This window comes from Microtus oregoni, unplaced genomic scaffold (genome assembly GCF_018167655.1).
Source record: "Microtus oregoni isolate MIOR12 unplaced genomic scaffold, Mior012 000031F_ref0000149, whole genome shotgun sequence".
Taxonomy (NCBI): domain Eukaryota; kingdom Metazoa; phylum Chordata; class Mammalia; order Rodentia; family Cricetidae; genus Microtus; species Microtus oregoni.
In genome coordinates, this window is record NW_024543090.1 from 20,698,204 (window position 1) to 20,842,382 (window position 144,179).

Here is a 144,179-nt window from a genome sequence, read left to right on the forward strand (position 1 = left end):
AATGGGCGCTCACGCTGCCTCCCTTCCAACCTGCCAAGCCTAAAGACATACTCCAGGACAGACATGGTGGATGAGCTTCCTCACATTCCACTGTTGGGGTTACTCAGCTGTGTCTTCACACTGGTGGCCATTGCTCAGGCTGTAAAGAAGCCCGCCCCACTCAGTCTGAGAGGACATGGCACGAAGGGTCATTGCCATCCTTTCTGTCTCAAGCCCTTCACTCTGGCTGGCCCTCATCTCTGCAGCCAGTCATGGACCTGCTTTCCTTTCTAAGGTTAACCTGCCCTATTCTAGATTGTTTTGCCTGCTGTCTTCATTTTGACAAGCAAGAAACCCCTGAGCACAGTGTGGTAGCACAGGCTTTTAATCCGTAGGTACTTGGGATGCTGAAGCAGGAGGACCATGAGTTTGGAAGTGGCCTGGGCTACTTAGAAAATCTTGTCTCAAAACAAAAACTAAATCCAAACAAATCATCACCATTAACAACACCCCAAATCTAGCAGTCAGATGCTCACCGTGGCAGTAGCCAGAAGCAGGAGTATACCCAGCTTGCCACTGGGAAGGGGAAACGGGATCAAGTGGGTGCTCTCAGCTTAGAAGAACAGAAACTAGCTAAGGCCAGGAAAAAAGAGTCACAGGAAGGGGCCAGGAGCTTGATGCTAAGCAAGTTACCCAGCATCCTCAAGGCTCCTCAACCCACAGGAAGTGGCCTCTACCATGTCCCCTTCTTCCTTCTCTTTCCTTTCACTTCTTCTGACACTCAGTTCTGGGGACTGCGGCTTGAGCTGTTGCCTACAAAGCCTGGTCCTGGGGCGGTTTGTCTGTCACACCCTTCTTGGCAATCAAGGGCTGAAACATACCAAGTTCCTGCTACTCCATCTTCGAAGGCTTTCCTTTGCTCCCATCATTTCTTCCTAGCAGGAAGCGGCACAGTCAGAGGCCCTACTTTCTCTACCCAGCCTCTTCTAAATAACGTGAACGTGCAACATGAAGATGGCTGGACTGGGAAGACGTGACTGCTACTTGCACGGCAGGGTTGCATCACCCTGGAGGGGTCCCAGAGGAGGATGGGCGAGAAGCCACATTTCTCCATGCCCACGAGGAAGAATCAGGTGTCAGTTAAGAAAGCTGACCCTGAAGGAGTCTGGTGGTCACAGTAACAGGCTTTACCACGCTAGGACTACAGGGATGACCCTGGAAATGACAGCAATCAGACAGGCTGCATTTGGGGAGAGGCCGCAGACACTCAATAATGCATGGCACAGGTAGAACCCAGAGAGGATTGTCATGGAAGAAACAGTTTAACAGCAAAGCCGGGGGGGGGGGGGCGACACACACCAACATTTGGGGTCTTGTTGGAAAGTTAGACTTAGGGCACTTTCCTGAAGCAGAATCTACATTTTAAGATCCCAAAGTAGGCTGGCATGGTGGTGCACTTAGAAGCTAGAGACAGGAAGACCAGGAGTTCAAAGGCCAGCCTCCTCTATATAATGAGTTTGAGGCAGACTTGAGTTAACTAAGGTCCTGTTTCAAAAAACCAAAACCAGGAAGAAGAAGAAAAAAGAAATTCCCAAATGATTCATAGTGTAATTAAGAATTATATCCTGAAGGGATGACTCAGGTTTCAGTTGCTTTTTCTACTCAATAGCTGACCTCTGGGGCAGAATCCTTCCCTGGCATTAGAAGCACAGTGGAAGGGTTCATGTGGCCTGAGTAGGCCGGGCTGATCCCAACAGCTGTAAAACTCCCCTGATCCTAAGACTCTAGTCTAAGTTCCCGACTGTACACTTAAGGGAACCAACGAGCTTGGCTTCTCAGGGCCAGATGGTGTGGTGTGGAGTGCACGTGAGGTTTATGGATGGACACACCCACGAAGACCAAAATACACAGTTCACTGCTCAGTCTGCAGGGCCCACATACTGTGTGTACCCAGCCCAACCTCCCAGGCACAAGCCAGCCCAGGAAGCTTCCAATAAAGCCCCAGGCATGGAGCCTGTCAAAACAGGTCTAGCACAGCCCTGGTTTCCAAGGCTGCACATTCAGACCTGTGATCTGAAAACCCACCTACATGGGCCTTCATGCCTGACTCCTGTGCTGAGGGGACATGGTCAACAGGGCTGCTCTGCCGATGCAGCTCATGCCTTTATCTTGGACTGGGCTCCTGGACTGGCTGACGAATTCACCTTTGGCCCATCTGGAACTCTTTCCAGCCATTTTTTTTTTTTGTTTGTATTTTAAGGATAAAACTGCCCCTAGAGAGCTAGGATGTTTTCTTTTACACATAAAATAGACATGTTTTCAAAGTGGATAGGTGGGGTATGAGACACTTGTGTTCAAAGCCTTTTATGGAGGACCCCAATCCTCTAACCTGGAAAGGAGATCATGGCATGTTAGGTCTGCCTGCAGTGACTGCGCCAGCGCACAAGGAATACTACAGCGTTTGTATGTGAGAGAAGCTGCTCAAGGAGCTCAGCCGTCGGGTCCCCAGAGACAGCCACTGTCGATCTTGGCAAGAGCAGGAGGCTTTGTGGAGATGCAAACTGGAGAGACCTCCATCTGATGGGTGAGCTGACTCGCTAGGTCACAGCAGCCCCAGCAGGGATGGAGCATAAGTTCACTGGGGAACTTATGCCAATGTACTCTGTATGAGGCCTTGGTCACGTTCACCAGCAAGAAAACAGGACCCGGGCCATCAGCCATGCTGCTGGAAAATGAAGTCTTCAGGACTGGAACAGCAGCTAGCCGGCAGCCAGTCTGTCTGTCTCCATCAAGTTCATGGGGTGAGCCAAGGCTAGGGAGGCCATGCTCAAGTCACCTGGAACGGCATGAGCCCCGCTCAAAGGTGATGCAAGAACATTTCAGTGTTGTAGGCTCGGCCAGAGAAACAGCGGCTGCCACAGGCAGGCGGCTAGTGCCCTTTTCTCAACTGACCAGTCAGCTGTCAAAAACACAGACTCTGGAGTCCCCAGGAACTCATTTTACTGTTTTCTTTCACAATTCTTACAAGTAACAAACTTTGGGATACTGTTAATATTCAGATTACTACTGTCTAACTCTGCCTGGTCCAGGTTGGGTCACACTGTCCAGTTAGGTCCTGAATCGTGAGGAACCCACATCTCCAGGGTCGACACTGCATGACAGGCACTTGGTCAAGCCTACTCTGATGGGTGGAGGCAAAGCCCCGAGTTCAACATTGCTCTTGAGCAAACACACACAGTGTCCCACTACCCTATCCCTTTGATTGGAGTAGATCTGCATTCTTCTGACCCTGTCAAATCTCCAAGGGTGGAGCTACTTTGGGTTCTAGAAAGGCAGCTGCAAAGACCACAGACACTTTAATTTACATAAAATTATCTCACTCCATTTTATTTAAGATTTTTTTAAATCCAGTTAGTAAAAGAAAGATGTGTCTCTCTTTATACATATGTACAAGTTCAGCTATAAAAATAGACAGCACATTCAAAGAGAAAAAGGCTTGGCATTTTTCTGATCCCCTCTAAAGAGCATCTGTACACAGGAGTCAGGGTTTGGGTAGGGGAATCTTTATGATTTAAATTAAATGATTTCCCCTACACCTACTCCAAAAAAAAAAAAAAGTTTAAAAAAATCATTCTATCTAAACTCAATTCCGCGATTTTCAGGTGTGCAAATTAGAGGCTAGCCCGCCCAGAAGCACCTGTTTCCACCAGGGACATCAGGTGGAAAGCCCTCCCAGTCGCCCCTTTCCCCTCTCAGAGGGCAGCAAGCTCAGGCAAGTGGGGCGGGGCTGGGAGGGTTGGTGCTGAGCTTGCTCCCTCCCCATCTCACTCCTGCTGTCCCTTCTTTCTCAGTGCAATACAGACAGTGCATACAGCCAAGCAGGGGGCTGGCGGGCAAAGCCAGGGAGACTGTGCATTCAGGACAGACAAAGGGGCATCTGCAGGAGGACGGTGAGGGTGTCCTGCTGATTGAGGTGGTTCCTGGTCTCTTGACTGGCTTCTGGGAAGCCCCTTGGGGGGGGCTGCTGCTACTGTTGCTGGTGGGACCTAATGCTTCCCTGGTGTGAATATGTTGGACAGTGGAAGAATCTAGGAAAACTGCCTGTGGGTCTGCTTCCTCCAGCCGCTATCATCTGTATAGCAACCATCTTCTCTGGCATTTGTTGCACGCTTCAGTGACGACACTGTGGCAAACAGAGTTTAGAGACCCAGGAGAGCTCAAGGCTGTGGGTACCAGGGAACCATTTCCTCCCTTTCTAGCCCTGTAAGAAATCATAACCTTTAGAGAGGTCTCCACTATGGAAGGCTCTTCACAGCACCGGTGGAGCCTTCATGAGGGGCATGGCCAGAGCTGGAGTGGGATGGGGCTGGAGACAGTGTGCCTGAGCATCTAAAAGGGGTCTATGCCAGGCCCCCCCCAGAAAGAGGTTAAGACTCGGCCGCAGAGTTCATCTGGGATGCTGTGGGGCCGAACCCAGGACACTCCTTTGGAACTAGGTGATCAAAGTGCTCACACCGACCACCTGCCTGTCCTCTTCTGCTGTAACTGGTCTTTTCCACTCTCCAAAGAAGATGCAAGATGCCACACTGGGTAACCATCCAAAGACCGCCTGTGGCCTGGGACTGTAGCCCCTGGTTTGGTTGAGGGAAGCTAGAGGGCAGAGATGGTTACCGTCCTCCAGCAGGGTTGGTGCCTTTGCCCTGTTTCCGGATCAACGAGTCTGAGGCTAGGCTGCTGGTCATGTGGAGGCTCTTAGGAGTCCCAGGAATATTATTTCCTTTGTTCAAAGGGGAACTTAAGGGAGAAGAGGCGCTTGAAGGTCCAAAGTCCGCAAGGCCAGTAGGTCGGACAATGGATGTCTGCAGAGGACTGCTTGCGGAGATTCCTGTGGGGACGGAGAAAAATCACAATGACCCTTAGTGGCAATTGTCTGTGATCTGCCCTGGCAGTCTGCAGGACTGGTCTAAGTGTGGGCTGGAGGGAAGGGGTGGGAACCCCTCTCTGCTGCTGGTTGCCGACATCTTTGAGGTTATTTGCTGGGTTTTTCCTGTTATTGCCTTTCTGTAAGATGGCTGGTTTCTTTGTTTTTTTAAGACAGGGTTTCTGTATAGCTTTGTAGCCTGTTCTGGAACTTGCTCTATAGACAAGGTGGCCTCAAATTCACAGGGATCCACCTGCATCTGTCTCCCGAGTGCTGGAATTAAAGGTGTGCGCCACCACTGCCTGGCATGATGGCTGGATTGTTAAGAGATGTTGGCACACTCAGCCCTACCTGCATTACCCTCACCCAGAGGAGAGGCCATGTGTCCAGTGTGGAAGGCCTGGTTGAAGGACGAGAGCTCTAACTCACGAAGCACTAATGTTTTCTTGTCTTCTTCTGGAAAGCACCTTAGTTTAGCCACCTTTGTTTTTCAAGAAAGGGTAACAATCCTGGCTGTCCTGGAACTCAGAGAACCACCTGTTTCTGCCTCCTGAGTACTGGGATTAGAGGTGTGTGTCTTATTTATTTCAGGGGCCTCTACTCTACTCTCCAACACGTCTGGCCAGGGGATATAAGGTGATCCAGCCTATCTTGTATCTATACCCAGTCAATTCCCTAGCACTAGCCAAGGCTACCTCTGCTTTCCAAGCTCTGTCATGTCAAGGACCTGGGTTAACCTCCCATTTTTGGTGACTGTCCTTGGACAGCAATAAACTTTTCCTGCCCAAATAGGAGACAAACACCTACTTCTCACACCTCAACATTGTCTACTATGTTTGTTCTGTTTATTTGCTTTTCTTTTTTTCAGTAGCCTGAGCTGGTCTTGTCAAACTTAGTATGTAGCAGAGAATAACTTCAAACTCTTGATTCCCCTGCCTGTACCTCCCAAGCAGGGAACTACAGGCGTGCACCACTATGCTTGGTTATGTTTCTTCTGTATTACCCGCTCACCCACAGTGGTATAGTTCACTTCTTTCTCATTTTTCACTCCCACTTAGCACCCCTGAAGACGTTTCTGGGCCAGTCTATCTCCTTAGTCTACCTCCGGTGTCCCTCCTGCTTCTGCTGTGTTTTACATTGCCCCAGCCATGGATTAGCCCTGCCATACCATCTTTGATTAATCAAAGCAGCATAAGCTACTGTACTTATTTTCTTAGTAAACCAATAAGTGAATGCTGAGGTTCCTGCAGTGGGAGAAAGGAGGTGAATCAACTTTTACTGAGCACTCACAACAGGCCAAGCACTTTCTATACAAGTGTGCCTTTCTCTGCTGTAACCATCCTGAGACATTAGAAGTGCAAGGTCACCACGGTCTGTATCATTGAGAACAAGGTCAGTTTTAGGTACACGTGACTCTACCTTAAAATCTAACAAGTTCCCCACAAAAAACTATGAGCTACACTAAGCCCACACGACATTTTTGTTTACAGCAGGGTGTCACTATGTAGCTCTGGCTCGTTTAGAACTCGCCTCTGGGTGCTGAGACAATGGATGTGTGCCACCATAGCTGAGGTCAGGCTTTGCACAGGGCGTGGAGGCAGCGCTGTGAATGGACAGCCTGCACATTCTGACTGCAGTCATCCTTTCTGTCTCCACCACAGCTGCCACCAGCCCTTCTCACACAGCTGCTAAACTCTTTCCCATCGGCTCTTGCCATGTCGGTCTTTCCAACCCCGACGTTCATTGCTCCTCCTCAGCACAACCTGGCTGGTAAGCTCAGTGAACCTCAACATGCCAGGGTGGCTGCCAACTCTTATGTTTGCCCAAATCCTTTCTTACTCCCATCCTCCTGCTATTCTGAATGACAGCCCACAATCTTTACAGTGGTCCATGGCTCCTCTCCCTCTGACCTGTAACCACAGGAAGCTGGCCTCTTTGTACTTATCTGTATATTGCCTGATACTATTTATAAGCCATCCACCAAATGCTCCTCTGCTGGCTTGTTAAGACTCAAGGGCAGGATCTATGTGATCCATTGCTTTATCCTATGTGCACCAGGTGTTTGCTGCATGCATGTTAACTATCCTTGTTTGGATTACTAAAAATAAATGTCTCAGAAAAACAAACAAACAAACCTAGAGTTAAAAAAAGAAAAGTCAGGAAAACGGAATGTTTTAAATGTGGCCCCCAATTCGGCTCACTCTGGCCATGGTTACTTCTCTTCCAAAGACAACAATTTATCAAGGCAAGAGGGCAAGGGGAGAGTCAGAACTGCTCAGTTTGAAGCTGGGCTCCGGGATTTTGGCCTGCAGTATCCTGCACACTCTACCTTGTAAGATGCTAAACAGATTCTTGGACAGTCTTTGATTGCTGTCTGCAGCCATCCTGGCCTCCTCACCTTTAGACACGTTGTACCCGTATGCGGCATAAGCAGCTGCAGAAGCCGCTGCAGCCCCTGCTTTGGCTCCTGCCATCGCAGCAGCACTGCCTGCTGTGGACTTGCGGCTTCGGCCTTTCCCTGCTCCTTTGCCTGTGCTTCCTGAACCCTTGGGGCGGCCTCGGCTTCGAGCTGAGTGACCACGTCCTGCAGCTGGCACTTCCTGAATGGAAATTCCTGTGGAAACAAATAGCCAAGAAGGAAAAAAATAAATCTCTTAAAACTTTAACAAATATTCCCTTGACAGGGAATGCTAATGCTGGCTCTCAAGGTATTCTGTTTTGTTTGAGGCAAGATTTCCTAATGTTGCTCAGGCTGCCCTCAACCTCCTGATCTCAAGTAATCTCCCAATCTTAGTCTCCTGAGTTCTGGGACTACAGGCACAGGATACGGTGCCTGGCTGGCTGATATCTGAGGACATCTAGGATTGTCTTTTAACACAGCTATGCTCTTCAAACTGTCTTTCCTTCTAAGGAGTGGCTTCCGCCATGGTTATTTTCTTATTATTGTACCCAACGACTTGCTGTGGGAAATTAAAGTGTTTCTGCCTTGGGCCTCTATTTCTTACATTTTTTTCCTGGGTATTGAATCTAGGCCTTGGGTATACTATACACACACTCTACCACGAAAACACATAGCCAGCCCTACTTCTAAGGTTGCTTTTGTTTTTTTAATTTAAATTTTCAGACAGGGTCTCACTACGTAGCTGAGACTGGCCTTCTCTTCAAGATCTTCCCACCTTATCCTCCTTCCACCACTATGTTCAGTCCTATTGTTTCAGGCTTTAAAATCCAGGTTTCTCAAGAAACAACAATAACACTGGGCCTTATCAACAGAAAAGAAATGCCCCCACAGCTAACTTAATTAAACAACTAGCAAAAATAGGGGTTTGGGAGATTTTTCCACTGCTAAAGGTCTGCCGTGCAGTCTTTGAGACCTGAGTTTGGATCTCTAGTACCTATAAAAGTGTGGCAGCATGTGTACTGGGGATGGGGAGGGTAGACACAGGTAAATCCAAACTATGTCTTCTACACACAATCAGGAAAGATACCCGCTGTCAGCCTTTGACTTCCACATGCATCTACACCTATGTATGCTCTCACATTCCACACTGGAACACGAACGCGCGCGCGCAAACACACACACACACACACACACACTTAAATAAAATCTTTTGTTCCACTTTACTCTTGGAAGAAGAAATAAAATTTCTGTATCTGGGTTCATAAGATGGCGACTGGATACTAAGCTTGATGGACCAGAGTGGTGGAAGAGAGAACCAACTCTCATAACCTGTCCTTTGGCCTCCACATGTGTGCATACACACAATAAATAAAAATGTGCCTACCAGATGGTGGTGGCACACGCCTTTAATCCCAGCACTCGGGAGGCAGAGGCAGGTGGATCTCTGTGAGTTCGAGGCCAGCCTAGTCTACAAGAGCTAGCTCAAGGACAGGCTCCAAAGCTAAAGAGAAACCCTGTCTCAAATAAAACCAAAATGTGTCGATGTGGTGAGGCATGCCTTTAATCCCAGGATTTGGGAGTCAGGGCATGCAGAGCTCTTATGAATTTAAGGCCAGCGTGGCTTACATAGTGAGTGCTAGAGCTATGTGAGAGACCCTGTCTAAAAAAACAAAACAAAAAAGTTATTAAAGAAGAAAAGTAGTGGAGCAGGCTGGGCTGATGAGATGGCAGAGTCACTTACCATTCACAGTGTCAGAGACAGAGCCTGTTATGGAAGCGGGAGAATTGGTGGCTCGAGACTGAGGAGCTGAGGAAGCTGGGTCATCCACAATAACCAACATGTCACTGCTGCTTTCATCAGGGGGAATGGAGCCAGTGTGCAGCTCACTGCTGATTGAGATCTAGAAGCAAAAAGGTTGAGATAATAGTCTCACTGGCTACAGCCCCCATGCTCAAGTGACAAGCTTAGGGGACATGCATGTATTTCTCTCTCCTGACTCCTGCCCTTGGGTTCTGAGAACCAGTCTGTCCTTATGCAATCCTCTCCCACAAGGCTGGAAGTGAACAGTACCTAGTGGCTTAGCATCATGTCCCTGCTGCAAGGTCAGGATGCAGCCCACTGCTGTGATTAAGACATTCAGAAGGAGCCTCACCTCACTGAACGGGCTGGGCATGGCCGAGTCTACACTTATGAAGGAGTCATCGCCATCAGCAGAGAGGTTGGAGTTATCAGCAGAAGGAACAAATGGGATCACGAGGTTCACACCCTCTTTTCTCCTTTTCCCATCCAATTCATCTTCCTTTTTCTTCTGGGAATACAAGTCAGAAAATACATAAAATACATGAACATTTAGCTCAAAGGGAAAAGTGAGATTAGGAAATAAAATGATTACAGGCAGAGTCTTGCTATTGGCCTGCTACTTGTTATGTCTCCTGGTCTGATCTCATCATCCTATCTCAGTCATCCAAGTGCTGGGACTACAGGCACACACCACTGCACTGGCTTGAGACAGGCTCTTGGTCTACAACTCAGACTGGCCTCAAACTTCCTCCATCTTCTTGAAAGCATCACCATTTTGTCTCAGTTTCTTTTCTGTGTGTATAGGTTATGTGTATTCTGAGGATTGAAGCAAGGTCTCTCACCTTTTAGGCAAGTACTCCAGCAAAGAGTCACATTTCAAGCCCTAAATCACCGTATCTTAAAGGAAGAACTCACCGAGGAGGAGGAAAGTATACCGTGTCTCTCCACACCCTCTACTGGGCTCGCTTATCTACTCATTCATTTATTACTTATTTATGTGTGGATGCGCATGTACTGCATTCATGTGGACGTCAGAGGACAACTTGTGGGAACTGGTTCTTCCCTTCCACCACATGGGCTGAGACCAAACTCAGGTTATTAGGTCCTTTTCTGGAGTCATGTTGTCTACATCTATTACAGGGTGAAGAGTGTGCAACACTGTGTAGTTCATGCTGTCATTGGGTACTTTCTATTCTACACTCAGAGCAAAACGACATCTGATCTAAATTGTTAATCTACAACAGGAAAGATGGCTCAGTAGGTGGAGGTGATTGATTGCCTTTGAAGCCTCTCAAACCCCAGAATCCACATAAAGGCAGAAGGAGAGAACCAACTCCACAAAGTGTCTCTGACAGTCCCACCCAGAGTGTGGCATGTGCACATGAATACACACACACAAAGAATTGCTGGTTTCTGTAATGCCCTACTGTGAAAGCCACCTTTTATTCTGTGACAGGTTGTCTGTCCTCCCTTCTTCATTCACACCCTTTTTAAAGGCACAGGGATGATACCCAAGTGCTCTAACACTAAGCCACGCCCCCTGAATGTTAAAGGTATTTTTATTTTAAGTAATGGCAATAATGGATTAGATATGAGAACAGTGAGGAAAAAGCCTGCCTGGGAAGGGGCAGAGATGGCAGTTCTGGCCAGGAGGACATTATCTTTCTTTTTTTTGATTTTCCAACTCTATAAAAGAAGCAAGTACAAAGTGTCCCCAGGCTGAAACTGACTCTTCATTAAAAGGGGCTATAATACAGCAGCTCTAGGCTGCTGACTACCAAAGGCCTATGACCAAAGGGATCGAGTCACAGCCTTTTATTTCGGAGTCAGTCTCTCTGTGTGGCTATGGCTGGCCTGGAACTCAGAGACACCCTGCCTACCTCTGTCTCCCAAGAGCTGGGATTAAAGGTGGGTGTTATCGTGCTGGGCCAGTCCTTTCAAAAGATTCTATGAAAGAAGTAACACAAGCCTTTAACCCCAGGAGGATTTTTGTGAGTTTTAGCCAACCTGGTCTCCACAGTGAGTCCCAGGCCAGTCAGGGCTATGTAGAAATACTCCACCTCAAAAAATAAAAACGAAGTTCCATAAAAGCTAGTAACATCACCTTAGCTATCACAGTTATCACTGACAGATGGGTCCCAGTCCAACTGTGACCAACACTAGGGTCTGTGAAAAGGAGCACACAGCCAGCACTGCATTTGCTGTCTTTTACCTCACCAAAGAAACATTCACACAGATGGGGTTAGTGAGCTGGCTCAGCAGACAGAAGCACTTGTTCGCCAATCTGGAGGATCTGATATTAATCCTCAGAACCCACATGATGAAGGAAGAAAACCAACTCTCACAAGTTCTCTGATTTCCATGTGCAGACCACGGTTTACCATGTATGTACAAATATGCATGTACACACGTGGCCTTTTTTGTACTTCTGAAACTTATTCCAGGCCCTGTCAGTCCCTATCCAACCCCAGTCTGGAGATACCTTCTCTGCATATTTCTCCCGCTTGCGTTTTCGTTCTTTCACTCGGTTGGTCTCTTCCTGCTGCCGTTTCTCCTCCTGTCGTAGTCTCACTACCAAGGAAACATAAAAAGACTGAAGAGCCTTTGTGAAACTTAGGAGCATATCCTCTAGTGGTTCCTAAGGTATAATTCTGTGTGGTTTAAGAAAAACACTGGTATTGCTGCACGTCTTTAATTCAGCACTTGGGAGGCAGAAATGAGATCCCTGGGGCAAGCAGATCTCTGAGTTTGAGACCAAACTGGTCTACAAAGAGAGCTCCAGGACAGTCAGGGATATAGAGAAAAACCCTGTCTAAACAAACAAACAAAAAGAGCTTATATTTTTAGATGTGGGGTTGTGGAAGTGCTCATAGGAACTTACAGGACAAATCTAAAATTGAATAGTCTCAAAATCTAGAAACTCTAGGTGAAAGGTCTTTATGGTTAGAGCAGCTTGCTGTTGAAATTCTCTATATAAAATGTTTCTCTGGGCCAGTGAGAAGGCTCACCAGATAAAGAAACCTGTTGTCAAACCTGAATTTGAACCTAGAATCCATAGAGTGGAAGGTGACCACAATATCCTAACACGCATGTGCAATGGCATGCGCATGCACGCGCACACACACACACACATGTATTTAAATTCATAAATATAAACCATACACATAATTTAAAATAAAAATAAATTTTGGCCTTGGCAAACACAGTGCTCATCTCTTCAGTGGGTCTGGGGAGGACAGAACACGAGCTGCCAGAGTACGTACGTTTCTTCTCCAGCTCCTCATCATCTAGAAGAAGGCTAACCACCTCTTTGGGTTTCAAGGTATCTGGTTTGAAGTTCCCGCCAGAAATCACCATTCGCTGAATCTACACAAAGTGGATTAAAATGTCATCTCCAGGTATTCACTCCCATACAGCAAACATCCAGAATCACCCCACTGAACCAACTCCCACGGGAGGTATTGGCTTTACTATTTCTTGTTCACTTGGCTGATTCCTCCACAACATTTGTCCCCAAAAAAGAGGCTGGAGAGAAGGCTCAGCTAAGAGCACTGGCTGCTCTTCCAGAGGACCTAGTTTCAATGCTCAGCACCCACATGGCAGCTCACAACCATCTGTAACTCCAGTTCCAGGGGATATGATACCTTCACACCAATGCACATAAAATAAATTTAAGTAAATTTTTTAAAAAAAGGACAATTGTTGATTTTATTTTTTGGCTTGGGATTATTAATAGTCAGCTAAAAATAACTCAAAACATATCACTATTCTGACACACAGGCAAGAGGAGGCAAACTGAGGCCAACTCTGTCATACACAGGCCCTCTGTGGTGTCGGTGCACACACAAGCAGCCTGTATAAATGTTCTGATGCTTACCGTTACTAATGAAAGACAAGACTCTTAAACAGTCTCAGTCCAGCTACTGTGGCTGGCTTCTACCCCTGCAGCGTGATCCCTCCCTTCCTGCTTACTTACCTCACTCTTTTCCTTGGCTCTCTGCAGAATGCGCTCCTCGATTGTGCCTTTACAGATCAGCCGGTACACAGTGACTTGCTTTGTTTGTCCCAAGCGGTGGGCCCTATCCATGGCCTGTTGGTCTACAGTGGGGTTCCAGTCACTATCGTAGAAAATCACCTGCATAGGCCAGAAGAGAATACAACAAAGACTGATGTACTCTAGTTTTCATGGGCGTGTACACACACACACACACGATTAAAAATAAAATATATTAAGGGGGGGGGTATAAGGCAGGAGGACTGCTGGTTTGTGCCTGTAGTCCCTGATACTTGGGAAGCTTACATGGAAGGATCACTTGAGCTTATGAGTTTAAGACTAGGTTGGAATGTGGACACTAAGAGAGACTTACATAATCTACATGGGAAGTAAAAAGTAGAAAAAGGATTGAAGTGGGGAGGGGAGAGGTAGGGACAGGAGCAGAGAAAAATGTAGAGCTCAATAAATATCAATTAAATAAAAAGACTACGCTGGACAAAACAGCAATAAACTCTCTTAAACACATAAAAACCCAATAATACAGTTAATATTGTTGGGTGGTAGTGGCATACGCCCTTAATCCCAGCACTTGGGCAGAGGCAGGCGGATCTCTGTGAGTTCCAGGCCAGCCTGTCAACAGATAAAGTTCCAGGATAGGCTCCAAAGCGACAGAGAAACCCTGTCTCGAAAAACAAACAAACAACCCCCCCACAACCCCAAACCAATGAAATGCCACTACAGGATTCCCTGCAAAGAGACTCATACAGTTCTAGCTTTCCTCAGTTCCCATCAACATCACTTCCTATTCCACGAATCCTAAAATGAAATATTTAAAGGGGTCCCCCAAAGCTACTTCTAGTCTGCAGTACAAAAAAACAACCAATAAAATCAGGTGACCCTAAAACTCAATCCTAAGTCATTTTTTTTTTTTTTTAAATTTTTACTTTTTGAGTCAAGGTCTATTATGTAGCTCTACCTGTCCTGGAACTCACTGTGTAGACAAAACTGGCCTCTACCATCCTGAGATCCACCCACCTCTGTCTCTTGGGTGCTGGAGTTAAAGGCATGTGTCACCACTACCTGGCTCTCTCCCTCCTAAGGACCACAGGCTTACTATCCAATCATTCAGCCTCAGCAGTGTATATGAAAGGGAGGGCATTGTTCATGTCTGGATCAGCACTTATCATGGACAAGATGCCAGGAATACCTCACTTTCAAATTTTCCCCCATGTATGGACTTGCTGCAATGCCATTATACAGTATGAAGTCACCACCCTGGCTCATGGAATCTGGATAATTCTGTGAAAGTGGGAATCCGTAGAACCAAATCTTCAATGGAGCTCATCAATAAAGTTTTCTGTTATCAACCTGTTACTTCATCTGCAAACAGCTGCTTATCCAGTATCAATCTCAAGTCAAATTTCTACAAGGAGTAAATAAATGATCAGCTCTAGTTCAAAGGAACTGTATTCTGAGGCTCACCATGGTCGGTGATGCCGAAGAACACAATGGGGCTGAGCATGGCCAAGAGCAGATGACAACCAGGCAGCAGCATCTGCAAGGCCTCCTGTAACACGATTTTAAGGACTCTTGTTCTGTGTTGCCTTTCCTGTTGCACAATTCTGTTTCTTTGGTTTGGGGATCTATGAGACCCCATCTCATGGAACTCATACTAGCCTAGAACTTGCTACGTAGCTAAGGTTGACCTTGAATACTGATCCTTTGGCCTCTACTTCCCAATTGTGAAATATTATTATAAGCAATTTATTTGTGTACTGAGTGCTGGATCTCCTGGAAACAAGGTTACAGATGGCTATGAGCTGTCATAAAGGGGCTGAGAATAGAATCAGGATCCTCTAGAAGAACAGTACATGCTCTTAATCACTGAGCCATCTCTCCAACTTCCTGCTTTTATTTTTTGGTATGTCACCACATAGACAAGGCTACCCTTGGCTTACAGTGATGCTAGGATTATAGGTGTACACTACTATGCCTGTCTATGGCATCAGCATTTTAATGCCTTTGGATGTATTACTTAAACACTTCACTGACTCTTTTGTATGATGTCCTTTTTGTTTTGATATTTCATTTTATTTTTTTCAGACAAGGTCTTTCTATGTAGTCTAGGACAGCCTTGAGGTTCACTGAATACTCATGTGATCCCCTCACTGTCTCTGTCTTCCATGAAATGGGATTAAAGATGCATGTCACCACACCTGTCTGGTTTTTTTGGTTTTGCTTTTATATGAAGTATTATTCCTCAATTTTGGCATAGGTTAATCCTTAGGGGAAGAAAATACAAAATGTTGGCTAATGCAATTAATGTCTATAGACATGATGTGGAAATACATAATGTCTGCCACATTGTAGTGGAATACAAACTTACCAGAAGACGTACTAGAATTTTAAACTGAACCTAAAGGTTTTTAGAAAATCTACCTATCTATACATCCACTAACCCCCTCCCCCTTTCCATCTATCTAACATAATACAGAGGATCAAACTTCCTTATATGCTAGCAGTCAGGCAAATTCTCTACCAGGTACCTACATCCTCAGTTCCTTTATTTCTTTATTTTGAGACACGGTCTTCCTATATAGCCTGGTAGGCCTAGAATTCACTATGTAGACAAGACTAGTTTTGAACTTTAAAAGATCCTTTGCCTCTGCCTCCAAAGCATACACTATGATATCTATCTTAGAAAAGCCATTTAAATTTAATCCCAGCACTTGGGAGGCAGAGGCAGGCGGATCTCTGTGAGTTTGAGACCAGCCTGGTCTACAGAGCTAGTTCCAGGACAGGCTCCAAAGCCACAGAGAAACCCTGTCTTGAAAAACCAAAAAAAAAAAAAAAAAAAAAAAAAAGAAAAGCCATTTAAAATTTCCAGGGAGAAGGGGCTGGAGAGATGGCTCAGGGGTTAAGAGCACTGGCTGTTCTTCCAGGTCTTGGGTTCAATTCCCAGAACCCACATGAGAGTTCACAACAGTCTATAACTCCTGTTCCAGGGGATCTGACACCCTTACACAGATATACATGCAGCAAAATTTGTACAAAATACAAATAAATTATTAAAAATATTTTCAGGAAAAGCAAACTAAGGAAATATAGATTTAATAAAAAGGAGACTTAGATGGGGCCAGATGGCTCAGCTGTAAAAGACGCTCTCCCAAAGGACATGGGTTCAATTCCCAGAGCCCACAGCAAATAACAGCTCACAACCTTCTATAATTCTAGTTCCAGGAAATTTGACACCCTCTTATGATACCAGCACAAGTGGTGCACAGACACACATACAATCAAAACACCCATATACAAAATAAAATATTTCAACATTCGGATTAGCTAACATGTAAAAATGACACACACACACGTGATAAAATCGCAAGTGAAAAGAGTATCTTGAAATGTTAAAGCCTGGCAGTAGTCCAGCATGACTTCACAGCAGACAAGCCTACACCATGAATCATAAGATTGCCTTAATTTAGCATTTGCATTTTCCCTAGACATCTCAGTGACAAGCAAACCCCGATTCAACTTGGGCTCTTCTGGGCTCATAAACAGAAAACTAAAGCTTAAGAAAATAAAAGATGCATTTGGAAAGAGAACAGAGTAAGACAGAATACTGTTTAGAAAAGAAAAAAAATCACAGGAAAAACAGTAAAGCATATATATAAATTAATAGGTTAAAGCAAGAATAAGAGAGAAAAGAATGAAACACAAGATAGATGAACACTGGGATCACCATGTGACCTAGTGGGTGTGCTGGGGGACGGGGCGGGGTGCAGAACTGAGTGCTCAAATGAGACACAGATGACACCTGTATTTCAGGTTTCTGGTGCTCAGCGAGACAGTCTAGAGACAAACAAGTAACAATTAAAGGACTAGAGATGACTTAGCTAGGATGATGAAAGACTGTGATGCAGAATGTGCGGCTCAGCAATGACTAAGGTGAAATCTATGAACAGGACCTTCATGAAGCTGTAAACCCCAAACAGGCATGGGGAGCATGGCGAGAGTTGGCATGGTGCTTTCAGATTGGATCATATAGGCCAAGGAATGAGGGAGTGAAATAGGGAACAGGGAAAACTCTACAGGAGTCAGAGAATTTAGGCTGACAACTGAAAGTGGGACTGGGGCTTTTTCTAAGAGAACACATTAGTCCAGTCGCCTGGGAGAACTAAAAGCTAAGTCCATTGGGCATAGGGCATACCATGTTACTACTAAGAGATAAAAAGCTCCCCCCCCCCCACACACACACATGTAAACACCTGAAACAAGTCAGAAAGAGAGAAAAATAAATCTGGGCAGTTTATTATAACAATGGCCCCCTAAGCAGAGTCAAACATAAAGATATCCTTAATCCATAGAGAGATATGCAAAGAACATGGTAAAGATCATCTGCTAAAACCATATTTTCACTAACCAAGTAGTCTAGATAGTTCCCAGTGTTTACATACACATGCTTGCAATCACTTCTCAATGAGGCACACCATGTATGATCAAATAAATTAGAAACGAAATACCTGATGAGTAGCCCAGGAACTCATTCAACTTCCTCATCAAACCAGAAGAGATGCATTGGTTTCTTAAATGGTGTCAAATGTTCCACTACTTTATGTTACTCTATTTACTTTTACTTTATTAAAAAAAAGGCTTATTGTGTTATTTACTTATTATAATGACTACAAACTTGGTGCCAAGTTAATAACTTAAAAGGGACACTTTGTGGTTAAAAGTCCTATGCGGACTTTTTGCAGTTTTGTGGTAGCAGATAAAATGAACACTACTAATAAGAAGTCAAAGGGTTGAGTAGCCCTGTCACAGACCAAACTGAAAATAGTCAAGCTAAGAAAGGAATATTTGCTTTCTTAAAACATTTTTTAGATTTATTTAAGTGTATTAATGTCTTGTATGTACGTATGTTCCTGTACCACGTGCATGCCTGGTGCCATTTCTCCAGCCCAGGAATACATTTTTAAAAAGTTAATTATGCTCAACTTCTGCAGGGATCTCATCTAGCATCATGGTCTTAAATATCACCCAGAACGTGATGATTCCAAAATATGTCTCCAGGTGTAGCCTTTCTTCTGCGCACTGTCACCTGAAGGCTGAGACTCTTGTTTGCCCCACTTCTATCTTTCCCACTATGGTGTTCTGTATGTTCCCTCCCACCCTACTCTCCAAGTCAGAAGGACATGCTTAAAACCCAAGCTGAGCCACTTACTTGACTGTAGTTCCAGCACTCTGGGAGGCTGAGGCAAAGGGGAACCATCTGAGCCCTAGTGTGACACTAGTCTCAACAATATAGTGAAATCGCGTCCAAAATAAAACACCCAAGCTAGTCCTCTGTTCAATGCTAACTGAACATGCTAACCCTCTGTTCAAATTCTTGTACTCTTCGACCAGAATCTCACCGTGACCCATCAAGCATGCATGATGTGCTCGTATGGCACACTCTGCCCCCCTCCTCCACAGTTCTGTTCTACTTACTCTCTACTCCTTGCTGCTGCTTGATCCTGACAACCAGGTTCTTAGTCCAGGGCCCCACACTTACCTCCTCTGCCTTAAGTCTTTTCTTTTTGCCAGACTAACTCTTGGCTTACTTTCCCACTCTCTTCAGATCTTGGCTTACATGTCACCCATGAGAGAGGCTTTAACATCCCATACAAAACAGCAACCTGGGTCCTTCTCCCACTTTCACTGTTGTATTTTTTAATCAACTTGTTTATAAACTTGTTGTTTATATTGTATCAACTACCACAACTAGCAATATAATTACTAGGAGAAAAATTAATTAAAATAGCATGTATAATAATTACATACAAGATAACATGATTGAGTAAAGGGAAAGGACTAGGAAGGAATGTGATATTGGAAGAGGAATTTGAAATATAATCAGAAGTTTACTAGGTGGAAAGGGTAGCTCAGAACATGACGATCTAGTCTCAGGTAACAATTTTTAACAGTAATGGGTACTCTAAAATTTATCCACTTCTTTTTTTTTTAATTTAAATTTATTTATTTATTAAGGATTTCTGCCTCGTCCCCGCAACCGCTTCCCATTTCCCTCCCCCTCCCCCGATCAAGTCCCCCTCCCTCATCTGCTCGAAGAGCAATCAGGGTTCCCTGACCTGTGGGAAGCCCAAGGACTGCCCACCTCTATCCAGGTCTCGTAAGGTGAGCATCCAAACTGCCTAGGCTCCCACAAAGCCAAGGACTTCTTGAATTTTGCATACAAATGGATGGAAATAGAAAACACTATCCTGAGTGAGGTAAGCCAGCCAAAAAGAGGAACATGGGATGTACTCACTCATATTTGGTTTCTAGCCATAAATAAAGGACATTGAGCTTATAATTCATATCCACTTCTCAGAGGCGAAGGGATCTGGCAATCAGGCGGGCAGGGCAGATACCGGCTCCAAGTGAAGATGCTTCTAAGTCATGGATAGGAGCTTTAAGTAGCTCATTAAGTAAAGAAGGTTGCAAACAAACTGTACTAGAGTGTCAGCAGAGCCAAGAATGGACTTGGAACAAGCGGTATATGGCTAGGGACTGTGATGTGCTCGAAAGATCAACTAGGAAAAAGTGAGGAATGTGTAACTGTTGGTACTATATGGCACCTTAACAAAAAAAGACCAAGGAAAACAAGGACAAGGGCAAATTTCCGTCACGTAACAGGACAGATGTGAACAACCACAGAGTAACCACATGGACAACACACATCACCACAGTCAGACTGGTTGGTGTACTCTACACAGCAATGCCAACAGTCCTCAGGCCCTCATGCCCCATCCCACTTGGGAGCAAGCAAGGCAAGTTTGAATCTTCTGGTTGATAATTAGCACTCCCACAGAATTTTATTTTCATTCTCTAAGGCACACCGTTTGAGGACACTAAGGTTATTAAAGAGAAAGAGTGGGCCTAACTTAGGAGTGGAGACTGAGACACAAACCTAATTTCAGCTTCCCCACACCACTTCACCATCCTGCCCCTCATTTCTCCATGATCTCATGAACCTGCACCTTCCAAATGCACATATTTCAGAGACTACATCAAGTGCCACTTTTAGAGTCATACTTTTATAAAACGTTTCCTACTTATGCAGTTTTCAATCTAAATGTTACTAGTATGGATACATTTCAATCTATAGAATAATGCTGAGATTCACAAGGAAGTTCTCTTCTTTCAGAGGCTGAAGCTGTCACACCAGGAGACTAGGCATTTGAAAGGATGGAAAATCTGCTAGAATATAATTTATTTTACCTTATTATTTTATGGGAGCAGGTTTCAAGATAGGGTTTCTCTGTGTAATCTTGGCTGTCCTGGAACTAACTCTATAGACCAGGCTGGCCTCGAATGCAGAGATCCATCTGCATTTCCCTTCCAAGCACTGGGTATTAAGGCCGTGCACTACCACTGTCTGGCTTAGTTTATTTTTTTTTAATTATAATGGTCGTTGCTATCTAAACAGCTCCTGAAGTTCACAGTACAAAAGCATTACCTTTCCCAGTAATAATACCACATGTTTTAGTCACAAAGCAATTGTTCTGATTTATTTAGTTACAGTTTCTCAAACAAATCTATCTGGATTGCTCGGTCACCCCCACACTCTGTTTATTTTCACTGCTATGTCCCAAAAAGTCAGCAAAGTACCTGACACACAGTAAGCAATTCATTAATCGTCTACTGAATTAATGTGTAAAGAAAGCATTCAAAGAGAATGGACAGGAAAAAACAAGAGAAAAGTTAAAATGCTTGTGAATGAAGTATGTATAGGAGAGCCCTGCATGCCTGATGCAGCATGCTCTCTTGCATCACTTACAGTATCTGCGGCCGTGAGATTGATACCCAGTCCTCCAGCTCGTGTGCTTAATAGAAACACAAAGATGTCATTCCTAAAGAAAAGGGGGGAAGAACATGTTAGAAGAAAAAGGAATAATAATGCAATGTGGAAATAGACAGGAATTTCTAAAAGCAGAATCTAGGGCTAGAAAGAGTGCTGGAGATTACAGCACCTGACAGATGCTTTCTGTGCAAAGGTGTTCTCCCTTTAAAATTCAAATCATGGATGCTATCTTCCAATTTGAACATAAGTTTTTGCTGCAACACTAATATCTGACTGATAACTAATAAAAGTACAAACATGAAGCAGATATAACAGAAATTTGTCACTATAGAAGAGACCCCTGGCTATACCACATTACACATACACTGGTTTGCCTTCTTTCTTGTGGTTTGTTTCTGTTTATGAATTTGTATATATACATGTGCCTACATTTGGAGGTCAGAGTTCACATTGGGTGTCTTCTATCTTTTTTTCCTCCATATTTTGTGAAATAGGCTTTCTCAGTAAACCGGAAGTTCATGGACTAGGCTATCTGGATAGCAAGCAGCTTGGATCCTATGATCCCTGGTTTCCCAGCACTGGGATTATCAACAAGCACTTTCATACCAGGGTCTGAACTCAGGTTCTCATGCTTGAATAGAAAACACTTTATTGACTGAACAATTTCCCAGCCTCCCACTGGCCCTATTTTTTAATTTTTTTGAGACAAGGTCTCTCTATGTAGCCCTAGCTGTCCTGAAACTATGTAGACCATGCTGTTCTCAAACTCACAGAGATTTCTCTTCCTCTGTCTCTTCAGTGCTGGAACTACTATTTAAAAATTACTTAATATTATCAATGGAGAGCGTGTGCATGTACGACATGTGCGTGTGGAGGTCAGAAGATAGCTTTCAGAAGTCAGTTCTCTCATTCCACCCTAGGTTCCAGGAAACAGAACAAACTCAGGTGACCAGGCCTGCTTGTCAGCAACTTTTTTAGCCATGAGCCATGCCATTAGTCCCCAATTTTAACTGGCTAGATCACGCAAAGGCAAATAAATCAGAACATAATCGTAATAGTTTGAAAGCTTATTCTCTCTCTGAGTATGAGAGAAAGGGGGAGAGATTGCACACACACGTGACCAAATGAGCGAGCACGCACACATAGGCTCATGTGTGCCACATCAAATAAGTGGAGGTCAGAGGACAGTTTACAGGATTGGGATACTGGCCGTTACGTTAGGCTTGGCGAATGAGTGCTGTTATCTACTGACGCTTACAACACCAACTTTAAGATGACGTAACTCAGAATAAGTACACCCCAGAAATTCAGGTCTGGTCATGACTTCTGTGAACTAAGTTGACTTAGGACTAACCTAGGGAAGACATTTAGGATGTATGCACTTTTAGAAAAGGCCAACTCAGTACTCACAAAGAAACAAGTACATACAATTTGATTTCCTTTTACATTCTAAGTCCTTTTGAAGAAAAAATTACAAAGCAGCAGATGCTACCTCACTTATTAGGCAACAAATTATTTGTCAAATAAAAAAGGTCCAAGCCAGATCATGAGGGCTTTCACGCTAAGATTTACTTTATAAACAAACAGGTGTTTAACTGCAGCCTAGTTTCTCCAGATATCCTAAGCGTAGCCCAAGATAATCTTTCATTTCCATGTTCTCATATCAGGTTAATTTCCAGAACGATTCTAACAATCTATTAAAAAGAATTATGCCGGGCGGTGGTGGCGCACGCCTTTAATCCCAGCACTCGGGAGGCAGAGGCAGGCGGATCTCTGTGAGTTCGAGGCCAGCCTGGTCTACAAGAGCTAGTTCCAGGACAGGAACCAAAAGCTACGGAGAAACCCTGTCTCGAAAAATCAAAAAAAAAAAAAAAAAAAAAAAAAGAATTATGCTAGTGAAAACATATGAGTCCTCTAAATCAAGCTGTTAATTTCTCTGCATGCAGTGAGAAGCACAACTGAAAATCCAGTTCACATGAGTCTCTCCAAACAGCAGTCAATACTCTCATCTTTTTCAAAAAGACTTATTTTTGTCATATATGCTTGCACACCAGAAGAGGGTTACTGATCCCATGGAACTAAAGTTATAAATGGTTGTGAGTTGTCAAGTGGATGCTGGGAACTGAACCCAGGACCTCTGGAAGAGTAGCAAGTCATCTCTCCAGGCCCAATACTCATCTTTGGAATGTCAGTTTGACACACCTGGACTGTACTAAACAGAGCAGCTAGAGAACATTCTAGTACACTGATATAAGGTAAGTATAACTATGAAGTTCTAGATACAAAGGCACTAAATCACAGAATAAATTGAGTTTTAATCCAAGGGTTTCAGTAAAACAATGTGGTGGCACATACTTGAAACAGAAGGATCTCTAAGAGTTCGAGGCCAGCCTGTTCTATACAGCAAGACAGTCTCCACCACCACCCCGGCACCCCAAGCCCCCTAAAAAAGAGGGGAAAAAACCCAGCTGCTGACATCAGAGATCCCGCCCATTTAGGCTATTCTTCTTGGTAAAGTCATCTGAAAGCTAAAACTGCTTCATGGACTACAACAACTAGGACACTCCAAACATAGTTAAAGTGACTGACTGAGGACACAGTCACAGACATGACTGTTGGTGAACTGTGGTTAACCACTGAACTAGACAGGCCTATTACTGTCATTCAGAAAACCTAACTTTTCTGGAGGCACACATGGACATCAAAGCATGCCCCTAATATGTCAAGACTCAAAACCTCTGTACTCCCAGAAAAGTTTTACCAGTTTATCCTTGAATTTTACTTCATTACCTTTCCCTTTTTTCTGCAACAGTGTCTCAATATATTTATTAAGAAGGAAGCCAGACTTGGGAGGCAGAGACAGGCAGATCTCTGTGAGCTCGAGGTCAGTCTGGTCTATAAGAGCTAGTTCCAGGACAGGCTCCAAAGCTACAGAGAAACCCTGTCTCGAAAAAAACCAACCAACCAACCAACCAACCAACCAACAAAAAAAGGGACTATACTTGCCAGGTGGTGGTGGCGCACGCCTTTAATCTCAGCACAAAGGAGGCAGAGGCAGGAAGTGGATCTCTGTGAGTAATAGGATACCAGGGCTGTTACACATAAAAACACTGTTTTAAAAAACGAAAAAGAAAAACAGAAGAAAGAATACACTCACAGGGTGGCAATGGCAGCAGTGGTGGCGGCACACACCTTTAACCCCAGGACTCAGGAAGCGGAGGCAGGTGAATTTCTGTGAGTTCCCAGCCAGCTTGGTCTACAGAGTGACTTTCTAGGATAGTCAGGGCTACACAGTAAAACCCTGTCTTGAAAAACCAAAAGAAAAAAGGAATATACTTGCAGTTGTGGTGGGGCATACTTTTAGTCCCAGCACTTGGGAGGCAGAGGCAGGCAGATCTCTACGTGTTTGAGGCCAGCCTGGTCTATAGAGTGAGCTCCAGGACAGCCAGGGCCACACAAAGAAACTGTGCTTCAAAGCCCTCCGCCCAAAAAAAGCTTGATGGTTCATTTACCTTATTTGATGTAGGTTCTTACTATGTAGCCCAGGCTGGCCTTCGACTTAGAAATACTCTTGCCTCAGAATACTGGATCATAGGTGTGGCCACCATACCAGGCATTTTGCTTTCCCTTTTAATCTTTGAATTCATCATCCATTATAATATTTCAGAAGTTTACTTAATTCATAACATCAATTTTAAGATTAAAATACAAAGCAAACAACAAAAACTGTAAGGCACCTGCCAATTTACAAGTGCATTTTCCCATGGATATAGGCTAATGTAAATAGAAATTTGTATGCTCACAGGTTCAAGAAAGAACAATTAACAAAATAAAAATTGACTAAGGATTTAGGGCCCAGCTAGTGTCTAAAGAATGTCCTATATTTCACTTGAGCACTGAGCCTGCTCTGGCTCCATATAACTTCCTCTCCTGTTCTAAAACCTTTGTGATATCTACCAAATGCCAAGGGCTTTCAGCGTGTAATTCCTGAAGAAGCCTAGCATATGAACACCAGGTGGACTTCAGGGAGAGTAACTAGGTATGTGCCAGGAAGGCAAAAGGCAGCTGGGAAGACTAAGAAAAGAAGATTACACACGCTCATAGGTTCTGGAGGGTTGCAAAAATCACACACAGATGCAGTAAACATAAAAAGGAAACACAACACACACAGAGAGAAATAATATAACTAAAATAAATTAACACAAAAACTTAGATCTACAGCTGCAGAAAAAAAATTCTTGACCATGTCGTGCTCTGGAGTCCTGGCTGGCTTTAGACCTGCTACGAACTGCCTCTGCTTCTGGAAGGCTGAAACTGTAAGTGTTCACTACAGTGCCAGAGTGAAAACACTTCTTTTCTAGCCGGGCGGTGGTGGCACACGCCTTTAATCCCAGCACTTGGGAGGCAGAGGCAGGCGGATCTTTGTGAGTTCGAGACCAGCCTGGTCTACAAGAGCTAGTTCCAGGACAGGCTCTAAAACCACAGAGAAACCCTGTCTCGAAAAACCAAGAAAAAAAAAAAAAAAAAAAAAAAAAGAAAACACTTCTTTTCTGTACTGAAAATACAACTTCTGGTGAGACATATTCAATAAAGCCAAAGTCTGGCTGTAATTAATGTAATTTAATCATAGAAAATAAGAATTACACAAATCTTGAGCTGTAATTATCAAAGGAGTTTCTATTATAGACTATATGTCAGATTATTATAAACAAAATATCTATAGCTACTGAGAAGTTCTGTTTTACTTAATATATTTAGGGATGTTAATACAAGCTAATGTTTTAAGAGTTCTGATTAGATAAGACAAACTCCTAGAAGGCAACAGTGCAGTCTGACTACCCTCTAGGGGCTGCAGAGAAGTCACATTCAGGGTTCGCCAACTGGCAAGCTCCTTGCCTGGTGGAGTAGGGTACAGTGTCTATAAGGAGCACAGGAAACCCCACACTGCACAGGCACACCTTGGCCTCAATCTCACTCTTTTTTAACATCCTACTAAGTCCCCCTTGCACCAAAATGCCTGAGCAGTACTGAGCATGAAAGGACGGGAGCGAAGCTTCTTCAATGACTGAAAAGGAGCCGAATGTAAGAGGACGCTGCAGCATCGCAACACTCTCACCCTGAAGAGAACAACCAACAGAGCCCATGCTAAAGTCACTTTCCCCATGCTTCCCAAAAGGTTACTATGACTGCTCAGATACCTCCGGGGGGGGGGGGGGATCCATCTGGTAAAGGTCCGGGGGTAGAAGGAAAGGAAGCAAAGGCCAACTCATCACAGAGGAAGAACCTTGTGAATGGCTCCTAGGATCACATACTGGTCACATGTTCCGAACGCTGCCAGGACATCCTGGCCAAACAGTCTTTAGTCTCAGCCAGACTTTTTCCTGGAAGGATCCCTCATAAATAAGCCTTGTATGAAGGGAATGTAAATGGCTTTTTATAGGAGTTCTTGTTTACTCTGGCTGACCTTTGAGCCACAGGGCTTTTGAGTTGAAACTACATTTTTTTTCTTTTGATGTCTTTTCACTAATAATGAAAATATTTGGCAAAGCATGCCTTTTGTTTTGAAAAACACTTGTTTTTTTTTCTCAATTTTAAGATGCCACTCAGACCTATTAGAACATCTTATGTGGGAAACTTGATAGTGTTCTATGTGTATGTCTGCTGCCCTTAGAGGCCAGAAGAGAGCACTGGGTGTCCTGGAACAGGATGGCGTTAAGGATAGCTAGCTGTAAGCCACCATGTTGAGTGCTGGAAATCACACCTAGATCCTCTGCAAAAACAGTAAGAGCTCTTAACAGGTTGAGCTATCTTCAGCCCCTACAGGAGAGTTCTAAAACTACTGGCACTCCTGGACCTGCTTAATGAACTATTCTTACCAAGTTAATTAGGAGATGAGCTGAATATGATCCTTCATGCCCATAATTTCAGCACTTAGAAGGCTAAGGCAGGAGGATTACTGTGAGTTCTGGGCCAGCCTGGGCTGCATATCAAGATCTTAAAAACAACAACAACAACAAAAAAAAAAACACAGAAACCAAACCAAAACAAAAACCTTAACACTGAAAGAAATGGCTGTAGAGACAGCTTAATGTATAAGTGCCTGCTGAGTTAGAATGAGGACAAGGAGGCAGTGACACACCTCTGTACTCCCAGGACAGAAACAGGTAGATCCCAGGGCTTAACGAGTACCAAGAGTGAGCTCCTGGCTCAACGAGAGACCCTATCGCATAAACAAACAAACAAAAATTTAAAAATTAAAGATGCCTGGCATTGACTTATGGCCTCCAAGTTTATGGCCTCTTTCTACCTCTTGCTACTCCTGGAATTTGATCAGCTATAATAGCTGTAAACTCAGTCACCAGATGTCAAATGTTACAAATCTCATTCTAATTTAGGCTACAGGTAGAGACCCTGCCTCAAATGAAACAAGAGAACCAGCCATTCAAAGACATGAGCTATATGAGACCTGTCTCAAGAAAGCAAACAAAGTAGAACAATAAATAAACAAAACTGAAATAAATGAATAAACATAAATAGCTAGGTGCCTAATTTTCTCCTCAGGAATTAAAAAGATAAATACTAACTGGACATGTAACTAAATACCAGAAAGTCAGAAGCATTCTTATTCATACTGTAAGGTCTTAATTATTTCTCTTAATTTTTTTTTTTCATTTTTTAAAAATGTGATTACCCTTAAGCTAGATGTGATGTGCCAGGCGGTGGTGGCGCACACCTTTAATCCAGCACTCAGGAGGCAGAGGCAGGCGGATCTCTGAGTTTGAGGCCAGCCTGGTCTACATAATGAGTTCCAGGATACCAGGGCTGTTATACAGAGAAACCCAGTCCCGAAAAACAGAAAAACAAATAAATAAACAAAAAAACATGTTTAGCCTGTATGTAAGTCTGTCTGTGTGTAGTGCCCAAGAGGCCAGAAGAGAATGTCAGATTCCTTGAAACTGGAATTATAGGCTGTAGTGAGCCACTGTGTGGGGGATGGGAACTGAACCCAATCCTTGGAAGAGTAGCCAGTCTCTTAACCACGGTGCCATCTCCAGCCCCTCCCTCTACCACATTTCTCAGTTCTCTGAATGTAAGGAAGAATGCTATCAATGGGTTTAACAGACCTATCTGCAGAAAAACACGGCTTTTTCTCTGAGGAGAGCCAGACCCTGCTTAGCACATTGAGAAGCAGCACATAGGACATGAACGGTTCTTGCAAATCCCCCAAATGTAACATGTTGTAGTTGAAAGTTCACAGGCTCATTAGCAGCTGAGAGCTACAAAGAGGACAGACTGAACTCCACTGCAATTTGTCACATTGGTCTGTATCTGTAACACCAGAAAGCTTATAGAAAATGGAACACAAACACAAATTCAAAATCAGCTCTAAGAAAACTCTGAGATACTGTTGGCTGATGTGGAATTCCCCTTTTGTATGCTGTGGATATGTTTTGTTACCATTGGTTAATAAAGTAGCTTCTTTGGCCTATAGCACGGCAGAATATAGCAAGGCAGGGAAATCCAAACAGAGACAGAGGAAGAAAGAAAGCAGAGTCAGTCATGTAGCTGTCCAAGGAGCCACAGCCTTGTGGTGATACACAGACTATAATAGAAATGGGTTAAGATATAAGAGCTAGTTAGGAATATGCCTGAGCTTGGCCAAACAGTGTTGTAATTAATAGTTTTTGTGTGATTATTTGGGTCTGGGTGGCCAGGAAACAAAAGTATAGTCTCCATTTACAGTTGGCACTTGTCTTGCACATGCTAAGTGAGCACTCTATCACCGAGCTATGCCTTTAGCCTAACATTTTTCTTCATAGACATTGATATCCTCTTCTTTGGGGGTCGTCATTCATATTCAGAATTTTTGTTTTGCTTTTTTGTTTTTCGAGACAGGGTTTCTTTTGTAGTTTTGGATCCTGTCCTGGAACTAGCTCTTGTAGACCAGGCTGGCCTCAAACTCACAGAGATCCACCTGCCTCTGCCTCCCGAGTGCTGGGATTAAAGGCGTGCGCCATCACCTCCCGGCTTCAGAAATCTTTATATTGCTGTAAGTAACAATGACTGTAGTTCCAGAACTCCAGAGATGGAGACGGGATATCAAGAGGTAAGGTCAGCATAAACTACTTGTAATCCTGCCTCTATTTTCAACCTTAAAAAAGAAAAGGAAGCCAGGCAGTGATGACATATGCCTTTAATCCTAGCACTTGGGAAGCAGAGAAAGGCAGATTTTTGAGTTTGAGGCCAGCCTCACCTACTCAGTGAGTTCTAGAACACACTACAAAGCAACAGAGAAATCCTGTCTCAAAAAACAAAACAAAAAAAGATAGACCTTTACTTTCTAAAATAGTAGGTACTGACGTGAGAAAAAAAATGGCTGTGTGTGGTAATCCATGCCTGTAATCCTAGTTAGTATTCAGGAAGAGACAAAGGCCAGCAACTCCAGGCCAGCCTGGTCTACAAAGCCAGTTCTAGCCTGTCAAGGTTACATAGCCATATCATGTTTCATATTAATATTCACATTCTTTCTTTGATCTGAATCACTCTAAGCAGACTTAGCAAACTCTGCGAATAGTAGGCACTAGGTGCTGTGGTGGTGCACACAGAGAGGTGGCGACAGGAGGATACCTAGATCCCGCTATCTAGCTACTGTGTACAGTCAGTAACCTCCAGGTTCAGGGAGTCGTTGGAGAGCAAACTGATGAGGAGGTCATGTAATGTTGATCTCTGACCTTCACAAACACATACAGGAACAATGTATAATACATACACAAAAGGTAGGCAAGCTATTGACTGCTTAATAATCTAAGATGCACTGGCTGGAAACAAACTGACTGGAAGCACCTGGCCTGGACAGCCTGCCAAGCGATGACCCCTCCCCTGGGGAGGGTCAGGACCACTCCCACAGGCTATTTAGGCTTGCCAGGGAGAAAGAAACACGTGGTTGTTGGGTTTGTCCACCCCCGCCCCCATGCTCTCCTGGCCACCTGGGAGTACAACATTTATTAAACACGGGCATTTTAATTTGGTTAAATCTGGTCTGATTCGAATTCTTAATGCGCCTGCGGAGAGGCTTTTCCAAACACAAACAAGACATCATTTAAAGCACTAGAGGGAAAAATCCAAAGAATTTCTATAATTCCCATTAAATGTTACCTGGTCTGAAAATCAGCAACCATGTCTCGTCTCTCTGAGATCTTGGATGAACCATCCAGCCTCATGTAGGTATGCTTCCTGTAAACCATATATTCCTGTCAACCAGGACAAAGGAACACAGTAAGTCTGATGCCAATCACTGCATTCTAATTCTCAAGCTTTTGCCCACTGTATCCAGATATAATATAATGTACTCAACTCATTATATACAGAATGGGTGGGAATGACTGTAAAAGGGCAGCAGGTGAGTTTATTGCTACTTTATGAAATTCAAAATCAATCTGCAACCTCAATTTAGAAACTAATCCACTGCAGATTTCTGTAGGCTTTATAAAAACAACCTCCCCCAAACAAAAACAGCTTTTCAGTCACTAAGCATGTATTTTTTTTCTTTTCTTTTTTTCCAACTCTGATTTGTAGTTACTTATCCTGAAATAATTTTTGAAAAGACACTGAAGTGTCCAAGGTTATTCAGAGTAGAGGTCCTCAAGTTCAGGACAGTATCTCTTCAAGTAATTTTTGGTGTCAGCAATTGGTACCTGTCAAATCATTCTCAGCAATGAAAACAGCTGAGTGTGGCAGTAGAGCAAGGGAAATCTCAATGAATTCAAGTCGGTTTGGTCTACACGGTGAATATGATAGTAAGACTTTTCTCAATAACACACACACCAACACATTCCCAAATATAGTTGAATAAAATTTTGCTTTGTTCTTTGAGAAGAACTCATAAGAAAGCTCCAGCTAACCTAACACTGTATAACTTAATAAATAATATATTTGAATATTTAAAACAAATTCCAGTAAACATTTCATTCTATACCATTAGCTCATTATTTCAGAGCATAACAGTTTTCTTTTTTTTTTATTGAACTCTACATTTTTTCTCTGCTCCCCTCCTGCCTCTCCCCTCCTCCTTCAACCCTCACCCCATGCTCACAATTTACTCAGGAGATCTTGTTTTTTTTCTACTTCCCACATGTATTTTTTCATAGCTGTGAACAGAACCAGTTTCCTTTCCATAATTAATATTTATACCAGTGTCCCTTGGCCCCACCCTTGACAAATCCCTGAGGATTTGTTCTTGAATTTATAGTCTCAGTATCAGAGCAAAACAGATGACATAGTAATTTTCCTAAGCTGAGTATGTTCTTCACATCACCTGTGAGAGGAATCACAATTTTAAGAATAGAGAGAAGATTTTAAGAGACCCAACTGGAAGAATGTTTTCCTTGTCCCAAAGTTGTGGTTCCTTAGAGAAGATCAAATTCATGCTTATTTTCCCTTTGGTTAACCAAGACCACACTACAAAAAGTTCACTGTAGAAAAGTTCATGTTCAAATCTCAACAGGGCAGCCTATTTATAAACAGACAGACATTGGCCAGATAAGGTGGTACAGGCTTGTATTCCCAGTCCTTGGGAGGCGGAGACAAAGGATCAGGAGTTTTAAGAATCAGTGCTGGGTATGGTGGTACACACCTTTAATCCCAACATTCAGGAGGCAGAGGCCCAGGGAGCTCTGTGAGTTCAAGGCTAAGCTGGTCTACAAGAGTGAGTTCCAGGGCTCCAAAAACTAGAGAAACCCTGTCTTGAAAAAAAAACAAAAACCAAACAAACAAAAAAGAACCACCTCAGCTACATAGCAAATTCAAGACCAGCCTGGGCAACATGAGACCTGAGGCAGGAAGGAAGGTACAGACATGTACACTCAGCAAAAAGTAACAGTAGTCCTTCAACTTGTGGTTTCACTTTCCTTCAATCTACCTACAGTAAAGCTGACGTTTGAAAATATGAAAAAGAAAACAAGAAACAACTCATTAATAAAGTGCGCCCCCCACCCCCCACCCCGGCAGGGTTTCTTTGTCTAACACTCCTGGCTGCCCTGGAACTCTGTATACCAGGCTAGAACACACTGTATCCACCTGGCTTTGCCACCCAAATGCTGGGATTAAAAGCATGCACCTGCCAGAATTTTTTTTTGAGATCATATATTACTATATATATATAACCCTGGAACTTTTTATAGACCAGACTGCCCCTTAGCGTAAAGAGATCTACCTGCCTCTGCCTCTGAGTGCTAGGATTAAAGGCTTCTGCATACCAGGCCGATTACTAATTTTTAATTAATTAACTCTGATATACTATATTACATTTTACTTTATTATTGGCTACTAATAAATTCTTACTTGATAAACTATCTAAGGCATGTAGAGAAAAAACTGTGTATGTCTCAGGTTCTGGGGAGTCTTAGAATAAATAATTAATAATCATAGCTAAGGTACAACTATACATAGGTTCCAACATAATTTTTCCCTACTAAAAAAGACTAGTCAGCCAGACCTTGTGGAACAGCTCTGTAATCCCAGTTACTTGGAAGGCTAGAGCAGGTTTAGTATAAGACCTCAGATGCTCAATGAGACTATGTTTTATAATAAAAAACTGAAAGAAAACTAGGGCTACAGTTAAGTGACTATTTCAATCCCTGATACAAAAAATAACAACAACAACAACCATCACTACCAACCAAAACCAAAAGGCCAGTAAATCCTACATACTACAAATATTTATACTGGTTTCCTGTGGCAGTAATGACTTTTCCCATAAAGTAACTTTCTCTAAAATAGATCATATATTTGGACACAAAGTAAGTATCACAAAACAAAGGAAAACTGAAATATTTTTTGTATAGTATGTGATTACAATGGAGTAAGACTACAAGTTGATAGCAAATTAAATCCTAGTGAATATACAAACTCAAGGAGATTAAACAAACCAATGAAGACTGAGAAAGTTCTTTGAAGAACGCAAGATAAAAATAATGGAGCCGGAGAGATGGCTCAGGTGAGAGTACTCACTGCTCATGCAGAAGACCTGAGTTTGGTTCACAATGAGGGCCTATAATTCCTGTCCTAAGGGATCTGACACTTTCCTCTGGCAACTGGGCAACTTCACTCAGTGCACATATCTCCTAGTGCTACATACACATAAAAATGAAAATATTTAAAATCCAATTTGAAAATGAGAAGTCAGTTATTTCCTTTTACAAAGGAAATAAAAAGTTCTTAGAATCAGATGGAAATGAAGGCCACATGAAAACACAGATTTAATACAAGTAGTCCTAGGAGAAAAGTTTATAGCTTTAAGTGCTTACATTAAGAAATCAGAGAGTTCTCAAAGAGATAAGTTAACGATGTACCTTAGGGCCCTGGAAAAAGAAGAGCAAATCCCAGATCAGTAGACAGAAAGAAATCATTAAGACTAGAAATTAATAAAATGGGAAAAAACTACAAAGAATCAACTGGTTCTTTGAAAAGATAGAACTGACAAACCCTCAGCTAAACTAACCAAAAGAAAGAAGCCCAGGGGTTAGGGCCCATGCCTTTAATCCCAGAATTTGGGAGGGAAAAGCAGGCAGATCTCTGTGCGATCGAAGCTAGTCTGGTCTACAGAGTTAGGTCCAGGACAGTCAGGGCTGGACCCCTGTCTCTAAAACCCCAAAACAACAACAACAACAATACCACCACAAAACAAAACCTTCTATAATAAGCAACGAGATTGAAGCAGTAAATAAGTATTTTGGTACAATGGATTTACTGGTGAATTATACCACAGCTCCAAAGAACTAAAACCAGCGCATCTCAAACTATTTCATAAATAGGAAAGGGACATTACAAAACTTCTTTTTGATAAAGCTAAGCTAATATTACCCTGATACAAGAAAAATAATAAAAAATTATAGACCAATTTCCTTGAACTTAGAATAAAAAAATTCAACAAAATACTAGCAAACTGAATTTAAAAACACATAAAAAAAAATATCATTCACCATGACCAAGTTGGGTTTCTTCCAGAGATACAGACATGGTTTGATACTTGAAAACCAATAAATGTGACAGATAAATGGACTCAAGGGACAGGAATTACACTCTTACCTTGAGAGGTACAGAAAAGGTTCTTAGGGTGCTGGCTCAGCAGCTAAAAACACTTATTGCTCTGGAGAGGCCCAGGTTTGACTCCCAGTACCCACATGGTAGCTCACAACCATCTTTAACTCCAGATTCAGGGGGATTCAAAGCCCTTCTCTGACTTCCCCGACACTAGGCATGCATATAGAGCATATACATAAATGTAGACAAAACATTCTTTTTTTTTTTTTTTGGTGTTTTGAGACAGAGTTCCTCTGTAGCTTTTTGAGCCTGTCCTGGAACTAGCTCTTGTAGACCTGGAACTATCTCTTGTCAAACTCACAGAGATTCGCCTGCCTCTGCCTCCCGAGTGCTGGGATTAAAGGCGTGCGCCACCACGGCCCGGCTGACAAAACATTCTTATACATAAAATAAAATATAAATGAATGTAAAAGGCTTTTGACAAAATCCAACATCACTTCATGTTAAAAGCCCTGAAGAAACTTGAAACAGAAGAAACAACTCAACATAATAAATGCTATATATAACAAAACTACAGCTAACCTTAAATGGGGGAAAAACCTCAAAGAATTCCATTAAAATCAGGAACAAGATAAGAGAGCCCACTTTCTTCACATGTATTCCATATAGTGCTGGAAGTGTTCGTCTGAGCAGTAAGAGAAGCAAACACAAAGCATACAAACAGGAAAAGAAGGTGGCAAAGTACCCCTGACTGAAGACGATAAGATTCTATACTATAAGATAACATAAAGACTGCATCAAAAAACACTCAACAGATAAGCGTTTTCAGCAAAGTGGCAGGATACCAAGTTAACACATAAATATCATTAGCCTTCCTATGTACAAATGACAACCTAAAAAGGAAACCAGGGAGGGGGGTAGAGAGATGGTGCAGCAGTTAAGAGCACTTAGCAGCTCCTCCAAAGGTCCTAGGTTTGATTTCCAGCACCCACAAGGCAGCTTACAGCTACCTACTGTAAGTCCAGTTCCAAGGAGACCTGATGCCCTCTTCTGGCCTGCTCAGGTACTACATCCACATACTGTACACACCCAATATATATAAAATAAAAAGGGGAAAAATAGAAAAACAATTCTTTTCACAATAACCTAAAACAAGCAAACAAACAAAAAACAGTCCCAAAATAAACTTAATCAATATGGAACACATTTACAAAGAAAAAATTAATTTATTTTATTTGTGCAGTGCCTACATTTGTGTGCATGTACGCATATGTGCACATACACACATGACTCTGAGGGAGTGCCCTCAGAGTCAGAAGGGCATCAGATCCCCTACAGCTGAAGACAGGTGACTTTGAGCTGCCTGATGTGAGTGTTGGGAACTGAACTTGGGTTCTCCATCTTTCCGACGTGTGTAATGAAAATTTTAAATACTCCTAGGAAGACATTAGAAGATGGAAAGACCTTCCATGCTCATGGATGGGAAGAAAGCAATAAATACTGTGAACAATGCTGTCTACCATAGGCAATCTACAAATTTAATACAATTTCCATCAAAATTCCAGTGGCATTCTTCATAAGAAACGCTAAATTTCATATGGAAGCTCAAGAGATTCTAGATATCCAAAGCATCTTGAGCAAAATAAATACTGTTGGAGCTATTATCAGACCTAATGTCAAGTCACAGTACAGAGCCATTGCATTGAAAGCAGCATAGTACTGGCAAAAAAACTGACTCACAGATCAAGGGAATAGAAGAGAAGATTGAGTGCCAAGGCTATACAACTATAGATGCCTGATTTTTGACAAAAATACAAAATAAATAAATAAATAAATAAACATTGGAGAAAACTGCTGAGAAAACTGGCTATCTACATGTAGACAAATGAATGAAAGCAAGTCCTTATCTTTTCATTCTGCACAAAACTCAACTCCAAATAGATCAAGGGCCTCAATATTACAGCTGAAACTCTGAAATTGCATAAGAAAACATAGGGACACACTTTGAGATAAAGGCACAGGCAAGTAATTTCTAAATAGGACACTAACCAATCAGACTGATAATTAAGAATCATGTGAAATCAAGAAGCTGTTGTATAGAAAAAAAATGTTCCCTGGGTTACGAGACAGCCTACAGAATAGGTGAAAAAAATTCTCTGCCAGTGTGTACCAGATAGGATTAGTGTGTAGAATATAGAAAGAACTCAAAAAAAAAAAAAAAACAAAACAACCCAGAAAACTCAACACTAATAAAAGGAATAATTCTATTAAAAAAGAGGGGCGGCATGGAACTAGAGTTCTCAAAGTAAGAATTGTAGTTAGTGGTGGCAGTGCAAGCCTTTAATCCCAGCATTAGAGAGGCAGACATAGGCAGATCTCTGTTGAGTTTGAGGCCAGCCTGGTCTACAGAATAAGTTCCAGACAGCCAAGGCTCTACAGAAACCCTGTCTTTTTTTTTTTTTTTAAATATTTGTTTGTTTGTTTATTTATTATGCATAAAATGTTAGTTTCCATGTCTGCCTACATGCCAGAAGAGGGCATCAGATCTCATTATAGCTAGCTGTTTATTCTTTCTATCTATCTATCTATCTATCTATCTATCTATCTATCTATCTATCTATCTATCCTGTATACAGTGTTAGTTTCTATGTCTGCCTACATGCCAGAAGAGGGCATCAGATCTCATAGCTAGCTGTAAGCCACTATGCGGTTGCTGGGAATTGAACTCAGGACCTCTGGAAGAACAGTCAGTGTTCTTAACCTCAGCCATCTTTCCAGCCCCAGAAACCCTGTCTTGACAAATCAAAAAAAGAACTATAAATGGCCAGCAAACAATTTAAAAATTGTTCAACATCATTAGCCACTAGGGAAATGTAAAGTAAAATTACTCTGAAACTCCATCTCACCAGAGGAATAATGGTTATTATCAAGAATATAAATGACACCTACTTGATGGCATAGATCTTTAATCCCAGCACTCAGGAAACAGAGGCAGGTAGATTTCTGTGAGTTTGAGGCCAGCCAGTATTACACAGAGAGTTGCACACAGTCAAGGATACACAGAGAGATCAAGAAATAAAACAGCAACACAAATGACGCCAAACGCTGGAATGTATCAAGAAAGGGGGAACACTATCTACTATCTACTGCACTGGTATCAGTGCAAAGTGGTATATCAATTACGGAAATTACTCCCACATCCATGTTCAATATTGCTCTATTCACAACAGCTAGTAAATGGAATTAGGTGAGATGTACACCAGCATGAACGGGTAATAAAAACATGGCACACAAACACAATGGAATTTTATTCTGCAGTAAAGAAAAATGAGTATTTTTGGAGTTTTTTTATGTTAACAGTTCGGGCTGCCCTGGAACTTTGTAGACCAGGCTGGCCTCAAACTCAGAGATCTGTTTGCCTCTGCCTCCCGAGTGCTGGGATTAAAGGCATGTACCACCACCCAGTTAGAAAAATGATTTTTTTTTAAAGATTTGCAGGAAAATGGATGAAACTAGAAACAGTGTCAAGTGATGTATGTTTAATTTTGAATGCTTGAAGAGGTCAACAAGCTAGAAAGGCCCATGAAAATGGTGGGGGGAATAGGAGGGCATATTTTAAAAAAAATTTTTTTTTTACTATTCATTGGTGTTTGGCATGCATGACTATCTGTGTAAGGGCGTCAGTTTTCCTGCAAATGGAGTCACAGACAGTCGTGAGCTGCCATGTGGGTGCTGGAAATTGATCCCAGATCCTCTGGAAGAGCAGCCAGTGTTCATAACTACTGAGCCATCTCTCTAGCAATAGAACACATATTCTATGAAAGTACAAGGAGAGGGTCAAATATTTAAGTGGAAATAGAGTAAGAGGAGAGGAAGAATGAAGTAGATTAATCCAAAGATGAAAAATCCTTATGATGGGCTAGAGAGGTGGCTCAGAGGTTAAGAGCACTGACTGCTCTTCCAGAGGTCCTGAGTTCAATTCCCAGCAACCACATGGTGGCTCACAGCCATCTAGAATGAGATCTGGTGCCCTCTTCTGGCGTGCAAGCATACATGGAAGGAATGTTGTATACGCAATCAATCAATCAATCAATCTAAAAAAAAAACCTCTAAACCCCCCCCCCCCAAAAAAAACCTTATGAAAATCTATTATTTTATAAGCTAATTATTCAATCTCAGTGCCATGCGAGGGCTACTGCCCTACAGATTTTACTGTTCAGGGAAGTTCCAAAAGTCACCCAAACAAGGAAGGCTATTTGCCATTGCACACAATAAATACATAGTAAGACTCTGCTACTGAAGACACAGCACACTTTGGATGCAGGACATGGAGAAATTAAGCTGGGACTGATCTGAAAACCTCTTCTTTGTTGGTTAGCTTTTCATAGTGCCAGGAAATGCTATACAGACCACTGGCAGAGAAAAGCCATCAATTATACTATCCAGACGTGAACCCTGAATGCCACAATACTGGCTGCTAAGAAAGATGCCTATTGGTACAAAAACAGTATGATGACAACCAAGGTTCTGATTGGTAACCAAGACTGATCCACAGGAGGTAATCCATGCCTGGTATTATAAACTTGGTTAAGAGTCCATTGTTCTGGAGGTTTTTGCCCTATCAAGGAACCTACAACTGTTATTTTGCTAAAGGACATGTTCTCAAATTGTCTTCTAAATACTTACATTTTAACTATAGATTAATACCACTCTCAACCTTGGCCAGACAAACTTCTTTTTGTAACAGTTAATGCAGCAATTCACAACTGATAAAGGCATGAGAATAAGTGACTATAGTATGCTTGGTTCTAAATGGGACATCTGTATCAACTCACCCCTACCCTGCCAAGGTTCAGACAACATCATAGAAAAGGAAGCAGAAAGAAGTAAGAGCTAGGAGATGGGGAGGAGGGCTGAAATGCTGCCTTCTGGGCATGATATGGCCAGTGTACTCAGAACGCACTGCCGGTACCTGCACAAGACCAAGCCAACAGTCCAGTAGCAGCACTAACTCCGAAGGTTATCACAGAAAGAGAGTGCATGGGGAGCAGGTCATGCTGGAGAGGGGAAGGAGTTGACGGTGAATTAGACCAAGATACATTATATACACATTCAGGATTGTCAAGTATATTAAAGAAATTTGACTGCTCCCTAACAAATACACACATATGATTTTGATGTATGTGTGCATATAGACGTTATATGTATTTGTTATAGAGAATATGTATGTACATATACATATATACACACAGAACCAAAGACAAAAGTAGAAGAAATATAAAAACACACTACCTTAAATATGATTTCTATTTATTAACTATACCTTAAGTAAAGTTTCAAAGATGAAACTAATGTATACCCCAAATCCACAGGTGAAAACAGATATAGAGATACATAGTAGCACAATATCAAGGTACCAGGAGACCCTTGCAGAAGCAGCGGTGTGCTGCTGATGGCTGGGATTTCCTGAGCCACCACTAAGCACAGTCAGTGTTTTATGTAATTTACCTGATTCAGCTCATCTAATCCTCAGGATGGCCTTTAGGATAGGTGCTATTATAGTTATTACAGTGGGTGTTCAATAAAGTTTACAAAGAGACCTATGGCTAGAATTCAGACTCACACAGATTGGTTCGATATTCCCTCTTCTATTGCTTCCCAGGTGAAAGGGATACTCACTACTAGGAGGATAAGGGAAATGGGACAGGGCCCCATCCATCCTAAGGTTTATTTCAAAATTGCCTTTGCTGTTCATTTTAACCTAATTTCACTTTGCTAAAGCAAAGCAAGAGAAAGGTTAAGTGTTGAATCAAAAACTCCTAGACATGGCATAATTTTTTTTTGGTTTTTTTTTTTTGGAATTACTTCATCTTTGGGGTATATCACCAGGAAAAAGTCAGACTCCTCTCAACGTCTGTTACAGTTTCTCTGTAGCCTAAGCATACTGCACCAAGAGAATGAAAGATGATGGCTCTATTTCCTATTTCCCTTATAAAATACAGATCACCTCAGAGCAGATTCTTTCATAAGATTCTCACGGGGTTCAACATAAGCCTTGTCTTTCTTTTCTCCTATACTGTATTTTCCAGTCACAGTGGACTACCTCCCCAAGCCTACACTTTCATATCATTGCCTTTTAAAGTCAGGTTTCTTTGGTTTTGAATTTCCTTTCTTCCTGATGTTTAAAGTCCGATTTAAGTTCAGTTCAGCTATTACACTCTATGTAACCTTCTGCACAAATAAGCGCATTTCCTCTAGCTATCCTTAGTTTTGCTAATGATTCATTTTGGCATTAGGATCAGGATTCACTTGGCAGTTATTTGTGTATACAAAGTCTACTCCACTAGGCACAGTGCTGCTTAGCATAATGCCTTGCTCACAAATGCCATGAAAATAAATGTATTTATTTATAGATTTTATATGTGTGCTTCCCATGAACATGCGTGTGTGGATCCACTCATGTGTGTGCAGTGGGCGATAGAGCATATCATGTGTCCTGCCCTATACTATTTAGTTTATTCCCTTGGTAGGGTCTCTTACTGAACCTGGAGCTAGGCTGGCAGCTAGCAAACCCCAGACATCCTTCTGTCTCAACTACCCCTCTCCCAACAGAGATCTGGTGGTAGAGGGGTGCACACGCAAGAGTGTACCCATGCCTATCTGTCCACACGGATTGTCACTTTTTATACGAGCGCTAGGGATTTAAACTCAGGTCCTCATGCTTGTACAGCATATACTTTTTACCCATAGAAGTCAGAGTCATATCCCCAGGCCCCACACAGATTTTAAACAGTGAGGCTACAAGCTAAAACACTGCCCCTACCACTCTGAGGACGTATAAAAATCCAGCTGATGGTGAATCAAATTTGCTTTCATTCTGTGGGGACAGTTAAGAACATGCCTGCTTCCTAGTACATTCAGAATCATAGTTCCCAAAGGTAATCTGGAGTTTTAAAGAAGCCAGTGCTCAGATGACAGTCTCTGTTTAAGATGAATCCTTCTCTAGTAAGGCACTGTACTTGGATGGCTTGCCTGGGCAAGTTACAGAACCCAGTGGTCTCAGATGTCACAATTAGCTATGGCTTATCTGGATTTTATTCTATATTCTACTGTTTTAAATATTAGCTTTGTCTTATTAATTATGCCATATAGTCAAGAGTTGACCAACTTGCTACAAGTACTTTTTTTTACATTGCACTGAAAATTGAGTGGTGTATTTCTTTTAAATTCAGACTCTGTTGCTTATGTAACAGGAATGAATCTCTAAAGAGAAAACCCAGACATAATGTAAGTTGTCTATGAAAATTAAAAGCTCTTTGTAACTATGAAAATATCAAAGAAATGGGCATCCTTCCCCCCCAAAAAAAGATGGCAGGAGAAGAGTTTTGTGTGGAGTGCAGAAAACGGCTCCGCTGTGAAACTCAAGTTGTAAGTCTGCTTTTTCTTAATTTATAATTCTCCACCTGCATTTTAAAGTTCTCAGCTGTTTTGTTGGTAAGTATAACCCACTAAATCTACTCCAAAACTCAGGGCCATAAAAGATTAATCAAGCATATTCTTCTTTGTCTGTCACAGCTAACTTTGAGGTTGCTCTCTCATGATCCTTGGAACTTCTCTGAATAGGAATCAACTTTTTAGATGCTATATAATTCTGATATAGCAATAGAAAAAGAAAAATTTTTGTCATCTTTACTAAGCCCATTGTATATTGTTCTTTCAGTAATTAAAAAAATTTATGTGTCTGGAGGTTTTGCCTGTATATATATGTGTGAATTTTATTTGTGGGGTGCTGGTGCAGGACAGAGAGAGTATTGGATCCTTTGGGCCTGGAGTCAGAGACAGTTGTGAGCTGCCATGTAGGTGCTTGGAATTGAACCTGCGTCCTCTAGAAGAGCTGACAGTGCTCTTCAGCTGAGTCATCTCTCCGGCCTTTCTCTTTGTAATTCTTAATCACTGCTTCACCTGTACTTTCCCCAAATCCTCAGGACAAGGCAAGTACACAAGAACCAAGAAGAGCCTCACTGTAGGACTGGTTTGTTTTGGCTGCCGGTATCACTTGGTCTGAGCAGAGTTCTTTTAGTTGAACTGCTGCTATTAGAACCTTATAGTATTTAAGATTTAACAGCCAATCATGGCTGAGGCTATCACTGACCTAGCATAAATAAAGCCCCAGTCCTACTTTCTGAGCTGCATGTGTGGAAATGGGAAACTGGGGCAAAGGCCAACCAATCAAAAGAGAACATTGACAACAGTGGCTTAATCACTTCTCTTATGCTCAAACTTGTTAGGACTTTCCCATCATTTATAACTAGGTGATGTCATGGAACAAATCAGAAAGTTCATCATGTTAAAACTACCACAAATCTAAGCACTGCATGAAATCTAAGATCTAGACAAAATTGACCCCAGATGTTGCTTATTACATCTCTTGCTAAAAACAAATCGCCAGATTATTAAAAGGAGTCTGCCCACAAAATGGATAATCACACCCTGCAAAATCTCTCAAGCCAACTTTGGCATCCAAAGAACCCAAAACGTTCAGCTCCTTTTTAAAATAATTTTATTATTTGTGTATGTATGAATATATATGCATGCATAGATGCACAGAGGTCAGAGGACAATGTGTAGGAACCGAATCTCTCAACCACATGGGTTGTGGGAACTGAACTTGTCATCAGGCTTGGTGGTAAGTGTCTTATGAACTGAGTCATCTCACTGGCCCAACCTTCCCTTTTCCTATCTTCATTCCTTTTGTACTGCCATGTTCCTGATCCCCTTATTCTTGAAAAGGGACAACTTCTATTCAATACTACTCCTTGAAGTAGTAGGCTAGAATATACAGCTTTTCATATATTAAACCCAAGGAAAAATGTGAGCCATTTACACAGTTCTGATCACCAGATACCTTACCCTTTCCTAACTTTCCTGTAAGACTTAACTCTGGTGGTTTGTGACTATTTGCTCTTGTTCTTTTCTTTCTATGTTTATGGCCTCCTTGTCCATAAATAAGTCATCATTCAGAAAAAATAAAATAGAACTTAACCCTGTAAGTAACAAGACACAGTTGTCTTTCACGGCTAACCCAGTGGTAAACCATGGCTGTACAGTAATATTACCTCAGGAAATTTTAAATATCCTAATTCTCAGACCCCATTCCAATGTCTGCAACATATAGTCAAGATGCATCAAATTTCATCTGTTCAATAGCTGTTTCCCGGGTTTTTAACATAAAAAAAAAAAAAACAAGTCGGGCGATGGTGGCACACGCCTTTAATCCCAGCACTCGGGAGGTAGAGGCAGGCGGATCTCTGTGAGTTCGAGGCCAGCCTGGTCTACAGAGCTAGTTCCAGGACAGGCTCCAAAGCCACAGAAAAACCCTGTCTCGAAAAACCAAAAAAAAAAAAAAAAAAAAAAAAAAAAACCAACCAACCAACCAAACAAACAAACAAAAAAAACAAAAACAAAAAAACTGAATCCCCAATCTTGACTTCTATACAGAAATCAGACTTCCCAGACTGGATTTGCTTTAAAATTGTAGAATTTCATCTCTTGTAAAAGAAGAGTACTGTATTTCATTGGCTAAGGGAAGAGAACAGAAGTCCTCCAATTACTGGGGGATGGGGCACTTTGCTCTTTCTACAGAATGTAAACCACAAAGAAGGGTTTGGGTGTTCCCAGTAATTATGGCTGATATGATAGGGACATCAGCTTCCTATCCAAATTAAATGTCAAGGACTCCTAGGTCCCCAAGATTCCTTCTCCTACCTCCAGCAGGTCTATCATCCTGGTCATCTGAGAGTAGATAAGGACTCTATGTCCTTGAGACTTGAGTCGAGTCAACAGGATATCAAGAGCATACAGCTTTCCACTGTCTGTGATGAGGCTCTCCTTGCCTGGGAAGAAAAAAAGGGTGGGGAGGAAACTATTTAATTGAAGCAACAAATCACCCACTGCAAAGCTGTATACGGTCAAAGTTTCTGCAATCAGGATGCTTGTTTTCATGAGAACTGGAAAGTGCTCGAGAGGTAGAATGGAAAACCCTGCTAAATCCTGACCAGGAAAGAGCTGAAGACAGCTTCTCAGGTGACAGTGCCGATTAGGTGTTTAGTCCACATTCCAAGGGGACACTAAGTACACAAGGCTATCTACCAGTGACAAGTATGTTGTGTGCTGTAAGTAACCTCAAAACCCTACTCCTTTGGTTTACTCTAGAAATTTGTTGCTTCTAATTCGGTGCTTATGCTGGTTTGAATGAAACTTAGATGAAGGCTTGGTTCTGTGTCAGTAGAACTGTTTGGGAGATTAGCAGGTGTGGCCTTGTTGGAGGAGGGGGTGGGGTCTGAAGTTTCCAAAGGCCACATCAAGCTGTCCCTTTATTCTCTGATTCCAACTTGCAGGTAAGACGTAGACTCTCAAGTACTGCTCCAGCAGTATGTCTGTCTTCCTGTTGCCATGTTCCCTCCCAGGTGGATCATGGACTCACCATCTAAAACTGTAAGCCCCCACTTAAATGCTTTCTTTTATAAGTTGCCTTTATCACAAAATAGTAGCTAAGACAGAGATTATGTCCTAAAAGCATGAGAATAGACAGAGACAAGGGCAGATGTCTGCCGATAATGTAAACACCAAAAAATGCAAATAAATATGTCTACCCTTGACACTCTCCAATAACTAGCTATCAATTCCAGGGTCATATGCTCTTTCAATGAGCCCTACTCCCAGGTTTTCAGAGATAGCAGACTTTAGGCTTCTGTGAAATGCTTTCACTCACTAACTTGGGTTTCTCTTTCCTCTTCCCATACTAAGCACACTGAACTCACAGGTTTTCATGGCACCCATTGAGTACCATCCACTCACATCATATTCCAGGAAGGAGCGTTTCCTGTTTGCAGACCATTCATAAACATGCCCTCAACAATTGTTGATTAAGAGAGGAAGAGAGGAGGCTTGAGGGGTTGCATAAGAGTGTATATGGAAGTGGCTGGGGAAACACACATCAAAAAGAGAAACAATATAGAGAACTTTACACTGGCAACTACCTCCCAAAAGTCAAAATGTCTATCCTTAGCTTCCAGGGTTGAACCATGCTCTTTCTTCAGAACTGCAAAGACCAAGTACTGACAGTAGTCCAAGAATTCTCAACTGTCATTCTTGCCACTATTTGCCAAGTACACAATTATTGTCTACACTGAACAAGAACGGATGTGCTGACAGCACCATAACAAATCACCAGCTGCTCTGTTTTTGCTACAAAGCTATGGGTCCTGGATGTTTACTCCTCTGCACTGCACCCTTTTCCCACCTTCGGAATGCTGCCAGGACACACTGCCCTCCCCTCCCCTCCCCGCTGCTGTGCTCCACACCTTTGTTCAGCCTCTTTGTTTGCTCCTGTTTAGATTACTGAAATGCTCTTCTCTTTGCTGTCTCCTTTCCAGCACAATCAAATGACTGCAGCAGGACAGGAATGAGTGCTGAGCTTTCTCCCTGGCACCAGACAAGGAGGCCAGTGGGAATTCCAAGTCTGATCAGACAGCAACGTTTTCTGAACGATCCAAGAAGTTCACTTCTCCTCATAATCCCTTTACTGGATTGTCAGTAGTCTCCTTATTTTGATAGCTTTTTTTTTTTAAGCCATACAATTTTCAGTAACTGAATGGGAGTGGGCTAGCTAAGCTTTCCTATTTTCACAGCCTGCTATGTCCTCTCTCTCCCTTCAGAACACATTACCAGCAAAGCACACACAAATCTGTCTGGTGTCTAGACTCTGAGAAGCACCAACTGACTCTGTAATAAAAGATTTGTTTACTTCTATGTATATGTGCTGGTTGGTTTTATGCCAATTTAACACAAGCAAGAGTTACAGGAAAGCAGAGAACTTCAGTTGAGAAAATGCCTCTATAAGATCTGGCTGTAAGGCATTTTTATAATTAGTGGTGGCCAGCCTATTGTGGATGGTGAAATTCCTGGGCTGGTGGTACTGGGTTCTATAAAAAAAAAGGAGGCTGAACAAGCCAGTAAGCAGCACCTTTCCATGGCCTCTGCATTAACTCCAGTCTCTAGATTCCTTCCCTGCTTTAGTTCCTATTCTGACTTCTTCAAATGATGAACAGTGTTGTGGAAGCATAAGCCAATAAACCCTGTCCTGCCAAGTTACTTTTGTCGTGGTGTTTCATCACAACAATAGTTAGCCTAAGACAGTAAGAATATTTGCCTGCATGTATATATGTATACCATGTATGTGTCCCGGTACCCACAAAGGTCAGAAGAGAACATCAGAAATTTAAAAAACTGATGATTTGGACTTAGTAAGCCACCATGTGGGTGCTGGGAACTAAACCTGGGTCCTCTGTAGGAGCAGTGAATTCTCTTAAGCTGGGAGCTATCTCTAGTCCCTTATTGACTTCAAAACCATGATTAAGTAGTCTTCACACTTTCCCACTTTCCAGAGTTTCTTTAGTTTGCTAACTAGAATGAACTGGTGTTAGGATTAGAAAAGTGCAGAGGTAAAGACACACACACACACACAAAGATGAACTCAAATGCACAGAAGCAGCAAGTGCTGTCAGTTTGCCACTGTGTAGTTGAGGGTGGTGGAGGAAGGTGTACTAGAACTGGGTTGTCTTTGTTTTTGTTGTGTTGGGGGTCAAACATAGGGTTCATACATGCAACGTAAGAGGTTTATCAGTGAGCTACATCCTTAGACCAATGGACCTGTTCGAATTATTTTGAAAGCAAAGTCCCCAAAGAAACAGACTTAAACCAAGAGGATAAAACACTTAAGCAAACAAAAATATTTCTGAGTTCTCAAGTGAGTGTGCTAGACAGATCAAATCAATGTCTAGCATTTGGCCTTAGTACACTGGTATCTTTCTTTTTGAGACAGGGTTACTCTGTAGCTTTGGAGCCTGTCCTGGAACTAGTGTTTGTAGACCAGGCTGGCCTCGAACTCACAGAGACCCACCTGCCTCTGCATCCCGAATGCTGGGATTAAAGGTGTGCGCCACCACTGCCCGGCATGCACTGGTATCTTTGGGGACTGACATACATCACTCAATTTTTAAGAGCAACTAAAGTATGCTGTACAAAAACACCATCTGTGGCTAAGTGGGAAACAGAGCCAGGAGGAGACTAATTTGCAAGGAATCAAGCAGATTCTGTCTAGTCAAACCCAGTCCCAAACCATTCTTAAAAATAGGACCTAAAATAATACTGGAACAACCAGACCTATCTATCCTCTCTCATAATCTTTCCAGCAATCCTATAGTATTTACATTTAAATACAAGTTCTACTCTCCACAGCTTAGGACAAGGACAGGACAGAAAGACTATAAATATCTCTCTTCTCCAAGGAAAGAAGACCTCTGAAAGGCTGAAGCCTGCAGAAGCAATCAAGGTATAAAACCCAGGAAATTTTGGTCAGTCTTTCAAAGAACGCAAACGACTCCACCTTTCCCAGGGAAACAAAAAAATGTTAAAGTATAGAAGAAAGAGATAAAACACAGAGAGGTTCAAATGATACCCTCCCCAGCCCTACCCCGCCCCAGCTACTCCACAGAGCACAATGGGGTCAGTGAGGAGCTTGTCGGTTCTCACAGTAAACAGCCAGTGAGGCTGGTGCTTTTTATCGATGCGAAAAGAACTCAGACACTTCCTGCTATTTAAACAAGGTCCATTTTTCTTTCAAAGAACAGGAAAAGCCACAAGAGATTCCCACAGCGCCAGCAATAAGCCTTCTACTCCTATACTGGGAACTAAAGCGCCAGAATGAAGGAGAAAGAAATATGGTATATCTTGCTTCTTCCCTACCTGTATGTCTGTGGTGTCCATTCTGTCCTGCTTTACTCCTGGATTTTCCCCTTAACTTTCCATATGCAATATGCAATACAGATTTTACACACAGTCAAAGCACTCTAAAGGGCTATCAATAGGATGACACAAAGCTGTCAGACAAGAAACAAAAAGCAGATCTCTACATAGGAATCCAGCTGTCACTTACAGCAGATGCTCCCCTTGAGAGCAGTCCTAGTATGCTTCCGTTAATTTCAACAAGAATACAATCAAGATGTCAAAGAATCTGTACAATCAAGCTAACATGGTAGCTCTGAGCTACACTCTGCAGCAGGTGGAAAGTGCATCAGTCTGTGGACTCTCTGTGTGCAACTTCCTCAAGTGCAGCCTCACTAAAGCAAAGATGAAAACCTAGTTTCCTTTCAACCCTGGACCTTGACACCAGGGGGTCTGGGAATCTGCTAGTGTTTTGGCACAAAACATACTGTTTTTCCTCTTGTTATCATTTAGATCTCTAGGCCTTGTGCAGGACACTGTTTGTGCTACTTAAACTAGGCTCTCTGGGAGTGACGACATTCTCATTCATTCCACTGGCAACGGCACAAGACAACTGCACTCACTTGATCTGAGGCCTTCCCTAAACTGTGTGTGTGTACATGCGCCATTGAGGAGGGGGGCTCTGAGGTTGGGTGGAGCCCGGCCTTGGTGCTAGATAAGCACTCTACCCATGAGCACCCTAGCCTCCACCCCTTAAAAAAAAGTGGTATTACTTCATTATCAAAGGAGAGTGCTCAAGAACAAATCTAGAAAACATTTCTCTTCCCAGCTTTCCACCCAAGACACAAGTTACTTGTATTTTACCTATAAATAACAGGTGGAAGGAGAGAGAGAGAGAGAGAGAGAGAGAGAGAGAGAGAGAGAGAGAGACCTCACGTACTCTGAATACCAAACACTGGAAATTATCACATGGGCCTTTCCCTCCATTCTTCTCTTGCCATAACTGGGAACATGCCCAAGGGAGCAGAAAACTTACCTGGAATTCTGATGAAAGACCAGCCATTCTGGGGTCTGATGCTCCACAGCCCTCCAGCTGGCTCTGGGAAGAACTGCGACCTGCGATTTAGCCAATCTGTAGCAAGCTCAGGAGCCCCATTCAACAAACACTGCTTGGCAGCAAGACTCCCTCCTTCCTTCAGAACTCGTCTCTCATACTCTGCACTTCTGTCATTACAATAAGAATCCAACGGCACTGCGGTGACCTGCAGGGCAAAATTCACAGATGATCAAATACTTCTGCATTTTTTCATACACATCAAGTCTTGAGGGAACTTTAACCTTCCTTCCTTCCTTTTTCTTTCCTTTTCTTTGCTTCTGAGACAGGATCTCATGTAGCCCAGGACAGCCTCCAAATTGTCAAGAAGTCAAGGACGACCTTGAACAACTGATCCTATTACCTTCACTACCTAGTGTGGGATAGGCAAATTTCAGGCTTGTGAATACAAGCACTCTACCAATACTAAGCTCTACTGAGCTTCATCTCTAGGCCCAGAACTCTGAAATCAGAGCAATGAGGATAATCTCAGGCTGCTAGCTTTAAATTTCCTCAACTAATAAAATAAGACAATGCCAAGAATTGACTCAGAGCATTTCTCTGGATAAAACAGTAATCTTAATAACACAAGCCTATAATCACAAGATACAAAAAGAAACAGGAGCGTGAAGCTAGACTAGGATGCTAATGTGACAGCACTCTAGTCTCAATATATATTCATCGCTCACACTCACTACTAGATGTTGTCCTTGACAAAGAACTATGAGTCACATCACAATGCTGATGCCAGGAAGGAAGTCGGAGCTGGACAGACATGATCAAAGAACTACAGTATTGGTTTGACATAACTGATGCTATCTTTGTTTTTTGAGACAGGGTCTCACTATGTAGCCCTGGCTGTCCTGAAACTCACAGAGATCCGCCTGCCTCTGCCTCCTGAGTGCTGGGATTAAAGGCATGCGCCACCACTACCTGGCTATACCTGAAGCTATCTGGTAACGTTTTCGTGGCAAAACTTTATCAATACTTCTCTTGGACAACTCCCTAATGGAAAAGAAGGGAAGCCTTCTTTCAAGCCACGCTGGAGAAGGACTATGGAACATAAAGAAAGGATAGAGAGAAGCAATCACCAGGAAGGAGCGGATGCATTTCCTGGCTAAGACAGAGACTGCACAAAACTCTTATGTCATTATATAGTACAACCTAATGAAACTAAAATAGGGCCTGCCCAATGGAGAAAGGGCACTGTGCCAACTTAGAAACACAGGTTCATCCTTTTTCATAGAAAGACTGCTGAACATAGCCTCTGTTAAAAAGGAAAGGCTGAGGTGACCACCAAGTCCAAGATGATGAAAATGGTAAAAGCCCATTCACTATAAGCAGTAAATTACACAGACAGAGCTTAAAGTAGACAGAGATGGGAAGAAAGTTGGTATAAAGAGTAAAGAGTGTCTGAAGAGCCAAGCTGTGGGAGAGATCAGAACACAGAGCATTTACTGTACCTAATTAGGCAGTTCTACTACTTCCTGGAAAACAAGTACTTAGGAAATCTGTTTTGCTACTGACTGCTTATTTTCATGTGAATCTCCCTTTGGAGCTGGATCCTCAAGTCTGGAAATGCTGAAGAATCTCGACAGGAGCAGATGAAAGATGCATATCTAGAGGAGGGGGAACCTATTTTGATCTTGGTTAAACAAACACCCCAACCTATGAAGCCAAGTCTAGACAATGCTGCTAGCTGAACATGGGGTTGCAGGTGCTCCTGCTAAGAGCCACTGAGTAACCAGGTCAGTATCATTTATCAATAGCCAGAAAATAAATAGCACTAGCTGAAGATGGAGAGGAACTGAATTTGTTAGGGAGCAGTGCCACCTACAGTTCAGTTGCAAAATAACCTAAGGCCACAGCAAAGGGCCCAGAGCTCTCAAACTTGCTCATGGTTAAACCAGTTTATACAGTCAAGTACTAGAAAGTCTTACTACTTTTGCTTCCTCCAGAATATTTTCTGTTCTTATTTTCCTTCTCACTCACTTTATTTTTCCATGAATACTTATAAAGATGGAAATACAAAGAAAGTTTACAAAAACTGTCTCTCTCTCTCTCTAAAATGGCTTATCTTCTCAGCAATCCAGCAGACTTTCGGCCAGAGCAGGCATCTCCCATGTACGATGTGAGTCACATTACCTCAAAATTTCTAACAGCTGAGCCGGGCGGTGGTGGCGCATGCCTTTAATCCCAGCACTCGGGAGGCAGAGGCAGGCGGATCTCAGTGAGTTCAAGGCCAGCCTGGGCTATAGAGCAGTTATAGGACAGTGGGGACTGTTACACACTAAGAAACCCTGTCTCGAAACACCCCCCCCCCCCAAAAAAAAAGTTATTAAAGCAGTGGCTTCAACCTTAAGGGAAGATTCTACATATGCTCAAATAGCATGCAGTCCTAAACGTGTAAAGCACTAAACACTCAATTTTCTCTCCAGATCACATCACCATCCTTGAATGGGGACTGAGCCTATAGAATTGCTCATGTAAGGGCTCTTTCACTGAGTTACATCCTGAGACTATTTTTTTTTTTTTTCTGGTGAGGTGGGTCTCTCATGTAGCCTAGCTATCCTGGAACTCATAATCCTCCTGCTTCCTGAGTTCTGGAATTACAGGCTTGAGCCACCATACCAGATAGAGGAGACTAATTTTGAATATTCTACACTTAGAGACAAATCCTCTAATTTCCCCTTATTTTCTAGTACAAAACAGAACTCAGACTGGAATCAAGACTTTGTGTCATAATCTCAAGACAGAAAGTCAGAAACTAGATGCTTAGAATGAAGGACAATGAAAGATCAGTGACACAGGCAGAATGTTCTCCTGCTAAGGACTCATACCTAGGCATTCCTTTAAAAACCAAAATGTTTCCAGTTATAAACTTTCAACATGTATGCATATGCACAATGTGTGTGCCTAATATCCATGGAGGTCTAGAGGGTGTCAGAATCCTTGGAACTACAGTGATCAGTTATGAGTCACCATGTGGTGCAGGAAACTGAACCCAAGACATGATTTTTTTTAAGTTTTTCAAGATATACATGGAATTAGAGAATACCATAGTCTGTGAGTAGTATACTTCTGAGGTCCAAAAGAGCAAAAGAGTTCACTTCTACTTAAAATAAATCCTGTTTATAAATTAGCTCCATTCTAGACAGCTTGTACTCACTCCACAAAACCTGATGGTGTAGAAATAGCAGCAATGAGGCATGACATACCATTCTTCCCTCCCCACAATGGAAATGCATCCTGCGTCTAGTCCAAGCATATTCAACCTGTGCTTGCAGCCAGGAGCATTCACGGACAACTAGAAATAAAACCCAACTCTTTTGTACATGATAGCATCATATCACAATGTCAAAAGGTGTATCCCTTGCAAGTCCCACATGCTAATCCCATGCTTTGCTTCATTAACACCCTAAATTACTGTAGTTTGAGGAGCTGCTTTGTCAAGCACTTAGGGCGTCCTTCCTGACATGTGTGTTCCTGCTCTGGCTATGGGAGCGTGACTGCTCCAAACATTTCTGGGTTTTGGTATGATGAATGCCCAGGATCTTCTTTACTCTACTAACCTTGTAGAACTATTTCTCAGCTACTGACAAACAGCTCCTTCCTTAGTGGCAGCTACCCCAACACAGCAGGGAAATGACTTCTAGAAGTGGTAGGCCAGTCAAGGCTCCAAGGAAATCAATTTCTCTTTCCTCACCAAATGTTTAAGATCAGTAAGTAGAATGGAAGGCATCTTATGAAATATCACTTTATCAGTCCCAAGACTGATATGAAAGGCGAAGCTAATTATATGTGTATAAATTATTCAGATACAGCTAGAAGCCTCATGTCCTCAAAATCATGGTCTAATTACTATTTTCAGGTTCAGTACATGCTATGAGAAAGCTCTGCAAATATGAGGGAAGAGACTACGGAGCAAAAGAGGGTGGTCAGTTTTCTACTATTCCCTGATAACCACCACAGATTTATAGCTATTACAATTTCCTTCAAGCAACATTTCAATATTCTTTAGAGGAAGAGCGCTATTAGATAAACATGGCAGTTCAGACTTCGGTTAGCCCAGTAAAAACACTATTTTCTTTGCTTTTTCTCTCCTCCTTTCCTTGTGAAACAAGGCTTGACTTGAACTCACAACTCTCTTGCCTTAACCAACAAAATGTTAGAATGATAGGGATAGAAGCCACTAAGCTACAGCTCAGGATTGTTTTTTATATTTTTGTTGGTTTAAATTTCTAATTTTGGGAAGACCTTTTAAGTAAAGTTAGTCATAAAGATTTTGGGAGTCTTGAGAGCTAACAAATATTTCTTAAGTGTATAAAAATAATTTTACATACATAATGATTTAGTGGCTTCTATTGGCTAGGAATAGTTTTGGCATTCCTCTCCCAGAAACCTAAGCTTCCTCTCTTAGGATCTTGGTACAGAGATCAGGTTAAAAGAGAATGAAACCAACCGTGCAACAGTGAAGCCTGCAGGCTGTTCCCACAGTACCCAGCTTTAGATACTTCTATACAAAATACATTTCCCTCAACAACTTAGGTTCTAAGACTGCTCTGGAGTAACAGGTACATGCAGATTCCAAGTACTTCTTCCATAAATATACAGCAAACAGAGTTGAGAATGGATGGGAATTAAGGTCACATAGCACAGGACCAGACAGAAATCTAGGTGGGCGGCAGCCCATGGGACTCAGGACTTTGTCAGATTCTCTTTTGGTACATTTAATAAAGTATGAAAACTGATAAAAAGAGTGGTAGACAAATGCTTCCAGCAAAGACATAAATTTCTTTTTTGGAAGAACTGTGAAGACAGAACATTTGGGATGAGTGGAGGAACAAGATAAAAGGGAAAGAGCTCCTTAGCTAACTCAGTTATCCCAGGAGCAAAAGAAAACAGCATGCTGGGCAAACAGAAAGGTGTTCTCTTCTCTAAACACTTAAGTCTGGTCACATCGTTATTCTGCCTTTCTCCCTTCACATACTTCTTCACGGAATAGGGAGAAATGTTGTTGTCCAGCCACGATCAATGGGGAAAAGAAAGGAAATGGAAGAGGGAGGAAGGAGTGCCCAATCTAGAGAACCAAAGGAAGCCTCTCAGAGCTGTTGGTCAGCAATCCTGAGAGTACTGTTTGAATAAACAGGGCATGGGAAGATAAAGAGATGTGCTCAAAACTGAAACAACAGAAATACCACACCCCTACCATGGCCCCTGGGAAAGAAAAGCTTAATTCCTGAACGGTGAGTGATAGATACACAGAGCCACTGTGCAGATGGAGCACACCTGGGAGCCACAGTCCCAGCAAGGCCGCTAAGGAAGTGAGAAAATGCCGGACTGGGAAACCGAGATAAGGTCAGCTAAATTCTTCTACTGAGCCACCATCCTATGACAACCTTAAAACAAACTCAAAGCAGGTGACAAACAGCTTCCTTTTCTCCTGGCCCTGCTGTTGGATGCTGATCTTTCTGACAGATGGGTTTGTTCTATTACAGTTTATAGCCTCTGACTTAATCAAAAGTAGCAACCACCACCCAACACACCTTAACTCTAAATTCTATACATTTCAAGGACAGAATCATGGATGCTCTCCTGTTTTTAAATTTTCTTTTGAAATAGGTCTACTATGTAATTCAGTTTTGCCTTGAACCCATAAGTGTGTCCCATGTCCCTGTGGCCTCCCCCCCCGCCCCGCAATGTCCTGGGATCACAAGTAGATAGCCATGCCAGCCAGCTCCTTTCTTTTAACAAACCAGGACTGGTAAGTTTTTCAAGAACCGAACAACTACCCCAAGTAATAGTTCTTTTTTTTTTTTTAAACAGCATTATCCATTTTATTTCTTCCCTCCTGTAGGACTTACTCGTGGACTGGCCACACATAAAAAAGATGGCAGCTCAGTGAGCAGGCAGCAACGAAGTGAGGAGGTAGCTGATCTCCGCTGATGGACGACCTGGTCGGAGTAGCCACTCACTGCTTTACAGTGGCTGCTGAAAACAAGAGACTTAAAACAAAACAAAACAAAAAAAAGTGTTAATGAAGCAAAGCAGAAAACATGTCACATGTTGAATATTCAAATTAATAAACTTTTTTCCGGGCCAATACTATTAATTCTAAATAAACATTAATCAGAACCAAATACGTAGTGTATGGTTGAGGCCCATGTTAATTTCAAACTGTGGTTTTCTTAGTATACAAAACCAAGTAACATTTCTAATTCCACTTCCACAAGACATTTGTGCTAGGTGGATAGTTGTTTTTTATGACTATGGATGCAAACTCAAACCACAATGATTAAGGCTAGTTTCTTCTAAATTTCCCCTTAAGACACTGTAGAAGCAGGTGCTAATGGTGTTGTGTAATTCAAGCAAAGCCGGTTCTTTTTGAGGCAGTGTCATACTATTCTTGGCTACATAATTCTAGGCTAACCTGAACTACATTTCAAAATAATGTAAATTCTTCACTTACAGTATCAGGGACTAAAGCGCAAAGTTTGAGTGCTTGCCTACCACAAATAAGGTCCTGGGTTCCATTCCAAAGAAAAATTTCTTTATTATATCAAAAAAACTGGTTGGGCAGTGGTGGTGCATGTCTTTAATTCTAGAACTCGGGAGGCAGAGGCAGGCAGATCTCTGTGTCCTCTGTGTGAGGACAGCCTGGTACACAAAGTGAATTGTAGGACAGCCAAAGCTGTAACACAGAGAAACTTTGTCTTGAAAAACCAAATAAGAAAAAGAAGAAAAAGTATTTTATGAGGTTGTCTTCATTCCTTGGCTTGTGGACTTTCCCTGCCTAATTGTCAAAGGTCTCTTTCACATGAACCTTTCTGCCATATTCTCCCAGTTAAGGGTTTTGGTTAAGATAAAACCTACTCAGGTTTTCCCCTGGATTAAGGGGGAAAGTATTTTAAATTCAGGTGTGAAAGCACATACAAAAATTAGAAGCTACAGTCATCAACTATTCTCAAACCTATACATTTTAAGGTAAGGAAGGAAGTGAAGGCATTGGAAGGTGATATTAAAAAACATATCCTAACAAGCTTTCCAGTCTTGCTAAGCTTTTAGTTCCCAGTCCTCCAATGGATATTGTAATATGGGATATTCTGAAATAGAAGGCCTCAGTGCCACTATAGCCTCCACACCAAAACACGGTTCATTCAGGAGTATAACAGCACACAAGTCAAGGCTATACAGAGAAACCTAGTTTCAAACAAAAACAAAACAAACTTTGAACATATACTATGGCTAAGTAGATTACTATGATATCTGTTCACAAGGACAAAATTAACAAAAGTTAATAATGATTCTTGCATTCTGAAAGTCATCATTTCTGACAAGGTCTTCAACTGGATATAGCTTTAAAAAAGGTTTTACCTCAAAACAATTATTTCCTATAGCTCTAAGTTTAATCTTTAATCAAACGATTTTTTTTTTAAGACCCCGATGTACAAGATTTATACTCTCAGTACACATCACTACCTAATAAACAGATTTGGGGAAGTACTCTCAGAACGCACAATTGATAGTTGAAGCCAACCTTTTTGTTTTTCCATTTTTCCAATAGGTATGACTAAATATGGACAGTGGGAAGTTTCTTCCTCTGCTTCTCCCCACCAAGTCTAACAGGAAAACTCATTTTTACCTACATTGAATATGTATCTGAATTCTGACTTACAGAGGCCAAGAAAGTACTATTCTATTATTTTTTATCTACCTATCTACCTACCTACCTACCTACCTATCTATCTGAATGTTTGGTGCATATATGTGTGTGTCTGTCTACTTACCTATCTATCTATTGGTACATATGTGTGAGTGTGTATATGCCAGAGCCTGACACTCCACAACTGGTCCTCCATCTTGTTTTTTGCAATTAAATGTTATTTTTCTGTGTGAGTATTGGACAACTAGCTGGACTTAGTTCTTCCTTTCCATCATGTGTATCCTGCGGATTACACTCAGGTTCTTTGGATTAAACTCAGGTTCCCAGTGGTTTGTGGCAAGTACCTTTTCTACTGGGCCAACAGCTGGCCCTGTGTTACAACATCTCCACTGAATCTGGATCTGCCTCACAAATATATCTGAAGAAAACGGAAAAAAAGGGAGCAAGTGGAGTGGGAGAAGACGACAAAAAGGAAATAAAGGCAAACTATATATAAAGGTATAATGAATTTGGACATGAAAATGTTGCTATATACGTATATATTTATCAGACACTTTTATAACTTTTTTTTCTTTGTTGAGAAAGGGTCTTAAGTTGCACAGGCTGGCCTCATTTACTATGTAGCAAAGGACAAACTTGAATTTCTGTCTCTATTTGCATGCAAAGTATTGGGATTATTGACATGCGCCATCATGAATAGCTATCACATTCTTGCCAGTCATGACCAAATTTTAAAACCCTCAGATAGAATGTGCTTCATACATTTTTATTAACCGTTATACCTGGAACACAAACAAGTAATTCCTACGCAAAAACAAAACTGGGCAAATGGTATGCTCTCAGGAGCGTTTATAACAAGCTATTGTAGGCCATGATGCAATTACAGCTACTTGCAATTGATAATTCAGATGTCAACCCACCAGAGAATTCTCAGATGGAGGAAACCTGACAGATAGGGTCTGTGGGTCACTGACTATGCAAACTTTTTCTTTCATCTGTAATTTCACTTGAGCAATAACAGCTATGATATCTCATCATTACCATGCCATTTCCATGTGATGTGTATATGTAATCTAACGATTTCACCTCAATCTTATGGGCATATATCTGTGGAATGTCAGGAAGATGACTTTCATTTGATACATAGAAAATATATTAGGACATATTTCATACTAGATGTATCTGTCCCACAATGACTGTAGACACTTAAAGTTCTGCTTTGTTCCTTTTCCGTCAGACTAACTGCACACAATTAGCTCACTTCCACCTCAGAGGAAGTCTCACGCTACACTAAAGGCTTTTTGTAAATAGACCATAAGTTTAAAACTATAGCTATACACAGTCAGAGTCACAGATACCCAGTTGCAACACAAAGCACCCAAAAAAGAAGGCATGCCAATTCTTCTTTCTTGTCGGTCTGCCAACAGACCTACGTCTCAAAGTCTGTCACTGGACAGTATGCGCCTCGCCTCCCCCACCCCCTAGTCTGGTCAGTCTTACTCCTGTAACCTTGGAACCTCGTGTTACCATGGCAATGGCTCAGCTCCCTATTGCTTTTTTTTTATCGCTATAAGGCTCCTGTAAGAAAAATGTTTTGAGGCCAGAAAGAAGAAGCCAGGAGAAATTAAAAATTAGGACAGGAGAATTAGAATAAAAGCAAAACAATAGAGAGACTGATTCGAAAAAGCATGGAATGGGAGAGCTCATTTGTTCCCCTCAAATACCCTAGGAAAAAACCCCTTTCACTTGCTGTAGTATCCAATCTGAACACTGAAGAGGGTCTTGCGACTGAACCCAAAAGTTCTCATTAGTACGCCACTAAAACAGGCCTGTTTTATTTACTTTTTATTTGGAGCTCTGAACTTATAATCCTTTTGTCTCAGCCTCCCACACTGCACAGATGTACATGTAGGCAAAATTCCCATATACATAAAATAAAGCATAAAGGAAAAATTAAAAGAGAGCAAAAGCCAAGCAGCTCTTCACCACAACAAAGTTATATATGAAACATTTACACATGAAAAATAAACACAAATAACTCAATACATTGTACAAACCCCTCAAAACACTGGGGTTCTTGTTTGTTTGCTCTTTGTTTTCAGAGACAAGGTTGTCCTGGAACTCCTCCTGTAGAGATCTGCCAGCCTTTGCCTCTACAGCCACCACTGCCTGGGTAAACATTAGGGTTCTTTTTTTTTTTTTTGGTTTTTCGAGACAGGGTTTCTCTGTGGTTTTGGGGCCTGTCCTGAAACTAGCTCTTGTAGACCAGGCTGGTCTCGAACTCACAGAGATCCGCCTGCCTCTGCCTCCCGAGTGCTGGGATTAAAGGCGTGCGCCACCACCGCCCGGCTAACATTAGGGTTCTTGAGGACACCATTTAACATTAATTTTACTAATGCAAAGAAAAGGAAGCTGAAGGTACTAAGTAGACAACTTATGCAGATAACGGCTTACCTTTAACAAAGGGCAGCTGCAAAGGTTAGGGAAGGAAAGTGGAAAATCGACTCCAAGAAGAAAATCCTTATTTCTCAGATATCTCTGATGGCTCTCCCTGTCTGGATCTCCCCAAGAACGCAGCTGATGGAGCCTGTAGGAGGCTTTCAGAGACAGGAAAAGAGCTAACCACCTGAAACAAACCACAGAGATGTGCTTACTCAATGTTCCTATGAAATTTGGTAGTTCACAATGAGGACCTATCTCATTATCACACACCGTTTGTAAATCTTGAGCATTTGGAAGCGATTCTTTCTTACCTTCAGATAAAGCCATTGCATACTTTTGTTCTATAGATTCCTTGACATGATTTGCTTTTTTAAAGTAAAATGCTCTATATAGCTATAATAAAAAGCAAATAAATACGAAAAATACTCAGAAACATTTATCTCTACTTAAAAAACTCTTACCATAAAAATATCATCTTATCAGGAAGATAGTCATTTCTAATTTCTCTATTACATTAAAAACAACATAAAAGGGGCTAGAGAGATGGCTCAGCAGTTAGAAGCACTGGCTGCTGTTCCAGGACCTGGGTTCAGTTCCTAGTAACCACATGGCAGTTCACACCTATCTGTAACTTCAGACCCACTCTCACACAGGCATACATGCAGGCAAAACACCAATGAACATAAAAAAAATTAAATACAATAAAAAAACATAATATAAATCAGTAAAAACCATTTTACAAAGAATAAAAACACAAAGCTAAATTTCCCAGAACGCTTAAAGTAATAGCATAACTATATGAACACACACACACACATATATATGAAAGAAAAAGAAAACAGAAAAAAGTGTAATATTTCTTTTTTGCTAGAAGATGGGAGAAGGTTTCATACAACACAGGCTGCTTCCAACACCTGATCCCCCTGCTTCAGCCAGCCACGTGCTGGGATTACAGGCATGTACTATCACCATTCCTAGCTCATAAAAAAATTATTGATAGGGGAAAAAAATAGAGGCTCAAGGTGTAATATTAAATATTTAATGTCATAGTATTGCACTTTTGTGCCTGCCTATTCCCAGTTGCTCTTCTATCAAAAGTAAGCAAACTTCTCACCTGGCCAAAAGTCCCTGAAGCATGAGGTTTGCCATTTCTGCTGGCGAGACATCAATAAATCGAAGGAAAGAAAAACAGCTTCCTTCATTAATACCTGGAAAATCAAAAAACAATGCTAAGCCCGATAGCAAACCAAAAGACAATATCCAACTTAGCCTGCTGACCTGTTTAATTCCTAAAACCACATTGTAAAGATTCTGATCTAGCCAGGGTGTCATTATTTGTATACTACAGGCACAGACAGAAGCCATACTGTGAGGCGCAGCATATGCGAGACAGAGTGAAGATAGCTCATCAGCCAACTTTGGGGGTTTTGGCCTTTGGTTAATTTCTATGATATGAACAAAAAGGAAAGGACAAAAGAGAAAGGTTCATCTTAATATTTTGGACAATGTTCAAGGTCAAGCAGCTTAGGATAAGAAGGAAGAATGGAATTCTCATTAATAAAAGCATTAATGTCAAATTTCAAGCGGAAGAAACTCTTTGTTTTAAGACAAGCTCTCATGTAGCCCAGAGTTGTTTCAAACTTGGTATATAATCAAGGATGACTTTGAACTTCTGATCTTTCTGACTCCTCCTGAAAGAAGAGCTTATAGGTATGTGCCACCAAGCCTTGTTTATTAGGTGCTAAGGATTGAACCAAGGGCCTGGTGTATGTTAGGCAAGAACTCTACCATGCCCGGCCCAACTCTTTCTTTCTTTCTTTGGAAGAAGTTCTCATAGTAGGCCAGACGAGCTTCAGATTCATGGATTTGGTCTCCTGAGTACTGAGATTATAGGGGTGAGCTGCTGAACCTGGCTTTAAGGATGAAGAATTCCTAAGAGATAGGTAGATATAAACTGTAGACAGAAAGTTGGGTGGTGGTAACGCATGCCTTTAATCCCAGCACTTAGGAGGCAGAGGCAGGTGGATCTCTATGAGTTCAAGGCCAGCCTGGCATACAAGAACTAGTTCCAAGACTCAGAGAAACCCTGTCTAGAAAAACAAACCAAGCAAACAAACAAAATGTAGACAGAAGTCACTATGAATATTCTGTATTGCTTCCTGCTCTGTCTACAAATGACAGAAACTAGGCCTGCATAATGACGCATGCCTCTGATCAACAACACACAGAAGGCAGAGGCAGGCTGATTACTGAGATAAAGGCTGCCTCTTCTACGTAGTGAGTTCCAGGACAGTCAGAGCTATGTAGAGAAGCTGTCTCGAAAAACCAATAAAATAAAATAAAAATTACAAAAATTATAGATGAAGACGACTAACTTGTAAAATTTTTTTTTCGCCTTTCATTTGTTTGTGAACTGTACGTAAATGTGTGTAGACAAGGTCATGTGGGTGTGGGCAAACGCTGGCATCTTTCTTGGTCCCTTTCTATTTACTGAGACAAGGTCTCTGGCTGAACACGGTACTCAATGATTCGACTAGTTGCTTTAGGGATCCTGTCTCTCCCATCTGTATGCTAGGATTACAGCAGGGCTACCACACCTATCTAGCATTTACCTGGCTTCTAGGGACACTAGTCCTCACACTAGTGTGGCAAATGCTAATATTCCATAGTATAAACTACCTTTCTGGCCACTAATTTACCAATTTATTAAGACATTAGAAAATAAAAGCCAAAACCACTACAGTCACAAGCAAAACAAAGAACATTCTGGTAAAACCCCAACTCTTCTTCCAATGATCAAAACTCCTACCTTTTCTGTGGAAGAGAGACTGCTGGATATAGTCTGGTGCAAATGGAGAAAGTAGAACCTTTAACCACCTGTGAAACAAGTAATTAAAATAAATCTGAAGGGAAGTACAAACACTGAGAAGTTAACTAAACTGGAAGCTCCAAATCAGGGAAAATCAAAATTTAAGACTATTTCTACATGAAAGAAGTTTCTTATCATATGACTACGCAACTCGAGACACAAATGTCAGAAAATACAAAACTGTTACACTAATGTAAATCTCTCCTCACTTCACGGACTATCAATTCTAGCCTAAACAAAAAGTACAACTCTGGTCCTTTTCTCTTGCTCAAATCTGTTAAAAAAAAAAAAAAAAAAAACCTTCAATTTTAGTTTAATTAGGTCACGGTGGTAAATATTTTATAACAAAGCTTTAACAATGTCCATAGTTCTCAACTGCTGGCACACAGATATCCATTTAAGAGCACAATAAACAGTCTGGAATTCAGAATTATCCTAACTTAGAGGTATAAAATGGACCACACACCAATTTTCTGAATGAACTGGTCTCTAGCATATTAGTTTAACGACTAATTCAACTTTACCAAATTTATTACTGTAGACTCTTATCAAGAGAATAAATTTAATTAAAAACCAATAAACTCAGTTCTACAGTAAGTGTGACTTCAAGTCATTTTAACATAACTTAAGTACATTTAAGTAAATTTACTGTTGATTTTTGGTGCAAATACACATTTGAACACAGGTATGCATTCCTGATTAGAAAGTTAATAGGAACAGCTAAGGCATTTAAGGCCATCTAATGGAAGCCTTTGTAGCACTCCAACTCCCACCCTAAGTGCCCTCAATATTGTTCACCATTTGTTAAATATCTCTTTACTGGAAACTCACATATTCAACACTAAATTTATCTACTCCACTAAGGATATAGCTCTAGAGTAGATCATCCACTTAATAAGCATGAGGCCTTGGAGTCAATCCCCAGCACTACTGAATAATAAATGTGGCCATTGAGCCAAATTATAAAAGCACTCAGCATCAATAGAAATCAATATTTGCGCCGGGCGGTGGTGGCGCACGCCTTTAATCCCAGCACTCAGGAGGCAGAGGCAGGCGGATCTCTGTGAGTTCGAGACCAGCCTGGTCTACAAGAGCTAGTTCCAGGACAGGCTCCAAAACCACAGAGAAACCCTGTCTCGAAAAACCAAAAAAAAAAAAAAAAAAAAAAAAAAGAAATCAATATTTGCTCACCTATCTCGTGAATGGTTGAAGACCCTGATCTGTCCATGACGATAGATAAATTTTGAAATTTCATATGGCTTTAGGGAAATATGAAATGGAGACCAAGTTTCTTGCCGTTCAAATAACTCTGGGTGATTACACACCTAAGATGAAGGGAAATGGTAGGACAACATTGTCATTTGCAGACATCACTGCTGATTGCTGAACTTCATGGATATTGCCTTCCCATTTTCAGCTCGAGGCCTATCTGGCATCAAGCCTAGGACCCTCTCCATTGAAGTATGTTAAGAAAAACAACAAAGCAAATGACCTAAGCCTTACCTTCCTGAACTGCATGACTAGATTCATGAGGCTGCTGGTGGTGTTCTGTGCTTGCTGAGTAGAGCCCATAGAAGACTGCAGTAAGTCTTCAATGGAAATTTTATTCTTTAGTGCCTGATATAAGAGCTTTTGTCGGCTAGTCAACTGGCAGTACATCAGAATTTCAATCTAAAGAAAAAAAAATCAACAAAAACATTCATATTTGTAACTATCAGGTAAAAAAAAACAAACAGTATAACCTTAAATGTTTCCATGCCCCACCTCTCCTGTCACACACACTAGATGCCCTCTCTGAATCCTTTTCCACTTCTAACAGCACCACTTACCACCCTTCACTGTAATCTACGAAAACGTACTTCCAAATACCTACATCCATATCCATATTTTCGAGTACCGATTGTCAAAAGACTACTCAGTCTACACCAAACACATATATGGTATATCAAGGGGAATGTGATCTCTTCTTCGAATCACTAAATTGGCTAACAGTTATTATTCATGCAGTTGCCTAAAGATAATAATACCCGACTTAGAAAGACCAACTCTACAAAGCTTGGTGGTGCACAATTTAAGCCTCAGTCTGGTGTACAGTGAGACCTTGTCTCAAAGGAAAATAAAATCACTGGGAGATATGCATGGATTTTTTTAAAAAGAGATCTATTTATTTAATGTGCACTGGTGTTTTCCCTGTCTATAATCTGTGAGACGTCAGATTCACTGTGGGAGTTAGACGGTTGTGAGCTGCCATGTGAGTGTCGGGAATTGGACCGAGGTCCTCTGCAAGAGTAGCCAGTGCTCTTAACCGCTGAGCCATCATAGCCTGCATGAAACTATTTTTAAATAAAATAATTGTGATACTTGTTTTAACATATACCAAAGGTTAGGAATGACCACGAGCTGATCACTACTGATGCTGTACCAAGGACACAAGTGGATCATGACATTATTCTATTTTTGTAATGTTTCAAACACTCCATTGATAAAAGTGTAACCAGACATGATGGTTAACACATATAATCTCTACAGGCAACCAAAAGGGTATGGCAGAAGTTCAGAGTTTGAAGTACTACATGAGTTCCAGACTAGCCTAGCTTACAGTGTAAGAACCTGTATAAAAACAAAACAAAACATAACAAACCCAATTTGGGGATGGGTGTTAACAAAAGGAAAAGAATGTTACTTGCCTTGCTTAGGTCTTCTATTCCATTCAAATTCAAAGATCTCAATCAAACTGATTATCTTTAACTAAATATATACCAAGGAAATTTCTTGCCAAGAACCCCAAATTGGTACCTGAGGTTCAAACTCATTAAAAATAAGATTTTATTTCTTACCTTGTCAGACAATTCATTTTCTACATCTTTTTTGATTCTTCTCAGCATAAATGGTTTCAAGATCATGTGTAAGCGAGAGAGTTGATCTGAAACAGGAAGTCCACAAATAAAGCACTGTACACTGATTTAAGACACTCAAAATAAACATTATGTTCCTCCCACCAAACCCTCCAAAATGCCATTGGGCTCAATGATTTTTTGAAAGAACCAAACTTCCAAAGTAGAAAAACAACCACGTTGTAGAGACTCTATTTCCATTAGAAACAACTTTCAATGTAATCTGTAAAACTGTGTCAATAACAATATCTTCATAAGACCTAATGAAAGTCAGAAGGGCTCCCAGTGTGTACTAGTTGTTTTTTGTCAACTTGACACAACAAAGAGAGGCTGTCAACTGAGAAATTCTTTCCCATCAAACATGACTGTGGGCAAGGAAAGGGGAGGAGGGGGAGGCATTTGTTTCTTTTTTTTCCTTTCTTTGTGAGTGTGTGTTTGAGCTTTTTATTCTTCCAAGACTGGGTCTCACTATGTAGCCCTGGCTGTCCTGGAACTGGTGCTACAGACCAGGCCGGCCCCAGGAGGACCCAGCCAACTGTGGGCATGCCATCCCTGGGCAGATGGTCCTGGGTAATACAGAAAAGCAGGCTGAACAATGCATGGAAGCAATCCAGAAAGCAGTTTTCTTCCACGGTCTCTGCTTCAGTTCCTGCTTCAAGCTTCCTGCTTCTGCTCCTGTTCTATGATGGTCTAAGACTGGGATGTGTAACCCAAATAAAACTTTCCTCCCCAAACTGCAACAGAAAGCAAACTAGGACCTAGTGTTTCCCCAAAATTATCTTTAAAGAAATGAAAAAAAAAATTAACAACTCTTTAAAAATCACTTAAAGAATTTATTTTATTGTATGCAAGTCTAATCACCATGTGGATACACAGTGCTTAATGTGGTTAGGAGAAGGTGTCATATCCCAAGTGGCTAGAATTGCATATAGCTGGAAGCTGCCATGTACGCAGGTTATGGAAATTAAACCTGAATCCTGGAAAAGCAGTCAGTGCTCTTCAACACTGAGCCATCTCTCTAGACCCTACTGAATTTTTCTTACAATTAGTAGATGTCAAGTTACATCTTCATAATAAGCAACTTGGCATTTTTTAATATTAGGAAAATAGTAAAAAACTATTGATAAACAAGGATAAAATGTTTGCAATAGAAGCAAATCCTGGGGCTCATAAAATGGCTCAGTGGGTGAAGATGATTGCCAAGCAAGCCCGATGACTTGAGTTTGAACCTCAGAACCCATACAAAGGAAACAAAGAAGAGAACCACTCTACAGTCACCTCTGACCTCCACGAACTCACTGTGGCATGCACCCTCCCACCTACTAATAAGTAAAATTAAAAGATAAAATTAATTCTAAGTACATAGTTGCCCATGCTAATAGACTGAAAACAAAGTTCAGAGCCAGGTGTGGTGGCTCATACCTGTAATCCCAGAATCAGGAAACTGAAACAGGAAATGTCTAAATTTGAGGCCAGACTACATAGCAAATTCCAGACCAGTCTAGGCTGTAGCGTGAAACCTGGGTTAGTCTTAAAACTCCTCACAAAAAAAGAGAAAAGGTACTTACTCTCATCAATAGCAGATTTGTTTTCAGCATGACTTTCAATGTCCTTGGAAAACCATTCATTAAATTCTTCATGTGAATCAAATAATGTTGGCATAATGAAATGTAGCAGAGCCCAGAGCTTGAAACAAAGAAAAATAATATTAAAAGATACTGTGTAATAAAATGACACTATGTGATGCTACATTAAGTTTGGAGAGCGAAGTAACAAAGGAATGCATGTGCGTGAGGCAGAGAAATAAATGACTCTAAATGCTTGCTCAATGATGCCATTCAATTACAATTAGGTGTTGCAACAAAACGTTATGATTTTTAAAAAAATATTTATTTATTTATTTATTATGTATACAATATTCTGTCTGTGTTTATGCCTGCAGGCCAGAAAAGGGCACCAGACCTCATTACAGATGATTGTGAGCCACCAAGTGGTTGTTGAGAATTGAACTCAGGACCTTTGGAAGAGCAGGCAATGCTCTTAACCTCTGAGCCATCTCTCCAGCCCCCACGTTATGATGTTTTTCAATTAATCGAAAACTAAAAGGTTCATAATACAAACATTGCTTAGTTTTTGTAGTGATATAGATGATAGGTTTTTTTGTTTGTTTGTTTATTTTGTTTTTCAAGATAGAGTTTCTCTGTAGCTTTGGAGCCTGTCCTGGAACTAGCTCTTGTAGATCAGGCTGGTCTCAAACCCACAGAGATCGGCCTGCCTCTGCCTCCCAAGTGCTGGGATTAAAGGCGCGCGCCACCACCGTCCGACCATAGATGAGTTTTAAAGATGATTCCACAATTGACAGTTTTGAATGCAGTGTGTTCACTGTAAATAACCCTAGAGAAGGAGCCAGACAATTACAGCCTGTGAGGTTAACTGGTTGACTATGTATTTTCATGAAAAAAAATTTAAGGGAACATAGCCACAGTCATTCATTTCTCCCCTATTTATGACTGCTTCCATTTTGCATAGGCAAAAAAAAGCAGTTGTTAAGAGTCAATGTATTGCCTACAAAATGTAAACTATGATGAATTCTAAAGGAAGAACCAAGCCCTTCAGTGTTAGAGATCATTAGCTTCTAATTCTAGAGTAAAAATTTACCTGTATAAGATGGGTAATATTTAGTAAGGAAACAAAAAGGGACACTGTAATCAATAAATAGTAAGATAAGAAGAATGGTGCCTACAGACAGTTAGGAAGCTACAATCAAGTCTTGTATGATGGTGAAGATAATTTGTAAAAAAAAAACGGTAGAAGTTCAACATGGGTACAGATGTATTAAGAAGACATAAACCGTGACGCTGACTAGTGCCTACCTCTGCCATGGTATTCTGAATGGGGGTTCCAGTTAACAAAAGCCGATTCCGACACTGGAACTGTAAGAGAATCTTCCAACGAACACTGTTCAAGAAAATGAGTTACAAATTCCAAGTTGGCAATAAGTCTTTCTGTAATTATCCTAAGATCCAATAGTTCTAAAAAATGATTTCCAAACAGTACTTAACAATAATATACTATATCATGCACACAACAAAAATATATCTTAACAAAGATGAAGATAAAAATCCTAGTAGAACTGAGACTCACAATACCAATGGTATTAATGCTTAGAAAGAAAAAAAAAATCCCAGCTGGGCGGTGGTGTCATAGGCCTTTAATCCCAGCACTTGGGAGGCAGAGACACGAAGATCTCTGAAAGTTTGAGACCAGTCTGGTCTACAGAGCGAGTTCCAGGACAGTCAGAACTGTTACACAGAGAAACCCAGTCTCAAAAAACAAATAAACAAACAAAAGGTAAAGTGGGTGACCTTTCTATCTTTATTGTTTCCTGTTGTTCTTGAGTATATATTAAAAAAAAAAACCTAAGCTATCTACTTAGAAACCACTTATCTGAAACATAGGATGTCAAAAGTAGTAGTCTGTGCCTTTCCAGCTCAGCTGGCAGAGCAATGGAAGAAGGGCTAGATATAACTCAAGTCTTTACTCCTCTTGGCCACAGGCAGGACCTCCTTCAGAGACTATATAAACAAATGCCCTCCACAGACTGGGACTTACCACTTGTCTGTTACTTGGACCTCTAAGAGAAAGTTCTATAGGTGCACCAAGAGAATCAGAAAATCCAATGCTAAATGGCACCAAGTAAAATTATATAGCTAAGCACTGTTCTATTTCAGTTTGGGAATCACTTTACCTATGTAACTTATAATAAAAAAGCTCTTTGAAGTCTAATGACCATGCAAGGATGGGGAAAGTGATTTAAAAAGGGAGAGAGAGAGAGACAGAGAGACAGAGAGAGAGAGAGAGAGAGAGAGAGGGAGAGGGAGAGGGAGAGAGGGAGGGAGAGGGAGAGGGAGGGAGGGAGGGAGGGAGAGGGAGAGGGAGAGGGAGGGAGGGAGGGAGAGAGAGAGAGAGAGAGAGAGAGAGAAAATCTCCCATCCCCCTGGAGTAATATTCTGCTTGCAGCTTGAAATTCTCATATAAAATAATCCCTCAGAGAAAAGACCAAGATCCCTTCTCCTACAGAATTTTCCTTAGCAACAAAAGTCACAGCTAACTGAGAAGATTAAGGTTGAAAAAATTTACATAATCTAAGCATAATATCTGAGTCTCGGGGAAAAATATATAAATAAGAATTTCTGCATTCTGTTCAGGCAAACTACTGAGGCATAGACCACACTATGCTATATCCTAAAATTTCTGGCCTTGCTGATTCTGTATGTAGACTCCCACCCATGAAGGCTAGTTTCTAATAGGCAGGTTACCTGGAACTACTCTTCAGCGCCTGAGCTTCATCCAGTACCATGTATTGCCACTTGACCCGTTGAAAATACTTGACATCCTGTACTACCAGCTGGTAGCTAGTGATGACCACATGGAAAGGGGCATCCTGAGTGTACAAGGTCTTCTACAAATGTAAGAGGGGAAATATGAGTGATATGTAAAAGTTTTCAAACAAATATTTTTAGTGTATGTGTGTGCATAAATATGAGTAAGCACATATATATGCGGAGCTCAAAGGACAATTTTCCAGAGTTGGCTCTTTCCTTCCACTGTTGGGTCAAGGGACTGAACACACATTATCAAGATTGTTCAGCACCTCCTGAGTCATCTCTCCAGTCCACATTACAATTTTCAATCAAGTAATGAAGGAAGCATGGTGTACATCTGCAACCTTTAATCCCGGCACTTGGAGGCAGAGACAGACACATCTCTGATTCTGAGGTCAGCATGGTCTACATAGCAAGTTCTGGGCCAGCTAGGGCCACATAGTGAGATATTGTCTTTAAAAAGGTAATAAAGTATTAACAGTGCATTAAAAAAAACAAGATGAAGAATTGATGTTCTTCCATCTCTGTGACTGAAGGATGTGCAGTGAGGTTTTAAAGCATTTTCTTTATTATAATCAAAGTAACAGCAAATATTAAGTTCATGAAAGAAAAGGGAGCATGGAACTGAAGGGATGCCTCAGTGCTGAAAACCCTTGCTCATCTTGCACAGTGACTTATAACTACCTAGAACTCCAGTTCCAGGACATATGACCTGATGGCTTCTCTTCTGGCCTCTTTGGGATCCTGCATGTATGTAGTACACATATAGTCACACATGTACACATAAAACTTTTAAAAAGTAAATATTGAAAAAACATCTCTTTTCATACTAGACTAGAAGAAAAAACGTTGGCCTGTATAGGAAAAACAATGTATATAAAGAAAATATATTTGCCACATATCCAGAAATGTATTATAGATCTTATATACATGAGGACTTACTCAAATTAAAGAGATTTGAGAGAAAAGAAAAAAAGGTGGGGGGGGGGGAGAAAGGGAGGGAAAGAGTCAGAGTATGTGTATTGTGTAAAACAGAAGTTACCTGACTCCAGAATCTCCGGATGACTTTTCTATCATGAGGATTTCCCCAATATGGTAGCACCTGGAAGAGGGATCAATATATATATAATTTTCTTGGAGAATAAACTGTAAACATTATCAATAAGGTTATTCTAAATGACTAAAAAAATTAATAAAAGGGGCATTTTTGATTCATTCTCCTGCTAACCAAATAGAAAAACATATACAATATATCTTTTTTTAAAGTATTAGGAGAAAATGAAGCAACGGAAAATTACAGAGCCAAGGAGCAGAAAGAGTGGTAAAGCCTAGCAGCACGTGGTGCTTTCATTTTGTAGAACTGATACTCTCCAAAAGTTCCAGCTCTGAGAATAAAAAGCTTAGCAGAGATTTTACAAAAGAAATGGAGAGGAGCTAGAGACAGTTCCACGGTTAAGAGCACTTGTTACTATTGTGGAGAACTTAGGTTCAATTTCCATCACCCACATCCTAGTAAGAGCTTCTCCATACTTTCGCTTTTTGAAGACAGGGTTTCTCTGTGTAGCCCTGGCTGTCCTGGAACTCACTCTGTAGACCAGGCTGGCCTTGAATTCACTGAGATCCACCTGTCTCTGCTTCCCAAGTAATGGGATTAAAGGTGTATGTCACCTTTGACCAAACATTTGCAGACACCTACACCAAATATACTGAGTTTGCAGATGTCAACATCACGGATCTATGGATTTCACATAATCTAGGCATAAACTTGAGTAGAACCTCTATCTAACAGAGAAGTAAACATGTTTTCAACAATCTAAGGGGAAATGGCAATAAAAACAATGACTGCCACTAGGGCCAGCAATTCTTGTATAATTCTAAGCTTTGAGCCCAAATGGTCTGTCAAAACAACTATGCTGTTTGAGAGTATAAACAAATTCATAAATTACACATAAGCAGTGTGGTTGGCTTCCAAAAGATACATATTTGAATTCCATGTCCTATATTATCAAGTATTTTTTAATCAATAATCTAACCCTGTTCAATCTAATCTTAGCTCACGTCACATAAAAATGGGTTTCTAAATAACTAGAACTATAGTATAACCCAGTAATTTGTTTCAGGCATATGCCTTAAATAATGAAAACAAGACACATGTTCAAACAAAAGTGTACATAAATGTTTACAGCACTGGGGCTGAGAACAGCTAAAAAGTGAAAACCACCCTAAAATCCATGACTAGATGAGCAAGAGCCAAAATGAAATATACAAAGGAATCTTCAGCTACAAAAAAAATGGATGAACCTTTGAAAGAAGCCAAAATGTAACGGCACATATTGTATGGCTGAGTTATATGAAGTATTTGGCAAATATTTTCTATAGAAAGCAGATTTGGGGGCTGGAGACATGGCTCAGTGGTTAAAAGCACTGACTGATCTTCCAGAGGACCCTGATTCAATTCCCAGGACCCCAATAGCTCTAATCTGTCTGTAACCCCAATCCCTGGGCTTCTGACACCCCCACACAGACATACATACAGGGAAAACACCAATGAAGACTAAATAAATAAATAAATAAATAAATAAATAAATGGAGGTTGTGTTTTCCAGCGGCTGGTGATAAAGGGGAACAGAGAATTACTACTTCATGTACATAACGGTTTTGGGGTGGTTCACCCTGCCTTTTTTGTTTTTTGTTTTTTTTTTTTTTTAAAAGATTTTATTTATTATGTATACAATATTCTGTCTCCATGTATGACCACATGCCAGAAGAGGGCGCCAGATCTCATTACAGATGGTTGTGAGCCACCATGTGGTTGCTGGGAATTGAACTCAGGACCTTTGGAAGAGCAGCCAGTGCTCTTAAACACTGAGCCATCTCTCCAGCCCCTTTTTTGGCTTTTGAAGACAGGGTTTCTCTGTGTAACCCTAGCTATCCTAAAACTCACTCTGTAGACCAGTCTGGCCTCAAACTCAAGAGATCCACCTGTCTTTGCCTCCTGAGTGCTGGGATTAAAGGTGTCCAACACTACTTCTCACCATGAACATATAGTTTAAGGGTAGGGTGAAGATAGTAGGGATGAGAAAAGGGATAGCCACACAACACTGACTGTACTTTTAAATATTATACTTATTTAACGTGTATGTGAACGTGCATATGTGCATGTGTACATACTCATGTATCACAGAACACAGGCAGAAGTCAAAGAACAACATGCAGAATTTGGTGCTCTCCCCTGCCATCTGGTACTGGTGACTGTATTCAGGTCTCCATGTTTGGTAGCAGTGCCTCCACTGCTTGAGCCATCCTACCTACCCTGAACAAGGCACTTTTTGTATGATTGACTTTTTCAGACTGAGTCTTGCTATGTAGTCCTGGCTGGCCAAGAATGTGAAACCATGATCAGGGTGGCTTTGAATTTATGGCAATCCTTCTGCCTCAACCTCCTGAGTACTGAGAGGATAAATACATACCACTCTCTTGGTAAAATGGTAAATTTTTATGGTATGTATTTTTCTTTTATCGATTTTTATTGAGCTCTACATTTTTCTCTGTTCCCCTCTCTGCCTCTCTCTTCCCCTTTGGTCCTCATGCTCCCAATTTACTCAGAAGATCTTGTCTTCTACTTGTCATGTAGATTAGATCTATGCAAGTCTCTCTTAGTGTCTTCATTGTTGTCTAAGTTCTCTGGCATTGTGATTTGTAGGCTGGTTTGTAGCAAAGTTTCTTTGCTTTTGGTTTAAAACCCACCTATGAGTGAGTACATGTGATAATTGTCTTTGGTATGTATTTTATAATACAAAAAAAAGGAATCGAAAACCCAACAGAGGACACTTAATACATGGCCCACAGATTCCATTTTACCACCCCTACACTAGTGCTAAAATTAAATTCAAGCTGGACAGTGGTGATGCAAGCCTTGGAAGCAGTGGTCTGAGTTCAAGGTCAGCCTGGTCTATAGAGCAAGTTTCAGGGCTACAGAGAACCCTGTAGCAATCTTCCCCCCAAATTTCAATAAACAAACAAGATGGAAACTGAATATGCACATGAAAGCTTAGTTCTAGATATTAAAGCAAAGGAAAGATATGAAGATTTAAAGTAATCCCACATTGCCATCTCTTGGCCAGAGGAGGAGCTGCACAAAACCCCAGTGTCTGGGTAGAAATTAAAGACTTTTTGACATTGTATTCAATATGTATCTAGCCATAAATTTAAAAGAAGACAAGTCAAAAACTCATTTCCATTTTTCATATGCCCAACAATTCATGAAAAAATTTCAATCAAGTCAATCTCATGTTCATAGGGGGCTAAAAATAAGTATGAAAATTAAGAGTTATTTTTCTGATATCTTCTATTTTGGATTTTGTATGTGGGTATTTATTGCATATGTATCCATGGACCACATGTAGGCAGTGCCTGCAGAGTCCTCAAGAGGGTGTTAGATCTCATGAGAATGGATTTAAGACAATTGTGAACTTCCATGTAAACAATTCTGGGTTCTCTGGTAGAGCACCCAGTGCTTTTAGCCACTGAATCATCTTCTCCAGGCCTGATAGCCTTTTAAAACACTTTCTACATGCCAGATGGTGGAATTGCACACCTTTGATCCCAGTACTTGGGAGGGAGATAACTCTGTGAGTTCGTGGTCATCTCGGTCTACCTACAAAGCTAATTCCAGGACAGCCAAGGTTACACACACACACAAAAAAAAAAAACCCTGTCTTGAAAATAAAAAACAAAACAACAAAAAAAAAAACCACTTTCTACATCAATTCAGTAGCAAGGACCATAGCCATAAACTGCTCGTGGTAAGAAATCCCAGTTATGTTCATCTATCTTACAAAGCCTAAAGACAGAAAATATTTGTCACTTATCTCCGTCCTTCTCCCTGAAGTAATGTACAGAGCCCATCAAAATAATGAAGAACTCAAATCAGAGATATTATTTGTTTATTCATAATCCATAAAAGTCCTTATTACTATGCAACTTCATGTTCATGCATCCCTTTAGACACAGAACACAGCTATTTCATTACCCGCCCATTCAAACTACAAATAATACAACTAATCCTGCTCATTTTTTCTATATTCCTACCATATTACACACACCACACAGTTTTGTTTTTTACTTTGGGGAGAGGGGTTTTGATAAAGGGTCTCATGTGGCCCAGGTTAGTCATACGTTCTCTATGCAGCCAAGGCCAGCCTTGAATTCTTGATCTTCCTACTATGCCTCACATGTATTATTCACATGAAATTAGAGGTCTGAGCCACCATGTCCAGGACAAAACCTATTTACACTGCGTCTATGTCACACTAACCTGTTGTAACAACCTCTTGATTTTCTTAAACAGTTTCATGCTGGCTTAAACCTGGCTCTATATCTGAGGATGATCTGCTTTAATCCTTCTGCTCCTACCTCCCATATACTGAGATCACTGGTTTGGCTACCACTACCACCAGTTTGGTTTTTCGAGACAGGGTTTCTCTGTAGCTTTGGAGCCTGTCCTGGAACTAGCTCTTGTAGACCAGACTGACCTCGAACTCACAGAGATCCACCTGCCTCTGCCTCCTGAGTGCTGGGATTAAGGGCGTGCGCCACCACCGCCCAGGGACACCAGCACCAGTTTCATGCAACGCTGTGGATCCAATCTGTGGCTTCATTAGAGGAACCAAGCATTATACCAACTGAACAATATCCCTGGCTCAGTCAATCTCAATTTTTCCTCTCTGAGTTAGTTAAATCAATATTCATATTATCTACTTTAGATATTATAAGCTGTATCAAGACTAACTTTAGAGTTATTAAGAAATATGAATTATTATAGACTACAATACAATATAAAATTTGTCAAAATCTACTTTGAAACAAGATAGATATTTTCTATCATCTTAAGAGACCATCAATTAATATAAAAAAGTGGCACAAATAACTTATATTAGACTGAATTTCTCGCCTATTTAGTATAAAGGTTTATAAGCTTGTTACTTTCCTAAATCACATTTCTAAGAAATGAACATAAGGAAGCTGGGGATAAAGACTCACACTCGTAGGACCTGGGAGGTTAAGGCAAGAAGATCAGGAGTTCAAAGTCATCCACAGCGACACAGCAAGATCAAAGTCAGTCCAGTTACACCAGACCATATCTTAGCAAAACCAAAAGAATAAGCCAGGTGTGAAGGTACGCCTATAATCCCAGCAGCTAGGAACTGGGGCATGCTAACTGCCTACCACAAATTCAAAGCCAGCCTGGACTACATAGCGGGACTTAAAAAGACAGCCTGAAGTACTGAGGGTAGAGTATGACTCTATCTCTAAAAGACAAAAGAAAACCATTAATAAAACATATAAAACCAACAAATACAGATACAAAGGACTGGGGCGGTATTTCAATTCGGAAGGACTGTCTAGCATGTTACTGATTCCAACACTTCATAAACCTGGTACGGTGGCATACACTTATAAAATAATGGATATATAACAAGTTCGAGGACAGTGTGTGACACATAAGACTGTATCAAAACAAACACAAAAGCGCTAAAAAGATGGCTCCTAAGTTTGATTCTCAGCACATAATAAGGCAGTTCATAAGCACCTGTAATTCTAGCTCTAGAAGATCCAACACATTTCTTTGCACATACCCACAGAGCTATGACAGTTTAAAAAGAAAAAATAAAAGAGCCAGGAGCACTGGCATACACCTTTAATGCTAACAATCAGGAGGCAAAGAGGGAACCACATGTGAGAAAAATGGCTCCATAAGATTGGCCAGGAGACTAGGTATGGCAGCACACACCTTTAATCCCAGCATTACAGAGGCAGGGAGCAGTGGATCTCTGTGAGTTCAAAGTCAACCTGGTCTACACAGAGAGATCCATTACAGCCAAGGCTACATATAGAGACTCTGTTTCAAAAAATGAAAAAGTTGGATTGTAAGCAAGTCTGTAAGGCATTGTCTTGATTGATGTAGGCGGTCCCATCCCACAGGAGTGGTGCCACACCTGGGCAGGTGGCACTGCGTGAAAGGAAGCTGAATAAGTCATGGGGAGCAAGACAGTCATGTGGAGCAAGCAGCACTTTCTCAATGCCTGTTTCAGCTCCTGCCTTCAGGTTCCTGCCTACTTGAGTTCCTGCTCAGAATTTCTTGAATGAAGGAAAACAAGCTGCGAGCTAAAATATACCCTTTTCTCCCTTTGCTGCTTTAGTCACAGTGTTTATTACAACAACAGAACCAAAAACAATTAGTAAGGCAGCAAAAGAAGAGTCAGAAACCTTATCTAAAAGAACAAGAGCTTCTTTACCTTAAATTTAGGAACAAATCTTGTAAACTCCTGGTGCCAATTATTAAGTGTAGAAGCAGGTGAAATTATTAAGAAAGGTCCCCAAATGTTTTCTCTCTGCAAAAGAAAACTGGGTCAGCCAGCTGTAGGAAAACCGAAGATATTCAAACCCAAACAATCAGTGACATGAGAAATTTAAAAACAGGAAACATAGTAACAAGAGAAATCGTGCCTATCTCCCAAGTGTCCACACAAACGTATTCAATAAGAAGCAGTGTTAGTTGAGGCCAGCCTGACCTACAGAGTTATTTCCAATACAGACAGGGTTACACTGGAAAACCCAGTCTTAAGAAACCAAAATAAATACACAAATAAATAAATAAATAAATAAATAAGAAAATGGAAAAGAAGAAGCATTAGTATAATAAGAGCACAAAGAGATAAAGTACTAAGCAATAACTCTCTTGTGATTTCTAGGCTGTATTTTTTTCATAAAACATGTATGACATACGGACTAGCTTTTATTATTTTCTACTATGTTAGCATAATATTACTGTTAGTTAATTAGAAGAGTATTAATCTTTTTCAATGTATGTTATTACACATTTCCCATTTAATTTTTATAAGATTCCTATACGGTATATATAACCTGTGATTCAATAAAGGTAGAAAACGAGGTCTCAGAGATTTAAAGTGAAATCACTTCAAAAGAGGTTAAGTGGGTGCCTATGACATTGCTAGAAAGAGCAGTGTTGAGATGGGAATCCAGTACCAGTTCTTGCAATCTAACAATAAAGTCTTTGCCACTACACTGGTGGCTCTTAAAAGGAAGTGAGAGACAAGAATTCTAGTTATACTTGCTCAAACACCATCCTGGCCCCATTGGGAACTAATGTTATTCCATTCTGTCTGTTACAAAAGCCTTCAGGTATAGCAACAAGTTCTGTTATTTTGATATGCTACAAAGCATAACACTGCTTTTAAGTGGCTCACTGTTGACAGAAAATGAACCCAAATTCAGGAGAGGAAGATTACTGACAATTCCATCTACTCACCTCAGCGAGATGGGCCAAGAGGGCAATGCTCTGTACAGTTTTACCGAGACCCATTTCATCAGCAAGAATTCCATTAATACCCTGGGAGACACGGAGAGAGAGATAGACTGTCATCATCACCTGATCGCAGTGCATAGGATTCATTCTATTCAGTGCCAAAAGATCTAACAAAGATGGTGGATCAGATCAACCAAGATTGACTGGAGATATTCAGTACCAAGACTCTGAATCAGTACTGCAATGGTTTCTTTTGCCAACATTACATTTATATGTGTGACTCATGATATATGAGAAAAATACTAAGGCCAGGTCTTTACCTAATCTAGCCCACATCAAGCAAATAATGAGGCTTACCAAGACTACCTAAGGCATGCTATATACAGGATACAAACACAATCTCCAAGCCAGAAAAACAGAGAAACCCTTCAGACTACTGCATAAAGTTGAAGTTTTGGGACTGGAGAGATGGCTCAGTGCTTAAGAGCACTTGTTGCTCTTGGAGAGGACTCAACTTCAGTTTCGATCACCCACGTGGCTCACACCCAATTCTAGGGGATTGGATTCCCTCTTTTGACCTCCATAGGCACTGCATGCCTGTGCTGTACTTACATACAATAAAGGTAAATATTTATACACACAAAATATAAACAGGTAAATCTAAACAAACAAAACAAAAAACCCTGAAGGTGAATTCACTTCATAATTACATTAATCAAAAGAAAACTAAATAGTAAAGTAAAAAGAATAGGTTTGTCATGTTTCTAAAATTTACCTGTTCATAGAGATTGGCTAACCAGTTCATGCCTTTCAGCTGGTAACCTTTCAATTTGCCATTGAAAATAGTGGGTTGTGGAATATCTTCACCAGCCCGGATGGATGGATTTGCAAGGCTGTAACTCTCCCCAAACCCAGAGCCAGACTTGTCTGCTGCCCTGAGGGCAGCTGCCCGACTTTCTTTTGCATCTTCATCAAATGACCTTGTCTGAAAAATAAAAAGTCAAGAAAATGTAAGAATAAAATTTAAACACAAGCTGGAGAAATGGCTGAGGGGTTAAGAGCACTGATGACTCTTCCAGAAAACCCCAGATCAATTCCCAGCACCCACAGGCAGCTCACAACTGTCTGCAACCCCAGATCCATGGGACCAGACACCCACAGCAAAACACCAATGCACATAAAATAAAAATAATTTTTTTAAAAAAATTCATTAACATATTTTATACTAAAAATAGAATATCTTTCTAATATCTTACTAAGTTAATGAAACATTTATATTAAAATGTTTTTATTAGTATACTAATCTATATTAAGTTACTTGCTAATTCAAAGATTTTGTTAAAAGTTTGTTTTGTTTTTCGAGACAAGGTTTCTCTGTGTAGCCCTGGCTGTCCTGGAACTTCCTCTGTAGCCCAAGCTAGGCTGGCCTTGAACTCACAGAGACCCACCTGCCTCTCCCTCCTGGAGCTAGGACTTGAACTATGCACCAAGATCACCCAACTTTTTTAAAGTTTTGATGTGGGGATTGAGCGCATAGGAGAGTATGCTGATGATGATAAAGTTCAAGATATACTTGAATAAAAATATCATGAAATTTATCACTTTATACAACGAACATATCAAATAAAAAATAAAAAGCAAAACATGCTTCAATACAAAGTTTAATTGGGGTAATTGTGTGAGGTGGTATGTATTTATTCTTTTTTTGTTTGGTCTTTTAGAGACAGAGTCTCTCCACATAGCACTGGCTGTCCTGGAACTTACCACATAGACCAGGCTGGCTTCAAACTCAGAGATCCTTACACCTCTGCCTCGGAGTTATGGAATTCAAGATGTGCACTACCACACCCAGCACTTGTGTCTATTCTTAACCCCAGCAAAGTAACCAAAAGGCTCGCTGAAGCATACTAAACTGCATTTTCTTTACTTATTTCAACACAAATATAGTTTCTTACTAATTCTATTAAAGATCACTAGGCCCTAAGGGGCTGGAGAGATGGCTCAGTGGTTAAGAGCATTGACTGCTCTTCCAAAGGTCCTGAGTTCAATTCCCGGCAACCACATGGTGGCTCACAACCATCTGTAATGAGATCTGGTGCCCTCTTCTGGCCTGCAGACATACATGCAGACAGATTATTGTATACATAATGAATAAATAAATAAACAAATAAATAAATATTAAAAAAAAAAAGATCACTAGGTCCTAAAGGGCTGGAGAGATGACTCAGAGAGGACTGGCTGTTTTGCAGAGGACCTGGGTTCAGTTCCCAGAACCCACATGGAGGCTTACAACCATCCTTACTCCAGTTCCAGTAGACCTGCTACTCTCTTCTGGCCTCTGTGGACACCGGGCATGCACGCAGTGCGCGCACACACACACACAACACACATACATATACATGCAAGCAAAACAGTCATACACATAAAATAAGAACAAATCTTTTTTAAAAAAGACTAGCTCAGGAATAATAAAAGAACAAATTAGTACTTGAGTGAAAGAAACCAGTGACTTGGTTTTCTCAAGGCATAAGACTCGTGATAGTTTTTTTCATTAAACAACCCAAGATTACTTAAGAGGAGACAAAACAACAAAACAGAGTTTGTAGCTTAACTGTAACCCTTTCAACTTTAATAATAAAAATTCTATACAACTAAGTATTTGTTTTGTTTCTGCCACCCCAAGTATTAGTACTATTCTGAAGCAGAGATGGGACTGAGGGACAGCTCAGTGGTTAACGGCACTGGCTGTTCTTCAGAGGACCTAGTTCAATTATCAGTACCCAAATGGTAACCATCTGTTTTTGAAGGAAAGAAAGACTTTACCCTACATGTGATCAGAGTCACACAGAAACACACACACACACCAGGCCCAGGCATGAGTGCTAACCAATTTGTTTAACTGAAAACAATGAACTAAAGAATAAAATAAGGAAGGAAGAACATGAAAAAGTAAAACTGTGGGGCACTGCCTGGGCCTTTTCATTCTTTCCTTTTTTTCTGAAACAGGGTTTCACTCTGTATTCTTGCTTGGTGTGGAACTGATGTTATACAACAAGCTAGCCTCAAACTCATAAAGATCAACCTGACTCTACCTCCTGAGTGCTGGGATCACAAGGTTACCATGCCCAGTCTGCCTTCTCACTAAAAGACTTACTCGAGCTTGGTGAATATGATAAGCATTTTCAGCATTCTTCAGGGCCTGGGCTTTGAAATGGTTACTGTCTGAAAAGAGAAAACATGTAGATTACCACACTTTATCTCCCTCAAAGACACAATTTATGCCACACATAAGTGGATCCCCAGTTCTTCATTATATTATCCCAAGGCTAACAGAGGACTAAGAGGGGGAAAGTCTAAAGTCTTTTCCAGAGATAAGAACCTTGAAACGAGTCAGGCTTAGTGGGGAACACCTTCAATCCCAGCACTCAGGAGGCAGAGGCAGGCAGATCTCTGTAGTTTCTAGGCCAGCCTGGTCTACATAGTGAGTTCAAGGATAGCCAAAGCTATATAGTGAGTCCCTGTCTCGAAAAAGCTAGAAGAAAACAAACAATCAAAAGAATCTAGAAGTATAAAGTAGTTGTGGATGTTCCTGGTCTCCAACAGGGAAAGCCCGTACATAAAACCCACCTGCAAGTTAAGATCGAACATCTCTCAAGCCTAGTGTTTTCTAGGACAAGCAAAAATCATGCAGATTCAAATGAAACAGCTTAAGCAGTTGAATCTATCTGTACACGTGCTAACACTCAAGGTACTTTGAGATACTTCCCTTCTCCCACATTTCTAGTCAACATGATCTACCACTATACTGTGAAAATCCTTTTACTATGGAACTGAAGATGATCTCAAACTTCTGATCTTTCTGCCTAACCCTCCAAAGTGTTGAGATCACATGATTGCACTGCCATGCCTGGTTTATGTGGTGCCAGGTACTGAACCCAGGGATTCATGAAGGCTAGACAACATTCTACCTCTCCAAGCCTCTATTGAAAACTCGTAAGTTATTTTATAGGATTCCTTTGCAAAAACACACATACGTCCTCCTAAATAAATTTCCCCTTTCTGATCAGTATTATCTATGAATCAGAACAAAACTTTTAAGAATTGCAACATGCAACCTTGATATGAAAAATGCAGGCTATCTGCTTCCCTACCTCGTGACTCAGGACTCACCATAATCTTCCTGGGTGATGTTAACCATTACTCCACCACCAATGTCAATTTGTCTCTGGGTAGAACTATCTTCCAGTTTCCTTAGAATTTCTTCCTGGATTCCATCATGACCGATATCACGTTTTCGACTCATGAAATGAGCATACAACTCTGTCTGAGTGATTAGGAAGTTGAGTTTTCGCTGCTGCCTCTTGGCCTAAAGTGTGTGTCGGGGGGAATAGTAAAACATTTAATTATATGTAGTCAATAGAATTTATCAAGTGTTTATAAAAGTATGAGTATAATTATTTTAAAAGGTTTTTACTTTTTAAAATAGGAAAATATCGCTGATGAAAAATACATAAGCACACAAAAAATATAAATATGAAGAAGGAAGAGGAGAGAGAAAAAGGGAGGGAGTGAAAAATGAAAAGTATGTGCAAGGATTCAGAAAAGGCTCCAAAGCTCCACTCTGAGAAAGACTAGGAGCCACACCTGAAAAAACATCATCCAATCCTCTGATTCTCATGTTTTCTGGACCCTAACTTTTCTTCTATTCACTCCAACTGCTTTATCAATGACAGTACAATTCATCATTTCCTATTTATTACTATATATACAAAGTCTAAACTAGTTGAGAGATATCACATTTAGAAATAGTAGTGGCTAAAGTTTAAAATGGTAGCTGGAAAAATGGATGGGTCTCAGAAAATTAGATTGGTCACTTTTCACTGTTTCTATGAATGCATTCTATAATTCCAGTTCCAGGGGATCTAAAGCCCTTTTCTGGCCTCAGCATGCATATGTGTGGTGTGCAGATCCATGAAGGCAAAACACCTACTAACACAAAATAAAATTTTTTTTTTTTAAGAAATCAAAATAAGCTAGGAGATGGTAGTGCATTCCTTTGATCCCAGCACTTGGGAGGCAGAGGCAGGGGATCTCTGAGTTCAAGACGAACCAGGTCTGTAGTGTGAGTTCCAGGACAACCAAGGCTACACAAAGAAACCCTGTCTTGAAAAACCAAAGTGATGACTGATGATGATGATAATGATGAAGAAATTAAACCAAACAAATGAAAAACAGAGAAAGGGCCAGACATTCAGAAGTCAGAGGCAAGTCTATTTGTGAGAGTTTGAGGACGGTGTGGTTTACATTACCAGTTCCAAGAATGGTAGGGCACTGTCTCAAAGGTACAAAGCAACACACACAATTCTTAGTGCTTTGGTAGTAAGAAGATTTTTAGAATTTGCTTTTGCCTCACCTCCCGCATTTCCTCATCCAACTTCCGTTGCTCCAAAGCTTCCTTCTCTGCTCGCTTGCGGTGCTCTTTCTCTACCTTCTCATACTTCTTCCAGTAAAGAAGCATCTCCTTGGTTAGGCGGCGAGCACGGGGCAAAGTCTCTTTACAGTTCTTCTGTGCTTGCAAGGCAGCTCGACGCACCTCCTTCATGCACTGGTGGGCGAGCTGCAAACAGTATCGTTATTATAATAGGGACCTAATTCCAGCAAAAGTTCGTCCTGGATTTTAAGCTAATGCTCCCCATATTTTTTAATATCTACAGTCCCGCTAAAGAGATAATGCCCCTGAACTAATCATTATTATTTGTAGTCAGCAGAATTTATCAAATATTTTATATAAGCCTGTGTCTAATTCTTTTAAAATGTTTTTACTTTTAAAAAGGTAAATATTGCTAATGAACAACACATAAACATAAAAATTATAAATGCAAAAGAAGGAAAAAAGAGAAGGGAGTGAAAAATTAAGAGAAAAGAAAAGATTATTCAAGCATAACTAAGGTCCAGACCCCTGAGGTTAAATCTCCTAATTAAGAAACCATCACATCTACCACTTTAAATGAAACAAAATATACTTACTAATGTGGAACACTATAATTTGGGCATGAAATGGCCCTTGATGTATTTATTGGTTGGAGACCCTCATAAGAGTGGATCTGCTAATTAATGTTCCCATGTGAAAGGTGGGGAGAAATTACAAGACAGCACATGAATTGGGGAAGAAGCAGCTACTGAGCTGGCTACCGAGGCAGCATTCAGGGGTGGGGTAAGCATAGGGTGTGGCTCTTCGTTGTGTCCTGTCTGTAAATTGTCCATGTACCTATAAATAACTCCAATCAAGCTAAATGGTCAACTTGTCCTTGGTGCTCAAACATATTTCTTCACATAATCCCCAGGAAAAGAAATACAACAATGGCAAGGACCTGAATTTTACTGAGAAGTTACAAAGTGTTATTATCACAGTAATATATAATAATAGCCATCACTGCTTTTTTTTCACATGGTATATCTTACGTTGAGGCACTAATGCATCCTTTATTCATGAACACCCTTTGAAAGCAGTCAGGGTTGCCATATCTCTATTTATAGATGAGGGCTGAGAGCCTAGTACGGAGAAATCAAGACTAAAAACGTTACTTTTTCTGATTCTTCCATTAAACTGTTATTTTTCTCTCAGTTTTTTCGCTACATTATTGTGTATGCGATGGGTGTGTATTGGTGCACATGTGTGGCCTTCCCAAGACAACTGTGGGCAGTCAGCTCTTTCCTTCCACCAATGAATGGTCCAGGGAATGAGTTCAGGCTGCCAAGGTTGGCAGCAAGTACTTTTACCCACCGAGCCATCTGTCAGCCCCCATCATTGCTTAAATAGAAAGATCTTAAAGATTCTATGATCTGCACAAGAACTAGAAAGTGATTTAACACAAAAAGTTCAGAGAATCAGAAATATGACCAAGAGCAATTTTACTTATTAAACAGAATGAGACTACCTAGAAATTCTCTTATTTGCTACCTGATTCCTGATCAATAGATAACACACAGTAAGAATAAGAATAGGCCCAAAGGAGAACACATGCTAGGCAAAATAGAAAACAGAAAATGTTACCTTTCGGCTATTGGTGAGAAACAGGTTTCGAGCTGAAGACTTCTGCTTGTTGGCCTAGAACATTTGAAAGTAATACTTAAGATTCATTTCTAATAAGACTGTATGTAGCCTTTATTTAATTCCTGAAGGAATGAAAAATAAGATATGAAGTACATACAAGACAAATTACTTCCAAAAGTCATCCACAGACACTGGCTAACATGAAACTATTAAAACTGCAGGAAGAAGCTACTGTTGCAGCTGCCTTGCCATTAGTTTGTATATACATGGCATATGCATGTGTATGAATGAGCACATGTCTGCACATGTACATAGAAACCAGCAGTAGATGGTGGGTGCTTTCCTCTATCACCCTGCTATGTATTTTTTGAGACAGGGTCTCTCAGTGAACCTGGAACTCACAGATTCAGCTAGACTGTCAACAAGCTACCTGTCTCAGTCACCCATATGTTAGGATTATAGGCATATGCCATGATGCTTGCTTTTGACACGGGACTATATCTCAGGTTCTTATACTACTGCAGCAAGCATTTACCCACTGAGCCATTTCTCTTGCCCTTGATAAAATTTGTATACTTTATAAGGATTTATAAGGAATGGACTAGGGGACTGTAATAAATGCAAACCTCAACTCTACCCTGATTCACACACGTTGCTTTCCAGAGCCAATTTGTAAAGCTGAGGTAGTAGGACATTGAGATAGAAGAATCATTATAAAGAACATCCTATCTCTACCTCCAACAATAGAAAACTTCTTCCACTATTACTCAGATTTTTGCCATCACCCAAGCCTCATATTCAATAAAAAAAAAAATTACAAGGCAAAGCTAATAAGCAGCTCACAACTCCAGTTCCAAGTCTTCCTCTCCCACTGAACAACAATGTTTCACAAGATATCAGGGTACCTGCCTTTAATCTCATCATTTAGGAAATGAATCAATCCTGTGACTTCAAGGTCACCCTGGTAACAGCAAATTCCAGGCAAGCAAGGACTGTATAGTAAAACCATGTCTCAAAAAAAGTAAAGTCAACTTGACTTTCAATCATGCCCATTTAATTAAGGAAAAGAAGAGGTAGCTCTCTGCCTACTGCATCTTCCCCCAAGATGAATAAGGGGTTTGAATGCCTGAAAGAAAGCCAAATTTGGTTTTTTTTTTTTGGGGGGGGGTTGAGACAGGATTTCTCTATGTAGTCCTGGCTCTCCTAGAACTCATTTTATAGACTAGACTGACCTCCAACTCAGAGATCAACCTGCCTCTGCCCGCGAAGTGCTAGGATTAAAGGCGTGCACCACCGCAGAGGCAGAAAGCCAGTATTAAAGTAGTTCCACTTCATAAACTTTTTCAGTCTTTTATCAGTAAATTCCTCTTACTAACTCACGTTGCATTTTTTTCTTCAAAGCCAACAATCTCAATTACTCCTACTGAAAATTAATTTATCATCAGAAGGGCATCATCTGAAACTTCCTCAAACACTAAAGCATATTTTCCCTTAACTTTCCTATCAAGAACAGCACACGCAAATATCTCAAGAAACTTAGGAACTGCTACATGAAAAACCAGTTAACTTAGCTGGGTAGTGGTGGCCCACCTCTTTAATGCCAGTACTTGAAAGACAGAGGCAGGCAGATCTCTGAGTTCCAGGCCAGCCAGCCTGGTCTACAAATCAAGTTCCAAGACAGACAGGGTTACACAAAGAAACTGTTTTGAAAAACCAAAATAAGCAAATGAGTAGTAACAGTAAGTAGTTAAGACAAATTCAAAACTATTATTACCGGCAGTGGACAGAAATGTGTGTGTAACCTGAAATGTTACATTGCTACTGTGACAGTCAGGCAAATGCATAACCCAAATCTACCCATGCACAAACACCGGCACAGGCCTATCCTCTTCAAAAACAACAATGTCACAAAAGACAAAGGTTCAAAAACTCCGATGAAAGATTTAACAACTAAATACAACATGTAGTCCCCAAATTGGATCCTGACTTGAATCAGGAGAAAACTGATGAAATGTTACAATGGACTACAAAGCAGAATTGTCACCCTGCCTGGCAGAGATCCTGTGTTATGACTGCATCGTGCTTACACAGACAGAATCTTTTTCTAGAAAAAACTAAACCAACTAGGAAGGGAGGTCAAGAAAACAAGAAGCCAGGTGGTAGCGCACGTCTTTGACCCCAGCACTTAGGAGGCAGAGGCAGGCAGATTTCTGAGTTCAAGGCCAGCCTGGTCTACAAACCAAGTTCCAGGACCACACAGAGAAATGCTATCACAAAAACAAAACAAAAAACCAACCAAACAACAACAACAAAACCCCAACAAAAAGAAGCTTTGGCATATAGTTCAGTGACAGAGCAGTTATACTTAGCTAATATAAGACCCTAAGTTTTAATTCCCAGAACCAAAACAAAAACATTAGTGATATTTATTTGAATGCTTAGGGAAGGCTCTTCCTGTCAGCTTTTTTATGCAATCACAATCACTTCTAGTTCTGCAGTTAGCTATGTGAGTCTATGAATTCATACAAAAATCTCTAATCCTAGTCAGCTTTCACAGTTTTCTCTTTTCCTTATTTATAACGTCACTCCCTGACAGTGAGAAAGCAGCTCTCATCTGTAATATGGTTTCTTCGACTACTGAAGGGTAGTATACACATGGAATTTTAAAATTGTTAATTTGCTCACTATCCACATGACATTGTCAACTCCACTCTTTGGTTAGATGTTTTTAAAACTATATCTAACATTTGTTTCTGTGCATGTACACACATATGATGGAGGAAGGTCATTGGTTAATTAATAAAGAAACTGCTTGGCCCTGATGGGTTAGAACATAGGTGGGTGGAGTAAACAGAACAGAATGCTGGGAGGAAGAGGAAGTGAGCTAAGACGCCATGCTCCCCTCTCCCGGACAGACTGTGATGAAGCTCCGACCCAGGATGGACGTAGGCTAGAATCTTCCCAGTAAGCGCACCTTGGGGTGCTACACACATTATTAGAAATGGGCTTGTCCAGGTGCAAGAGTTAGCCGAGAAGAGGCTAGATATAATGGGCCAAAGCAGTATTTAAAAGAATACAATTTGTCTGTTGTTATTTTGGGGCATAAGCTAGCTAAGCAGCCGGGAGCCGAGCTGTGGGAAGAGGCCCGCAGCTCGTATAACACACATACCAAGGTGCACATGTGGAGGTCAGAGGACAATGTGCAGGAATCGGCCTCTTCTACTATTCCAGATATCAAGCTGAGGTTGACAGACTTGGTGGTGAGAGCCTTATTCACTGAGCCACTCACCAGCTCTGTACACTTCTTTCTGTCTTTAGCTTTACATAATGCATGTTTTCTTTTACTACATATTCCTTGAGTAAAATCATGGAGACACACGCTTAGCCTCCACCCCTAGATATGTGTGTGTGTTATTTATAACACAGTAAAGACATCTGCTTGACTTGTTCCTGTTACATTTGACCCTCTTCCTCTCATCACTAATATTCACCCACATATTGGTCAGTGGGGTTTTTTTAAACTTTTTGACAATTTATTTGTTTTTATTTCATGTACATTGTATTTTGCTAGCAAGTATGTCTATAAAGGATGTTCGATTCCTTGGAACTGGACCTACAGACAGTAGTGAGCTGCCATGTGACTGCTGGGAACACAGGTCCTCTGGAAGAGTAGCCAGTTCCTTTAACTACTGAATCATCTCTCCAGCCCCCATATTTGTCAGTTTTATTTACTTTGTTTACTTTTGGGGGTTATAAGAAGTATCACAAACATCACTAATGTCCAAAAGTTGGTCCTACACCAAAAAAAAACTACCCCCCTGCCCCTGCTACCTCGCTCCCATCCCTCCCTTTCACTTTCACTCACTTACCTTTGGTAGTTCCTTCTTCACAATGCTGAGCCATACTTTCCTGCGGCGAGCGTTAAGCTGCTCAATGGATAAGTGTTTCTTCTTGGTGCCAGGGGGAGGTGCATCATGAGAAAACTTAGCAAAGACTTTGGTCTGGTGATGGTGGTGACGTGGGGATTCTTCAGAGGAAAGCTCTTCATCTCTTCGTCTTTTTTTCTTTACTTTTTTCAACTTGGCTGTAAAGTAAAGAACTTCTTACAAGGCTGCACTTCTCTCCTCCCACAGCACAGAACCACTGTAGTCACTCTAAACACCTCAGGAGTTCTCTTCATTCTCCCAGAGGCTGGCATGTTTCTTCCTTTTGTCAAGTCAATAAATACTCCAAGAGGAAGATCTCACTAATCAAAAAGAACACTGGACATTGCCTCTGTTCACATGAAAAATAGACTAAAACTCAGAAGCCAAATGACTACTGCACTCCGCACTGTGGAGGGTTTATAAGGCATCACTGGCCACAAGTGACAGTCACAGCATTTGGTTGAAATGCAAGACAACTGAAGAAAATAGCAGGAAAAAAAAATGCATCAATAGAACAATAATTTTTTTTGAGAAAAAAATCATAAATGGCTCAAATAATTTATATTGGGAGAGTAGAGGATAAGAAAAGGAGGGTGGTAAAAAGAGGGGAAGACTAGAAATATGTTCTTTGAGCAGAATTCCTATCTTCAGAGAAACAAATCTGCCTTACAGATACTTTCAAACTCTCTTCCTATGTCCTTCCTGCCAGTAGGAGAAGACATTTCCCGACAAACATGCAAATGCTACAGAGGCCCATCAGGAGGTGAAGCCACGTTTCTCTTACTCCTCTCACTTCCCTATGCTTAACCAACTTTTTCTCATCCCAGAATACTCCCAACAATGGCAGAGTTTATAGAAAAAAAAGAAAACATTTTGCCTAAACCTTTGACTAACAACCTATAGATGTAGTCTTTCTTTCTTGGGTTGGAAGGGAAGGAGGAGGTTGCAACACAAAGTCCCAGGTACCCCCAGCTAGACCCAGACTCTATGCAGCCAAAAACGATTTTGGTCTCCCAACTCTCCCAATTCTACCCACCAAGTGCTAGGATTACTGGCATGTATTTAAAATCTACAGCTCTCAAGTCTTTCTACTTCTAGAAAAGACAATAGAACAAATGTGAAATAAGGTTACTAATGCCACTAATCAGAAAAAAAAGACTACAGTTTTTCAGATAAAGTAATCTACTACATTTAAAATTTAAATGCACCATACACAATTTTGAAATTAAATAAAGAATAAATATGGGACAAATGCTTACCTTTAAGCTTCTTGTCTTCCTTGAATTTCTTTTTCTTGGGCCCAAGTAAATGACGCTGTTGCTCATAGAAAGGGTCATATGTAGAGAGCAGGCCTGCACTGTAGTACTGGTACTGCTGCAACTGAAGCAGGCAAACACTGTGATGGACCTGCCTGCATTCCACTGCACAGCCTTGAAGTCATCTTAATTAAAGAAAGCTAAGCCAGAGGAAATCATAGCTCCTAAATAGTTTCCCACAGAGACCAATAAGAAATTAGTACATCAAAGAGATTTTAACTTAGAAGCCAAACAGGTTCAAGTGCTATGCATAAGACAGACTGTTGGAAAGAATTTGGGAAGGAAAGCCTTCAGGAAAGTGAGTTTCTATCACATTTTATTTTATTTTCTACTTTCTTCAACAGGAGCTCAGGTAGCCCAGCCTAGCTTTGAACTCCTGATTCCAACACTGTACCTGCAAATGTGTGCCACTATGCACAGACACATGTGATACAAAATTATTTACAAAAGGCATTTCTCTTTAAGCTAGTAATTCCAAAACTGGCTTAAAAAGAAAAGGAAAGTAGAGGCAAGGAGATCAGGAACTCCAGGCCAGCCTGAACTACACAAGACTCTGTCTTAAATAAAACAGAAAACAAAGCAAAAATACAGTAATAACAACAAAAAATGAAAGCAAAGCAAAAAGAGTTGTTTCTCTTTAGAAATTCATCAAGGAAAAAAAAGAAAAATAAATTCATCAAGGGCTGGAAAGATGATAGCGATGAAGGCATTTGCCCAATCCCTGGAAAACTAAGGGTGGAAGACACTGTGATGCTGTCTTCTGACATCAATCACACAAGTGCTCTGGCATACACATGCCCACACACAAAACTAAATAAGGAAATGTAAAAACAAAACAACAGAAATTTATCACTAAGAGATCAGCCGTATTTCCACTACCAACAGGTCCCCAGACTTACTAGGTTCCTGATATTAACTATTCAGGATTTTACCCTAAGATTTGCTGCAAATGTTTGCTTGGTTTTGAACTATTTTTGTTTATGGTAACAAGGTCTCACAATGTAGTCCTGGCTGCCTAAAACACATCTTGTAGACTTACTGGCTCACACCTGCAGATGACCCTCCGCCTCTGTGCTGGTTGCATGTACTGGAAATTAAAGGCATATGTGACCATGTTAGGCTCGACAAATAGTCCCCAACTTGTCATCTCGGCCCTTTCACCTTTTAAGCTCCCCTCTCTTTCACCAAGAGTTTATTATTAAAGACAGTACCTATTATTTTACAATTAACATGAATGATCTCATCTCATTTTTTTCATTCATGTAGTAGTAAATGCTTCCAAACATCTCATTTCAACTATCTCTCAAATCTTCATTCCCATATAAATTAAGATCTGTTGAATCACTTTCTGAGATTATAAATGATAGAACATGGAGGACTAAAATAAAGCCCTCTGTCAACTGTCAAAATTAAGTGCGCATGCATCAAACTGTACACTTACAATCCTATATATATATTTTTTATTTCAATTAAAAAAAAATCAAAGCAGATCATGACTGTAATCTCAACACCTATGGCTGAGGCAGACTCCCAAGAATTCAAGGCCCATTTGGACTATTGAGTGAAACCTGTCTCAAAAAAGGAAAAAGAAAAATGAATGAAAATATGGAGTACACCATGTTATGGCATCAGGTGTCAGAATCAAAATTGTTAGATATTGCCGGGCGGTGGTGGCACACGCCTATAATCCCAGCACTCGGGAGGCAGAGGCAGGCGGATCTTTATAAGTTCGAGGCCAGCCTGGTCTACAAGAGCTAGTTCCAGGGCAGGCTCCAAAACTACAGAGAAAACCCCATCTAAAAAAAAAAAACTAAAAAAAAAAATGTTAGATATTGCTGGGCAGTAGTGGCATACTCAGGAGGCAGAGCCAGGAGGATCTCTGTGAATACAACGTCAGCCTGGTCTACAGTGAGATTCCAGGATAGCCAGGGCTACACAGAGAAACCCAATCTCAAAACAAAAATAACAAAAAAGTTAAGATGTTCCACTGCTTATCATGCACATAGGTTTGTGGTTTGTAGGTATATGTGTATTACCTTAATATTGTTGGAAAATCATTAGGTCTCCAAATACACTAGTGTTCACTATGTACAATAGGCTATATTTTTGGCAAAAATCACAATGTTTTGGTAATAATTGTCACTAAAACCATCATCAGCCAGGTGGTGGTGGCGCACACCTTTAAGCCCAGCACTTGGGAGGCAGAGGCAGGTGGATCTCTGTGAGTTTGCTCTGGTCTACAGAGCAAGATCTAGGATAGGCTCTAAAAACTACACAGAGAAACCCTGTCTCAAGAAGCCCCCCACCCCCAAATCATCAGCCAGGTGGTGGTGGTGTAAACCTTTAATCCCAGCACTTGGGAAGCAGAGGCAGGCCAATCTCTAAGTATAAGGCCAGCATGGTCTATAGAGCAAGTTCCTAGACAGCCAGGGCTACACAGAGAAACACTGTTTCTGGGGTTGGGGTAGAGTGGAAACTATCATCACAGTAATATAGTTTTATCCAGACAGAAAACATCAACAAGTAATTATATTGGTAAAGACACACTAATAATCTTACAAAGTTAAGCATAGTTATCACATGACCAAGCAACACCTATTCTAAGAATATAACCAAGAGAAATTAAAAAATATACCCACACAAAACATTCACAGCAGTATACAAAAGAACCCAAAATGGGAAAAATTAGCTCATCAAGTGAAAAACAAAAACACCATGTTCTATAAATAAGTAAAACTATTTGGCAATAAAAATGAATGGGGTAGTAATACATGGTACAAATATAAACAAACCTTGTAAGCATTACACCAAGTGAGACGCTGGATAAAAAGTAGCATGTTATCTGATTTAATTCCATTTGTATGAAACATCTAGAATGGACACATTTACAAAGAACATGCGTGTATGAGGCCCTGGATTCAATCTCTAACATGAACGAAAAATAAAACACCACAGTTGTATGTAGTGCCACATGCCACCACTTGGAAGGTGGAGATGGAAGTTCAAGGTCACCCTTCTAAGCAAGTCTCAATAAATATAAATATACATAAAATATATGTATGTAAACAAACATAAAGTTCAAATAGGTATCAAAAAAGAAGGTAGACTGGTGGCTGCCTGGCACCAAGGAAGAATAGAAGCTAAGAGGTAAAGGGTTCCTTCTAAAGTGAGAAAAGTGGCATAAACCTGAGACACTGAGGATGGAAACAACACTCTTAAGTAAATTCCAAAGACACTCAATAGCTAAATTTTTGTTATGTGAATCCTATCACAATAAAGCTAATAACAATTATTATTTCATATAAATTAATATGGTGTGAGTGTTCTCTTGAAACTCTCACCTCCTTATCTTTACTATATTTATTTTGGTGAAGTTTCTTATATTTGTGTAATCGAAGCATGTTGTGAAGTTCTTCTCTGCTGAGATTGAGTTCTTCTTCTTCATCATCATTGTCTTCACTCTGAGAATCTGCCTCACTGGACTCATCACTTAAAAGAATGCTCTAGAAAAGGGGTGAAAATTGAATATAACTTTTGCTGGAAGCAATTTCTTAAACAATCCAATCATTTTTCCCAGAAGCTAGAACAATGGCCAAAACAGTCAGAGTATAGTCATTTCGAATTCTTACACTACTCTTTTATCAATCTGACAAAAAAGGAAAACAAAACAAATCATGTAAATGTTGCATATACCAAGGCAAACAAAAGAATTTAGGGTATAGAAATAAAGAAAAGGAATATAGCACTTAAGGCAACAAGGACAAAACAAGGTGTGATAGGAGGGGAGAAACAACTCAAATATCCAGTAGTTCATGAATGGATAAACAAAATGTGGTACATTCAGATGATGAGGCATAAGAAGAAACAAAGTAATAAATAAAACATACCATATTACTATATGTACCACCACATAATAAACCTTCAAAGTTTTCTTACACAAAGTAAGAAACGCTAGCTACAAAAGCCCAGAATGGGCAAATCAACAGAGAAAGAAAAAGATTAGCAGCCAGCAGGGACTGAGGATGGGAATAGCTGCTAATGAGCAAAGAGTGTCTTCACATAATGATGAAATGTTCTGAAACTAGACAACGGTAATTGCCAAGAAGTCTGTGAACATATTAAAAGTTACTAAGTCTCATAGTTTAAAAGCTTAGATTTTATGGTCAGTGACTTATACCTCAATTTTTATCTATTTTATGTATTTATTTATGTGTATGTGTTTTGTCTGCATGCACTTATACGAACTCTATGCATACTTGGTGCCTGCAGAGGTCAGAAGGGATCAGATTCCCGGCAACTTGAGTTATAGATGGTAGTGAAACAATATATATATGCTGGGACAGAACCCAGGTCCTCAGCAAGAGCAACAAGCATTCTGAACCATTACTCCAGAGTCATATCTCAGTTCTTTAAAATGTAATAGTTAAGTATGAAGGTTTCTGTATTTCTAACTTCCTAAAATCTTTCTGATAGAAAGTAGGTCAGACTTTATACACCTGAGTTTTAAAGGACATGGTGGTGATATTAAAGGATTTACATCATTTTGAGCTCATAGCAAAAGTAAGGAATCGTAGATCAATTAGGTTTTTTTTTTTTTTACTTAAATAGAATTATTGCCCTCTGTTCACTCTGGCCATTCCCAGTAGTGGTATAAATACTATGCCATTCTAACTACTTATGACTGTGACCTGAGTAAGTGCAGCATCACTAACAACGGAATGCAGTCCACACACAGCAGGTTCTAATCTCACTTCCACTATCCCATTCACTGTGCACCAGCCACACTAGCCTCTTTCCTCAGAAACACCAAATGCTTCTTTGTGAAAGATTCTTGTGTATGTCTCATATGATCAATGGCTCTTACCTTAGACATTCTCATGGCTCACTCTGATTAGTCAGAATTCTGCTGAAATGCTATCTTTTAAAGAATTTATAGTTATTTACTTGTTTGCATTCTTACTTACTACCTTCCTCACATAGAATGTAAATGTCACAGAGCAAGAGACTCGTCATATGTACTTGGTACATGGATGCACTCAGGACATTATGATGAACTACTCAAAAATTCACAAAAAGTAAACTGACATTCCTAATTACAAGGTGAGTCAACGAAGGGAGTAGTTTTCTCATCAGTTTCTTTTCTTTCCTCAGTGTTTCATATTTAATAAAAGTCTACTAAAATTTTTTCACCAAGTTCTCTTCACAAAACAAATTCCAATATAAAAAAAAAACTGTCTCTGGCCGGGCCGTGGTGGCGCACGCCTTTAATCCCAGCACTCGGGAGGCAGAGGCAGGAGGATCTTTGTGAGTTCGAGACCAGCCTGGTCTACAAGAGCTAGTTCCAGGACAGGCTCCAAAACCACAGAGAAACCCTGTCTCGAAAAACCAAAAAAAAAAAAAAAAAAAAACTGTCTCTGAAAACATCTGCTAAAGGACATGGTGGTGATATTTAAGGATTTACATCATTTTGAGCTCATAGCAAAAGTAAGAAATAGCAGATCAATTAGAGATTTTTTTTTAACGTAAATGTTTGCATATGCTAATTAAAAAACCTTTTAAATAGAATTATTTAAAATTCCCAAATGGACCGGTGACTTCCCTTACAGTTGTAATCTTAGTAGGTTATTTGGACTGGAAATATTCTGTCTTATCTCTTACCTTTAGCCACTTTCTGCTTTTCTTCAACTTAGAGAAGTTATATAAATTCCCCTTGTCAGATTTTGATTCTGGATAAAGAAACATAAAGAATAAAAAAAAAAAAATGAAAGGATGACTGCCCCCAAAAGAACTCAAGGTCCAGAGGAATCCCACTCCACACTGACCTGACTGCAGAACTCCATTCAGTGAGTATGGGTTCAATAATCCAGAATTGCTTGCCCCAGAAGTTTCACCAAGCAATGAATTTGGAGGTTCTTCTTTCACTTGTATTAAGGGATCCCCAGACTCAGGCAATAAGGGATTACTGTCATCCAATCCATCTTCACTGTCATCACTAAAAATTGGAGAATAATAAGTCTCTAATTAAAGATTATCCAACAAAACATATTTTGAGCCAAGTGTGGTAGCACAGGCCTATAAACATAGAACCTGGTGGAGTCAGGAGGATCAGGAGTTCAAGGTCATTTGAGACCAGTATGGGCTAGGTGAGACCCTATCTCAGATATACACACACACACACACTCGGGTATATGTGTATGTTATGTGTGTGAGAGAGCTAAGTGGTCAGGAAAGCTGGTACACACACCTTTAAAGCTAATGCTCCAGCAGTAGAGGCAGAGAGATCTGTGAGTTCTAGGTCCCCCTGGGATCTGAAAGGATGGATGGACGGACAGACTGAAGGAAGACTAACTGATTAAATTAAGGTTATTATAAATGAACACTTAAACAAATAGTCTTGAAAAAGTTGACCGTTTTATTTGAAAGAGAAAGAAAATACTAAAAATAAAAATCATACATAGTTTAACCTTAAATGTTAAGAGACAGTAATCAGAAATGTAATAAAGCACTAAGATAAAATAGCAAACCTAGAGATATTCCTGTTGAAGATGGCCGATGTTTGTCGCAGAAAATGGTCCAACCGCAAGGCCCTCTCCAGATACTGAAGATAGAGGGGCTTTGCCAGCTCAGTGCAGCTGCCATCGTCCCCGGCACCCAACTCCGAGGCCATAGAACAAATCTGTCTTCATGCACGAGGACCTCCGACTGCACAGCTGCAGAATGAAGGAAGATATGTAAAAAAAATAAAAAGAAAAAAAATTGAAAGACTATTCCTCTTCTCCTTCTGCTTCCTTGCCCTTGCCTTCCATAAACAGAAATCAAGCTCTCTTGAACACAAGACCCGGAGACCACAACAAATTATAGAAAGTTTATTAGACACTGCCTTCTAGTGCAAAGGTGAAGTGTAGAAACACTATCATCAACTGCAATACAATTTATAAACACTTTCTCAAACAATCCTTAGATGTACACTCCCTGTTTCCCCTCCATTAATAATTACAAGAATGAATTCCAAGTATCCAAATGGGGAGCTGACTTGTGAGGACCTTGCAGAGCACAGTATATGTTTTCTACATCACCTTCTTTTTATACTAATAGTCACTCATATGTATGAGGTATCCTAACTGCCAGAGGAGTATATATACTATTAGAGTTTTCTACAAAATCTCTCCTCCAACTCAAGTAGATCCACCTGCCTCTACCTCTTTAGAGCAGGAATCAATGCCCAGCCATTTTTCTTTTTAAGCAGGGGGTCACAGATTAAAGAAAAGTATAAACTTCCCAGAAGTGGAAAGACTCCAAGGAGGAATACCTTCTAAAAATCCCATCAAATCCATTGATTTGATGTGAAGAGCTCTTCAGTGTTTATATTGACTTACATGGCCATTTCTAAGGATGGAAAAACTATTAATACAATGACAGAGCAATTTACCATTGACAGGACTGTTCTGAGGCTCTATATAATCCTGGTTATACTATGACTATACTTCAGCTTCTCATAATAGTCCATGTCCATGTTAAGTCTACTTATGTGCATTGCACACATACATACTTAGAAAAGTCTACTTCTGTGTGAATTTTTATATAGTAGGTCCATTGCTAGTTCAGAGTTACAGACCTTTCTCGGCCTGTGAGAGGCCCTAGGTTAGAACCCAGTATCAAAAACTTGAAAAATAAAATGGGCTGGAGACAGCTCAGCACTTAAGAGCACTGGCTGCTCTTACAGAGGACCTGGGTTCAATTTCCAGCACCAGTTACAACTGTCTGTAAGTAACTCCACAAGCGCCTTATGGCACATGTGGTGTATATACATGTGCACATACATACACATACACATACATACACACACACACACACACACACACACAGCTTAATTTAAAATAAACAAAACAAACTAGCTCATTAGGGGCTGGAGAGATGGCTCAGTGGTTGAGAGCGTTGCCTGCTCTTCCCAAGGTCCTGAGTTCAATTCCCAGCAACCACATGGTGGCTCACAACCATCTGTAAGGACGTCTGGCGCCCTCATCTGGCCTTCAGGCATACAGACAGAATATTGTATACATAATAAATAAATATTTAAAAAAAACAAACTAGCTCATTAAATCTGTATAATAATACAAATTCTGTCATTTCACAGTAGTGCATACCTATAATCCCAGCAAAGCACATGAAGGGAGGTACAGGAAGGGTCAAAAATTCAAGGTCAAACTCGGGTATATTGCTAGTTCAATGTCATAGTGGAGGCTACAGGAAACCTAACACTCAAACATTCCAACAACAACAAAAAATGTTACTCTCAGCCAGACAGTGTGGCATACAGAGGTAGAGGCAGAGGCAGACAGAGCTCTGTGAGTTCAAGGCCAGCCTGGTCTACAGATCAAGTCCCAGGACAGCGAAGTCTACAGAGAAACCTGTCTCTAAAAACAAAACTAAAGAAAGTTACTTTCACTTTAGTTTAAATAGCTAAGTTAAACAGAATTTGGATCTCATCAGTGACTCTAAAGCCCCAGTTCTTTACTTCTAGCCCCTGCTACAAAACAGCAAAAACAACACGTCCCACCATTAGGCTCACCTATCTCTCACTAATTTATGTCTTCTCTCTTCATTTTCCAAAGCATTCAGGTTTGAACTGTAAATTATTTGGCTACCTTATCCTGGTAAATAAAGTCACAAAGCACTTGATTAGGAAGAGATAATTACGTACCACACACCAAACTAAGGAGCAAGCACAAGGATAAAAACTAGCTTGCCCTAGTAAAAAAAAGTAGGTAGAGCACTCAACCATGAGGGCCAGAAACACTTTGCTCAGCCTGAGGGGACACTATAACATGGAAACAGTCTAGCAATTTAACAAGGTAAGTTTATTCAGAGCATAATGTTACTGAGATTAAAAAATAATACCTGCATTTTAAAAGTGAACTGAAGGAAGTCTTGGCTAAAAAAGATCATCCCTTCCAAAAATTGCTAAAGTGGCAAAGAAAAGAATATACTGCCACCCCATAAGTATACTGTGATTATATTTCCTTAATCCTTTTTCTTCCTTAATGAAACCTGCATGCTATTTCTCAAAATGAAATATAGTCAGTCCTAATGGTACACAGGATATTGATTTTAGAAGCCCTGCAAAAACCATAGCTATGGATGAACTCACATTAAAATGGCACATAATCTGTTTATGATCCTCATATATCCTGTTTACTGTGAATCTCTCAGTTACTTATCTAACATAACATACTACAAATGCTACACAAATATTTGCACACTGCATTGTTTAAGAAGTATATAACAAGAAAAATATCTACACGGGACATAACTTTTCCAAGTACTTTTTAATTTGGATGAATCTTCAAAATGAACCTTGAGCATCAGGCATGCCTGAAAGGAATAGCATTAAAACCACCAGCATCTCAGTTGAGATACTCAGGAGGTACATGTTTGCCTTGCACATACAAATTCTACTCAGTCCCCAGCACTGCATAAAACTAAGAACAGTACCATATGCCTGTAGTCCCAGAACCTGAAAAGTAGAAAAAGGAGACTCAGAAGTGCAAGGGTGAGCCGGGCGGTGGTGGCACACGCCTTTAATCCCAGCACTCGGGAGGCAGAGGCAGGCGGATCTCTGTGAGTTCGAGGCCAGCCTGGTCTATAAGAGCTAGTCCCAGGACAGGCTCCAAAACCAGAGAGAAACCCTGTCTCGAAGAAAAAAAAAAAAGAAGTGCAAGGGTGGCGAAGGCTCAGCAGGTATGAGCACTGGCTGCTCTTCTAAAGGATGGATCTGGAGAGACGGCTCAGCAGGTATGAGCACTGGCTGCTCTTCTAAAGGAGCAGGGTTCAATTCTCAGCACCCACATGGCAGCTCACAACTGTCTATAATTCCCATTCCAAGGGATGACACCTTCACATAGACTTACATGCAGGCAAAGCATCAATGTACATAAAATAAAATAAAAAGAAAAGTGCAAGGCTATACTCAGCAACACAGTGAGTTAAAGGCCAGGCTAAGGTATATGGAAACCTGCCTCAAAAAAAAAAAACAAACAAAAACAAAAAAACTAAAACCCAGTACTTGCCAGATGGCTCAGCTGATTAAAAAAAGTTTGCCACAAGCCAGAGGTTTGAGTTCGATCCTTAGCAGACAAGAACCAACTTCCACAGTTTTCTTTTGTCTTCACTTATGCACTCCACACACAAATAAATGTTAATTTAAAAAAAATTAAAGAATGTCACTGTTGAAAAAAACAAAACAAGCTAAAAAGGGCAGCAGCAACAAGTCCAAATTTATATCAAAGGAGCACAGTAACCAATGGAAAGAGTTCAAAATAGCCAAAGCTGGAACAACTTACTGTTGATAGCTATTACCCCTTCTTATCTATGGGTCTCTTATCTTTTATTATATACATTTCTTGTGTCAACTCTATAACTAGTCATTTCTCCAAGCAGTCTTAGTTGCTGTTCTATTGCTACAAGGAGACACAATGACCAAAGCAACTAATAAAAGCAAGCATTTAATTGGGCGTTTACAATTTCAGGTTAGTCCATGATCATCATAGCAGGGAGCATAGAGGAAAGGAAGCATACTGCTAGAGCAGTAGCTGAGAACCTATAATCTGACCCATAGGCAGGAGCAGAAGGAGATTAAGACTGGGTCTAGAGTGAGCTTTTGAAATCTTAAAGCCCCAACCAGTAATACACATCCTGAAACAAGGTCACACCTTCTAATCCTCCCTAAATAGTCTACCAATTGGGAACTAAATATTCAAATATGAAAATGAAGCTATGGGGACCAGTCTCATTCAAAACACCACACAAACCTTTTTCTTTCTACTGAAGATAAAAGATCTAGGCAATAGCTGGGTAGTGGTGGCACACAACTTTAATATCAGCACTCAGGAGGCAGAGGCAGGTGGATCTCTGAGTTCAAGACCAGCCTGGTCTACAGAGTGAGTTCCAGGGCAGCCAGAGCTATACAGAGAAACCCTGTCTTTAAAAAACAAAAACAGGCAGGCAGTGGTGGCGCACGCCTTTAATCCCAGCACCGGGAGGACAGAGGCAGGAAGATCTCTGTGAGTTCGAGCCCAGCCTGGTCTACAGAGCTAGTTCCAGGAGAGCTAGGGCTGTTACACAGAGAAATGCTGTCTTGAAAAATAAAAAAGACACACAAAAAAAATCAGGAAACAAAGAAGATCTACACACTAGGTGTGCTACATGAATGTCTTCTGTAACTTTCTCAACTAATAGTATGGATGTGAGAGACCGTGTGCATCATATATAAACAAAACATTCTTTTATATATATATTAAAACAAGATTATGGTTTGTGGGGTTGGGTTTTGTCTTTTTTGTTGTTGTTGTTGTTGGTTTTTTTTTGGGGGGGGGGGTTGGTTTTTTTGTGAGACAGGGCTTCCCTGTGTACCAGCCTTGGCTGTCCTGGAACTCACTCTGTAAAACCAGGCTGATCTCAAACTCAGAGATCCGCCTGCCTCTGCCTCCTGAGTGCTGGATTAAAGTCAAGCTCCACCACCGCCTGGCAAGAAAGACTATGTATCTTATTAATGTTTCTAAGTAAAATAATCTGTATTTATATATTAAGCTAAATTTGGGTTCATACTCAAATCCTCCTTTCCTTGCTTACCTACAAATTCCTATTCAAAGCTGGGCATGGGGGCACACACCTTTAATCACGGCACCCGGAAGGCAGAGGCAGGTGAATCCCAGAGTTCAAGGCCAGCCTCGTTTACAGACTAATTTCTAGCCCATCCAGGGCTACACAGGGAAACCCTATCTTAGGGTGGGGAGATAAGGGAAAAGATTCCCATTCAACAATAAGACACCTGTCTCCAATCACCCATTTAGTTAACTGTCCAACTGTAGTATGCATGTACATCAGTATCAGAACTGTTAACCTGTAGTCATATGGAATATGACTTTATCAATTATGAGTGACCCAGAACAACCTGCGAGATGGGTCAATGGGTAAAGGCACCTGCTGCCACGCCTGACAGCTTTAGTTCAATCGCAAGGATCCAGATATTGACATGGAGAACCAATGCTTAGAGTTGTCCTCTGACGCCCACAATACGCTGTGGCACACATGTGAACAAACCAAAAATAAACCAAAATGTAGTAAAATGTTTGAGTATAGGTTTATATACACTTAGTTGTTTCGTATTTCATTCCTTTTTAAGGTTATTTAGATGAGCACATTTCTCCCCTCCTTTAAGAAAATGTGTGTGCTGAATGCAGAGGCCAGAGTGCCTTCCTCTATCACTCTCCATCTTTTATCTTTCGTATGTGTGAGTTTGGGCATGCGTGTAACATGGGTATGTGGAGATCAGTTTTTTTATGGGTTTATGGATCAAAGTTGGATTGCCAAGAGCTTCTATGCAATGAGCCACTTCAATGGCCCTTCCATCTATTTTATAGACAAAGTTTTCACTGAACCTGAAACTTGCCAATTTAGTAGCCTGGTAGGTCAGCAAGCCTCTAGAATCAAACTGCCTACACCTCCAGCACCTGCACTCAAGAGCACAACTTTTTGCTTTTCAAGACATGGCTTCTTTGTGTAGCCTTGGCTGTCCTGGAGCTAGCTCTGTAGACCAGGCTGGCCTTGAACTCCCAGAGATCTTCCTGCCTCTGCCTCCCAAGTGTGTATGCCTTTTTTGGCTTACATTTTCATAAGTGCTGGAGACCCAAGCTTAGGTCCTCATGACTGCACAGCAAGTACTTTCCCCACTGAGTCAGCTTTCCAGCCCGCTCCTCTCCTGTCAGTAAGACAATTTCATATATTTATTATACAGCTAGAGTCTCATCAGTCTGCAGTCCTTTATGGGGGCCTTTGATGGCCTAAATTGATTTTTTACTTTATTTGCACACATTCATTCACTGGTCACAGTGGCTCATGCTTGTCACCTCAGCATTCTGGAGGCATAGGTATACAACTATACTGACTAACTTACATTAGCAACAGACTATTAGTGTTCCTTGAGTATAGCAGTGCTCAACAAACTGCTGCTGAGAAAAGCAGAAGATACTCATAGGCAGACAGTAAATACTGAGTGAATGGAATACAGTTTTACAAACCATTAGATACAAAATATCAATAAATAGTTAATTGACCAGATATGAAATAGGATTGGATCATAAATCTCTGGCTTTAGCCGGGCGGTGATGGCACACACCTTTAATCCCAGCACTCGGGAGGCAGGGGCAGGTGGATCTCTGTGAGTTAGAGGCCAGCCTGGTCTACAGAGCGAAGTTCCAGGACAAGCTCCAAAGCTAGAAAAACCCTGTCTCAAAAAACCAAACCAAAACAAATCTCTGGCTTTATAATCCCTAAGACTGTATCAGGCCTATTTTTAAGCCTAAACGACTTTCTCCTCTAGCAAATTTAAAGGACTATCAGCTTCTTAAATTTTATGGAATCTATTTCATGTGTGTGTACATGCTTCTGTGCTCACGGCAAGAGTATGAAGGCCAAGGGGCAACTTTCAAAGCAGGTTCTCTCCTTCCACCTGAACTCATGTCCTGAAATGCTCTGTAGACCAAGCGGGCCTCAAACTCACAAAGCTCCATTGGCCTCTGCCTCCCAAGAGCTGGGATTAAAGGTGTGTGCCTTAAATTTTATTTATTGTGTGTGCACACATCTACACGTAGTTGTGAAAGTACAACTTTTGGGAGTAGGTTCTCTCCTTCTACTGCAGACTAGAGCTAGAACTCAAGCTGACAGACTTGCACTGCGAGCACTTTGACCTCCTGAGCCATCTCATGGGGCTCTACTTCTCTTTTCATACTCTTCTTGGGAATTCCTTTTCTTCTCCCAGACAGGGTTTCTCATGTAACAGGTCCTGGCTGTCCTGGAACCCACTTTGTAGACCAGGTTAGCCTCAAACTCACAGAGATCCACCTGCCTCCCCAGTGGTGGGATTAAAAGCATGTGCCACCACTGCCCGGCAGGAAATTACTTTTATTGGCCTTTTTGGCAACCTATCTGTACATTCTTAGGGATAAACTGATCACTGTGCTTATACTTTTATTTTAATCCTACAGATGTTTATTATCTATTTTCTGTTTCCACACATAGACTTCCAAGATTTATCTACATTTTATTCTTATTCTACTCAGTAACTACTGAGCAGAAGAGCTATCACATGCAAAACTGGAGGTAATTCACTTGTTCTTTTAAAGGAAATAATATTATCTGGGAAAGAAATAAAATAATAAAGCGGGCAGTGGTGGCACAGGACTTCAATCCCAGCACTAGGAGGAAGAGGCAGGTGGATGTCTACGAGTTCAAAGCCAACTTGGTCTATGGAGCTAGTTCCAGGGCAGCCAATGTTACACAAAGAAACCCTATCTCACCAGGTAGTAATGGCAGATAGCTTTAATTCCAGCACTCTCAGGAGGGAAGGCAGAAGCAGAGGTTCTCTGATTCTGAGACTAGCCTGGTCTACAGAGATAATTCCAGAACAGTCAAGGCTGTTATACAGCGAAACCCTGTTGAGGAAAGGGGGAGGCATTCTAGATCTAAATATCTCAGAAAATCCCATGCTGTATCAGTTGTTCCCTCTTCCTACATAAGCAATAGCTCTCTTCTAGAGCACAACTGACCAGTACAGCCATTGGCGTACTTTATTTTCTACATGAAGACAAAATAACTAATGTTCACTCATGTGCTCAGCACTGAACACATGATTTGTTTCAGAAGTAGAAATTTAATTCCCATTTTACAGATTAGAAGCTCAAATGTTCATAATGGCTGGCCTTTGGTGATATACATTTGCAATCTCAGTTTATAATCCCAAGCAGCATTCATGAGGGAAATGTGCAATGCTCAGATTGCAAATACGCACAGGCTACAACATGAGGCTTGGTCACACATATACAAAGTCGTTAAATAACTTGCTCAGTAAATGAGAACATACTGAAGTCTTTCTCTATTTCATTTTGCTTGGTTGGTTTTGTTCCTATGTTTGTTTTTTGTTTTGTTTTGTTTTTGAGACAATGTTTCTTACTTATCCTGCCTGGCCCCAAACTTGCTATATAGACCAGGCTGCCTCTGCCTCCCCAGTCCTGGAATAAGGATCATCATCTTATCCAGCAGGTTTTGTTGTTATTGAGTTTCGGCTTTATTTTGTGGGGTTTGCTTGTTTGTTTGTTTGTTTGTTTTCGAAGCGTAGAAATTTCTTTCAATTTTTACAGTGATAAAACATCAATCTATCCCAGAGTTCTCATTCAGCTGCCTTTTAACCAGTAAGGCACACATCCACTGCTGCCACAGAAGCCCTTTCAGGATGAATTTTGTGTAAAACTTGCACAATGAATTTAATCAAGATGACTCTTGATACCGTCATTTAAAAGATCTCCACACTCTGAACCCAAGCCAAGCTATCAAAATAAAAATACGCAACTGGCCGTAAAAATGATGGCCTGGAACAGAAGAGCCTCCTACTACCTCCCAAGTACTGAAATTAATATTGCTGTGTTAAGATTTATATTTACATGTATGTTGGTGCCTGCATATGTGTCTGTGCATCACATGCCTGACTGGTGGCCGTGGAGGCCAGAAGAGGCTGTCAGATCCCCTGGAACTAGAGTTCTGAGACAGCTGTGAGCTGTCGTGTGGGTACAGGGATCTGAACCAGAGACCTCTACAAGGTTTCAGTGTGCAACCCTGGCTGGCCTTGAATTCATTTTTTTTTTTACATTTTTTTTTATTGAGAAAAGGAGAAAAAAAAAAAACAAGTTTCCACCTCCTCCCAGCCTCCCATTTCCCTCCCCCTCCTCCCACTCTTCTCCCCCTCCCCCCCACTCCTTTCCCCCTCCCTCTCCAGTCCAAAGAGCCGTCAGGGTTTTCTGCCCTGTGGTAAGTCCTAGGTCCTCCCCCCTCCGTCCATATCTAGGAAGGTGAACATCCAAAAGATGAACATGGGATGTATTCACTCATAATTGGTTTCTAGCCATAAATAAGGGAGTCTACAATAGGTGAATCTAAAGAAGCTAAGTAAGAAGGTGAACCCAAGGAAAAACATATAGTTATCCTCTTGGCTAAGGGAAGTAGACAAAATTGCTGGGGAGAAAATTGGGATCTTGGGGGTGGGGTGGGATGGGGGTAAGGGGATGGGGAGAGAAAAGTTAGAAGGGAAGGAGGGGGGGCCTTGGGGAAACAGGAGGATTGGGATAAAGGAAGGTTGGACAGGGGAGCACGGAACCACAATTCTTAGTTAAGGGAGCCACTTTAGGGTTGGCAAGAGATCTGACCCTAGAGGGGCTCCCAGGTGCCCAAGCCGAGGTCCCCAGTTAGTTCCTTGAATTCATTTTGTAGTCCAAGTCAGCCTCCAACTCTACGCAACCCCCTCACCCACCCACCCACCCACCCACTTCAGCTTACCAGGAGCTGGAATTACAAGCACTTATTGCTATACCCAGCTGTCAAACCCAAGTCTTCCAGTGAAAAAACTTTTATTTTGGGGCATGCTGGCCCTGAACTCACCATGACCTTGAACTTTTAGTTCACCTGCTGCCTCCCTAGTGAAGAGATTACAGGTGTGTACCACCACACCCAGTTTATACGTTGCTGTGGATTGAATCCAGAACTTTATGGATGCTAGATAAGCACTCTACCACCTAGATACAACACCAGGCCCTAGCTATACTACACTATCAAGTTCTCAGTAGAGGATGACCTTCAATTCCTGTTCCTCCCGCTCCACCTGCCAAGAGCTGGGATTATAGCTGTGTGCCACCACAGCCAGTTTATGGAAATGTATTTATAAAGAAACCAAAAGTTTTCAGTGAGTTCTTACTGCTTTTTTTGTTTGTTTTGAGGGTGGTGGCACATGTCGGTAATCCTATCTCTTCAGAGGTGGTGGCAGGAGGACCAAAAATTCAAGGTTAGTCTCCAGGGCCAGCCTGGCCTACAAGTGAATTGACTTCAAACAAACAAAAATGCTCTTTAAATATTTCTGGGAATGAAAGAGAACATTGCCACTTACTGGCTAACTGATTTTACTGAGTTTTATTTTGGCATCTGTAAAACAGAGATTAAAAACCAACCAAGTCTAAAGATTGAGATAAAGCATTGATCATGTTAACTAGCTCATATAGTCATTCATTTACTTCTCTCTCTCTCTCTCTCTCTTTTTTTTTTTTTTTTGAGACAGGGTTTCTCTGTGTAGCCCCGGCTATACTGGGACTGGCTCTGCAGACTAAGTTGGTCTCAAACTCAGACATCATCTACCTGCCTCTGCCTCCCAAGTGCTTGGATGATAGGGATGTGCCACCACACCCAGTTCATTTACTTAATTTTAGAGACAGGGTTGGAAATAACTCAATCTGGCTGCCTTACAGCAAGTAGTACCATGCCCAGAACAGTGATTGCTGAGGATCAAACCCAGGGTTTTGTGCACCCTTCCAAACTACACACATTCCCAGCACTAACTGGTTAACAGGTTTTGAATAGTAATGCCTAAGTTCTTCTCATCTGAATTCTAGTAGCAAAATCCTGAGACTTACTAGCCAACTTTAAGACTTGCCTTCGGAGCTGGGCAGTGGTGGCGCACACCTTTGATCCCAGCACTCAAGAGGCGGAGGCAGGTGGATCTCTGTGAGTAGAAGGCCTGACATACAAGAACTAGTTCCAGGACAGGCACCAAAGCTACAGAGAAACCTTGTGTGTGTGTGTGCGGGGGGGGGGGGGGGGGGGGGGGACGACGACACTTTTCTTCAGGATAAAAGATGGCTCAGTGGGTATAAGTGCTTACTGAACTCCCTATGTAGCCCAGGCTGACTTCAAGCTTAAAACTTCTAATTCTCAGGGCTGGAGAGATTGTTCAGCAGTTAAGAGGACTGACTGCTCTTCCAGAGGACCCAGATTCAATTCCCAGCACCCACACGGCAGCCCACAACTGTTTGTAACTCTAGTTCCAGGGGATCTGACACCTTCACACAGATATACATGCAGGCAAAACACCAATGCACATTAAATAAGAATAAATAAATCATTTAAAAAGTTTTTTATTTTCTTGGCTTCAGGCTCAGACAGACAGATAGATAGATAGATAGATAGATAGATAGATTGATTGTAAGCATGTGTTATTTTGTCATTATTATGACAACTATTGTGGCAGGGGGTGGTGCATCGGATCAAGTCGAAGGCCCTGGAAGCATGCACTCTACTACTGAGGTACAGCCCAGTCACAGAATTCTTTCTAGTTATATTCCATTTCCTATTTTTTAAAAAAAAAATGTTCAAAAAGTAGTCTGAGAACAGGCAAGATGGTTAAATGGATGAAGACACTTGTCTCCAAACTGGATGACCCGAGTTTGATCTCTGGAACTCACACTGGCAGTGAGGATGACCTTCACAAGTTGTGCAAATTGTTCCATGACTCCATACGTGTGATGTGGCATGTGCACACAAACACACTAAATCAAAGTTTATACACACACACACACAAAAAAAAAAACTTGGTTTGAATTCTTCAAGATGTAGAACAGTAGTTCTCGATCTGTGATTTGGGACCCCTTCAGGATCATCAAAGACCATTGGAAAATACATATACTCATATTATGATTCATAATAGTGAAACTGCAGTTATGAAGAAGCAATGAAAATAGTTTTACGGTTGGGGTCACCCATGAAAGGGTGGCAGCATTACAAAGGCTGAAAACCACCGATGTAGAAGAAGGAGCACAGTAAACTAAAACAATGGAATTCAATCTCTTAAAAACAAATTTATTTTAGAATATAGACAGAAGCCAAGCATGGTGGCTCACTCCTGGGACTGCTAAAAATTTGAGGCTGCCACAGTCCACACAACAAGGCTAGGCTAGCTTGTACTACAATAGTATGAGACCACGTTTCACCCTCCACAAAAAAAAAAGAAAAACGAAATCTAAAAGATATGTAGATTTTACTAGGTACATACATGTATCACATAATGACAAAGAAACATTCTGGGAAGTGAGACCTTGAGCTATTTCTGCTGTCATGTGTAAACACGGGCTTATTTGCACACAATGGTATAAACTACTACACTCCTGAGCTATGTGGCAAAGGCATGGTCCTATATGCAGTTCCAAAATACTCATGATTGCACAGTGAGTATTCAGTATCCTGGGGGCTGGTTCCAGTGCTCTCCCACACCAAATATAACCCATTCACATTTTCATATACTTTAAGCCACTGTAGTAGGGTATGTATAACCGTAACATATAAGTAGGAGGTGAACAGCTGTTTAGGGAAGGGTAACAAGGGAAAAATTCTGCTTGTGCTCAGGACAGCATGACTACCACAGATTCAACTACACAGCACAGAAGCAGATCAAGGTGAACAAGCTGAGATGACAGTGAGAGACAACAGGGTCTGTGAGGGAGGGTGAGGCAGCCCCAACACCGTGTACCTACACACTACATCATCCTGGATTCATCACAGCGCTGGGTCCAAAGCAAGTTCAAGTTCTGCTTTTTGAAGGTGCTAGCCTAAGGTTGTTAAATACAATGATGCAGAAGCCAGTGCCAAGAGAAGCGAACTTAACAATCTCAAATTGTTGTTTTATAGGAAAATGGAGCTTGTGAAATTTCCAGCATAAAACAAAACCAGATAGTCCAAGCCTTTATCAGTAGGCAGAGGCAAGAGGATTCTGAGTTCAAGACTACCCTGGGCTACACAGTGAGACCGACTCAAATAAACAACCCGAACACAAAGTTGAGAGGGCTCTGCAGGTTACGGTGCTTAAAGCTCTTGCACAGGACCAAGGTTTGGTTCCCCGCACCCACATGTGGCTCACAACCACCTGTAACTCCCGTTCCAAAGGATCTGATGCTTTCTTCTAATTGACCTCCATGGGCTCCTGCACACACATGGGTATACACATACACTCAGGCTCACACACATATACACATAAAAAAAGATTAACAGCAATAAAAAAGCAGCAAAAGTTACATGCTATACCATATATGAACCTTGAAAATATTACATGAAAGCAGCTAGTAAAAAGTGGGTACATACATTAGCATCCCTTTATATAAAATAGGCAAATCTGCTGGGCATAGTGTTGCATGCCTTTACTAACCCCAGCACGCAGGAGGCTTAGGCAGACTGGTACCTGTGAGTTGCAGGGCAGCCAGAGCTATATAGTAAGACCCTGTCTCAAAAAGGAAAAAAAAAAGTCTAAGACAGAAACAGATTGTTGTGCTGTGGAAAGAGGAAACAAGGAGTGATACTTAAGAGGCTCCTAGGCCTTTCTTTTGAAGCACCCGATTAAAGAGCGGTGATAGTTACATACACTGCATATACTGCAAATATCTCAACTGTGTCTAATTAACCTAACCTGCGATCATATCTCAAGATTATTATGGGAGGGTATGGAAGTTGTACAACCTCAGTCCCGTGGAGGCTGAGGCAGGAAGATCTCAAGATCCAAGCCACACGGATCAAAAACAAACATTAGAAAAAAAAAAGACAGACAAGACAGGAAGGAAGAGAAGCGGGAGGAACCAGCATCAGTAACCCACAACGAAAATTAGGAACGTAAATCAAGGAGTTACTACCTGAAAAAACCAGGCTCATCACCAGCGACGTTTTAGAGTTCAACCTATAATTCCTTCCCCTATTCCTAACATGCACAAAAACATAAATCAAAGAATCCTGAGCACAGTTGGCTCTTCACTAAAATAGTTAAATGCCTTCTTCGGTTCTATCCAACTTCTAAACTGTAGGGGGCTTCCATCCTCCGTGATTACGGAAGTAGTACTTTTCATCAGCAAGCTCAAGAAGGAATTGTCAAAATAAGATGACACTTGCTTAGCCGCACAGCCAAAGCCTCCAAAGCCAAGAGGGGATGTCACAGACACATTTCTTAAGTCTGTGCACGTGTTAGCCTGTCCCTACCTAACACGAGCCAGCAACTTGCACCATTCACCCGTATCGCGGCTCGCTCCCCACAAACTGATACTCATACTATCAAGCCCACAGATCTCATTCGTTTAAATTGACAGGTAGAGCCCTCACCCGGTTCACAGGCCGGCCCAACAAGCCTCCGCCCTGCCCCTCCCCACCTCCAAACCCACACACGTGTTAGCCCGACACCGCCCCACCGGGTCCCACGTGCACCTGGTCTAACACTCCCCACGTGTGGGTGCTCCACGGGCTTCCTCGAGTAGCTGAGGTCACCCATGACCCCAGGACTCCAGAGGTACGAGAAAAAAGCCGAGGCCCCAGGTCCCTGAGGTCCCAACCCTATGGGGAGTGTCCACACCCATCCTCTCTACTAACCCCAACAAATCCAAGGGCCGGGGGCGACGGCCCCTTTAAGACGCGGCCCAGTCGTCGCCCGCAGAGAGGGGCGCCTAGGGGCCTACACTACACCCCCTCCGTTCACCCGCCCACGTCTACTCAAACCTCACCTCGGGCCGAGGGGCCCCGCCGCCGCGGCGGCGGCGGAGGGGGGGCGGGGTGCGGGCGGGGTCCGGAGGGGGGGGTCGCCCCGCCGACTGTGGAGCTGCGGTTCGCTCTCTGAGGCCGAGGGACGGTGACTGCGTTGGACGGGAACGCTCCTAGCTCGCTCCCTCGGCGGCTCCTGGGACCCCAAGATGGCGGCGGCGCTGAGGCGGCTGCGGGCGCTGGGCCGGCGGCGGCGGCGGCCACTTTCACTCACTGAGAGGAGCGGAGCAGGGACACGGGGAGCCATGGCGGGGGGGAGGAGAGGCGCCATAGCCAGGCCAGAACAATCGAGCAGCTACTCGGCCGGCTTACCCCCGCCCCGCCCACGCTCACTGCTAGTCGCCAGCCCGTGTCCACCCACAGTGCCGCTACGGTCGGCCTCGTGCAGCTTGAACCCCGCCGCTGCCGCCTGACGCCCCTCGCGGACCGAAGTTCTGGGGGAGACCCTCATCTATACTATCTGAGTGCAGATTGGTCGGGGCTGGGACTGGCGAAGATTGCCGAAAGGCGACGGGGAGGAGGAGGATGTCATCGCTGGAGTGAGCAAGCACATCTCGCGGGAGCAAATGTCGCGAGAGCTCAGCGGCCCTGCAACCGCCGAAGAAAGGTTACTTTTCCCGGAAGTAACGTCAATGGAGCCCGCCCAAGATCCTGGGAATAATTTTGTTCTTGCGGCAGCCGCCGGGAGGGGCTACCTGAGGTTCCTCGGGAAGTTTTCTCCAGGTAGTGGGCGGACTTGGAAATCAGCTTGGGCGTGTCCTTGTGGTTGCCAAGACGTTGTTGGCCTTGGGGACGTCGCCGGGTCGCCTTCCTGACGGCAGGGCCCACCCTGGGCGCAGAAGCGCTTGAACCTTCCATGCCCTTTCCATTTCCCTAGTGGGGTGAGTCGCCACCACACGAGCGGCCGCAGAGTTTTTGCGGGGAGGGTGTGTGTTTCGTTGTTATTTTCTCTGGGTTTGTTTTCAGACAGTCTCGCTCTGTCGCCCAGGCTGGCATCAGGCTCGGGGAGAGTCTGCTGCCTCAGCCTCCCGAGCGCTGAAATTACAGTGTGCACCACCATGCCCAGCTCTCTTCCCATCTGTATTTGATAGACACCCGGTTTGGAGACGTATAAAGAATTGTTGGACTCCACCCTTTGGTTTTCTGCTAGAATAAATTACTGAATTAGTACTATTTGTACTGTGCATTGAGCGACTCCAATTCGGCCCAGGGAGCATCCTTTGGAACTGAACTCTTTATAAAATGAAAGACTAGAAAAAGGAAGAAATTTGCCTTTTTTTAAGACAGGGTTTCTCTGTGTAGCCCTGGCTGTCCTGGAAGACAGGACAGGTCTGTAGAGCAGGCTGGCTTTGAACATATAAAGAACCTCCTGCCTCTGCCTTCCAACTGCTGGGATGTTTCTTGACCTCAGTTTGCCTTAAATTCAGAACATTTTCCGTGAACGAGACATTAAATTATACAGTGTAACAGTAACAGTTATTTTGTAAGAGGGTCCAGCGAGACAGTGAAGTGGATAAAAGCACTTGGTGCCAATTTTGACAACTTGAGCTCGACTCCTGAACTCACGTGGTACAAGGAGTCAGCTGACTCCTCCTTATTGGTTTTTGAGCTCCACATACATGCTGTAGCACGAGCTTGTGCTGTGCACACACACACACACACACACACAAATGAAATTTTTAAAAATTACAAGAATGATTCTGTAAAAATCAAGGCGAGTAGAAAGGGAGCCTATAGGCTAAATCTGTCATCTGCAAAGACATTATGAGGCTTGAAAAAGAAAAAAGAAAGAAAGGGAGCCTATATATCATCTTTGAAAAACAGAAGACAAGTGGAAAGAAAACCTCCTAGAAGCCTTGTTCTGCAAGAAATAGCCTGCTCAGTACAGATGCAAAAAAATCATGTTTCTAGAGGTAAAAAAGCCTGATCTTGCCCTGCTTGGAACCAAATGTGAATTAATGGCAAATGTTGACAGTCCGCCAGTGGCTCCCCCGCCACGAGCTCAGCTGCAGGGAGAATAGATGAGGAAAACTGGAAAGAATGGTCTCTCCCAGCTGTCACAGTGCCGCCAATGTGTGCGTGTGGATAGATATATCTACATATATATATATATATATATGTAGATATATAATTTTCTACTTCTGATCAATTTAATTGTAACAGGAATACCCATGTCAAGATAATTCATCCCACATGAAAAATGTTTGCCTCCATGTCAGCTGCCTAGCACCTCATTTGGGCTAATATTCAGGCACTCCTGAACATTATGATAATAGCTGAAGTCCAAGGACTCATCTAGTATGTCAGCTGAATCGTTCTAGACCAGAGGCAAATGAATCTGTACCCACAGTGCATATACTGTATGAGACCTGGGCTTTTTCTAATTCAGTTTGATTTGGTCTGATTTGGACTATTGCACTGGCGAAGAGTCTTATCAGGCTGGAAAAACTTTACAATGGCTGCCTGTAGATTGGCCTTTGAAAAGTACAGAAGATACCTATTCATAAAACTTAAGGGAGGGGTGAGGTATTGCTGAATTGCCGAGTCTTGATAAAGCATTGGAGGTTAATCAAAAGCCTCTGAATGATTCTTTGTATAAAATTGGGAGTATTGCCAGGCAGCGGTGACACATCTTTAATCCCAGCACTCGGGAGACAGAGGCAGGCAGATCTCTGTGAGTTTGAGGCCAGCCTGATGTACAGAGTGAGTTCCAGGACAGGCCCCAAAGCTACACAGAGAACCCCTGTCTTGAAAAACCAAAAAATGAATGAATGAATAAATGAATAAATAAAATAAAAATTGGAGTATTACCTGTCTGACCTACTGGTGCTGTCTAGATGCCGAACTTGAGAGTCTTTCCCCACCCCCCAAAAAAAGATAAACACCAGTTTTAACAGCCAAAGTGTTCCTGATGATAAACTGAAAACTACAAAAGGTGGGTGGTGTTCTAAGAATGTGTTTATGGGCTGGAGAGATGGCGCATCTAAGTAAAAGAGCACTCTTAAAGAAGACCTGGGTTGGGTTCACAGCACCCACAGAGTGGCTCACAGTCATCTATAACTCCAGTTCCAGGGTATTTTGGACCTCTGAGGGACTAGACATGTATAATACACATAGATGCATGCAAAAAGTCGTACACACGAAATGGAGGATGATCAAGATAGATCTGTCTGTTCACGCCATGTGATTCAAGCATCCATGTACATACAATACACTATACAAACAAAAACAAAATCAAGCTGAAGAATCTAAAAGAACTGGAAAACAAGGTTAACTCTGCTATTCAAACCACCCAATTAGAAGGAGGAATTTCTGATGAAAAATGAAGAAATCCAACCATTCTCTTAGATGTCATTTGCCCTCTATTGGGCTGCAAAGATGACTCGGTGGTCAAGAACACTTGCTGCTTTTGTAAGCAGACTGGAATTCAACTCCCAGAACCAGTATCAGACAACTCAAAACCACTTGTTACTCCAGCTCCAGGGTATCTAACCCCCTCTTACACAGCAAATGATGCAATTAGGTGTGGTGGTGCATGCATTTAATTCTAGCACTCAGGAGGCCAAAGGCTCTCTGAGTTTTAGATCAGTTAGGGCTATATAGTGAGATGCTGAGTTCAAAAAAATGTTGCTGGGTGTGGTGTCACACACCTTTATCCCACCACTCAGGAAGGCAGAGGCAAGTGAACCTCGGAGTTTGAGGCCAGCCTGATCTACAGAGCAAGTTCCAGGACAGCCAAGGCTGCAACAGAGAAACCCTGTCTCAAAAAGGAAAAAAAAAAGGGTTAGATATTTTAAATGGTCTCCTGTGTACCCACGGGAGCTATGGTACAAATTAAGTTAATATGGGATGGCTAATTCTGTCATAAACACCCATCTCCTAATTTTAAGAAATGAGGTGTTTCCGTAGGAAAAAACACTTGGCATGCAAGCCTGACAACCTAAGATCAGTCCCCAGAATGGGCGATAGAAGAAGAGAACAGACTTCTGAAAGTTGTCTTCTGACTTCCACATGTGTGCTGTGACGTGCATGCATATACAGTCATACATGTAAGTAATACTATATGACTATAAGGGGGCTAGGAGAGACCTTAACCTAGCTTCCGGTAGTGTCTGGGATGCCACCTTGCTGAAAGCTTCAGTCATAACTTTCGATATATGCCTGAATGCCCAGTTCCTCTACTTGACTTGCTCACAAAATAATTTAGATAACTTTTCACCAGGCTGAGTAGGGGTAGCAATGTGACCTGAACTTACCTTTACCCTGCAGAAGTTACTGCTATACAAAACTCTAGTCTATAAGGGGCGGGGGGGGGGGGGCAAGGAGACAACTTGGACCAGGTAAGAGAGGCCATAAAGCAGATGGAAGCCACGAAATACCTAAACTACCTTGATTGTTTAATCCTAAAGGAAGGCCATGAAATACATAGCCTCACAATACCCTTCAGAGGAATGTAGTCACTCCTGGTGGTCTTTTAAGTGTAAAAGAAGTCATAAGACCAAGCCATTTTTCATATAACATCCCCATCTTCCTAGTGCAAATGCTGAATTATGAAAAAAGGTTTGTGTCAGGAATATAGGTCAAATAGTGAAGGATTCTTGTCCATTTCCCCCCAGACCTTACATTCTCTTAAACACCCTTTTGGAAGACTTCTATTGGTATATTATGCTAAAGGACGCTTTTTTTTCCCTCCATTTTTCAAGACAAGATTTCTCTGTGTAACAGTCCTAGGGTGAATGCCAACGGTACATTTTAAGTTTTAATTACTGTGCCTAAGAGATCCATGAAAGAAAAAAAATGCCTCTGATCTGCAAGCCCCTTGCCCAAGAACAGATAGTTCCTGAAATGGTGAAGGCTATGTTTATGGGAGAAAACAAGTCACAGGTTTTCACTCCTCTAAACAAGTTTGCATCAAATATGCTTGATCACATGTGGGTGGGAGGTTCCCAGGCAGGAAATATGTCAGGATGTAAGCTTGCCCCTAATTGGACCTAATGAGAAATACTTAAGTTGCTGCAAACCCTGAGTCGGCCATTTTTCTGTGAAACCAAAGATGTAGCTGTCCAGAGAATCCATCAACTTGGCCACTATTTAATTAAAGCTTGCTTCACATTTGGCTTTAAATTGTGGTAATGGCCTTATTCTCAATTGGTAACTTTTTCTGGAGGCCCCAGTGAGATTCAGACCACCCACACAGATTCTGAAGCTGAACCTTGACTCCAGAACTCCAAGGCTGAGGCCACTACAGGAGGCATATGCCTTCAGACGTTCCCAGGCTCCAGAGCTGCCTTCATTTCACAGACTGTTGGAGTGAACTACATGCTGAGAAATGAAGGAAGCAAACACAGAGGCCTCCAAGTGAGTCATAGTCAGGTTCTGTTTGTGGGATCCCTGTCTGGAACGTGGAGGGGTTCAACGTGAACCCATTATTTTCCTGTCTAAGGCATGTAGGGAGATGTCACCTGCCCACCTGGTTCTGGCTGAAGTTTTGTCTGTTTCTCATGAAAGTTGTTTCTGCTCACTGTTGGAAAGCATTGTCTGTCCGTGTCTGTAAGTTTATTACAATATTTTTACTTTCTCTTTCTGCCAGCCACCAGGCACCACACGGTCACACCTGCTTTTATGACTGGGGCTCAGAATTTATCTCTGAGTTCTCTGGTCACTGGATTTGGGTTAGCAGGAGGTAAGATGTCTTTTTGGTGTGAACATTAAAATCGTTTTCTGCTGTTCTATTTTCTAAGGAACCTAGCTCTAGAGTTGGGTTATGGCTCTCCCTTCTCTAGACCCAGGCACGCTTATTTAAGTTTCCTTAATGTCCTCTGTCAGTCTGAGCCACCTGACTTTGTGACAGGGAGAAGAAAGCAAAGCAGAACAGTAAAAAATTAGACTTGGTTTATGTGAACATTCTGTACTTGAAGATTTATAAGTTTATTTTGTTGGATATGGTTGAAGTTTATAAAACCTGTAAAAAATGTTAACCAAAATCTACTAGCACTGACAGTTGATAGTTGAAATCTATGCATAAGTATTCTTTTTTTTTTTTTTTTTGGTTTTTCGAGACAGGGTTTCTATGTGGTTTTGGAGCCTGTCCTGGAACTAGCTCTTGTAGACCAGGCTGGTCTTGAACTCAGAGATCCGCCTGCCTCTGCCTCCCGAGTGCTGGGATTAAAGGCGTGCGCCACCACCGCCCGGCTCTGCATAAGTATTCTTAAAGGAACTATGTGGCAATGTTCCATTTTGGGATATAAGTAACATGGTTTGCCATCATCAAAGTGACAGAATTGGTACTATAGGTTATTTATATTTGCTTAGGGGATATTAACTCACACAAAATAAAATTTAATTAAGGGAACTGTGTCCAAAATACCCCATAGATAAATAGCGCACTAACCAGGCCTGTTGCAGAGATTTAGGTGCTAAAGTCTATCCAGCAAGACTGACTCAGCTGGGCTCCATTCCTATAACAAAGAGAGACTGCCATTACTTACAGTTGGCCATTAGGCTTATCCCCATAGCACAGAGGAGAATTCTAAAGGACACCCAAAGGTGGCAGCACAGAGTCACAAAAACAATCAAGTCCTCGTCTGCCCTTATTAACAAAGGCGTAATCCTGCCACGTGGGGAAAATGAACCTGAGGAACAACTATTAAAAAAGAATAATATTGGTGTATTTAAGAAATAATTTAGTCAGGTATGGTGGAAAAACAAGAGAGAGAAAAAGAGAAAATCTCCAGTACTAAAGCTCTCATCTTTCCATGTGGACATACTTTCAGTTTCCTGTCTCTGTTTAAACTGTTCAAAGTGAAATTGGGCATGGTGGTACACGCACTTCTTAATGGTGCCACTCCCTATGAGCATATGGGGGCCAATTACATTCAAACCACCACAATTGGGAGAGGCCAGGTTCTAGGAAACAAACTTAAAAATAGCAACTCCTTGTGGCAGAATATTTGTTCACACTATGACACTCTGAGACTGTTAATAAAGTTAACCTTGAATCAGGACAGAGTCAGCAACTAACTGACCAGACTTGGCCATGGAGAAGCCATCTAGACACAGCCGGAGTCAGAAATACAGACTGGAAGAGGGTAAAGATCCACGTAGCAGAACAAAGATTAATAGAAACAGGTTAATTTAAGTTATAAGAGCTAGTTGGGAACAAGCCTAAACTAAGGCCAACCTTTCATGATTAAATAATAAGTCTCTGTGTCATTATTGGGAGCTGGCACCCCAAATAAAGCCTGAAAAGAAAGTCAAACAACAACTCAGATCTTACAGTAAATAGGAACTTATTTATGCCGGGCAGTGGTGACACATGCCTTCAATCCCAGCACAGAGGCAGAGGCAGGCAGATCTCTGTAAGTTTGAAGCCAGTCTGGCTAATAGAGTAAGTTCCAGTACAGCTAAGCAGCCAAGGCTACACAGAGAAACCCTCTCTCAAAAAAAAAGAAAGAAAAAAAAGAAAGGAAGAAAGAGAAAAAGAAAGAAAGGCAAAAGGAAAGAAAGAAAGTAACTTATTTTTAACAATACAGCATAATGACATCTGCTTTCAAAATGGAGTCAGGCAGGTTCCTAATTCTCCCTTTGACTTATGTTTCCCTGGCAAGTCTTTGATAGGGGATGTCTTAATAATATTATCAAGCATCAGTGATTCTAAAATTGTTTATCTGATGGGTGGGCATAGGGTCCAATTATGTTAACTAACAGAAATAGTATTAGAAGGCCAATGAAGGAGGAAAGCCATCTTAGCCATATTGCCAGGTTTGTGTTATTATGTAGGGATTAGGTCAGTTAGATTTGTTCATCCCAATACCCCCATCCATCTGGCTAAAGACTATTTGTTTCACTTCTTTTTTTCCAATCTATGGGTCCTGATGGATAAAGGCAATTTTTTGCATGGCAAAACAAAATCAGAATGTTTCCTATGAAAGGAGGTTTCTGGTTCTTCCAGTTGTAGAGATCTGTGGTGGAGAAAGGTGTAGGGGTGTGAGGACTGAAGGAGGTACCACCCTAGAACTCAAATTGGAGGAGGAGTTGAGAGGGCCATATGGGACTTCCTGGTGGGTGTGGGGAGGGAAAAAATGGGGAGGTAGGGAACAGCCTTATAGGGAGAAGATAGGTGGAGACAAAGAAGAACTAGATAGTGGGGTAGGGGTAGGGGCAGATAGGGGTAGAGTGAGGCCATGGTGGTGGGGGACTGGAGCAGCTAGGAAGGAAGGGGGGATAAAGATGGTTCTCCAGAGGGAAGTGGTCCTCCTCCTATGAGTCCTACAGAACAGATTTCATAGGGGCCTGTGACTTCAGGCTCTGGAAGGGCCAACCACCAGAGCTTGGTCACCTTAACCATTGAGGACCATACAGACCTTCCTCCAGGGAGATGAGTTAAAAATTGCTTCAGCTCAAAACAAGATGTATCCAATCTGATATGGGTGGCCAGGCTTACTGAGGGAGACATTCACCACGGCCAAGGCTATCTGAGAATCAAGAGAACTCTGGAAGGGTCAGGCAACCCCAAATGTGGGCCATTCAGTTTTACAGAATGTTTGGAGGTAACTCTTGGTGACAGGATAATCATAATCCTCCTTAACTATCAGAGGTTAAGTTTATCAAAATTCTTTAGAACACAGGTTGGAGGGCTGTTGCGCTTGCTAGTCTTATTACCCATACTGTCCATCAGTTCAGTCACCAAATCTAAGATAAGGCAATTAGCATAGAAGGTACAAAAGACAGAATAGAAAAAGCAAAAACGAAGCCAAAGACAAGGCATACAAAGACAAGACAAAGACGACATAAAACCAGACCTTAGGTGAGCAGTGCAATACCTCGCTTTTTGCTCTGGATGGGAGAATATTGAGCCTCCTCCACATCCCAAATCAGGATCTCATAAAACAGAACCAGACTACAACTCACCGGGAGGCCTCTGAAGAAGCTTGCTGCATTTCTCAGCATGTCAGTTCACTTAGATAGCCCTGAACCAAAGGCAACCTCAGAGTTGGAACCTTGGAATGTCTCAAGGCACATGCCTCCTGAGTCAGCCTGGAGTTCTAGAGCCAAGGTCTGGGTTTAGAATTTGGGTGGGTGGTCTGAATCTCGCAGGGGCCTCCAGAAAATGCTAAACCCACCAATCAAGAATAAGACTACTACCATGGTTTAACAAATCGAGAATAAGACCACTACTACAGTTTAAGCCAAATTTGAAGCAAGCTTCATTTTTATTGGGGTACACATAAGAGCTGGCCAGTGACTGCCTCCTAAATTGGCTTAAAGAGAGTAGCAGTGAATCCATTTCTTGGTCCCTTTTAAGGAGTAGAAGTAGTTGCCAAGTAGGTTTCAAGAAGAGACACAATGGGGCAATAAGAAAATGCAAAAAAAAGAAAAATCTCAGAAAGCATCATGTGATCACCATGTGATTAGCAAGGATTCAGGGAAGGCAAACAAAAACAGATCAAGGTCATGAGTTGTGGAAGGTCAGGTTCCAGGAAACAGACTTAAAAACAGCAACTCAGCTCTAAACAGCAACTAGAAAGTTAATTTTAACAATACAACATAATGTCTCCTGGTTTCAAAATGGAGTCAGGCAGGTTCCTCAGCCACCACTCCCTGTAACTTCAGCTAGCCTTCAAGGACACCACAGGGCATATCCTTATATACATGTAAATAAAAATAAATAAAAAATATTTTTAAAAGGCAAAAGACAACTGACTTGCCTCATAAAGGGGGATGTGCACAAAATTTCACTTAGCTACATATTTGTCATTTTCTTAAAACTATCCTTAATGGTTTCTGTTTACATTTACATTGTTGCTTGAACCTGTGTATACATAGATAATTCTAAGGGTGATCTATACCCTGCCTAAAACAAGACATTTAATTAATGGTATTTTCCGAAACTGGTTGCTTCATTGATGTGGGATTCCCCTCTGTATGCTGCGAATATCATTGGTTACTAAAGGAACTGCTTTGGGCCTATAGCAGAGCTATAGGGGAACAGAGTTAGGTGGGGAAAACTAAACTGAATGCTGGGAGAAAAAAAAGGCAGACTGCCAGAGACAGCACAGGATGGAACGTTACCTGGTAAGCCACAGCCACGTAGCGATACACAGATTAATAGAAATGGGTTAAATTAACATGTTAGGAATCTAAAATGGCTGAAAGTCACTTAAGGAAATGTTCAACATCTTTAGTCATCAGAGAAATGCAAATCAAAACAACTCTGAGATTCCATCTTACACCTGTAAGAATGGACAAAATCAAAAACACTGATGACATCTTATGCTGGAGAGGTGATGGAGGAGGGTCATATGTCTATTGGTTAATAGAGAAACTGCCTTGGCCCTTTTGATAGGACAGCAGCTTAGATAGGCGGAATAGACAGAACAGAATGCTGGGAGAAAGAGGCAGAGTCAGGCAGTCGCCATGATTCTCCCGCCCGACACAGACGCAGGTTAAGATCTTTCCTGGTAAGCCACCTTGTGGTGTTACAGGGATATTAGGAATGGGTTAGATCAATATGTAAGAGCTAGCCAATAAGAGGTTATAACTAATGGGCCAGGCAGTATTTAAAAGAATACAGTTTCCGTGTAATTATTTTGGGGCATAAGCTAGCCAGGCATCCGGGAGCTGGGGCGGTAGGAACATAGCCCGCCACTCCATACAACAGAGTGGCGCTCCAACGTGTTAAACTGGATCCGTATAAAACCTGAGAGAACTTAACACAGCTTTTTGCTGTTTGTGGGTGGCATGCTGCAGAGAAAATTTCCTGACTCGGCAGCCTTAAAAAAAAAAAGCCACGTGCAGTTTTAAAACGCAGCTTCCTGGGCCCTGCCACAGGTGCAAACTCCGGCTATGGTGCATTTGATGTCCTGGGTGTTAGTGTTCCCGCTCGGGATAGGGAATAAAGTACTCTGAGACCATGCCTGCACTCCCCACCTGGGCAGACTTTGGGATCAGGCTTAAGCAGGCAGGAGAGCAAATTGGAGTGAGGTGGAGCCAACATCCAGAGCAGCCTGCTGCTCTGCAGCTGAGAGGCACAACTGATTCAGTCACAAGTCTCCAGCTCCGCTCCACCATGCTGAACTGTGCTGACCTCAGGCAGGAACGATCCTGATTACCATAACAACAACAGTGCAGTTAAGGTTTAGACTGGCAGTAAACAGGCAGTACCCTATTGCCCCTACATGGTGCAATTTACGTTTTTAAGAAATGCTTAACATTTTAAGAAATGCTCCTGGATAGTAAAAAAAATTACAGATTCACAATAGGACAGATTCAGACATAAAAGACCACTAAATGAGTCACAGTGTTAGATGAATGTACATAGGCTTGGGAGAGAGAAGAAAAAGAATATAAAGAATGTCTTAAAAAAAGGGGGGGGGGGTAAAGTCTTTAAAGAGACATAGTACAGATAGTTATAGATTAAAAGAAATAAAGAAAAATAAGCCACATAACAATGGAAAATTCACAGAGAGTCTGGATTATGTACATTGTGTTTTCTTTAAATTTTTGGACTGTAAAGGAGCTAAGTACAGAGAGACATTTCATTACATGGGCTGCCAAACTAAACCAGAATGGATATAAGAGTTTTATGATTTCAGATTTGGGTCTGAGGATATGATGCTTTGGAGAGGGTCTTCTTTTGTTTTCACAGAGGATGAGATCCTGTGGATTGCTTCTATCCAATATGGTATGATAGACCACGCCCTCCTGAAAGGTTGCTGTGAACACCTTCAAAAAATTACTTCACTCAACTGCCGACTGAGATGACCCTGGCACACAGGTTACACCATAAAAGACCTAAATAACAGCGCCCCCATTCAGCAGGAAGCAGTTTGGAGAGATAAAACAGCACCCATGTTCCCAAATATTGTTTATAAATGTTCTTTTACATTTAAAGGGGGAGATGATATAGATATAATTTGGATTGATAAGAATCTTGGTTTACTGATACTAATTTAAGGTCAATCTTGTTATATGTATTTCTGATCTTGATTAAGGTATTGTGATTGTATAGTTTATTTAAAAAATGTAATGTATAATTAGGAAATATAGGTTGTTAGTGGATAATCATTAATAATAGTAAGACTTATAGTTATGTTAGTTAGATTTTCTATATATAGAGAGATATATTTCAGTTAGATAGGCATTCTTCATATCTTTCAAAGGCTACAGAATATGGCATTTAAATGTTTTAATAACTTAGGGCTTTTCATGACAATGAGACACGTCTGCTCCTGGCAGCACCAGTCTACTTAAAGAAGAAGATGGGCATCGAAGAGGATCCTTATGGAGTTTGATAGCCATTTGGGCAAGAAACTGCTCTTGCCTGGACTGTTGCATAAATTGGACACAAAGAACCCACAGAAAGAGGACTGCTGAACTTGCCTAAAGGTGAGACGGTCTTTCGGGGCTCCTGATCTATGAAAGAGTCTACGAGACATTCTGCAGGACACAGCAGATAGTGACTGAACTGCCTTTGAAATTTCTTGCTTCATGGAAATGTCTTCTGGATACTATGGGCCTGAAGGCCGAAGATGGATGCCCCAATGGTACAAAGGAACTTTGGGTGACTGTCCTGATAGCGAGATGTCTCTGTCATTTCTAGAGTTTTAGAAGTTGCTTATTTCTTGTTTGCTTAGGTAATATTATATCCTTCTGGAGTCTTTGATGGAGTTGAAGAATGGTTAGTTATAGTTATAGTATCCTTAGATCTAATCTACATGGGAAGTAGAAAGTAGAAAAAGACAAGATCTCCTGAGTAGATTTGGAGCATGGGGACCTTGGGGGAGGGTTGGAGGAGGGAGGGGAGCAGAGAAAAAGGTAGAGCTCAGTAAATATCAGTTAAAAAATGTAAAAAATGTAAAAAAAAAAGCTGAAAAATTTTTAATTGTTAAAAGACTTTTTATAATAGACAGGTTGGCTCATAGCAGCACTCTGTTTTCTCCAAAGAAGACAGAAGACAGATGGACACAGAACAATGTCCCTCAACAATGCACTTCGTCAACTGCCAAGTGCTGACCATTGGGTAAAATTGCCTTTCATCTAAACTGAAGATCTCCAGACATGGGCAGAATGACTGTAGTCAACAGCCTGGCTGCTCAGGTCAAGGCAGGCTTGTCTTCCTACAGATTTCTAACCCACAATATCTTCTAAAACCTGGCAGACCCTGTGCTAAGCAGCAAAAGGCAAATACGACCCTCAAGATCCTGAGAAGTAGCTCTAGGTACCAACCAAGTAAGTTCTCTGTAGTTTTTTAATCAATAACTCAAGTAAAATTTATCCTTCTCAAAGATCTCTGATGCAATTTGACAGCTGAGATGTTTTTTCAGTTTAAAAGGGCAACTTCACCAAACAACTTTTCATAAAATACAAATGCAAGTTATTAAGGTGTGTACCTGCAAGTTATAAAGGTGTGAGGATAAATATGAGTTATCAAATTTTTTCTCATGCTGCCTTTCATAGTCTTAAAGATACTTTTCATAATGTAAAAATATCTGCCACAGTCATTCTGGTATAAATATGCTGCTGTTTAAAACTTATATTTTCATAAACTCAAAAAATTCTTGTGAGTTCCAGGGAGCCAAATTGAAGGATCCATCTTAAACAGGTCAGATATACCCCCTCTGAATTCCCTAGTTCTAAACTTAACTTTGTCCTCTGTTCTGCCAACACCTTGCCAGGTTCACAAGAAACGGGACATTTCCATACCACAAACCCTGGACAGGAGTAAACAGACCAGCTACCCCAGATTCTTTGACTTATTAAAATATTCCTTTTAGCCGGGTGGTGGTGGCACACGCCTTTTAATCCCAGCACTTGGGAGTCAGAGGCAGGCATATCTCCATTTGTTTGAGGCCATCCTGGTCTACAAGAGCTAGTTCCAGGACAGGCACCAAAGCTACAGAGAAACCCTGTCTCAAAAAACCAATATATATATATATATATATATATATATATATATATATATATATATATATATATATAATGGAGGAAGGTCATTGGTTAATTATAATAAAGAAACTGCTTGGCCCTCATAGGTAAAAACATAGGTGGGAGGAGAAAACAGAACAGAATGCTGGGAGAAAGAAGCTGAGTCAGGAGTCGCCATGATTCTCCCACTCCAGGCAGATGCAGGTTAAGATCATTCCTGGTAAGCCAGCTTGTGAGCTACACGGATATTAGAAATGGGCTAGTCCAGGTGTGAGAGTTAGCCGAGAAAAGGCTAGATGTACTGGGCCAAGCGGTGTTTAAAAGAATACAGTTTCCGTGTAATTATTTCAGGGCATAAGCTAGAACTAGCCATGTGGGCGACCGGGTGCCGGGGACGTAGCCCGCTGCTCTTATTACAACAGAGTGGCGCCCAGACGTGATGGACTAAATCCACTTAAAAACCTGAGAAGTCTTAAAAATAAGGGAGAGAGAGTTTAACACAGATTTTTGCTGTTTGTTGGTGGCGTGCTGTAGAGAGATTTCCTGATTCGGCAACAGCAGCAGAAAAAACGCTGTGTCATTTTAAAGCGCAGCTTCTTGGGGCTGTGCTGCCAGCGTGAACTCTGGCTTTAAGGCATTTCAATGAATTTTATGTTTGTGTTCCCTCTTGGGATCGAAAGGAGAGTGCTCTGAGACCATGCTGATGGCTCAGCGCTCCTTGCCTTCACCTGGGCAGATGGCAGAATCAGGCTTAGGCAGGTGGAAGAGCATGGCAGATTCCTGCCGACATACAGAGACGTGTTTTCAGACTGCGCAGTGCTCTGCGTGTCAGATTTGGTTGTAACTTGGATAAAAAGAGTTTCTGTGCTGCACGCTCAGTCTCAAAATTAAACTGCTGAGTGTGGCTCCAATGCGTCCGGACTGCTGTGTGCCTAAAAGGGGGACATTGCATGCCACAGCTCAGAGGCACAAGCAATGTGCAAGGATCAGAGGCACTAGCGGCTCTGCCATGTTGGACTGGGCGGGGCCAGCAGGCAGTACCTGTTTTTGACCTAGGAATGTCACAGCTGAGATTCTTAAGCGCCTAGTGATTTAAAGGCGCAAATCAAAAGTGCTCCTGGATAGTAAAAAATTGCAGAATCACAACAGGACAGATTCAGACCACTAAATGAGTCATACTATTGGATGAATGTACGTAGGCTTGAGAGAGAGAAGAAAAAGAATATAGAGAATAAAGTTAATGGTTTTTTTTTAAAAAAAAAAGGTAAAGTCTTTAAAGAGAAAAAGTACAGATAGTTAAGAGATTAAAAGAAATAAAGAAAAATAAGCCATGCAAAAATGGAATATTCATAGAGAGTCTGGATTATGTACATTGTGTTTTCTTTAAAATTTTTGACTGTGAAGGAGCTAAGTACAGAGAGACATTTCATTACATGGGCTGCCAAGCTAAACCAGAATGGATATAAGGTTATTACGATTTCAAAATTTGGGTCTAAGGATATGATGCCTTGGAGAGGGTCTTCTTTTGTTTTCACAGAGGACCAGACCCTGTGGATTGCATCTATCCCGATATGGTATGATAGACCACGACCTCCCGAAAAGTTCCTGTGAACACCCTCAAAAAATTACTTCACTCAACTGCCAACTGAGATAAACCTGGCACACAGGTTACACCCTAAATGATCTGATTAACAGCACCCCCATTCAGCAGGAAGCAGTTTGGAGAGAAAAAAACTGTGCCCATGTTCCCAAAATACTGTTTATAAATGTTCTTTTACATTTAAAGGGGGAAATGATATAGGTATGAATAATTTGCATTGGTGTGGATTTTACAGTCAATTTTGTTATATGTATATGTATTTCTGATCTTGATTAAGGTATTGTGATTGTGTAGTTCATTTTTAAAATGTAATGTATAATTAGGAAATATAGGTTGTTGATGAATAATCATAAATAATAGTCAAGTTTATAGTCATGTTACTTAGATTTTCTAGATATATAGAGATATATTTCAGATAAGCATTATTTATATCTCTCAAAGGATGCAGAAGATGGCATTTAAAATATTTTAATAACTTAGGACTTTTCATGACAATGAGACATATCTGCTCCTGGCAGCACCAATCTACTTTGAGAGGAAGATGGGCATCGAAGAGGATCCTTATGGAGTTTGATAGCCATTTGGGCAAGAAACTGCTCTTGCCTGGACTGTTGCATAAATTGGACACAAAGAACCCGCAGAGAGAGGACTGCTGAACTTGCCTAAAGGTGAGATGATCTTTCGGGGTTCCTGACTCATGAAAGAGTCTGCGAGACATTCTGCAGGATACAGCAGAAAGTGACTGAACTGTCTTTGGAATTTCCTGTTTGATGAAAATGTCTGCTGGATACTATGGGCCTGAAGGCTGAAGATGGATGCCCCAACCATACAAAAGAACTTTGGGTGACTGTCCAGGCAGCGAGATGTCTCTGTCATTTCTAGAGTTTTGTTATTTCTTGTTTACTTAGGTAGTATTATATCCTTCTGGAGTCTTTGATGGAGTTGAAGAATGAATAGATAGTTATAGTTTTCCATTGTTATGATAAAAGATAAAATCGATACAAATATTGTAACTGTGATTCTTGCTTAATAACTGTTTTGCTATATGTAATTTTACTATGTTAAAGTTGAAGCCTTCCTTTTTTTTTTTGTTTAAACAGAAAAAGGGGAAATGATGTAGGAAGGTCATTGGTTAATTATAATAAAGAAACTGCTTGGCCCTCATAGGTTAAAACATAAGTGGGAGGAGAAAACAGAACAGAATGCTGGGAGAAAGAAGCTGAGTCAGGAGTCGCCATGATTATCCCACTCCAGGCAGACGCAGGTTAAGATCATTCCTGGTAAGCCAGCTTGTGAGCTACATGGATATTAGAAATGGGCTAGTCCAGGTGTGAGAGTTAGCAGAGAAAAGGCTAGATGTAATGGGCCAAGCGGTGTTTAAAAGAATACAGTTTCTTTTAAATTATTTTAAAAATAATTTAAAAGAATTATTTCAGGGCATAAGCTAGAGCTAGCCATGTGGGCGGCCGGGTGCCGGGGACGTAGCCCGCCGCTCTTATTACAACATATACATATACATATATATATATTATATACATATATAATATATATATTCCTTTTAATCTTCTTACATTTATTAGCATTGGTAAGCTATAACTATTTGGGTAAAGTATATGTCTAAATATAACTTATATGTCTAATTTAAATATAACTAACAGGTAACGGTACCCTAATCCTCAAGTGCCTTTACAGATCTAAGAGTATGCCATTTAACAAAAGAGCTCTAACACAGAGACATGCATCCTATAGCTCTTCCTGGAGGCTTGCCTTTGGGTATGGTGATGGCACCCACATAGCAAAAAGCAGCCTTCCTACTTCATCAGCTGCCTGGACATTACACCAGGGGATTGATCATCTTATCCTGCCAAGACAGGCAGACTAGATCTCCCCCCAAAGGAAAATCTTTGGGCCTCCTGGACTCAGCAGATAATGGCAAGCACTGCTTCTAAGGCTGGTGTTCTCCAAAGACTACAGAGATACTTGGGATTGCCTGCATAGCTAAAAAAGCTGTCTCATGTCTGCTCATTTATCCCTCTTAAATCTGTCTAATGCCATTTGATGACTTAGGGTACTGGTAACTCATTACTTCATTTGTTAAGTTTCCTACTAAAATACAGACAGGTGTGCCTCTTTCACAAGCTTCATGGTCCAGGATTAACAGGATTCAGATGTATCTTCAAAGATCCAGAGTTCCCAATTCCCTTTAATTGTCTTCTAAAATGCTCCTGTTCTAGTTGTGTTGCTGATACCTACAGGTTCCTGGGAAAAGCTCTACTGCTGTATCAAAACTCAGGTCTGTTAAAAACTAACAGTTTCCAGAGCCCATTTTTTTTATATTAATCATAAACTAGTTGGCATAGAAGCTGAGGATTTCTTATCAACTTTCTTACATCTTATATTAGCCCATTACTCTTGTCTATGTTAGCCACATGGCTAGGTACCTTATTTGGCGAAGCAGTCACATCTTGCTGTCTTGCTTCCTCTTGTGGCTGGGTCATGACTGCAGACTGAGCTTTCCTATCCCCAAATTCTCCTATTCTCATTTGCCCTTGCCCCACCTATACTTCCTGCCTGGCTACTGACCAATCAGAATTTTATTAAAAATAATACAAGTAACAGGATAAAAGACCATTGTCCCACAGCACTCCCCCCCCTTTTTAAACAAGAACTCTGAATCTAATATCCTTTGTTTTGCTTTTCTCCTACTATTATCCATAACAACCTGCAACCAACATTCTAAAAAAAGGCAAACATTCATAATCCATATTTTGGGAATGTGGGCATAATTTTTCAGGCTACTTCCTGCTGACTGAGGATGCTGATAATCTAATGGGGACCTAAAGAAAATTTAGGATTATGATCAAGTCATGACTGGAGTATCCTGTAAGGCTTAATCATCTCAGGCAATAATCTATGAACTGTTCTGGATGTAGAACTCTGACATCTGAGCCATTCCTCCTATCAGAGATTTCTCAGGTAGTCTTCTTTGGTCAAACCTGATTTTTCTTAACACAGAATGAATCCACAGTCCCTCATTTCTGTAGAAACAAAAGCAAAATCTCTTCTCCAAAGTAACATATCTTTTGACTTAAATTTTAAAGTCAAAGCAATTTTAAAATATATATATATTAGATAAATCCAGCAGCACTTATAATCAAATGTCTTTTAGTAGCTTTTGCTCCTTCCTTGGTCATCAAACAATTTGAAGACAACACAATAACATATAGTTTCCAGACTCTCTGTGTATTTTTCATCTTTGTGTGGTGTTGAAATATGAGCAGCGGGGCTGCGTCCCCGGCACCCGGCCGCCCACATGGCTAGCTCTAGCTTATGCCCCGAAATAATTACACGGAAAACTGTATTCTTTTAAACACCGCTTGGCCTATTATATCTAGCCTTTTCTCGGCTAACTCTCGCACCTGGACTAGCCCATTTCTTATAATCTGTGTAGCCCACGAGCTGGCTTATCAGGAATGATCTTAACCTGCGTCTGCCTGGAGTGGGAGAATCATGGTGACTCCTTTACTCAGCTTCTTTCTCCCTGCATTCTGTTCTGTTTACTCCACCCACCTATGTTTTAACCTATGAGGGCCAAGCAGTTTCTTTATTGCTTAACCAATGAAATCAACAGATAGAAAGATGACCCTCCTCCATCAATGTGGCTTTATTTTAACCTCTAATTCTTTTATTTTTATTTTTAATTTTTGACTTTTTGAGACAGGGTTTCTCTGTGTATCTTTGGCTGTCCTGGAATTCACTCTGTAGACCAGATTGTCCTTGAACTCACAGATATTCCCCCTGCTTCTACCTCCCCAAGTGTTGGGATTAAAGGTGTGTGCCACCACACCCAACTACAATATTTTTTTCTTTTTTCTTTTAAGAACTTTAACCTTTTTCTTTTCTCTCCCATGCCTGCATACATTTTTAAATACACTGTAAACTGTTTAGAGGGTTTTTTTCATCTGAATCTATCTTTCCTGTATATCTCTCTTTTTCTGACCACATGCATCTTTAATTTGTTAAGCATTAAGGCTAGGATTAAAGCCTTGGCTTTGACGGCTGGATCTAGCCCATCCCTTAGCTTTCTGAGAGTCTAGTCTCATGGTGGAGGTACCGGGAAGAGCAATGTTTAGTGCCACAACGCTATGGCATTTTAAAGTCCCTGACACCACCAAGAAACATGCTGTCAGCAATTCATAAACACCATTTAAGTGTTTGGTGGCAGGGCAAGGTTTTGCAGTTAAAGCTGAGTCAGGAAGACTTTCTTAAATTAGATGCCCTTGCCTCTTGCAAAGAGAGCAAACCCAAGAAATTGCACTACCAAGAAGTCATGCTTAACTCTGTTAATTTTTGTCTAGAATTACTTCCCAAGCTCTCTCAGGTTTTCTGTGGATACAGATGCCCCACATTGGGTGCCACCAGAGGTTTCTGTCCCACCCAGTCCTATAGTCATCCAGTCCCAAAAAACCACACAGAGGTCTACATTAATTATAAACTAATTGGCCTATTAGCTCAGGCTTCTTATTAACTTTTATAACTTATATTAACCCATGATTCTTCTCTATGTTAGCCACGTGCCTTGGTACCTTTTTTGGTGAGGCAGTCACATCTTGCTTCTTCTGCATCTGGGTGATGGCTGCAGACTGAGTCCTCTTCTCAGAATTCTCCTGTTCTCATTGCCCCGCCTCTACTTCCTGCCTGGTTGCCCACCTATCCTTCCTGCCTGGCTATTGGCCAATCAGTATTTTATTAAAATACAATTGACAAGGTGCAGACCATTGTCCCACAGCATACTAGCACTCAGGAGGCAGAGACAAGTGGGCCTCTGTGAGTTTGAGACCAGCCTGATCTCCATAACTTATGGAGAGCAGCAGTTATCAACCTGCGGGTCTCAACTTTGTTGGCAAACTGCTATTTCCAGAAATATTACATTACAGTTCATAACAGTAGCAAAATTAGAGTTATGAAGTAGCAACAAAAATAATTTTTGAAACAAGGTTTCTCTGTAGCTTTGGTGCCTATCCCGGCACTAGCTCTTGTAGACCAGGCTGACCTTGAACTCCCAGAGATCTGCCTGCCTTTTCCTCCTGAGTGCTGGGATTAAAGGTGTGTGCCACCACCACCCGGCAACAAAAATAATTTTATGGTTGGGCATCACCACAATTCGAGGAACTGTATTAAAGGGTCGCAACATTAGAAAGGTTGAGAACCCACTAGGGTATAGTGGTATATCAAGTTCTAGGTCAGCTAGGGCTACATAGTGAAACCTGTCTGAAGAAAAAAAAAACTCAGGGATTTTACACTCATTCAGTTGTCTAGAACTTAATCCGGTCCTGTAACTAAAATTTTTTAGTCCTTTGGCAAACTTCTAGTCCACTGGCTAAAATTTGCTAGGTGAATTGTGGGGTTCCTTCCTGTCCTTCCTTCCTAGAGGACCATCTAGAAGTATTATTCTCTTCAGTGTTAGGATGGCTATCACAATGAAAATGCATCCCTTCTAGCATCAGGTGACTCCTGATTCAATTGCCTGGGATTTTAAGTCAGTTTGGATAAACATCCAGGAATATAGAAGTCTTCTATCAATTTCTCCATTATCTCTTCCTCCATCCTTCAGACCATATACTCAAATTTATGGTCTTGCTCAATGTGTAGTATATCCTAATACCTGTGGAAAAACAAATACAAACACCAGAGCATCCTGGGGAAGTTCTCTGAAAAACAGTGCAAGGACTTTTTGCTTTTGTTCTTTTGTTGATTTGTTGGTGGTTTTGTCTTTATTTTTATTTTATGTGTATATATTTTTGTATGTTTGTTTTTTGTTTTTGTTTATCGAGACAGAGTCTCTCTGTGTAAAAGCTCTGGTTGTCCTGGAACTCACTCTGTCGACCAGGCTCACCTCAGACTCACAGAGATCTGCCTATCTCTGCCTCCTGAGTACTGGGCGTGCACCACCACTGTCCAGCTTGTGTATGGATATTTTGCTTGCAATGTATGTCATTGCACCTTATGTGTACCTGGTACCCAAGGAGGCTAGAAGAGGATGTTAAACTCCTTAAGCCACATTAGAGTTTGAGAATAGTAGGTTATAAAAAAAATTACGTAGTCAAATTACAAGAAATAAGTTAGATACATTTATCAGTAAAACAGATCATTTTAGGATAATTCTAGAATCAGAAGGGTGGCAAGACAAAGCATGCAATGGATTTAGTCATGAGTGAAGGTTGAACATAGAAAAATTGTAAATATTTTACAAGTCTTACTTCTTGTGTCCATGATGTGATTTGATCTTATTTGTCTTGAGAAAGTGTCTTGTAATGTTGCCCATATCTGTCTCCAGTCTTTGGGTCCAGGTGGTACTGTTCCCTTAGTCACTGAGTAGCTGAAAACACAGTCACATTTGTCATTGTTAAACAGGATGTGTTAGGTGTTTTCGGGTTCTTAGTGTCTGCTCAGGAATGAACTAACGTGAACACAGTTTGTAAACATAGCAAGTTAACTTTATTCAGAATGGACCAGAAGCCGGGCGATGGTGGCGCACGCCTTTAATCCCAGCACTCGGGAAGCAGAGGTAGGCGGATCTCTGTGAGTTCGAGACCAGCCTGGTCTAGAGAGCTAGTTCCAGGACAGGCTCCAAAGCCACAGAGAAACCCTGTCTCGAAAAACCAAAATAAATAAATAAATAAATAAATAAATATAAAAAAAATAAAACAGAATGGACCAGAGCACATGAGATGAGCTCCATGATAATGCCTGGGGTGGCTTTTTATGAAGTTAAAAGACAGGGATGGTTTCTAAGTGGCATTGTTTGAGTAGTTCTTTATTTTGATTGACAGTTATAAACTATATAACCCCTTTTCTACTGCTCATGATTAATCAAAAGATTGCTCAATTATATGTTGGCATAAGATGGTGTCGTAGTTAGGGTTTCTTTGTCTGGGAAGAGATACCATGGCCCCAGAAACTCTTATAAAGGAAAGCATTTAATTGAGGTGGTGGCTTATAGTTTCAGAGATTTAGTCCATTATCATCATTGGGGAAAGCAAGGCAGCATGCAGGCAGACATGGTGCTGGAGAAGGAGCTGCTGCATGTTGATATGCAGGTAACAGGAAGTAGACTGAAATAGCAGGCAGTGTCTTGAGCATATATGAGACCTCAAAGCCTACCTTTATAGTGACTCACTTCCCCCAACAAGACCACACCTACTTCAACAATGCCACACCTCCTAATAGTGCCACTCCCTTTGGGATTATGGGGGCCAATTACTTTAGAACAGCTACAGGAATTCACCCTAAAAGTTCATTTAGAGAACAGTTTGGCATGTTGCATTCATACCCAGATATAACTGGAGCACAATTGAATAGACTCTATGTTTGATACAGTTTAAGGCTCTCAGTTTGCCAAATGTATTATTAGAAGATAGGTAAGTGGCTGGGTGGTATTGGCGCTGGCCTTTAATCCCAGCTCTCAGGGAAGCAGAAACAGTCAGATCTCTGTGAGTTCGAGGCCAGCATAGTCTACAGAGTGAGTTCCAGGACAGCCTGAGATGCATAGAGAAACCCTATCTCAAAAAAACCAAAAAAAAAAAGAGGGGTAAATATCCAGCCTAAGATAAAATGGACTCCCAGGTTGCTACCATATTCCCTATACTTCTCTGACTCAATGAGCTACCCTGATTGGCAATAAGATTATCTTATTTTCTCTGTCTGTCTGTCTGTCTGTCTATCTCTCTATTCATCTATCTATCTATCTATCTATCTATCTATCTATCTATCTATCTAGACAGTGTTTCTTTGTATAGCCCTGGAACTCATTTTGTAGACCAGGCCAGCCTCTGCTTCTCAATTGGTGGGATTAAAAGTATGTGCCAGCCGGGCGGTGGTGGCACACGCCTTTAATCCCAACACTCGGGAGGCAGAGGCAGGTGGATCTCTGTGAGTTAGAGGCCAGCCTGGTCTACAAGAGCTAGTTCCAGGACAGGAACCAAAAGCTACGGAGAAACCCTGTCTCGAAAATCAAAAAAAAAAAAAGTGTGTGCCAACATGTCTGGCTCGACAACGTGATAAAAGGAGTGTTAAGTTGACTTGGAGATAGATTAAAATCTACATAGCGTGTCTGGATGTGTTGGGGAATGCCTTTAATCCAGGAAAACAGAAGCAGGCAAACATGTAAGAGTTCGAAGCCAGCATGGCCTAAATAGAGTTTTATGTAAGAGGAAAATTTGGAATATTGCCGTGTAAGCAAGTTGATCAAGATATCTGTAGTTTCAGCTCGTGCTTGCCTTACGTGGAGTGACAGTTCTGAGATAACCAGACACGTGACGGCTCATCCTTATCCTCCCAGCACTCAGCAAGCACAGCTAGGCAGATACCTATGGATTTGAGGTTAGGCATAAATAGTAAGATCAGGTCCAACACAAAAAAACAAGACTGCAATATTTTAAGCACAATCAAAAGGGTCCGAGGATGAAGAGGAGTGGTGAGGGAGGTTAGCGAGTTAATAAGCATGGCTGAAACATGTTAAATCTGCCTTAAACTCTGGCCATGGTGAACATGGATTCTTTTATTCCAGTCTTAACTACTAATATTAACTCTCAGACCACATGTTACACATATCACATACACACACTCACACACAGTGTAGGGTATTAGAAGAGCTACAAGGGATTGAGGAGGCTGTAATAGGACAGTTCCAAGAGAACAGCAGCGGGAAAATAACCCACTGAGGTGTCTGAGAAAGTCAGGAGTTCTCTGCCTGTGAGTTCCTCGTCACACGCTGGGCGATCAGATGACAGACTGCAATGTTAGTTGTCTTCCTCTTCACAGGTTCCGGGTAAGAGTACACCACCCTTTCCTTAGCCTGGTGTGTTCAGTAAATGCACAGACTTGTTGTTGTATGTTTATGGGTGTAAGGAACACGTGCATAGGTACACGTGCTTGCATGTGTGGAGGCCGAAACACAACCTCAGACATCTGCTATATTTTTAAAGCAGAGTCTCTCATTGGCCTGACTTCACTAGCAGTCTAAACTGCCTGGTAAGCGCCAGGGATCTGCCTGCCTCCACCTCTCCAGCGGTGGGATTACTAGTGTCTGCACCATGCCCGGCTGCTATCACTTGGATTCTGGGGCTCAAATACAGGCCCTCCTGCTTGTTCTGCAAACACTTCACCAACTGAACTGTCTCTCCAGTCTGCATTCCTGGCTGTACTTATGTGATTTTAATGTATCTGTGTGCTGATACACTTTCAATTGATTTTGATAAATCTGCAGGGTTGCACTTGTCCTACTGTTAGGGACAAGTTTTTCATCTGTCCTGAGGATGCTATCAAGCAAATGCTCGTGTTTACATGTCCACCAAGGTACAGACCATCTCTGCACTCAAAAGAGAGTCCATGGAGTCTCTCAGGATGAGGTGTGGCCTGAAAATCCAGTCTTACACAATATAGGAGTCATGTAGAATAGGGCACAGCCTGGTCACCACCTCTTGATTCCTAAGAGCAATTGGTTTGGTTTTAGAGATAGGGTCTCTCAAGTCATCCTGGCTGGCCTGGAACTCACAAAGATCCACCTGCCTCTGCCTCCCGAGTGCTGGGATCCTGGGTACGCATATGTGGTGGGTGTGCGGCATCTCACCCAACCACACATTGGCTTTTTGTGCAAACCTCATCACCTGCTAGTACAGGTAGCAAATAGACTAATTAGGCTTTTTGACATCTGCCTTTATAAATTTTTTTTTGTGGTTTTTTTGAGACAGGGTTTCTCTGTGGCTTTGGAGCCTGTCCTGGAACTAGCTCATGTAGACCAGGCTGGACTCAAACTCACAGAGATCCACCTGCCTCTGCCTCTCAAGTCCTGGGATTAAAGGTGTGCGCCACCACCGCCCAGCTACTTTTATAATTTTTTTAAAGATTTATTTATTATGTATACAGTGTTCTGTCTGCGTGTATGCCTGCAGGCCAGAAGAAGGCACCAGATCTCATTATAATTGGTTGTGAACCTCCATGTGGTTGCTGGGAATTAAACTAAAGATCTCTGGAAAAGCAGCAAGTGCCCTCAACCTCTGAGTAATTTCTTCAACCCCCTACTTTTATCATTTTTAATAGTGTGCCTGATATTGTTATGTTTAATTGTTTCTAAATAATTTTTCTAATATACCGCGCGTGCGTGTGTGTGTGTGAGTGTGTGTGATCTTTTTTCACTTGTAGGATGTTTCCTTTGCTGTTCAGAAGCTTTTTAGTATCAAAAGATCCCATTTGTCAGGCAATGGTGGTGCATACCTTTGTTCCCAACACTCAGGAAGCAGAGGTAGTTGGAGGCCAGGTCTACAGAGTGAATTCCAGGACAGCTAGGACTACACAGAAAAACCCTGTCTTGAAAACCCAACAAAAGGTTGCGGGGAGAAAGAGAAATCCTTTTGTCAATGGTTGATCTTTTGTCCTGTGATACCAGAGGCCCATTCAGGCCTCATAAGTTAACTAAATATACTTTTCCTTAAGTGCCTATTTAGTGGAATTAAATTACCCATAGTCCTGTTGGAACAAAATTATGTGGTGTGGGCTCCTTGGTTCAGTAACCCAGTACTATAGTCCTGTGCATCCTAGTTTCTGATTTTAAGTATACATTAGGTATTGGTAATGTAGCTTTTGGTATCTACATAATCTTTTTTTTCAAGACAGGATTTCTCTATGATCACTAGCTTTGGAGCCTGTCCTGGAACTTGCTCTGTAGACCAAGTTGGCCTCAAACTCACAGAGATCTGCCTGCCTCTGCTTCCCAAACTCTGGGATTAAAGGCAGGTGCCACCACCCCCGACTTTATAATATTTTTAAGGATTTTTTTGTCTGTGAATATTATGCTTGTGTATGTGTGTGCACAACATATATGCCTGGTGTCAAAAGGGGTCACAAGAAGACACATCTAGAACTAGAGCTGTAGAGAGTCATGAGTTGTCATGTGGGTGCTGGAAACTGAACCTGGATCTTCTAAAAGAGCAGTAAATGCTCTTAACCACTTGTCTTAGTTAGGGCCTCTATTGCTGTGGTGGAACACCATGACCAAAAATCAAGCTGGGGTGGAAAGGGCTTATTCTGCTTACACTTCCACTTTGCTGCTCATCACTGAAGAATCAGAACAGGAACTCAAACAGGACAGGATTCTGGATGCAGGAACTGATGAAGAGGCCATAAGGGGAGCTGCTAGCTGACTTGCTCAGCTCACCTTCTTATAGAACCCAGGACCACCTGCCCAGGGATGGTAAGCACCACCCACCATGGGCTGGGCCCTCCTTCAGTGATCACTAAATGAGAAAATACCTTACAGTACAGCCTGGATCTCACTGAGGCATTTCGCCAGCTGAGACTCCTTCCTCTCCGATTCCTCCAGCTTGTGTCAAGTTGACACACAAACCAGCCAGTACACCACTGAAGTATGTCTCCAATGCGGACATAATCTTTTATTGTTTGTAGTGTCTGCTCCTGCACTGCATGTGTGAAGTCATGTGACCTTAGTGTGATGTTCAAATGGGGTATATGTTGTCTCCAATACTCAAGTGGTCCCATTGGTCTTCATGCTTCATGTTTCAACACAGGTGTCCCTGTTGCCGTAATTGTGTCTGTCATTGTCCTGCCTGCCATTGTAGGAGCATGGAATATCCAACAGTGTACAAGTGACTTTATCTGTCTGTTCCCCTTGCTAATTGTCCGACTCCTGTGTCCATGTTCCTCTATCCCTTGTTTCTTTTATGTGTGTGTCGTGTGTATATGTGGCTTATTGGTGCACACGTGGGGGGGGTGCGTATGAATGTAGAGGCCAGAGGTTGGCACAGCATCTTCCACTCTCACCCTCTCTCTACCTTGTCTTTCTTGTTGCATTTGGAGACAGGGTTTCTCTCTATGCAGCCCTGGCTGTCCTGGAACTCTTCTGTAGACCAGGCTCCTCTCAAACTCCCAGAGATCCTCTTGCCTCTGCCTCCTGAGTGCTGGAATTAAAAGCATTCATCAGTACTCCCAGCTCCACTTTATCTCCTGGGACAGGGTCTCTAGAGAACCCAGAGCTGGGCAATTGACTGGACTAGCTGACGGTGAACTTCAGGGATCTGCCCACGTGAGGACTAACACTGCTTATCAGCGTGACGGGATCTAGGATCACCCATGAGACTAGCCTCTTGAACATGCCTGGAAGGGGCCATCTAGATAGATTGTGCTAATTTGGGCATGTCTGTGGGTTGTCTTTCTTATTACTGGGTATGTATGTGTGTAGCTGGGGTGGGGCTGTGGCGAACAAGCCACGGTGTGCATGTGGAGTTAGAGGGCAGCTCTGTGGAGTCAGTTCCCCTCCTACCTCTCTGTGGGAGCTAGGGATGGGACGTAGTTGAGCCTTGTTTGTCAAGCGTGTCTACCCATGATCCATCCCACCAGCTCAGAATTTTCTTGATTACATTAACTAAAGTGAGAAGATCACCCTGAATCTTGTTAGCACCTTCTGGTAGCTGCCAGAAGAGGACCAAAGGACTAGTAGTGTATCTGGCTAGTGTCTCTGCCTTGCTCATGGGTTTATCTATCTTGTTTCTGCCACCGGCATCTTTTGCTGGCATCAGAACCCAGCATCAGCTTTCCAACATGAACTGAAGGCAATCCGGGAAGCCTCTGACTCTTACGAACCAGACTGAGATTTTTGAGCCACATGGACTGAGCAGTTGCAGGTTCTGTCTCTCCAGTGTGAAGATGGCCATTGTTGGACTACCCAACCCATATGGTGTAAACCAATCTAATAAATCCCTTTTAATGCATATTCACTCTAAAGGTTCTGTTCCTCTTGAGACCTTAATATCCATCCTCAGTGCCAGGGTTATAGATGTTTGTGACCATACCTGGCTTTTACCTGGGAGCCAAGGATATGAAGCCAGGTTCCCAGCTTTGCATGGCTTTACTGACTGAGCCATCTTTTCATCCTCTCTATTACTCGTTTCTTTCCTGTTCCTATTTATTACTTGACATTATGATATTATCTACATATGATGGTATTAATGTCATAATTTGCCTAATCTGGGAGGAAAGTATTGAAGCTGCTATCACTGGACTATTTAAAGAGCCTTGCGGGAGTCTCACAAACCTACCTTGTTTGCTCTCCCATATAAAGGTGACATATTCTTGGCTTTCATTACCCATGCATATCGCAAAGAGGATATCAAGCATATCTGTTGCTACACAGTACTTCCTGTTATATTGAGTTACTTTATGAATGACTTCTCTATTTGATAATGCCACCTGGGAGTTTAGGGGATGACCTCTAGAAGTTTCTATAAGCTACAACTGGTCATTATAGGCCATTAGGGTTTTTTGTATATGCATGTGTGGGGTATCATGTGAGCTACCACATGCATATGGAGCTCAGAGGACAACTTTCAGGACTCAGTTCTTTCCACCTCGGTTGAGGCCGGGTTGAGTTATAGCCTCTTGAGAGTTGCCTTGTGGATGCTAGGAACCAAACTCAGGTCCTTTGCAAGAGTAGCAAGTACTCTTAATCACCAAGCCATCTCTCTAGCCCCTTTTCTATGAGAGAGGATCTGGCTATGTCTCTGGCTGGCCTGGAGCTTACATGGTAGACCAAGCTGGCCTTGAACTTGTGGTGATTCTCCTGCCTCTACTTCCTGAGTGCTGGGATCACAATTGTCTGTCATACCAGTCATAGTGAGACATTTTCTTTAATACCAATAATTTTTAAAAAGCTATCCAGTTGTGGTAGCTCATACCTTTAATCCTAGCACTCAGGAAGTAGAGCAGGCGGATCTCGGTGAGTTTGAGGCCAACCTGATCTACATATCAAGTTCCAGGCCAAAAGCTACATAATAAGACCCATTCTCTCTTAAATAAATAAAAGAAACTGGAAAATTCATTGAAACTAATGGCACGCATTCAAGAGGTTTTTAAAGCTTGACGGCATACAGACATGAAAATATTTAATTCTGCCAGTAGGCCAAGATTTTGAGAAATCCTTTCATAATTTCTAACCATAAGAATTCCAGAAGCGACCTTGTTGACTCAGACCGGTAAGTTTCATTTTCCTTTTGCCACACTGACTGTGCAGACTCTTTAACTCCAGCTCTGCCAACTCTCTCCCGGGCTGTCTCTCTGTCTCTCTCTGTCTCTATCTGTCTGTCTCTCTATCTCTCCCTCTCCCCCTCCCTCTCCCCCTCCCTCCCTCCCTCCCTCCCTCCCTCCCTCACTAATGTGAGCTGTCTCAGATCTGTGTCTGTCCTTTACAAAAGTTACACTCTGGAGTGAAATGCTTCCCATTTGCTTGGTGGCCCCACATTTCGGAGCACCAGTCACTGCTGTCTCATACTGATGAGGACCCCGCCTAGCGCCATTTCTGCTCCTTTTCCCTAATGGGGGTGTGATCTTTTGCCTTGGCCTTGTGACTGTCCTGGCTGTCTGAATGCATGCCAGCCACACTGTGTTCCTGTTCATGGGTCGGTCCAGACAGGCCTCAGCCTGGGTTTCTGGGTTCAGTCTCATTCCCTTTCAAGGGTGCATCCTGCCTCTGGGGCCTGTTCAGTGGAAACCTGGCCCCTTAGAGCATTCTAACCACGTTTTCCTGTAGTTTACACTGACTCTTATGACCCTCTTTCTCCTGTTTCCTGGCCAGTGCCTGTGCTGAGACACTCTGTGGCCATAGTCTTACCTCTCACTCTGGTAACTTGACAGACCCTCAGGTCTGTTCTGTGGATTCCCACACAGGGCTTCAATCCAAGTCCCCTTTTATTTATTTGTTATTGACATAGGGTCAAGCCTAAATTGACCTCAACAAACTTGCTCCTGCCTACAAGTACTGGGATTATAGACATGCAACACCACATTCACCCTGGTCTTGAACTCTCTGTGTGGCTGAGGTTGGTCTTGAACTTCTGATCCTCCTACATGCTGCCTCCACCCCTGGATTAGTGTGGTGTTAGGAATCCCAATCCAGGCTTCCGGCACATGAGACAAGCATTCTGCCGCTGAACCGTATCCCTACCCTCTCATCTGCATTTAATGTAGTTTTAAAAAACAAAACTAATATATACATTTTAAATTTTCATTTGTAGCTGGGTGGTGGTGGTGGCAGACCATGCCTTTAATCCCAGCATTTAGGACGCAGAGGTGGCAGATCTCTGTGATTTTGAAGTCAGCTTGGTCTATAACTGTGAGTTCCAGGACAGCCAGGACTACACAGAGAAACCCTATCTTGAAAAGCAAAAACAAAAAAACAAAGAAAAATTTCAATTTGTTTTGAACTCACATAACTTTTTTTATTTTGTTTATTTGAGACAGGGTCTCGGGGTTTCTCTGTATAACACTTTTTGATGTTCTAGGACTCACTTTGTAGACCAAGCTGGCCTCAAACTCACAATGACCACCTGCCTCTGCCTCCAGAGTGCTGGGATTAAAGGTGTGCACCACCACCATCCAGGAAACTCACATAACATTAAAAACTGCACAGTAGGGGCTGGAGAGATGGCTCAGCGGTTAAGAGCACTGCCTGCTCTTCCAAAGGTCCTGAGTTCAGTTCCCAGCAACCACATGGTGGCTCACAACCATCTGTAATGAGATCTGGTGCCCTCTTCTGGCCTGTAGACAGAATACTGAGAATACTGTATATAATAAATAAATCTTTAAAAAAAAACTGCACAGTAGGCCAGGCATGATGGGACATCCCTGTGATCTTAGTACTAGGAAGGCAGAAACAGGAGGTCTAGGAGTTCAAGATGATCCTGGGCAAATGAAACTGTCTCGAAAAGAAAAGAAAAGAAAAGAAAAGAAAAGAAAAGAAAAGAAAAATGCCCAGGGCTATAGAGAAGACTCTGAGGACAAAGTGCTTGCCATAGAAGGGTGAAGGCAACAGTTCAGGTCCCCAGACCCTCGTACAAACTGAGCAGGTGTGGTGACCCACCTGTAAATCCCAGCACCTGGGAGGCAAATGGTCTGTGGAGCAAACTGCCTAGTTATACTAGCTAAACAAACAGGCAAGCTCCAGGTTCAGTCGCCTCAACAAATAAAGTGTAGACACCTGATGTCAGCCTTGGGCCTCCACATACGTGTGCACACGTGTACATATATGCCACACAATTAACACATGCACACATCCCAATACCAAAAACAGGCACCAAATTCTCACAAGGAAAACTATACCTAGATGATTTTGCAGTAAGTTCTAGTAAACATTCGAGGAAGAATTCATTTCAAATGGGCATGGTGGCCCTTTCCTTTCATCTCGGCAGTCAAGAGGCAGAAGAGTCTCTGTGAGTTAAAGGCTGTCTTACTCAACACAGGGAGTTCTAGACCAGGCTACATAGTGAGATGTGATTAAAAGAAGAGAAGAAGGAATTATTAATATAAACAATCACAGTTCTTTCTAGAACACACAGTCTATCGTGTGTGTGTGTGTGTGTGTGTGTGTGTGTGTGTGCGCGCGCGCGCACACGAGCTCATTCGTGTGAGTGGTGTGTGATGTGTGTGTCAGGTGTGCTTACCTGTCCTTGCAAAATTGGAGACTGGAGGTTGACCTTGGATATCTTCCTTGATCCTTCTCCACTTTATTTTTTCAGATAGGCTCTCACAGAACTGAAACTCACCCACTTGGCTAACCCGACTATCGCGAGCCAGGATCCACCTCTTCTGTCCCTTCAAAGATGAGGTGTCAGGTGTTATGTCCTCTCCATGAGCACCGCCAGAGATCACCAGGTGTCTGAGTTCGTATGCAAAAGCAAAGATCCCTTATTGTAAGCCCAAACTTGGTTCTCTGTCCTGTTCTGACACAGTGGTTGGATTAGGGAGAGCATTGAGCTCAGCTATGGCAGGGCTTTTTTTTTTTTTTTTTTTCGAGACAGGGTTTCTCTGTAGCTTTTGGTTCCTGTCCTGGAACTAGCTCTTGTAGACCAGGCTGGCCTCGAACTCACAGAGATCCGCCTGCCTCTGCCTCCCGAGTGCTGGGATTAAAGGCGTGCGCCACCACCGCCCGGCGTGGCAGGGTTTTTAAGGAGTAAAGGATGGGGGATTGGGAAATTCAGATGGGGGTTGAACTCCTGGTGGGCAGGAGTGAGGTAACAGAAGTCTTGTCAAACAGGGAAGAAAATTGGCAACCTATGTACAAGTTAGGTAAGCTATTCTTAATGTTCTGGAGCATCTAGTACTTGTTTGTCTCAATTCTGATTGGTCCCCCGCAGGGTACAGTCTGTATCTTCTCCTGCTTACTGTAATGGTGAGGCCTAGTCCCAGTAGTGTTAGTCTGCAGCCTGTCATGGCTGCACTGACGTTAAGTGAGGCCTCTTCAGCAGGCATGTGTCGCCACACCTGGCTTTTATGTCAGTGCTGAGAAGCCAGACTCAGGTCCTCAGTGTACCATCTCCGCAGTCCTGCCAGTGAACGTCTGTGAGACAAGGCTTTACTATCTAACCCAGGTTGGACTGGAAATCTTGCCCCCCCCCCCCAAACCTTCTGA

The 144,179-nt window shown here is 41.6% G+C and overlaps 1 protein-coding gene across 1 annotated transcript; it reads right to left on the bottom strand.

Annotated features, from left to right (window-relative positions):
* Positions 1-3,351: 3,351 nt before the first annotated feature.
* Ino80 (INO80 complex ATPase subunit) lies at positions 3,352-111,383 on the bottom strand. The gene is made up of 36 exons (XM_041678863.1): positions 111,141-111,383; positions 96,264-96,449; positions 95,562-95,731; positions 95,398-95,465; positions 93,081-93,242; positions 89,683-89,803; positions 88,367-88,581; positions 84,498-84,551; positions 82,857-83,060; positions 81,614-81,809; positions 80,598-80,665; positions 78,219-78,428; positions 77,447-77,527; positions 76,413-76,508; positions 70,157-70,216; positions 69,049-69,191; positions 67,603-67,687; positions 66,298-66,415; positions 64,673-64,758; positions 63,339-63,506; positions 63,027-63,160; positions 61,776-61,843; positions 60,081-60,174; positions 58,979-59,150; positions 54,726-54,866; positions 48,805-49,030; positions 43,749-43,876; positions 30,099-30,193; positions 20,919-20,991; positions 13,079-13,237; positions 12,366-12,468; positions 11,585-11,673; positions 9,455-9,610; positions 9,043-9,202; positions 7,299-7,514; positions 3,352-4,864 (listed from the first exon to the last, which is right to left on the bottom strand). Exons 2-36 carry the CDS (start codon positions 96,404-96,406, stop codon positions 4,647-4,649), a joined length of 4,680 nt encoding a protein of 1,559 aa, XP_041534797.1. The 5' UTR covers positions 96,407-96,449; positions 111,141-111,383; the 3' UTR covers positions 3,352-4,646.
* Positions 111,384-144,179: the final 32,796 nt, after the last annotated feature.

Bases quoted from the DNA above. Each gene is read 5' to 3' on its own strand.
- Ino80 (XM_041678863.1), bottom strand. From the start codon at position 96,406: ATGGCCTCGGAGTTGGGTGCCGGGGACGATGGCAGCTGCACTGAGCTG. The intron at 67,688-69,048 runs GTAACCTGCCTA...TTTCTTGAACAG, and splicing joins GCGCTGAAGAGTAGTTCCAG to TGTTCGTTGGAAGATTCTCT. The intron at 54,867-58,978 runs GTAAGCCGTTAT...TTTTGTTTTAAG, and splicing joins GCAGCTGCCCTTTGTTAAAG to TCTCTTGTTTTCAGCAGCCA.